This window comes from Enoplosus armatus, chromosome 21 (assembly GCF_043641665.1).
Source record: "Enoplosus armatus isolate fEnoArm2 chromosome 21, fEnoArm2.hap1, whole genome shotgun sequence".
NCBI classification, from domain to species: Eukaryota; Metazoa; Chordata; class Actinopteri; order Centrarchiformes; family Enoplosidae; genus Enoplosus; species Enoplosus armatus.
The window spans coordinates 11,194,493-11,338,671 of record NC_092200.1 but is presented as its reverse complement, the minus strand read 5'-3'; the positions used below and the strand labels follow the sequence as shown (position 1 = coordinate 11,338,671).

Genomic DNA, 144,179 nt, shown 5'->3' with positions numbered 1-144,179 from the left:
AATGATAAAAGTGTAGGTTGTCCTACCATAGAAGGTGCAACACAGCACCATATTTTTATTGCCAGTTTAGTAAGTGATGATATATTTGTGCCATACTTGAATGCAACAACATGCAAGCTGCAATATCCAGCCCATCAGGATGATTGATTTCTCTAGTCAACACTGATTTCTCTGTCAACATGCCCAGAAGCGACCAATTTAAAGAAGCAGTCACGACTCCACGCAAATATATCACTTCTGTTGTGGTTTCACTCTCAGTCCACTTGCTCACGTCGGGTTCCTGTACTGTGTTTTAACTTCAGCAATAAACTATCATGACACTTTATTACAATACTTTCTTCTGTCCAGTGCAGTGGTTTTAAATCCTGGTCCTCCGTTCCCACAGTACTCACAGTACTGCTGATGTTCTCTCCCATCAGCTAGTTAGTGGCCGTTAATTGTGATCATCTGTGTCTCCAGGCTTAAATCAGTCCTTGATTGGATAGCTAGAATAAAAACCAGCAGGCTCTGGGCCCCGAGGACCAGGATCCAAGGTTACTGCTCCAGTCATGCTCCTGCTTCTCTTCACTGTACAGCATATCATCAAAGCTAATAAATTGAGTGGGCTGGTCTTCCTGCCGTCCTTTAGAAAAAGTAATCACAATAATGAAAAGTCATCTGCTGTATGAGTCTGCAATGCATTTCCCCCTCAGAGCTGAAGCACATGCTTATGTTTACATGCCATGCACACACACACACACACACACACACACACCTCGAGACAACTGCTAAAGCCTAAATATTTCTGTTTATCTGCAGACCGGCGGTGGTTCTGTGATAAATCAACGTCTCTGACAGATATCTTAGGGTTTCATGCAAGCTCATGAACCGTGCCCTGAGAAAAGAAGGGACTGAGTGAGATGTTTGAGTGCTGACAATATTTTCAGTAAACCTCAGAGGATGCTGGGTAACCAGGCGGGAGTCAAAAAGTTGATGTTGACTCCAATCTGATGGAGCACTGTTTTGTGAAAGGGTAGTCTGGACTTAGATAACAAATGTATAATATTTGCTTACACACTTGAGCCTAAGTATTTGCTGCTGAGTGCTCTGGTTTAAGACAAGATGAAGTGCTGCTTAAATTGGTGAGACTGTTGCAATCTTCTCATTCTGATCAAATAGCAAAATACCAGAGGTGTCACAGCAGTAATATGCAAATATTTGCATAATAATTCTGGAGATTAATAAAACAAAACATCTTTTAGTAGTCATCATATAAAAATGCAAAGCACTTTAAAGCAGTACAAGATAAAGACTCGGTCTTGACTCTCGCTTTGTTCCCGGTTTAATTAGAGGGTACATACAGGTTCTCGTTCTCCGTGATGCTCACAGGAGAGTGCGTCAGGTTGTTTCTGTTTCAGCGGGACCATATAATGCAATTGTTGTTGTGTCTTGGAAAGCACACTTTGAGGAGAGAGACGAGCATGTGCTTCACTGCAACTGCCACAGTCATCTTCAAGATCTTCTCGAGTACTACACACAACGTCCTGGTTCTTTTAGGGCTGTACATAAACCACACAGTCCATGATCCTTGTGTCACACGCAGCCCATATCTTTACCATATTTCCTTGGCTTATCCACCTTATGTTTCTTGCTGGAGCAGCAGCTTGTGAAAGAGTCCAGGCCCTCATCAATCACATCAGAGCACAGATTTTAGATTTTAGATAAGAGGTGGTTGCTCTGCTCACTCGTTCGTCTGTTTCAAAGTGTGCAGTTTTTTGGATCAAGATTATTTGTCAAAGCAAACACCTCTTGAAAACGCACATAAAAGTCTGGAGTGACACGGCAGCGAGGAAAATTGCTCCACCTGCCTCTGCATGCCATGAGCCAGCAGCACGTCTCATCTCTTGATTTGACTCACAGACACCTGGAGGTTTGATCTCTCACTGCACCCCATCTACCATCCATGTTTGTCACATCAGTCCTCTCCTGAATTTGCACCGGCAGGAAGAGAACTCCGACAGCAGAGCACCAACAGCATAGCTTGCTATCTAAATACAAACATTTCAAAATATAACTTACCATAATTTTTGATAAATATATTGAATTGCAAACACTTCGAAAGCTGACACACTGCCATGCACTGATATCTGATGAAGAATTTAACTTGAGGAGAAGATATGAGGTCTACTACCAGAGAGGGCTATCAGCAGCTTTACTTTATTTACAACTTAACAAGATAAGTGAACCAGTCAAGCATCAGGAAGGAGAGGTTGGGTAGAATACTACAGAGACTTTACTGCTCAGTGTGTATTAGCAGTCACCTTGGGGCTCAGACCTGGCCTGAACAGATTTATCTAATCTAACCCTGTGCGAGTTGGTCCTGTTGTACCATGGAGCATGCAGAGCAGAGGCAGCTAATTATGTATTCCTCCGAATATGGGAGGGCAGATATGCACACAGTGATATTCAAATAATATGCCACTCAAATACTTGAAATTTGGACCACCCCAGCGGCCTATTTAATAGTCTATTTTAAAATTCAGCTTTACTTCGGTCACGGGGGAAAAGAGGGCAACAGACAGCTGAAACTATAAATATTCTTCCGCTTCCAAACGGACAAAAATGGGTGAAAATTGGACTCTGAATTTTAATGAAGAATCAAAGATTCAAGACCCACAGGAGAGGGGATGAAAAAATAATATTAATAAGGATTTCATGTTTGCAATTAGGTCTAATGATCGTTTGTGCCTTACTGCATAATGTGGAATAATATTTTGGCAATATTCCAGTGTATGCTCAGTGTTTTATCTGCACCAGAAGAAGAGCGCCACTTTAACAGATACCTTCAGCAGTCCACTTGAAGTAACTTCCACCAACCCTTGTCAACATGCTTCAGTCGGCTGAATCAGAAGGAAAAGAAACTGGTGCAATCCTGTCTTTTATTCAGAATATTCTGTCATTTACTGAACTTTTAAAGAAACGACATATCTCCAAATCCCAGCCTTATTTATAAAGATATTGATATTGAATATATGTGTTATATGAGTAATACTGTATGTACATGTAGTGCAATGTACTGGAGTGCACAGAGCTAACTATAGCACAAAGCTAGTTTGGCTAATATTTGCGATTTATGTGGGTCACTCTCAGGTTAATGGAGCTAGATAGCCTACAGGACCCAGTCCTCATCTTCAAAGTGTTATCACAATTTGTGAATGGATTTTTCCCCCCTCTGTTTCTCAGACAGTCACAGTGCTATATACCTGTTTCTTGGAGGCAGATATAACCAAAGAGCAAGTCTGTGAATTATGCTTAATGCGAATTAACGTAGACCTGTTGGATCCACAAGGTGCTCCGCAACTACAAACAAAGGGACATGCATAGAAAGAAAATCAAAACTTCTAATAATATATAAAATAGGTCTTAATATGTTAACATACATCCTAATATCTCTATTAACTGTGAGATCCTGGTAGGTTAAATGTCAAACAAGAGAGTCTACAGCTATGCTAGCAGCTCTATGAGGCTGTACTTAGACACAGCGGTGCTTTGAGCTAAATGCTAGCGCAGATTACTTTATCATGTTAAACTGATAGCACACAACACAAACTACATCTGAGGATGATGGGAATATTATTAGTTTTGGAGGTATTTAGTTATAACCAAATTATTAACCAAAGTATTGGACAAATTAAAAATGTGACCTGATGGTGGTGCTAGATGAAAAGTCAGGGAATCAAAGTCAGTAGGATTTATCCTCTGTGGGCCATGCATACCTGTTCCAAATTTCATGGCAATCTGTCCAGTAGTTGATGAGATATTTCAGTCTGGACAGACACACAGACTGACCAGCTGACTATCAATCGATAGTAAAACATGGTAGGCCTATAATGACAATGCTACAAAATCAGATACTAAAAAAATGTTGCTTTAAAGAACATTTGCAAAACATTTTTAAATCAATTTGAAAACAGTGACAAAAAAAAGAGAGAAAAATCTAAAAATATCACAGCCTTGATGTCCTACAACCACACACACATTATTGTCTTCAATGGAGAGAGAAAGAGAGCAAGCGAGGGGGGTATGCAACAGAGAGATGAAGACAGGGAGGCTCAACCTTGGTGTGGTCCTGAGAGGGATAATTGCAGGGGCCAGAGATGGAGACTAGGCGACTAATGAGGCAAGTCACTAATTAGCCACTGGTGTCACTGGCCTTTCTACTTTCACATGCCATGGCATGTGTGTGGGAGTGTGCATGTGTGTGTGTGTGTGTGTGTGATAGAGACAGAGGAGGAGATGAAGAGTCTTGCCAGCATCATTTCAGCAGGTATGCATTTTCATCGTCACTTTAACAAAGAAAAAGTCCAACCTAATTAATACCTGTTGGTTTGCATTAATAAACAGCATCTAATAACACAAAAATGCCTTCTTTACAGTTGATAGCATAGCAACATAAATTCCTCAGGTCACACATTCTTCCACAGGTCTCCAATCATTTATTACCCCTTTTAACCCCTTTCTCTACCATGACACACTCTAATAGGGCTGTAAGAGGCAGGATTGCTTCCGGTGCCAGCACCCACATCATTTATGTACTGTAACTGCAATGCTACAGCCCGTCTTTAACAAATGTGTTGGTATGGTCAGTTCCTCCACAGAGAATTTCAGTGCCAGTGTATAAGATGTTTTACATTCATGTTGCACAGCTAAGAATGGAGTGTGTCGCCAAATAAAAAGGATTTGCCCCAGGCTTAAGCCAACACTTCTTGGGCTTTGGAGAGCAGACAGTCATCAGCCCCCCCCCCGAAACTCTCCCTGCCGGGGTTTGGGTGGTTAGGATCAGTGACACATGCAGCCGCCCTTCAGTGGGAGCTACTTGTGGCCCTCAAGGCACTCTCTGGGGAGCCTTTCAAACCCATCGACCGAATCCCCCTCAAGCTGTTGTCCGTGAAGACAGCGCTATACTGCTTGCCACACCAAGTGGCTGAGTGACCTTTGTGCCCCTTGGTTCATCATCCAACCTGCATGTTTGGAGGGAACCAGAGCAGTGCTATACTGAGGTGGACCCCAAAGGCATTTGGAGCTATGAAGTGCCAAATTGTCATATAGTTGAGTGAGATGGAGAAACTTCAGCTCTGGCGCTTGAGTCATGGGCAGTTACACAGGCCTAACTGTCTCCTGCCTGTCGATGGTAATAGGTCAGCCCCCTGCTCCCTCATCTCCCTGATCCCATCTCAAGCCCAGGTTAAGTATTGCAGTGTTGGTCCTCTCCCTAGGGAGCCTCAGGTGCAGGAGGAGGAGACCAGCTAGTGTGCAAGGACCTTCAGACATCACTATGGCTTTGCTGTTTTTCCCCTTCAGCTCCTTATCTAGAGGGCGGAGGAGATGATGAGACTTTACAGTAATTGCTAGAGAACAGAAAACTGGAGAGCTGCCAATCTAATTGCTTCCCATGTCTGCAAGGCTATCGTTAGCATTGACTGTGATGAACGTGGTTCACCTTTGTTGGGCTACAAGGTTTGTCTATTACATTAGCTGTAAGTGAAAATAACTAAGAGGATATTCAGAATCACAGACTGAGGAATACTTTCTATGCCCATTTCCCACCATATTTTAAAGGAAACTGCAGTAAATCAGTAGGAATATATTCCTACTTTCCGCTGATATTTTATTCCAGTAATTTGGTAGAAAGCCATAAAAGTTTCTGTTTTTTCTTGTATGGATGAACCATTTCCACTTTCCTGGTGCTGCACCCTTTTTAGTAGAAAGGCAGTGAAATTCACACAACTGCAATTGTCTTAGGATGTATGGCATGATGAAGACATGCAAAATAATGAGCTTGGCATTTTCCCTCCGGCCTCTCACACTTAGGCGCTGTGAAATTTATGTTGAGAGTGCACTTGATCAAAATTACCTGGCGCCATCCTCTCCATGTCAGCAGTGCAGAAATTGTCCTTCTACTACTTTCCACAGGTAGCATAGCTCCATATCGAATCACCGTGCCTTGTTGCATAACACAGGAAAACTTATGAGATTGTCCCCCAGACTCCTCAGGCGCTGATTGATTGGAATAGATCTGTGCCACTTTTACCACTGCCTCCTATCCTTACCGCTCAGTGCGGCTGTAAAATTAATCTTGAGTGAGTGATACAGAATACTAAACACACTGAAAAGGTCAGTCAATATCTAATTGCTTTGTCAACTCAGTCTTTATTCATATCTTAAATATTTAATATTGTCATTAAAGATTCAAAGGCGGGATAGTCTAGTCTCAAATCACGAGGTGGTATCGGTGGAAGATCTCATTAAGCATATTTCATAATGAATGACATCTTTCCTGTTAGTAACACGCTGCTTAACATGGGAGCTCACACCTCCAGGAGAGATCACCTTGTCTCCAACGTGTGAAATGTAAAACAAAGAAAATGAGAAAATGTTTTATCTTATCATGAGGATAAAAGATAAGAAACCCTGCAGCTGCTGTAGGCATAGTAATTCCACCATTGTCTGCCTCCAACAGGGAAATGTGATAATGTATTTATTTGATGAGATTTGGGTTTTAAAAAGGATTCACTATACTCCTTATCTCACACACTAGAACTAGGAATTTGTCTCAATAGCAGCAGTTTTGGGACTTCTTTTTTCTCCATTCCCAAAGATGATAAATTCACTTCATTTTTTTAAGAGTGAGTTGCCGTCCGTCGTCCTATCAGCTGTTAGACAAATGCTGCACACGCCATTGATGTAGTCCTGGCTGAAGCCGAACCAAGAGTGTAGATAAAACACTGCGCTCTGAGTCACGCACTGAGGAGCAAACTTTGTCAAGCTGGATTAACACTCACAAGCTCCCAAGCAGGAAGGCAATTACTTGTGTTAACACTGATATCCACTGTAACGCCCCTTGACGACTGATTTCTCTTTGTGTGTGGCTGTGTGTGTTTATGTGTGTGTGTAGAGGAGAGAAGGAGATAAAGTGCTTTCTTCCCTTCTCGCCTAACATGGTGTATATATCCCATAGAGCCTGGGATGCAATAAAGACAAACAAACAGTAATAAGAGGACACTGTGGATGAGTGTATTTGTGTGAGAGAGAGAGAGAGAGGCTAATTTGCACGTCTTGAGCACTCGTGACTTCATTTTAAACTCCATTGCATCGGAAGTATATTCCATGAAAAACTATGAACCTCCTTTCAATTAAGAGAGTGTTGGCAAAACAATGAACCGTGCTGCACACCAACCGGTAATTGAGGTTTGGAGGTCCTATTTTATTTTATGCTCTGTCCTATGCACAGAAAAGGTAGCCTTCAATCTTCAAAAGCTCAACTTTTTATGGAAGCTTTTAACCTGAGCTTAATATATTGAGTTTACTGAGCTGCTTTTGAAGCATTTTTAAGGCGGTATAACTGCAATGAAAGTTCTCACATGATGACAGCAATATGTTCATTTGTGTTTGTGTTGGGGGAGTGTATTTATAGTGTTATCGTCTACCCTTTACACATGGGAGCTGTGCCTGAAAACGTTACCAGACATAAAACTTTTCCCCCAAACTTTCCCCCAAACACACTTTCAGCTGCAGAAGTTTTCTTTTCTTGTTCCACCCATCCCAAACTTCTGTGCTCACTTTTTGTCTCACGATGCTTTTTTACTTCAGAGCCACTCAGATGTTGCTGCTGTGTAGCAAGGTCACCCCTACCAGCACCACCACCTTTATTTGTCTTTTTAAGGCCTCACACTGGCAGACCTCACCCTTACAAAGCCCCTCCCTGCACCACACACGCATTCATGCACACACCTTCTCATCCACTCAATTCACTGCATGCGTCTCGCCCTGCCCATGCCCATGTTGATTGACAGCTGATCACTGTGACTGACTTTGGCAGGTTTATACTGCTGACGAAGTCTGACAGACGGAGAGAGATGGAGAAGGCAGCGCATACGTGCATATTAGAGACAGATACAACCACCGAGAAACAGGCAGAAATACAGAAAAGCAGAAAGAGAGGCAGACAGGAGAAACAAAGAGCACGGAGCAAAAAGTGTGAGAGACAGAAAGAGAAGCAGACACAACAAGAGTCAGACAGAAAAAAAAGGAGGAGACAGAAGTACAGAGGCTGAGATAAAAAGCGAGGCAGAGTGCATTGTAAAGACTGCATTGGCTGGTGTGTGTAGTGAATTTCAAGTTGTATAAGTTGGCTGGTGCAGTTGAGGTAAGAGTGTGTACAGGGGCTGCTGGTTGTTGAGTGGGTCTCTTCAGAGGAGAATGGGGGCGTCTGTGGTCACTGGTTGAATAGCCGGTGTGGAACCGCTGGCCCGCAGAGCCATTAAACGCTACAAAGCCTCTTAATCAGCCTGTGTCTCAAGGGGATAAAACATGCAACCTCGACCCTGATCGCCATCAAAGCCCAGTCACAGCATACACAAACACATGGACACACATGCTCCCACGCACTAACTGAAAAGCTAATTTTCAAAGTGAACCTAAAGAAAAGCCAGTGAGTTGACTCAAGGTGAGAGCTGAGAGGACAGAAAGTTGGGAAGGACAATCTTTTTTCTCCTTCTGTTCAGGGCTGTGGGGGCCAGGTGGTTGACATTTACTTTAAGCTTTTACATGAATGAATTATTAAAAGTTTTTCAATAAATATGGTGAGCAGTTTCAATCACTTTGGGATGGGAACCCATCAGTAAGGTTACAAGATGATTTTCAGGGCATTGTAAGATCATTTGTGAAATCATTTCCCTCTTGTTTTCTTTTAATTTGGGATGTCTGATTTCCCAAGCACTGCTGACGCCAATTTTTAGCCCAGGTCAGGCCATCCCACTGCACCAGTGCAGTTACAAGGGCATAATCCCTCATTGGCTTCCCACCTTCATCACCAGGGTCATGGAATGCCACTGCAGAGACTTGAATCCTGATTGGTGAGTGTTTTTCCTCTCTACCACCCGAGTACCATGATGCAATTTGAGAATATATATCCACAAATATGCATATTTATTATTTGCAGAAAACATTTTAGTCCCTTTTTCAAATTTCTAGTTCCCTTTTTTATGTTTATAGCTCCCTTTTTCTGTTTCTAGGTTTCTTGTTTTTTTAAAAAAAATGTTTCTAGTTACCTGTTTTATGTTTGTAGTTCCAGTTTTAGTGTTTTCAGTTCCCCCTTTTTTTATTTCTAGTTCGATTTAGTCATGTTTCTAGTTCCTTTTTTATGTTTCTAATTTATTATTTATGTTTTTAGTTTGCATTTGTGTTTCCTTCTTTACTTACTGTTATTTTTGCTTTGTCTTGTTGTGTGGTATGATGTTAATGATTATACTTGTTTTATTTGTTTTGTAATGAGGAGGACTTTATATAAGCCCCTTGGCTTCCTTCCTCCCCTGCACATATTATTATACGACTTTTACTAATGTTTTCATTGTGCAAACAAATAAAGACTAAAAACATAAAGATTTAAGACAGCCTCATCTGAAAATACATTCAATACATACAGTAACCTCTTGGATTATACACACAAAATCCCCCACCTCTGCCTGAGGGCTCATTATCATCTACATCGAACAAAATAATCGTACAAAAAACACATTGTACGGTCTCCCAAAACACTCCCTGAATCCCTGTCTGTTCCTGCTCCGGTGTTCCTTAACACTAGAGCCCATCTTTGTTCTCTTCAGATATTCTCCATGCTGTATTGATCGCTCGCTGCAGGATATCTCCCTGCTTCTCCTCCCGCCTGTATTCATGTCTGAGCTTGGAGATCTTCCTTCACTACTGACATGTTTAGATGAAGACAAGGAGCAATGGTGGATACGCCTCAGCTCCAGCTACGCATTGAGATCAAGCAGCTCCTCTGGCTGATTTCTGAACAATGTTCTTGTAATTGAGATGTTTTTGGAGGCAACGCCTGCACATACAGCTACAAAACTGAATTAAAAAAAAAAAACTGAAGCAAAAAAATCATCACAAGGATTTAGGATTTTATCAGAGGATCATGACATAGACACACCATCCTCACACCTATTCTCCAGCTGGAATTAGACTTCATATCTGACAGTATTTGAAGCTGAGGATGTGTTTCCTGTTCTGGACCCATTATTTCCTAATGATGAATCTCTGCTAATGGTTAGTCTCTCCTGTGCTGCTCTGTGGTGCTCACAATGGGCTTCTTGTTAATTGGCCTTTTGACAGTGATGCCCACCCACTGGTGGCCAACTGGGGTTTGATAAATGAGGTGCTCACTTTACTTGCACTCCCTCCATGCTTCATGTTTTGAGAGTTGAGTGAAGTGGGTGTTTGTTTTCCACAGCACTTTATGAAAGGCAAAGTACGCTTTGATGCACACGACCACTCATAAGAACCACAAGACGAACAATGCTTGTTTGTTTGTGAGCCTGTGTGTGTCCGAGCTCTCTGTACTTAAAGAAAAATACACCTAAAAATGACTTAACACTTGCATTTCTTGGACTATTTTGTTTTTTGGTGTTGTATATGGATCTTGAGTGGTCAGATGTATACAATGTAAGGTAATCAAACTTTGTTATTATTATTTTTCCATTGAGTTCAGTTGCAGAATATTTCCCAGTTATATAAACCATCAGTGGTAAATGTCAGGTGCTTTTTCAAGGCCCAGCTTTTTGCACTTGCATTCAGCAATCAAACAAGGACATGTCCATCACCAAGGAGACAAGGAAAACAACTCCACCAGCTAAGTTTAAAAGGTTTTTCAGCTTCTTACTGTGAGCAATGGGACCTACATGAAAACAATTTTCTGCCAAAGTTTGACCAGTTTTGGTTATTTAACATGAGTTGCAGTAGATGAGACAGCGTCATTGTGTTTCATTCTGGCCTGACAGAGTTGAGTCAGTTATAAATGTCAAAATGTATCTTCCCATAAATGGAACAAGTAATTAATATTGTAGAAATTGTGCACGCACAGCCTGGGTTATTAAAAACCTGAAATATGGTAGTAACCTCCAGGGGGCACTGAACTACCAAATTAACCTCAGGTCAACGCAATTTACGAGACAGGGTGCACGAATTTCAGCAGACACTCTCTTGTCATTTCAATGCACATCTCACCAGGGTTGTCATTATTTCATATTTCATGGTAAATACCTCCTCCGTCCTCTCTCTGAGCCCTTGCATACTGAGGAAATATTAGTTAAAAATACGTCTGCTTTTAAAACTTAGAAAATGTGAGCAGGAGTAGGTCAATTAGCATGCTGGGCATTTTTGGCCAAATTTTCTTCTAGCTCTCTTGTTCCCTGTTTTGCCTCATAGGCTTGTATTCTTCATTGCTTCCTCCCCTCCCTCCTCCCGCATGTCTCTTTCAGTTTACTTTTAATTCCTTCTTGTACTCCACTTTTCTTTGTACACTGTGTTTATTTCCTCACCCGTGCTGCGTCTCAGCCTCTTAATGGATTGATCTAAGTGCTCTCCTGGTGCTTTGCAGCTGCTTGTTGTTCTTTATTGCAGCAGAAGCTTGGCCTTAAGGCGGTGTAGCGTCTTCCCTTGTCCCACAGTGGGGCAACGACTGATGCCCTTGATGAGATGGCCCCGTTGCAGTCAGACTCATTAGCTAGCAGATGTGAGATGTCACCGTACATCACAGCATCAGGCACGGGTGGACACCTTTTTTGCCAAGGTGTGAATAATATATCAGATTTTGTTTACAGGCTGCTTTCTCTTCAGACATTATGCAGTCGGCACCAGTCCTCCACTACCTGGCGCTGTACAAACTCAAGAGCCACCAACTCGCCAGAGGACAGACAACACTGCCAGAATACTTCCAGTGTTCTCTATCACCTTGCATTCAAGTTTACAGTTGCCTAACTATGCGTGGTGACACCGCCCTCTGCGAGACACACTGGGAGTCGCTGGGTAGGACATGTCACAGTGTGTGATCATATCTCGGAGGACAATCTCAACAACAGAGGAGGTGTGTGTCCTCTGGCCTCCCTCCAAATCCTATTTGGGTGGGGAAACTGATTAGAACATCCCTATGTGAAGGGGCCAAATCAGATCATGTTTGCTGCTCCCAGTTTGATTAGGGATTAATTGAAATGGGAACCAAGCCTCCTGGGAGTAGAGTGGAAATAACAAGGGTTACAAAACGTCACACACACACACACACACACACACACACACTTCACCTACCTCTCTGTCTTGCTTTATTGCTATCTTTGGTTTGGCTATCCCGCCCTACTACACTCTCATCAAAGGTGGAGGAACAAAACAACTGCATGCATAGTTATCCATACTAATTGCTCATACTAATAAAGCATGCTGCTGGCTTGCTTAAAATATCCTATATTTGGCTGACTTCAATGCCTGCATGTTTATTTACCTCTGTTTCATATAGCACGCCTGACCTCAACAGGGATAATAGAGTTGCAGGTTATCTTAGCCTCAAAACAAAGCTGATTTGTGAGCTGGTGATAACGGGGGCATGTTTGCCACTGATAATGTGGCAAACATGCCAAAAATGCATATTTTTGAAACAAGGCCTCCTTGATGTCACACAGAGGCAGGTTTCTCAATTCTAGCCCATGAAGGTTGATTTTGCCAGCTGAAAAGACAACAGCTACTGCTAGCTAATTAAGCAAACGTTAGCTCCATGAGTCGGTTGAAAACACTGTCTCAAGCTAACTTGACTTTGCACTTGAAGACCACCCAATGTGTTTGGCATAATGAGTAGATGTGCTAACCTGTAACCCCACAAAATAATAATGTATGTAATTACTACTGTAGCTAATAAGCTAGTTAGCAGGACATGCTAACTTTGCAGGTTACGTTGGAACAGACAAACACACAGTTGAATCTCTTCCTTACCAGTTTGCTCTTGTATTTTTGGTTTTGGAAAGGCTAAAAAAACACACTCCCTTCCAAACTCTTAGGTATGGGGTATCGCTCTTACTACAGCCCCATCACCTCAAGTCATTGAAAGCTTGACCTGCCGGGCCTCGTTATATTTGCTTAGTAGGGGGGCTTTGTCAGTTAGCATGGCCTTAATCTTCATGAGAGATGGATTAATGAAATTATATGGTAATATGCAGCAGTTCAGGTTTAGTTAGTAAATTATTTTTCTACTCAATATAGTAATTTGCATCTCAACAGCCAAATCCTATAATCATTATCACTTAGAATAATGTGTATGTAGTAACAAAGAAACAGTACATAACCATTTAGTAAAGACCTGCACCTTACTGACTTGAGTTGAGGCTTTCTGTGCTTCCATTAAAACTTGATATAAACAGCAATTGGTGTAAGTGTTCTTGAATAGTCACTGAACAAGTTGAAACCCCTCCGACCTCCTTTCTCCTCAGCAGGGGTGATATTAGTATTGTATTACACAGTGAGAACTGCCGGATGCTCAGCCATTGTAAAAGGCTTGATTGCTGTCGTGCCGTTTGATATGGGTCTACTAAAGAACACTGGGTGGAAATCATTTGTCGTGTTCTTGATGTGAACTGTTTCAAAGACAACACAGCGTCTAATGAAAGCCAAGACAAGCAAACAATTTGGGTTCCTAAGTGATCCGAGATGCAAAACGGATATTTGAAATTTGGTTTTTACAAATTTGTCACTTTCATCATTCATCATGATTGGGTATTGTACTGGTTGCTGGCTGCATGGTTGATGATCTGCCATCTGCAAATTAGCATAGCCAGCTTCTGTTAGTAGTGAGACATTTGTTGTGTTAAGTATGTGTGTCTTAGTTAGTGAGTCAGTGTCTGAGCTTTTATTTGCTCCCTGATATCTTTGGATTTGCATCCTCAATGGAGAGTTTTATTCTGAAAATGCAAACGCTTAGTATGAATGGAGCTTACATGTACAGTACGTATCCTCTCCAAGGATTCTGGTACTTTATCTACTTGCCCCCATCTGTTTCTTCCCATCTTTGTGCCTTTGTATGCAGTATATATGTGTGTGTTTGTGTGTATGACTGTGTCCTTCAGGCCTGTGCATGTGGGTGTAAATGTGAGGGTGTGCATTAATGCGTGTGTGTTTCTCTTCCCTCTCTCAGGACGAGCAGTCCCATCCGTCTTCTGTGCCCAGTAATGGGGGCTCAGGGTGGCTTATGCTCGGCCCCCTGATCCGTCCTCATTTGGTTGGCATTTCGTTACGGGCCAGACAGTCTTCCTGTGACACGGAAAGAAACCCAGACTGCCCCCCCCCCCTCATACCTGCCATCCTCTCTGCTATTTCTCTTTTCCTTTTCTTTCTCCTTCCTTTCTCTCTCACTTTGTCTGACAAAAACAAACACACACACAGGTACACACACACATTTTCTTCCCTTGTCTGCATCTCAGCTTTCACACCACTACCACAGGATGAGGCAAAATGAGGACAAATTGATATGAATTCCAAGGAAAGAAGCCAGGGGGGTAAAAAAGGAAAATAAGGTAGCGGCATCCGTCTGCAAGGCAACTGTAAGCATAAATCCACTGATATACTGCTGTGGTGTTCGCTCTGTAAGTGCGTCCATTCCTCATTATGATGCCCATAACGGTCACACAGGAAGAACTTCTAGGACAACCCAATGTCACACCAGCATCAGATGCAGTGAATTAGGCTCTTTGATTTTGAATTTGCCATCAATATAGATTCCCAAAAAAATGATCGTAGCAATTTAATTTCAGCTCAGTGGCTGACGCAGGTTGCTTCTCAAAGCAATGTAGCTCTGACTGATGTTTCCATAGTGGAGATAAAAAGGGGATACGCAATAGAAATAAAGGCGAATAGACTCAACCTGAGAGAAGTGATCTGCCTCGCCTGGCCAGGCGGTGTGCTGCAATGCACGCTGAATACCCTGCGGCTTAAAACAGGAGCCGACAGCAAGCTGAGACAAACCTCATCTCGGTTAAAGGCAATTCCCCTTCATAGTGATTCTCTGGCCCTGAGCTGCTGGTCCCAAAACAAAGCCAGTCAATCTAATCATGAGAAAAGGTGAGTGGGGAGGGCAGGAGAGAGAAGGCTGAGAAAGAGCCTTTCTGTTTATGTGTGCATCTGCGCATGAGAGAGAGCGAGTGGGAGATAGGGCTTTGCAACATCAATCCTATAAACTCGGAGGCCCCTGGCTGGCTCTCAGAGGTGTTTATGTGTCCAAAACCCAGAATCATCCTGTCCGCTGCTCTCAGACTGAGCGAAAAACTGTGAGAGATGCTAGTACCTGCTTTTTCTCAACCCACTCTTAAACCTTTCCTCTGTTATTGCATTGCAAGGTGGGCATCCTCATTTTTGCATATAGCATCATATTCAGTATAGTGCATCTACAAAGGTGTACTTACACAGACCCACACTTTCATCCAGTGACATTTTATGTACCCTTTTAACTCAAAAGCTGCACATGCACACAACACACTCGCAGAGACACACACACATGCAAACTCTTCGGTTTTCCCTGCAGCTCATGGTAATAAAGGTCCGTTGTGGAGGTGTGTGCAGTCTAGTCAGCACAACATGGCTTCTACGAGCTGCTGGATAGCCCTACTGCTGAGCGCTGCAAGTACAGTACATCTCAATTTGTTCAGGGAAGGATCAAATTCTACTGCCTTGCAAATCTTACCGAGCAGCAGGTGAAGCACACAATGAATAAATGGAGAATTGCAGGAAATATAACAGAGCCACGTTTGAGCCACTAGAATCCAATCGGAACCCGGACATCTGTATCTATAAACTATCTGTGGGGAGTCTGGCCAAGCTGGATGTGAAGGAAATCAATGCGATTCAGGATAATTACACGCTGCACATCATACAAAATTGCTTATCATATAGGCATCTCTTTGTAGATGAAAGGCTTTGTAAACATCACTGTATAGGTAAATAATAAAAAACACCACTGTCTTCTCCTCCAGAAAGACAGTTCATACAAAGTCTGAAGTCTTATCACAACCTTCTGATGGATGTTATTAATCTTTCATTCAATACCGGCCTGAGACAAAAAAGAATAAAGTCCTTAAAGGTCTGGAGAAAGTTGAAGGGCAGAGGTTGAGAAAGGACAACTCCATCCTAATTACCGTCATCACTCACTCTTGCCCCTAATGTATCTGATATTCTTTTCCTGAAATAAAAAACCTCATCACTAATAAGCGATATCACATAGCTGAGGAGGAGTTTTACCAAAGAAAGGCAATTTCTTGCTGATATTTTATATATATCTTTTCTCGTCTTCAAGGTGGTCAGAAGTTAAATTAATCACCATTTGTTTGTAGAAAGGAAAGGGCATGTTGACAAACTAGCATTTAATGATTGATTAACATTCATTAAAGAAGGTAAGCTATTCACATTGTGACCTTTGCTTTCACACGGCCAGTTTGGTGTTGAATGGTTCTTCCAGAATGAGAACGCTGCCGGGGACATTCAAGGTTACAAGAAATTCAGAGGCAACATAAGCTTTGAATGTTAGCATGTCCTGCTAACTATTGTCTATGTCTTGCATTGTTTCTAAAGGCAAGGGGAATATATTATTTTGTGGGCTTAGAGGTTTTGTTAGAAAATTACCTATTTAGGAGTGGAACATAACATTCTAGCAATGCCAGCCAAACTTGCGTTAGATAGGGCTAACGTATGTTTGCTAAACTCATCAGTTAATCCTTGAATTCTCGTAAATGTGAAGCATAGTGGTTTGAAAATACAAACATTAGAGCATAAATCTAACCACTATTGCCTCCAAGTATTCTGTAGTAAGCATCAAAACTATCCAAGGTCATAATTGCATTTTTGTTTATGGGTCTATGCTGCTATACAAGAACAATGTCTGAGGCATGTAGCTTTAACCTCAGGTTCTTAGCATTTCATCACGTATGTAGCTATCTTGTACATATTAAGACCCCTTTTACGTGCTACTTGTTTTGAAACAAATCAGCTGTTTGGTGTGTTTTTTTGTCCTCTCTCTTACTTCCTGGTATACCTTGCTGTAGATCAATAGCTCATCACAAGGCCCATTAGCAGAGAGGATGAATCTAATGGGGTGGTGAAATGAAGAGTTGGTCTAATCCGGAGCAGTAAAGCCTGATTCTAATTGTTAGTTGTAAAGAAGTAGAGGTTACCGGTTGTTTTTTAGGGTATAAATTAACACTGATTAATCCCCTAAACAAATTTTGTGATTGACTTAACTTTCGATTCACATACTGTGTGTTCTTGTCAATGTGATCGCAAAGTCATCCAAGTTTGAAAGAAAAGGACAGCAGTTACCAAGAAGGCTTCATTTTAAAAAAACAGAACTATCTTTGTGCTATCTTTGTGACATTAATGTTTCACTCCTCCAAGGAGCAAATGAGTGTTTTTAGTGATGTTTTACTCTCACTTAAAAGAGCCATTAATACCAGAGTTTTACAAAACATGGTGATTGCTTTTCCGGACCCTGTAATGGTCGTGAAGTAAAACAGGTGCCCAGTCATTACACTTCCTCATTCTCCATTGTTTTCTAGTTAAAGGTAATCAATTTTCTTATGAGCATGAATCCCTTAAGTGTTTCACGGCCGATGTTGAGTGCTTTCATTAATCAAACAGACAAACCATACCTTGGAGGGAAACTCGGTCCTCTGTTGTAAATTCTGAAAACGGCAGTAAAAACAAACAAAAAAACTTTATAATGTAAAAATGAAATATGTTACAGCACCAGAAGAGGCAATAATAAGAGTAACTCCCTCTGTCTTGTTTTGTCTCTGGCCTGTATCCATCTCCACCACCGCCTCTCCTCTATCTGTCGACTTCTCTCTTTCTCTAACTTTCTTTTTCTCTCTCACCTCCTCGCTTCCTGTGGCTCATGAAGGGCTTCATTTGTCATCCAGCAGGTGATGAGAGCAATGTTTTTCACTCTGACCTCTACTCCGTCACTAATGAGATATCAGCTATGCTGCTTCATGCTCCCTCGACCAAGACTCTGACCTGGGTCAAATAATATTTGAAAACACTTTTGCAGTTTGTTTAAGCCTTCTTACTGTAGAAGGTGTGAGGGATTTTCTACATGGGAGACTGTAATGAATGATAAACATTTATTTTCACCCAGACACTAAAGCTTACGACAGAAAATGTGTTTGCATGTCGGTGATTGACAATTTACCTGACATAACACGAGTGATCTATACTGCAGTAAACTCCGGCCATGTGGTGAGCCAACAGCTAAAAACGAACTTATTGTTCAAATACTGCTTGATTCAGGTTTGATGCAGTCAGACCAACAGTATTATACACATATAAGATTTATGAAATAGCAGCTGTCAATCCGAGAACATGCATCATCATTCCACCACCTACACTTGACACATATTACCTCCTGTCCCCTGCTGTCAGTGTCTGGAAATGTGAGTCTGTAGGTCAAGAAACCTTCATAGAGCCTTCACAGTCACACATCCTAACACCATGACACGTGTCATGTCTTTTGTTAAAATTCTTACCTAACCTGTCACCTTCAGCCTTCATGGTTTTAGTCATTCGCACTGTACTTGACTGGTCACAGTAAAAAGCGAACCAGCAGGATGGCGAATGCTGTAATGGAATGAAAAATGAATAGCAGTGCCTTGGGGAAATTAAAAAGAACTTAATTTTTTAGTGTTGGGACATAAAACTTTAACTTTTAAACAACCAAAGATTTTCCAATAATGAAGAAATCTTTCCAATAAGACTACATGCATAGTCATACCAACCAGGCCTTCAGTGTCCTTTTACAAAATGTGTTAAAAGGCTTTTTTTTTAAACTTGTACAAATTAACTGTGTTGAAAAAAATCTTATCTGAACCGGTCAGTGATAGGGGATTCTGGGAAAATGTCAGATGAAATCCAACCACCAAACAAAGCTGAGCAGAGAGACCACATGTGCAGAGATTGCCTATTACTTATGAACGAAATTGTTTACACCTCTAGGGTTGAAATCAAGTCTTCTCTGAAACAGGAAAGATGTGTTTGTGCCAGGAATTATGTCATGAAAACATATCTGTCTAACGTATCGCACATGTCTGCAGAGGTGGAAAATAACAAAATACATTAACTTTAGTACTTTCGTACAATTTTGAGATACTTGTACTTGAGTAGTTCCATTTTGCTTCATTATGTTCACCATATTTCAAAGCTCAACTGGTGGTAAAATAAGTGATACTGAGGGAGGAGTTGGTTCAGGTTAGATGACTCCTGGAAATATCAAATGACATCACATCCACAGGCTCAAATAAACAGAGAGCATGAAGTATGTAATCAGCTATTTTTCACCCTCTGCAATGAGCAGGATTTAGTTACAGCCGAGACAAGAGCTGGCAGGACCACAGTACATATTCCCAGACCTCGACACAGGACTTGAATTTACAGGCTTTACTATTAACTTGTGAACGTAATGTTTGTGCTCAGGGCCTGAAACTGTTGGCGCCATCTGGGAACAGCCTTGGAAAGATGAAAGCAAAGAGTCTTCATCTCATGTTGGGTGTTGTTTAAATGAATAGTTTTTATATTTTGGGAAATTTGCTTATTAGATTTCTTGCTGAGAGTTTGATGAGAAGATTGATACCACTCTCATGTACTCTCATGTACACTAAATATGAAGCTATGGCCAGAACCTGGATAGCTTAGAATAAAGACTGGAAACAAGGGGAAACAGCTAGCTACCTAAAGGTAGCATAATCTGCCAAAATTGGTGTCCTTTTTACACTTTTATTTTTGAACGGAAACAAATGAGATATAACATGTTAATAAGTGAGCTTTGGAGGTGCTGGTAGGCAGATATTGTTACCTTCGGACAGAGCCAGCCAGGCAAGCTTTTTTCCCCTGTTTCCAGTCTTAATGCTAAGCTAAGCTAACCGGCTGTTGGTTATAGCTTCATATTTACCATACAGTCATGAGAGTGGTATCAAACTTCTCATCAAACTTTAGGCAAGAAAGCAAACAAGAATGAATAATACCTTTATAGTACATTTTATTTAATATGTTTTGAATTAGATTATTTATAATTACTATTTATCCCAAAATACTCATATCTTGCTTCCCATTGTATGTTCCTTGTTTGATTGCTGAGTTGTGCGGAGTGTTATTGATTTAACTTTCTATTCGACTTTTAGATTTAATTTGAAAATGATAGCTGAAACGGATTATTTTTTAAATTTGCTGTTTTTGTAATATTACGCAATAGTGCCCCCAAACTCCTACCAGCTCACCTTCATGCTTTAAAACTCAAGTTTAAAGGGACTACAGAGAGAACCCCCCCCTGAAATAACCTGGAATTTTAGTTACTGTCTAATTTAAACAATATATTTTAACAGTATAATGGTTCGTTACCTTTGTGTATATTTGAACAGCAAGTGATAGGTTTGACATTGAAACTCTGCCACGTAAAACAGATTCTGCTCTTCCCACAACTGGTCAGATTGAACTTTTTTTAGTGATTCTGTTGGCATGTAATTTATATTTTCTGCTGGACACCTGTTACATTCCCATCCAGTGGCTTACAAAATTATACTGATTGTATATAAGGCAAGCAAGCTGCTGAGATAACATTTAATAATTTCTCAGATGTGTTCAGAATGAGGGTTTCAGTGGCTCAGATCGTGCTGCTATTCCTCCTGTCATCGGGGATGACTCAAACGTCCGATCCATCCATTGCTGCCATCTGGAACGAACTGAAAATACTAAGAGACATGGTTCATGACTTGCGGACCACAGTGGTGGAGCAGGGCGCAGAGCTGAGGAGTCTGTGGACCAGAGGGAGAGACACAGAGGTTCAGGTGGAGGAGGAGAGGAGTAAAGTTTTGCGTCTGACAAATTAAGTGCGGAACCTGTCGGAGAAGGTGGAGGAGCAGAGAGCCGAGCTGGTGGTCACCAAGAACAAGATGACTGAGCTGGAGAAGGAAAACGCAGGTACTGAGCTCAATTTTTTATTTATTTACATAAAGAAATGTCTCTCTCTGCTGACAACTGAAATGTGAAAAGGGTCCCCCAGCCTGCTTTTTTGTAAGAGGTCACAAACCAAAAAGGTTGGAAACGCTGCTTTAATCTTTAACAATGCATTATATTTTATAAGATCATCATATGTTTTTGTTATTGTAAAATCTTAATATGAAAAATAATACTTTGTAATCATGAAATACACATGATATGGTCCTGCATATGCTAAGATATTATCACCAGCCAAAATGCAACATCTCTTTGACTGGTTTTAAATGTATGTAAACAATGACAGAGGTAAACGTACATAAGGAAGGTTGAGGAAACACTCTGCCACAAACATTAGAAACAGATGATTCATAACAGCGTTGAAGAATTGCTTATCCTTCCGAGGATGACAATAAATGGGATCTTGACTTTGTGTACGCAGAAATAATATCCACAGTGACTCACAGGCATATGGGCACATTTCCTGCTTTATAACTGTCAGCTCTGCGGTGAAATACAAGTCATTTGGATGTTAAAGTTTCACCAAAGTCAGTCTCTTGGTTTGTTGGATGTTTGGTTCAAAAGTATTAATTTTTATGACTTATCGCTGTTCAGTTTTTGGAAATATTGTTTCAAATATTCTATTTCAGGATTATTATACATTCACACTAGGTTTGACATTGTTGGATACGTTGAATGGATCCGTTGAATGTGTATTAGCAGCTTTTGCCTTTTCTCTCTTTATAATTCCAGTGCTATCAGCAGGACTGTCACATGTTGGACAGAGAGTGGCAGCCAGTGAGAAAGACCTGGACAAAGAGCAGAGAAGTGGCCACTCTGAGAGGAGCGTTAAGTACCACTGAGACTCAAGTGCAACTCCAGAAGATAACTGTAGAGGACCTGGAGAGAGCAAAAACAGGTAGGATCACAAAAGGTATCCCATATTTTCACTGTACCCAACCCAAAGCTTTATTCCAGTGTGAGTGATGAGTGAGGCATGAAGTTTCTGTTATATAACTGGACTTCATAATACTTCTAAATTTCAATTTATGATCAAATTTAAGCTCATGCAAGCAAAAGCAAAGTCCTTCACACATAAAGAGGAAGCAACACCAGCTACTAGAACCTGCTAACCTTCAAACTGCATTAATGTGGCATTCAATTTAATGTTTCTTTTTCTCTCAGAAAACTTACATTTTACAAGTACTTCTACTATTACTAAGGTTTCATTTATTACTTACATTCATTACAAATAATAAAATGCTAAAACATCTCCTTGCTTTTCTGTCTGCACTCTCAGACCAAGAAATGAGATTAAACGCTATGGATGTCATAGGGACAGCCAATGAAAAAGAAGCCGAGGAGCAGAAGATGGAAATGGTGGCGCTGAGAGCGAACCTGAACAGCACCATGACTGAACTGCAGCTGCAAAACAATGACATAGAGCAGCTGCAGAAAGAGACTGAGGTAACATAGACGAATGACTTGGAGCTAAAAGGTTGCATATCACATAAGATAAAGGTAACTATTAATGTCTGGGCCATATTTTTTAATGAATATCCTTTAGCCTAATTTATAAAACAAAAGGTTTTCCATTTTACTGAAACGATACAGACAGAGATGTATTGATGTAAGGCAGATATAAACTTCCCAAGTTATCAGAGTAGCCTGCAATCTACTGTCCCAGCTCTGTACATATCTGTCATTCCCATAATAATCCATTCTATGAGAGTTGGCTGACTGAAATATGTTTTCAACTGCTTTTAAGGAAAGTCTGGGAATTTGAACAAAAACCTTTAGGCTCTTTTAATCTCAAGGCCTTTTCATCAGGCAGAAAATGTCAGTGTTGGACGAAAAATGAAAAGTGATTATTTGATTATGATAAAATGTCATTCTTTTACAGGCAAGATTGCTTTCTCTGTGGGCTTGACCAGTCAGGTGGGACTGTTCAGCACCGACACCCAGCTGAAGTACAAGAAAATCTTTACCAACACTGGCAATGCTTATAATCCTACATAAGGTACAGTTCAGGTAACAAACAGATCTCAGCATACTGAACTGTTCACATTTCTAACTGTTATAATAAATTAATCTTTTTTTACTTATCTTCGTATTCAGGCAAGTTTGTCACACCAGTCAGAGGAGTCTACTACTTCAGATTCACTGCGTTTGACGCCCGCGATGAGAAAATGTTTGGTCTTCTCCTGTAACACAATAACAAGAGAATAATGACGAACTGGGAACAAAAACAGAAATGAAGGCCATTTGTACCTGTCCAATGCATTAACTCTTCAATTGAATAAGGGAGATTTGGTGTACATGGAGCTGCCCTCTGGGTGTGGCTTCTTACTTTTCAGTATGTAAGTGATGGTCACGTGGTGGTCACTTAGAGCTGCTTGTTTATGGTGAACCAAGACTTAATAAATACTTAACGATCAGCTACTGACCAGTGACTCCTGAAGTATTTCACTGTTTTCTGACATTTCATTGTTGAGTTGAGTTCTGAGCTAAATTACCTACAGTTAGGATTTAATCTGAGCTGTATGAACTACAAGTCATTTTAAAGACAGGTCCTGTAGATTCTGTACAACAGCAGTAAATTATTTTATGATGTGTATTTGCCAAGATACTCATAGTAACTACAAAAAAAAAAATGTATCTTGAGAAAACAACTTTGTTATCTCAAGATAACAAAATAATCAACCCATTATCATTAGAAAACAGCTTGCTTCCTCTTATTAGCCTACTTATTAGTTTATCAGAGATCAGAAGTACCATGCCAGCATGCTTAGATGGCAAGTTCATTATTTCTTATTGTATTAAAAAGTATTTGCAAGCACCGCCGTTTCTGGCTTCCATAGTATTGGCTGCATTTTCATAGAAATAAAACCAATTCTTGAATAGTTGTTGAGATAATTTCAGTCTGGACCACAGCGGTGGACCCACTAACCGGCTAGCATGGCTAAAAATGATTGAGTCTGTCAGTGAAAATGAATGAAAGTGCAGGGTATGCTGGTTAATAATATAAACAATGAAATCAGTGTCACTATGTTACAAATGTTACAGATATATTTTAAAAACAGCAAATTTTCATTTGTTAACAGAAGAACACACTTGATTGCACCAAATATAATTTTGTAATTATTCATTCTCATTGCAGCGGGCAATATTAAATGATCAGCAATTTAGAATAAATGATCATTATATCTCTGTTTTAAACTTCTATAATCATTTTAATCAGCATGTTATTCAAAACCCTCTGATCAGAACAGCTGTGAGTTGGTTCATTGGACACCAGTCTTTGTCACTGACGTTGCACTTTGAGCGACACCTTCCCGCCATTGATGAGACCTGCTGTACCAAACACCACATCAGTCATCAATAGCCCTTGTGAGCGAATCTCGCGCTGACAGAGCCCTTCTGTTCTGAAAGGTCTCCCTCTGCACAGATACGGAGGAAGCGGAGCAGTGCCAGAGCAGCTGGGCACACTGAGGAGAATCAGGGCTTGTGGGGAAGCTGGCAGGGAAAGATGGAGGAGACATAGTGGGTAATTGGAGCGCAGCGATATCCGCCATCTTGGCTCGTTACCTAAATAACAGCTTTGATTGAGGTGAATAGGCCCATAAAGGGTTGTGGTAGAGCCGATAAGCTTCAGTGTGGCTTGGCTGGTGTTGCGAGGCTCTTGGCATCCATGAGGACTCTTGGCTTCCTGCAGCTGAGACCTGGATCGGCGGGACGTGCACCTGGGATTCCAGATGTCTTGGGGTGGGATCTATGGTGGCATCCCTCAACTGGCATTAGTGCCTACGGTGACATTCATCCTTCAGCCTGGCATGACGGAGCCAACAGCGTCGAGCCAGCTTCCTATCTAACCACACATATCTGTCTGAGTGAGCGCTGCTGGAAGTTGTGCGACTAGGATGAAGAAAAAGCTGAGTTTGGAAACTTGGAAAGTTACACAGACAACAACAGATGCTAATATAATGAGTAAAGAATTCCGAATATGAAACACAATTTTCCTAGATGTCAATGAAATGAAAAACATTTTTTCTTTAAGCGTGGCAGCAAGGGCGATATGGAGATTAGAGCTGCTTTGAAAAATCTCTGTCATCTGTTTGCTTTGAATACATAGTAAAGTTAATCTGGACTGAAGCTGCATTAAGGAATGTTTGCTTCAAAACATACAAGCGCAGAGAAAAAAATATATACTTAAGGGGCTGCTCTAATGCATCGGGGGGTAGTTAAAGAATCTTCTGTCTGAGTCGGCCTATTTACAGCGTCAAAGTAACAACAAATGGAGTGGTAAATCCACAGGGCTTCACCTTGGCCTCAGGTGGAAACAGATACAGAGCGAGTGTAAGGTAAGCAACACCTCCGCGGTGCTGTGCTGTGCTGTGAAAACGATCTAATTTAAAGTGTCTGTGTTTGTGTGTGTGTGCACAAAAAAAAGAACGTGTACTAACTGTAACCCCCTTCCTCCTGCATGACAGCCGTCGGTAATCACTGTTATTTTCCTACTGAAAAAAACCCCACATTTTATGACAGCTCATAAATTGTTCAGTAGTCTTCAGTCTTCCCTGGGGTTGTTTAGTCAACATCTACTTTCATCACTTCTCCCAGCTCATACAAACATAACGCAACAGTACATTCATCACTGGGTTTTCTCCCTGAAAGCATTTTTCAGAGAGCACTGCGCTGACTGCATGGGGTCTCGTCCCAGACTTAGCTGTAACTTCTTCTGATTCCCTCCACAACAAATGACTGAATAGTTTTGGCTGGATTTAACCGCTGGCGCTGAATAACAACAGCAGCTGGAGTGGCCGCTTGTAGTCTGGGGACATCATTTTGGGGGCATTTGTATAGTTATCCCTGCTGATGTTACAGTGCGGACAGAGTTCTGGATCTGCTCGGGGAGGTGCTGAGAGGCCGGTCTAAAGCATGGTGATCCATGTGCAGGAGAGAGAGTCTGCTCTCGAGAGGAAAAAGAGGTGTTTAATGGGATGTTCACGCTCTGTTACCTGCCTGACAGGAACAATCTCACTCACTCACCTTGTTTGCCACTCAGAGGCCTCTGTATACAGGCTGCTAATTAACAGAGCTCCTGAATGCTTTATGAGCAAAATGGTTACATGCACAGAGAAGCCTGGCTCATATTTGGAGAAAGCTATTTATGGTAAATGCATTTTGTATTCAAATCACACCATAAGGGTATCAATCAAACAAATATACAGAAAATAAGCATGGAAGCAGAGCTTTCACAGTCTAGATAGGATGTTTATGGGTCAACATGTTTATCAATATTGTCATATACTAGAGACTGCGTTAGGACTAATCGTGAGCTTATCAAGGATAATGAGAAGTTATATTTATACACATCAAGACATTCATATTCCATCTGGAGTATATGGAGTAGTAAATTTAAAGCAAGGCTGAGCGGCAGCGCTGTATCCAGGTCTTATCATACATCCATGAGGATGCATCCTCTGGGAACCATGAACCAAATTTTGCAGACATCCATCCATTAAATGTTGAGATATTTCACTGGGTAAGTGAAAACTTTGACCTGTTGGTGGCGCTAGAGGAAAGGTCAAGGGATCACCATTCATCCTCTAGGGTCCATGAATGTCTGCACAGCACTTTATGGCGATCCATCCAGTAGTTATTGAGTTATTTCAGGCTGGACCAAAGTGGCTGTCTGACCCACATTGCTGTTGCCATTTCAATAAAACCACACACGCCTACATAAACAAGACACAGATTGTAGTCCGTCTCATCCTGAAAGTCACGACTCATGACACTTTGACTTCTTTATTCACATGCGAGCACTCACACACTCAGTTTCTCTGACAGGCACAAGCCCTGCTCTTGTGACCTTTGGCTGTGACCTTTGGCAGTCCCTAAATGCCACATTGGGAAAGTCATTTATAGTCCTCGGCCCTGCTGTCAAAGTGGAATGTCACATGTGTCTGAGTGACTATGAGCTGCACAGCTCACGTTGCTGGCGGAATGATGAAAGCGCTGAAGAAAGCTCCAGCACTCCTCTGCTGGCTTTAGATGTGTGTGTGTGTGTGTGCAGGAAATGTACATTATGTGTGCATCCAGTAATGAATCATCAATCAAGGTTTGGTGAGGTCAAACAAATGGGCTGTTTTATTCAAAATGCACGGAAATTAATGCATTTGCAGCTGCTCACACCACTTTTCCAAACTTTAACACACACTTGCACATACACCCACTGTTCTCTAGCCCTCTTCAGTACATGTGCACATACAGTACAACCATCTGTGTGTCAGTTGCTGCATTGCTTTCTCAGGTAAGAATGAAGTCAAGGTAGAGAGATTGATTCTCTGGAGCCAGACAGCGCTGGGCCGTACGCACATTGGGCTGCATCAGCACTCCCCCCACCCCGCCTCCAACCAACCAAACAGCGGGGTGATTAATAACACCCCCTCCATTACCCTCTGCACACAGATGGGACGTCAGGTTGAAGGTTGATGAAGAACAGCGCTGTGTGTGGTGTTACACCCCAACATACAGATTACAGTTTGGACTTCAGACAGAGCCCCCCTTCCACCTTTACCCTACTGCCTCCTGCGATTTGTATCATTCAAGTATCCTTCCACTGCAGCTGATGCCATTTGTCACTGCAGGGCACGGATGAAAACTCCTTTAAAAAACGAGTGGGGGGGGGGGGGGGGGGGGGTCTTCTACTCTGGTTTTGAGTGATTTATGAAGCCCTAGTGTGTGCTCATGGTGCTGTGGTTTTACAGTGTTTTGCTGGAGGAATATCAGAGTCTCCAAAGTCGTCACTGGACAGAGGTGTCTCACACTTGGCTCCCACTACATCGTTCATTCATAAGAGCCAGAGAGAAAACGTAGTGAGATCGAAGGCATCAAATGAGATTGTAAAGAAAAATGAATCTGTATAACTCATACTCTGACAAGTCTGTTGTGTACGAAGCAGTTTTTAATTTATGCACAGTAACACAAGCAAACATGTAAAAAGAGTTAGTTGCAACTGAACCATTGAATAACCTAATATTTGGTTATACACTCCGAACAGAAATATGTCAACTTGATGACTGGATTTCATCTTATAGTATATGGGTAGCACTCCAGTTGGGGTTCAGGAGAACAGCATTTGCTACGCTCCGTCTGTACAGTAAATGCCATTAACATCCTGCTCTCACAAATACATATTTAACTCCGAAGCAAAAGGAATAGCGAACACTATCAAAATTCAAAAACATTATTTTTTTTTACAAAAAATATAAAAAGTACGGTGACAAAGACTGAACTTGATGCAGGCTGATATGGATACTCCGGATTACGTTTCAGAATGCACATAAACTTTTTTTCTTTTCAAAAAGAAATGTTTTATTCTTTAAACACTTGAGACATTGAATAAATGTATTTAGAAAATACTACAGACATAGGCTTCAAACTTAACTTCCTGTACAAAACATATGTACCTTTAAAAGCAAAAAAATAAAGACGAGAAAACAAACTTTACACTGAAGGTTCAATCACTGCTAGCTGCTAGAGCCTGTAACAGAAAAAAACAAAAAAGTGGACAAACGTGACCACAGACTTCAAATATCTACATCCTGATTCTAGGACTGGTACTGGATTTTGATCCATCTGGAGATTTCTGCAGCAGTAAATGGTAAAAGCCATCAGGCATCACCACAGTCTTTGTTGTTACGACTTCCATAAACCAGTCCCGAACCTACGACCAGCAAAAACGCTGCTTGCAAGTCCCCAAACCATGGAATGCGATCAACCATGCAAAAAGAAACAGAACGGCAGAGAAAACACATCAGATGAAGTCATGCAAAGCAGTTTTTGTGGTAATTTCCCACCATTACAAATACAGGTCTTTTTTTTAGAGGCATCACAGGAAAGTTAAAAGGGATCACATCAGACCCACAGTCTTTGAGTTGAGTTCTTATTTTTCCCTTTTTGTCCACATTGGGGAAATCCAGTTGTCCGTTTCTCAGTGAGAGTTTAGCTTTCCAAGTGTACCCCAAGGCACCTGAGAGAAAGTGGGCGTTTCCCTCTGTTGGCAACACTGTGTGTCTGTGTTTTCATTACATACCAGCTGCCATAGAGTCTCAGAGTGGGACTATCCCACGCATGGTGTCACGAATCTCAATACAAAGCACAAAGAAAAGAATACAGTCAAAATGGATGATAGGGTTGGTGTTCCCTCTATGGTATGGAGTCTGAACTGCAGAATCGAGGGTTAATAGTCATCGTAGGTGTTGAGGTCGGTGAAGTATGCGTTGGTGTAGGTCTTCCCGGCAAGCTGTGGGTTGAAGTACTTATTTCTTTCCTCCAGAATCAGATTGTTTTTGTTGAAGGCCTGTGGATAAAGATGGAGAGGAGAAAGAGAGGGGAGTCAGTACAGACTTGTTTGCGACACATGGATCAAGTGATTATTCAGCACAGATGGCGAGGCAAAAGCAAATCCATCTAGCCCCCCCCCCCCCACCAAAAAAAAGCAGCAACACAAATCAATAGTATACGGAAGCTCTGAGAGGTCATTCTGGTGATCCCTTTTTGAAGTTTCCTGTGTTTATGACTTGAGAACAGGTGAAAAAAGGTTTTGCAGGATAATCTTTCTTTAAGTCCCTTACTTTTATTTCATCTGTGAAAATACAAAGTTTTCGCAGGATCTGTAACTTCTAAGTGCACCACTACCCCCTCTAAGTAGGACTAAAAGCATTGGTGTTTTCTTCCAGGTGAGTTTTAATTCCTCCATTCACTCTCTCACACTGTATATTAGCAGATTAGTGCTGATTAAAATATATTTCAAGCCAAAAGAAAGACACAAATGTTACATTACTTGCTAACACACAATATACAGCATGTACCGTGTTTTCAAAACTATTTTTTCACCTATTTTCACAAATGAAAATAAAAAAGAATTAAGGAACTTACAATTATTATCCTGTTCTTAAGTCATATAGATAGGAGAGAAAATGCTTTTTAAAAAAGGGATCACTAGAAGTTTTTTTTCTCACTTGCCTCTTACGGTTTCCGTAATGGGAGGCCGCTCTGTGAATGAGACATACATTCACAGAGCAAGGTCAAAGCGTTTGCAAACAGGCTGGAAAAATGATAAGCCACCACAGGGCTGAATAATTTTGATGCGCGTCCGTATGTCCACCTCTGTCATCTCTAATACCCAGCATCAGCAGTTTTTATGGCCCTCGGACTGTTGGTCCTCTAGGACAATCTACGCCATAAAAATCGATCAAAAGAGGGTCTCTTTTCTGTTAAACAATAAGGAAGAGCCATGGGGGCATCTTCTCTGTCCCTGTGTGACATAGTAAACATGGAATGAGCTTCTGATGTGGTGCTCAATACAACATCAGCAATTTGGCAAATGGATGTGTTCATATGCAGTCTGTTGTAGAGAGTGTGTGCTGGGAGTCCCTTGGGGCAGTGTAATTGAACACTTGATGATGCTGCATTTGCAGTTGATGGATGTTTCGACTGACACTGATAGGGAACAAGCGCTGTGGACAAAAACTCATATATTTTGTTTCTTTCCCAATATGTGATTTGCACACAAAGGGAATGTAATCAACACTCCCGCAGCACCAGAGACGGTTATGTGTCTCTGCAGGTGGCCCCATGGCTGCTTTTAAACATCTGTGCTGCGATGCTTGTTAGCATCATCTACTTTGTCTTCTTGCCTTAAACCTCTTTAATTGGCTGAAGAATGATTACATTTGAGTTTTTGGCGCAGTAAACAAAATTTGCTTAAATTATGAAGTGGCATTAGTGACAGAGAGGCAACAGAGGAGCATAGTGAAACAGCATCACAATGAATTTTTTTCCACAACCCATCAAATCAAACCATCAAGAGGACAAAACAAGAAAGACAAACATGAAAAAAACATGCAAATGGAGGCACTTGTTGAAAGAGAACAATAAGGGAAGGATACACTGCCTTCTCACAAGCCGGGAGGGAGAAGGGGAGGGGAGGGGGGGTCGTGATGGAGGGATGAAGGGGTCTGAGCAGAGAAAGAGAAACTAGAGGCTGTACTCCAACCTGCCACACACAGGAAGTGCCACAGGAAGTGGAAGGGCGGGGCACGTTGGGAAAGAGGAAGTAGTAGTGGTTGGGGTCAAAGAGTTGTTGGGGGGGTCAAGAGGCGGGATGTTGTAGAGGTCAGAGGTCAGTGGTTAGTAGAAAATCTCCAGGCCACGCATGGACACCCCCATGTTAGCAGAGAGAGGCTGGTGCATGGCGGGGTCGTCCAAGGGCAAGAGTACCGACACATCTGGCTGCAAGGAGGAGAGGAATGGGCAAGAGTCATCCTCAAAGAAACTCTAAGGCCATATTCTGTTGTACAGGAAGCCTGGAAATATGATAAACTGCACATAAAACTACAGCTGAATGGTGACTTAGGCCTGTGATCATAAACTAGCCTGCTGGAAACACTCCAGTTGGCCAAGAAGCCAGTATCTATGATACATTGTGCATACTAATAATGACTAATGTGTCATCAACATCAGGATTTGAGCCAAAAAATATGGCATCAGGTGTTTATCATTCCTTCCTACAAACGCTCAAAGGAGGAATATTATGGTTTTGCACACTTAATGGTTGAAAATTCACTGCAACATCCAAACCGGGTGGGCTCAGTGAGTGAGGGTTGGAGGCAGAATGTGCTTTTGGAAAATTAGACAGTGTTCATTTGTCATGCAGCTCCTTTTGTATTTTCACGTGGACTGTCTATATTCATATCCGCCTCTATCTGTAATAGAACTAACTGAATTATGCTCTCTGCTCCCGACTCTAATTGCATGACAGATGAACGCTCCTCACACCTTTATTCCACAGTGAAATTACATTCGGAGACATTTGCTCCAAGCCAAAGGATCTGTTCTCTCTGTGGCAGTTTTACAAAACATTTTCATATCTGTGAAGTAGTTCTGCAAACAGAGATCCAGGTATCCACTTAGTTTATAATATATTGAAGACTTCCTCTGAGAGAATAGAGGATATCAAACACAAACGAAAAGAAAACCTGCCTAAAAATTTGCTGACTTATCAGCATTACAGTGAAATCAAGTTGACTATACTACTTAGTGTGAGTGTCAGTGTAAAAGATTACCAGTTGGCTAAACCCCTCCTCTGAACAGCAATTGTCCAGTCATAGACTTAGCTTTGAATTTCTCTACATCTTCAAGTGATACTAATAAAAGTGTATTGAGTTTGTCTGCAGCTGCAAAGCTAAACATGGCTATGTTTGAACAAAATAACATGTCTTACATTATTCCTTATCATACTTAAAATACTCGGACTAACTAGCTGTACACTGCAATACAAAAACAAAGCTGTCTTCTACATGGATCATCAACTCGTGGGGATGGTGACTTTTTGTCTAAGACACATGCTTCAAAAATTACTCAAATCTGCCACTGTTATTATTGTAAACTGCACACCTGTCGTGTGAGAATGGAAAGGCATAGCAACAGTAACTACAGTAAGGGGGGCAGGGCTTAGCAAATGGTCAAGCTTAGCATCTCTACAACTAATGATTGCCGTGTAGTCTTGCATATCCACTAGCTGCTTATCAGCAGGAAGACCAATCAGTGCCACAAGTTTTAAGTGGCCAGCCAATGTAATTTGTAAGACTTGAGGCAAATTCCATTTTGGTATAAAATCATGATACCAGATTCATTTCTTCTTAAGCTCCTTTTTAGGCTAAAAAATGCACAAGTGTTAAAGAGTGTTAAAGTGGTTGAAACGCCCTTTAATACAGAGCACTGGGAATCCTTGAAAAAAGCCCAGCTGGAGCAAGGAGTAGCTGTGGACAAGCACTAATCAGCAGCTCAGTCTGGCACTAAAGGCCTGATGTATCAGTGGATAAGAGGCTGTTTGTACCATGAGGATCTGGCTGGATCTCTGTTTCTGGCTCTGGTGCATCCGACTGTCTGCAATTTAGGGTGCGATAATGACACAAAGAACCCGTCTAAGTAGGGAAACGTGCAGATGCAGAGCGCCTTCGCTGAGTGCCTACCCACGCACCGATAAGTAATTGCATTAGTATGTTATGAGAAAGCAGTGTATGACCACTGACACAGAACAAAGTCACACACTGAGACACACAGCAGAGGAGCACACGGAGAGGAGATGTACGCACAACTGCAGATCTGTTACACGACTAGAGAGTGTCAGCGCACGACAGGAGGTGGTGTGACAGTGAGAGTCATGCAGTAAGAAGTGCATTTAATCACAAGTGACGCTGGAGGAAGACGCAAACCGTTGCTCACTGACTCGGAGTGGGAGTGTGACATCAATTGATTAAGACAAACAGTAAGGAAATGTTACAAACTGCTGCTTTGCCTCTACACATCCGGACATCTGTCATCAAGTGTGTCAGTGCAAACCTGCCCACAGACCTTGATGGCTTCCACCGAGTCGTATTTGTCCAGCTTGTTGATGTGGTTGGTGATGCTGGTGTTGAGCGGGGCTGCCGATATGGGGTGGATGACGGTGGCGTCATGCGACTGCTGCTGGTAGCGCTGGCAGTACGAGTAGACGAGCAGGGTGACCAGGCAGCCGAGGATGGAGCTGCTGAGCCCCACGGCGATCATGTGGAAGAGGTTGAAGTCTGAAGGAAGACAGGGAGGGAGGAGAAGGAGGATGGGGGTAATTCTCTGTCAGTTCACACAAGTGGAAGTGGTAATGGAAGCTGCAATTTATATGGTAATGATGGAGTATTCAGCAATAAAGATAACTCCTTTGGACTGTTGAAGAAAATAAAGAATACTGCTTTTTGTTTTCTCTGTCTTCAGTTTTTGTGTTCTTACTGTGTTTTAGAGGAACCTGCTGCATATGAAGAAGATGAAAGAAGTGTCGTATTTATATCTGGCATTAACGTGCAACTGTCACCTAGACATTGTACACCTCGGCTATAATTACAGTAAGAAATTGTCAGCTGTCAAATATAAATCCAACCTTATTTACATTTCGAATTCTTCTGTGTGATAAAAAAAAGAAATAAAAGAATATTGAATGCTGTTTTCTGTATTTTTATATACTTCTATATCAAGCAATTAGCAATTGATACATGATTTAATTAGTCATTAGTACTTTTTAAATAATTGATATGCTGCACTAGTTTCAGTATTATTAATGCATATCCCTACTGAACATGTTTCATGGATAGAGACATAAATCAGCGACAGTTTGATCAGTCACAAACTAAACTATTTTATCAAGAGCATTGTCCTCTACTGGCTTTTATTTATGCTAAAAACATCATATAGGAGAGAACAATAGTTTGTTTGTTTAGGCCCGAGCAGCGTCTGCATGCTGCAGAACTCCCTCTCACACACTCACACAGCCTCCAACAAGCTGAACAATGATAGTAAGAGCAGCCTGTGATGCAAAACTCAGGGCACAAAAGGTTCTTAAAGCCTCGCTTCTCCTCATGCAGCTTATTGCTGTGGGCGCAGCGTGCCTGCTGAAGCCAACTTATATGAGTCTATCTGCATTTTTATCAACTCGGAGCGTTCTCCTGATTTTATTGATTCACTAAAACTCCAACTGTCACCGTGGAAATTATAGTGTTTTGGTCACCATGGTGGGTTTTCCAGAACTAGGATTTTACTGTATAGATGAAGTAGATTACAGTTATATAAGACAGCAACATAAGCAGAGGTGTTGTCTACTATGCTGCCCTTAAGATGGCGTTATTCTTTTTGGGGGGAAATTAAATTTATGGCTTGAGGAGTGTGGTGCATTTAACACAGTGCATCTTTGACTCTCTCCAGATATGATCAGATCACCATGTATCTTAAGCGTGTTTACAGCTGTATTTATATGCCGTTACGCAGCAAAGATGCTGTACATGTGCAATGTCAGGTGTTGTATTCCCCTTTCTCTCTCTTACACACACACACACACACACACACTAAAAGTTACCTCCACAGCGCCTCTCCTCCTGGCTGGAGCGTGCAATCGAGACTTCTGATAAAGGAGAAGAAACAGCGAAAGGCAGCAGAATTAGTGCTAAAAACACCATATACACCCCTGTTAGCATGACAAATTGTACCCTTGAAGGTGAGCGTGGAGATGAAAGCTTTACTCAATATGAAACAGATTATCGTAAAAACTCCAAGAGCTAATCACGGCTGTGGCACCTGGAGTGGTTCATGAAAAGTATCAGGTCTCATTAAAGGAAATGAAGTACAAGACGTTGCTAATGAATCTTAATGGACTACCTTTCCCATTAAAGGGGATGGATGATAAGGTATAAAGGCAAATGGGTGATTCTATAAAGACCTGTGAAGGGTTTTCATGACTATTATACCCCTGCTAATTAATACAGAAAGGTTACAAGTTTATCTTTCAATCAAATGTTTATTCTATCTATTACTTAATGATTCCTTAAGTTTAAGAACTCCAGGCCTCTACCCATGAATATCTAACTTTTTCCCAATATATACACATATTTCATAGCAGTTGCAGTGTTCGCAGTGAATAACATCAGCATCCTCTGTTAAAGGGAGGAGTTTTAATGATCCCTGTGTAGCAGAGATCAATGCTCTGGGGTATCTCGCATTAGTGGCTGCCAAAAGGGAGATGCCTGTCTAAGCAAATATCAATACTAATGGTGTGTGTGAGATATGTGCAAGTCTATATATATTTAGGTTTTAGAAGGACTTTCTGAACTTTCAGTCTTTCAGAAAGAGATTAAAAAGGTGTTCAACTGACCGCTTGCTGAACCTCTGCCCCGAACAGTTATAGTCTTATTGTAGCTTAGCAACCGTAACTAACGCCATATGCTAAAGTGGTGTGAATGGGGCTGTCATAAGAGTGATTCTTGGCATTTAAAGAGGTTGGAGGGTTTTATAATCTTTCCAAAACCAAACACGAGCAAAAGCGTAAGTTAAGGAACAGGGTGTTATTACTTTTGCTGAGGGAAGAGTTAGTGTGACTTTTTTGGGAGAGCAGGGGAGAGTCTTCATTTCTTATTATCTCCTCTTACTCCATACGCCTTTTTTATTTTATTCCTACAACTTTACAAGGTGCTCGTTTTAAAACCAGTATGCCAAGTCAATCCCCAATCTGCCTGTGTGGAATCAATAAAGTGTATCTTATGTTATCTTACCAGTTCTATAAAAAACCTCACATGTAGTTAATTAAGTAGAGTTGACATTTAAGAAATTATTGCATTGTTAACAAACAACAGAAAAGCTCCCACAGAGTATCATCTTGCACTTGCAATTACTCTAGAAAAAGGTGGCATTATCAAAGGGCAAACTATCACTTCAACATGGATGCCAGAAAATAGTCGAGAAACAATGGAAATGCTTGAACGAGCAGGTACAGAAAACAGCTTCCAACATTCGAAAAAAAGTAAAACTGCTGGTGTAAGTGCTTTTTGCATGGCCTGACAAGACTCCTAGGCTCATAATGAAACTAATATAGCAGCAGAGTTGTTGGAGTGAGTAGGGAGACAGCCCTTAAGTGTAGCACCCAGGTTCACGCCCCCATGTAATCACCTGCCGCACTCAGGAGTCCTTGAGCAAGACTCTAATCCCGACCATCCCCAAAAGGGCTGCCCTGTCGCTGAACCTGACCTCCGACCTGAGACGAGTCCCTTAGAGGGATCAATATCGTATTTCATTATCACAGGATTCTTGGAAATGAACTGAATTACCGCTGTGGGCATATGGTGGTGGGTGGTGCAGAATGAGTGTGTGCGCTCTCAAAGTTGTGTGTTAAGTCATGGATGAGTGCCCAAGACTTTCCTAAAGAGAAGAAGCCTGTGTGTGTGTGATCACCTGGTATAAAATTGGAGTCAGGAGAGCATGGCCTGGTCTCGCTGTTGTTTCCTGAGCACTGGTTTCCAGTGGGAAACAGGACATCGCAGTGACGCACGCGCATCTGGGCCCCGTTGGAGTCACAGTGGGACCACTCGGACCAGCTGGACCAGCTCTCTGTAAATGGCAATGACAGTATATCTCACAGCCTGTCCAGTGTGTGTCCATATATGTGTGCGTGCATGAGCTGTGTGTGCCCTCAGCTGGATATTAGTCATGCATGAGTGCCGTCTGAGGGGCCGAGAGACTTAAGAAAATAAGCAATGAACCTGTGATGGATTGGTGGCCGAGTCAGAGCCCTAAGCTGCTAATCACTGAGGTGATGTGTGTGTGTGTGTGTGTGTGTGTGTGTGGGTACCTGGACAGGCTTGTGTGTTGCACAGCGCCTCCTCAGTGTGCAGGCCCAGGCAGATGTCCCCTCCGTAAGCTGGCGGGGGGTTGCTGCAGGTGCGTGTCCTCATGTAGTGTCCCCCTCCACACGTCACAGAGCACTTGGACCATGAAGACCAGCACGACCAGCTGCCGTCCACTAAACCCAGGACATTAGCGTCACATTGTTTATGTTAATGCTAAAGAACTGCAGGATTATATTACTTTAAACATATTGTATGTCTGTAATTGTAAGGACAGAAGGTAGTAGTCACTACATTTCACAGTCTCTTGTTTTCTAGGAGAATATTCCATGACATTTGTGCTTTCGTGTTTACCAGGATTTAGGTTCCAGGTCATTTCAAAAGACAATTTCCTTTCAACAACAAGTGATTGGAAGTCATTCCAAGCCATTTCAAACAGCGATGCGTGACGCGTGCTTGTGCGTGTGAGAGAGAGTGTTTTGAAGAGACGGGAAGCTGTTACAGCAAATGCCTGACCCCCCCTCCCAACTCCCCGGACTCAACAATCTCTCCTCTGATTAATAAAGATAAATGAAGCATTGCAATCCGCCGTTGTTGTTCCTCTCTTCATGTGGTGCCAAGTGGCAAACAACAGGCGTCTAAAAACACGTGTAAATTCACAACAGTATCAGCACACAAAGAAGACATAAAGAGATGAACAGAGAGAGAGAAGGAAGTGTGGGAGGGATGAAAAGAGAGGAGGAAGAAGAGCAATAAAATGGAGGCAATCTTTGGCCATGAATCAGAGGCAAACATCCTTGTGGTCAATCATTTGGATGAAACCTTACTTCATTGTGGCAGAGAGATATTCCCCTTTCGGAACCACTTGTGAATTGCTTTTAAAGACCTGCTGATGGCTGGCAGCACAGTGCAGGTAATTGAAGTTGCCGATGCTTTTTGTCATCTCAGTGTAATTTCTCTATCACAAAGTGACACATCAGTCGATTCCTGGCCCTCGATGACGGATCGTCTCATCTCGGGCGCAGACGTAAGGCAAAACACGGATTCATTTGTTTCCAACCAGATGGATGGAAGGCATAACACCTTTTCTCTCTCCTTCTCCTTCACAGTGCACGAACGCATTTAAAAAGCACTGGATTAGCCATGGGAGGATTACAATTGGTCTGCCGGCACGGTCTGCCTGCCTCAAAATAATATCTCACTTTCAGAGGGGTGCTAATTGAGTATGCATTAGTATTCATTGCTACTCAGGCTGGGTTAAGTCGGTTCCTTTGGGGGATAGGGGTGCTGGGAGTTGTTCATCAACATATTGTAGCTATGGTATTATCACACTCAACAGAATAGGTGTACTACATGTATTAGCATAATGATGCTGCGCAAGAAAATCAAAGTGCGTTCACTCTACGTTTTTCTAGGGGGAACACTTGTGGCAGCCATACAAGCAGAGCCCTCCTGAATGAAGCAAATCTGATGCTCTCAGATCCATCCAAAGTCTTCATCTGAGCTCGCAGCTGATAAAAGCTTACCCTATTAGCGACTGTGCTAAAGCTGTTGGGAGCTGAATGCATGAATTAACAGGCTGTAAAAATAGTATCGATGGCCGTTCACTCAGCAGCTATGAAGACAGATTGCGGCTGCTGAAGATGACACACAGATCTAGGCTTTTAGTGGGCTACCTAAGCCCTACTCCAGGGGCCTTGATTAATAATCATCTGAGACAACGTCCTGCTTGTCTGCATGGCGCCTGTGCTGGATACCAGGTGTGCTTTATGCCAAACTAAGCACTGGATTTCCATTTAGACAGCTTACTTCCCTTGTCAGACAGAGTATTCTTTTAATTAGAAAGCTTCCTCTCACCGTCTTCCGCTAGAGGAGTGTTGAAAATGCATTGTCTCAGGGCTTTTCACAACAGAATAAGGCCTCCCATAGCTGGCAGCATAATTACCCAGCAATGTAATTACATACTGGAGTGCCAGAGGGATTGTCTCTTTGATTCCTGGTGTAAATTGGGGTCTTCGTCACACCTCTTATCTGCAACTGATTTCTTTTGTAGTTCCTGATGATTTGGTAAGTCACTGCAATTCTTTATCCATTAATCAAGGAAAAACATAGCTGGAGTCTGGTGTGGAGTAGTGTGTATTTATCTGAGTGAAAAGGAGAGCTGGCAAAGTAACTGACTTCTGGTCTTGTAAATGTTCTTTTCTCTGTGTGTCCTCTGTTTATTGTGACCATAGTGTTTGTGTATGTATCATGTGTGTATCATATGTGTCTCTGCAAATAAAACTGGCTTGTAGCATGTGTATATGTGTGCGTTCCTTACCTGGACAAGGGGTGATGTTACACTCCTGATACTCCTGTGCTGCCCCCAAGCAGGTCTGACCTCCGTACTTGGGCTCTGGGTTACTGCAGGTCCTCTTCCGGCTGCGGATTCCCCGGCTGCAGTCTCTGCTACACTGGGCCCAGGAACTCCAGGACGACCAGCCACCATTCACTGTGTGGCCTGAGATCCTCCCGAGACGAAGAACCTCTCCTGTTGGGAATAGAGTGGGGACAACATAAAACATGAGGCTATTGTCAAAAAAACTACTGTATGTCATGTCTGTGGTATTGTTAGTTTTTCCTCAGCATTAAGACAACATTTCCTGCTGTTTTCTATAAGAAAGCAGATGATACTTGTCCTCCCTTCCTGGCATCACTCTGTGAATTTGTTTTGAAGAGGAGGAAGAGGGTCAACAGCAGCTCATAACAACAGTGCCTTTACTCTACAGCTTTTACAGTATCTCTTAAAGCTTCGGCTTGATTTGTGCTGAAATAACAGTGTCCACCTCATGCTTTGTCTTGTTACTAAGTTATTTTGTGCTGCAAAGCAATCCAAAAGATTTTATTAAAAATCAACAGGTGGAACACCATGTGAATACAGTGTAGAGGCTCAGAGGCGCTGTCAATATGAAGTTCTGTCTGTTTTCTAAATGATATCTGAAATTATACTGATGTCTTAGGTATATAGAAACACAAAGGCCAATTCATTCATTCAAGATCATTTTCAGTAGCCTTGGGAGTGGCACGGCTCTAGCTGCCTCCATGTTAGCAAGCATGGCTGTAGACTTAGTCTTGTTTGTTTTTAATTCTGTACTTCAGTGTTTTCTATTTCAAATATTGTACTCGTGGTACTGTTGCCACGCAGCAAAAGAAAAGACAGGGTAAAAGATCACACAAGAAAATGGAGCAGCAGCAGATAAATCCAGTACAGACAGATGGATTGATTCCACACTGATGGCGTCAGAAATCAGCTGCACAAACGCAATCCATCATTTAACTCTTCACAGACCTCTTGTCATTCTCTAAAAGATGGATCCAGTGAGAGCCGAGTGCGTCCTGTCAACACGTAAACGCGCCCCCTCATCAAACAACATCAGGTGACTAATCTGTGTATTCTCATCTGGAATGAGTCGAAATAGAGGATTCCTAATGAAATATGAAACTGTGATTTCTATTAAACTATAATTACTGCATGCATTAATCAGCGCCGTGGAAAAGAAGCAGAATGAGCAGAGAGAGAGAAAGCTTCTGGCCTTTTTGAATGAAAAGAGTGAACTTATTGGTTTGAGGGAATGATTATCACCTCCAATGAAATTACAGTCACTGTCCAAGCACTTCTCCGATGATTCACTCATTCGACAAACTGGGTTATTATCTAGTGTTTCAGATAACAATGGAAGACTTCATTTTGTGTCTGTGCTTCTTCTGTTTTGTGTCATTCTGCACTTGGTTTCATTCGGCTCTTTCAGTCTCTCTCTCTCTCTCTCTCTCTCTCTCTTTGCCTTTTAAAGGAAAGAAGGGGGAGTATTCTTTTGTGTTTTTGAAAGAGACGGAAGAATCACATCTGGATCGTGAGTCTAAACCACTCGACCATGCCACAGCAACCTTCCTTTATTTGTCCTTACAATGTCTTTCTTTATCTTTTTTCTTTATGATCACTATCTCATCTATGTTGCTCACTGCCTCTCTCTCTTCTTCTCTGTCTGTCTTTCCCATTAACTATCTCTTGCTTATTGTCTCCCACTCGCTCTCCCTCTCTCTGTCCTCCAACCTGGCCTCGCTGTTTTGTCAGCGTGCTCTCTTCACTAATGCTTAGTGTGGCACGGCTGCTTTGTATTCTCAGGGAGAGGACAGTGTGTTTACCTTGCCGGAATCCTCGACCTCTTCATAACTACGGCCGACCTTGGCAATGCACAGGCCGACTCACCATGGCATCAAGCTGGTGTGAGTGTTGACAGGCCCGTTGAGGCTCCCGCTCGTTATCGATTCTGAGCAGGCAGTGGCACGGACAGTCCCGCCTGCCACTGTGACCCATAGTCTTTATCTAGCCCTCTGTAGCCCAAGAGACTGGACTGCTCGGCTCTAAAGGCAATGGAGTGCTTTATAATCAACCTCTCATACATGCAAACACGTGCATACACATAACAAGAGCCTAATCTGGTCACACACACGTCCATGCACACACTAAAACAGGTATGTACAAATGAAAACTTGGACACTTAATTATGCTAGTGCCCACTATACACACGCTGTGCTCTCTTTGCTTGCTCAAGCTTTCGCCTGAGATTGCTCTGATGCACTGTGAGTATTGTTAATGCTACTTCACAGGGGCGGCCCTCCCGTCGCCAAAACAAACAGCGTGGTGCCCTCCCTCTCAAATAGTAGTGACTGGATCTATCGATCCGCACAAGAACCACACACACCCGGAGAGAATTAATCCTCAGTCTCCTGACGAGCTGCACTGAGCCAAAACTAAGAAGGACACAGCGCAACATCCAACAGTCCCCACTGCAAAGAAACTAGGACATAAAAAAAGTTCCCTCCTCTCTCCCATTGCTCAACCTTACACCCTGCTCAAAGGCAAACTACACTGTAAACAAACGTATGAACTTCTGCTTGTGTGTGGGGAAAGGGAGGATTGGGGACTCTGTGAGGCCAAACAGACACGCAATGCCATGCAATCTAATGTGCTGTATAGGCAACTGTAAAGGCACTCAAACAGCCAAAGAAGTGAGAAGAAAGGAAGTAAGAAAAAGAGAGAGAGAGGCAGAGATGGAGACGGGATGACATCTGCAAGCCGGAGAGACAACTCTGCTTTGAAAGAGACATGATGGAGAGGTGGAAAAATCGCTAACCTTCAGCACTGAAGAGAGATGCACTGGCATGTGTGAACAAAGTTTTATCGACATCAGAGTAACACTGGACCACACTGAGAGGAGAAAAAAAAGCGCTTCTTCCAGACTGTCCTAGATTCAGAACTGCACACTTACTCCCCATTACTCTTCCTCCCTCCTCCTTTACTTTCCCTATCAGATCAGCAATGTCTCCCTGTGGAGGAACCAATTTCTTTGAATGTGTTTGTAGATATACTCCATATTTATATCTAAAAAAATGTATGGCTGTTTTTGGTCATGCCATATAAAAGCATAAAATGAGGGGCTCTGGTTGCTTACAGCATGACAGTACTCCCTGAGCTGTCCTGGGGTCTGCCAAGCGATGGTCGACCCAGAAACCCTCTAGAGGGATATCCTCATGGAAGAGCTTATTAAAAGTTTGTAAGGGGCGCAATTAAATCCCCCAACTCTGAAGAGCACGAGGAATCTGTGCACATGAACAGAAACACAGACGCACAAATAGCCAAGAACCAGGATACACATGCTAGCCTGATATGAGTATAGAGAGATACTGAATGTTACTGGATGTTTCGGGAATTCACTTGAGGCGAGGCTTGTGTGTTTGACACGTTTTTTAAAAGGAGGATGAAAGGCCCAACCTGCACCTTCAGTCTGTGGTGTCCTCTGCTGAAACACTGTCACTCCTCACTCCTAGGCTTTATTGTGGAGATTTATTGTACTGAAGGGGTTTTATTCACTGTCTGTCTGTAATGTTTGGGATTCAAGGACTGAAAGGACAATATCAGACCTACTACTAACATGAGCCATATTCGATTACTTTGTGACGTTTAATGTTAAAGGGGATTTGTAGTAGGTTAAACTCCAGTTCATGGTTGCATTTCTATACCATTTACTTCAAATCATGTACTGTTTCCATCACTGTCAAGATCTGACATCAGGAGTTTCAGCCAGCTGCCAAACAGCAACCTTTCAATGCAACAAAATAGCCAAACTCGTGTCATTGTTTTCACGACGTCTGTGTTTGCTTATTATTTATCTGGGGAGTTTGATTTTCTGACAATGTAACTTGGCATGATATGATTTTCAGCTTCTGGCTGACAATTTGCCCTTCAATGCGCCATCAAGGAGAGTGTTCAAAATGGTCCCCGCTGCTCCAAACTGCAACAATAACACAACTTTGACAAGAAAATTAAGGCAACTAAATGCTTACTGTGATGGATTACCTTCCACATGCAGGTTTCACCACACGTTGATGTTTATGCTGCGGTGAAATTAACTGAAATGAACAACTGGCTGGAAAGTGGAAAAACAGCCTAAAACTTTCTGGTATGTTGTAAAATTGTTGTAATGTAAAACCTGTATCTTTTTCAATGAAAAATTCCTCAGTATGAATTAGCTGTCGTTGAACTCGACCTTGGTACACTTGCACATAAGCGCTCATGACCGGCTTTTTGCTGTCTTTTTGTTTGAGTGTACTCGGCAGAAAAAGCAAATATCGAGATGGGAAATTCAAGACCAATTTCTCTCCATTTATCCCTCTTGCCAATACAATCACCGGTAACACAGAATACCAGCTGGTGCTGCTGGTGGTTTCAAGTGCCGTGTTTGTCATAATTGTAGGTTCTTTCAAAAGAATAAGCCAACTCCAACAACCTGAAATTGCCAACAAACAGTACATACAGTATTGATTTTTTTTTCCACTGAAGAAAACTTGCTTCCATCAAAGAAACAACCATTTCCTTCTTCTTGGTAATTTGAAGTACGACAGCACTGTACTCCACTCTGAGGTAACATACAATCTGATTGGTCAAAAAACAGCATCAAAGCGGGAAGTGAACCAATGTCAGAGAAGACGGGCCAAGACACGCTCATGACTAAGTCAGAATGTGTGAGACCAGAAGCTGATGAGAAGGTACCTTCAAAACCTTCTGTTAGGATGTTTTTAAGAGCTCAGAGCCATAATTTCATGCAGACACGTTGAGCAAGGAGTGGCTTTGTGCAAACAAAGTAGATGTTTTTCTGACAGGCAGTTGTGCTTTTTCATCGCCTATGCTGGTTTGCTAATTTGTTGACTCTATGTCGCCAAAATCTGTGCCACTCTGTCAGTGTCATATTGGGGGCAAAGGTGAAACAGGCAGGGTGTCATTGGCAGTCCAATGGTAACCTGCAAATCTGGTGTCAAGGATAATTGCAATAAGGTTGTGAACTCCATCTGACAGTAATCTGGGGGAGGGCATGGGTTACGGACTTAACTGAAGCATGACAGGCAGAGAAAGACATATAGGGAGATATCTTGACAGCTTAGTAAGAGCTACTGTATTTACTTTATTGCAATATAATCTGATGATAAAATTGTAATTGCGCATACGGTTATTGTGTACATCATTGTTTTTCAAAATAAAGCCACGTCCACACACATACTATTAATGGAGACTTGGCAAAGGTTCAACTAGGAAGACATTTTCTTTTTTATCAATGCAAGTCCGTGATTCTGTCCGTCAGACTTACTATTATTCAGCATGCCACCATCTCCCTTTTTGGAACATTAAACTGAGAGCTTCCATTTTCCGCCTACTGGCTTTACACTCCATCTCCACCATCACCAGCGTCTAGACTCCAGGGGGATCGTGCCCCGTCTTCTAACTTCAGGGGCCTTTATTTCATGAAGATGCTTCACAGTGATGGAGTCCAATATCAAAGACCATACAGGATGTGTGATAATGCAGTTCTCCTAATTAAAAAAATAGGAGAAAAGTGCCCTAATCTTTATTTAGCAAAATAAGGAATACATGTTAATCTCAATGAAAATATATATATCCCCCAAAATTTAGATGGCAAAAATTATTCAGAATTATTTTGGCCATCTATATTTACATATACTTGTATTATAATAGAAACAGGCATCTCAGGGACCAGACATGTGTTGTGTAACTTAACTCAACTGTGTGCTCACATCTTAGCTCAACTAGTTCTGTTTGTGTGCTGAGTGTTTGGAGAGGGAGCTGGACAGAAAAGCAGAAAGACAATAAGGATACTGGAATGGCTGTCATCCGTCAGAGGCGTCCCTCAGCACTGTCCTGTGTCTACTCAGTGTCTGCTCATGACATCCGTGCAGGAGAAACTAATCTGTCGCCCATGAGAAGGCCCTGGCCTTCATATCAGATCAGCTGAAGTGAAACACGTCACTACTGACACGCCACCGTTCCTCCATGGGAAAAAAATGAAGCCATCACTCACCGACAAAAGCCAGCAAAATTACAAACTCACAACCTTCTACAGAAATGTCTTTCATCTTTCCAGTGCTTTCTTTTCCCTCTGTGTGACTGCTTCTGTCTCTGTGAGATACAAATAGAAAAGAAACTGAGATGACTGCCTGATTTCAAAGCCTTTTTAACCTTGATATTATAACTGCTGCATCATAAAACTAGCGTGACTGGACTTTGAACTCATTCCCATTATGTAGAGATATTGATTAAATCAGGCAGGCATATCTGTTTCATAGACATATGGCATCACATAAGTCGTCATTTAAATTGACAGTTTGTGCGGTGGGCTGGCCTATGGCAGCAGAGACAAAGTGACTCATCACTGAGAAGTTTTTTAGTTGGAGGCTGACTTATGAAAGACAGGTAGCTGGTTTCCCTCCTGGTGGGCGGGTGAATTCCAGCTGTATGCAGACTACTGCATGCTGGCTTGTAACTGACTGTTCACAAAACCCAAACCCCTCCCTCGCAAATACACCTTTTCAGCTCTAACGTAAGCTAACGTAGTTAGCATGTCCTGCTACTAGCTTACCACTTCCAGTAGCAACCTGAGTGTTACTTCTAAAGCCAAGGAGCATATTATTAACTAACTACATTAATTTGTCAGGTTTAAAAAAAAACTACGACATCAGAGTTTATGGTAAGCTCTGCCCTGCTCTTCACTGGATTTGGGGAAGTTTATGCTCTGGCAGAAATACGTTATTCGTTTTTCCTTATTATACATATACTTAGACTAATTAACTCTACACTGCAATACAAAAACAGGATGACCCTGGTGATTACCGCAGCAATTTCTTTTAAAGGATTCTTGCTTTAAAATGAGTCAGGCATCATTTTCAACCAATTCATAGAGCTACCATTAATTAGCTGGCTAGTTACAGCTGATAAAATCTGCCCGTGACAGTTGTCATTTCAGTTGACGAACTCGCCGGTGACAAATGAGAAGCCTGCTTTTTGTCTCACTGAAATAAAAGACAAATAGTTTCAAAAATTACTGAGAAATTTCACTGGTACATCTGCTACCCATTATCACTGTAAACTGCATATGTGCCATATGAGAATTGAATGCTTAACAGTATGTAAGGGGGGGGCGGGGTTTAGCATGGTCATTTGCATCCATAATAATTAATTAATTAATTCCGCTACACTGTTCTGCCATCTATAGAGAAACGCATAATGTGATTAGGGCAGTGTGCAGGATATAGAATATGCAAAAACCAACTGCCTTGTGTGAACCACCTTGTAATATTAATTGTATATTAATGCAGTATTATATGATGACATACTGTATTAAAGACGTAATCATAATTTGCGGAAAAAGGAAAGCAATGTATTTTAAATCGCCTGTAGGATTTTCCTTCATGAACGTTTAAAAATACAAGTCTATACAGGGCAATTATGCAAATGATCAAATGTTTGGTTTTTCATTCAGGCATGTGAAATGTGATAAAAAGGAAAAATGGCTTCAAATGTTACAAGACTAATCACTGGGCGTACATGACAAGAGTGGTCTTTAAATCACTACAGATCTAAAGTAATTAACTCATCGCTATCATTAAGCCATGATCACTGATACGAGACAAGTCAGTATGTTATATAAAGGCTCATGGTAAATGCTTAGTTAAATCATATTTTCATAATTCATCTCTCATAATAAAGACAGATAGAGATCTTAATATGAGAGACATTGAGACACAAAGGGAAAAGATACGCTGATGGAGGTCGGGAAAGTCACTACCATATCTCAAACAACAATTTATTCTCTCCATTGACGGGGGGATTAATTCTCCATATCTGTGCATCACAGATGAGACTTCCAGGTGTGTGTCAATAACATGCGCCGCGTCTCTGAATACAATCCAAGTTGTCGAATGTCAGGTATATCTGATAGCTCTGAGGCAAAGCTACAAACACGGTGATATTCTGCCCAAGTAGGAGGAAACGAAGAACACATTACGTTTTAAAATAATGTAATACCTTTTTTTAGTAACGAGCAGCATAAAGGATTACAATATGAAAGACAGACTGCTGTGGGATGCGTTAGCTTAGCGCAAGGGCGGAAAGGTTTGGGGAAGTGGACAGTCTCCTCTAAAATAAGAGAAATGTGCCTCTCCGTAACTAAGTTGTCTTTTTTTATATGTTGTGTCTTGTTAGCTGCCCTCTATTATAAATTCAACAACACAATCAATCAGTAAATCAGTGAATACATAATCACATCAATAAATCATTACATTCACGTATTACTCTTGATACAACAACTAGTGCTTAATCATTTCATATACCTGTTTTATGGTTACATGCTCTGTGTGTTGCTCTATCACTAACTTATGCAATAGGAAATCACCTTACACTCCCAGTCACAGGGAGAGTGTCTCTTAGGCCATTTGATGGGAAGTCCCAAGGGTTTTTGTGTGTGTTTTTGCCATAAACAGGCCTTTTGTGCTGTTAGGGCAGGGGAGAGATCTCAACTCACTTGACATTAGCCACCGTTAGCTTTGCCTGCATTCAGTTAGTAAGCCTATAGTTGAGGACGAGCCGTCTCAGGGGCTAAGCTAATGTTAGCTGTTATCGGTCCATAAATATCAACCAACCGTTAAGCTAGCTGCTCGTTAAACCACAGTGTCTTGTTCTTTATCTACACGTTAAATACGTGTGGGTGCAGAGGATTTGGAGCTGTTTAAAGGCATCTTTCATGAAGCTGGGCTGAGTAATGAAAGTAAAGTAACGAGTAATGTCATTAATTACCTTTACTTTTGGGTATTTGGTAAGCAAATGTAATTATTTTCCAAGTAACCTGCCCAACACTGTTCATGTTTTGTAATGGCTTATAAAGCCCAGATTGTGTGTGGAGCTCTAATCGAAACAAAGCTGCCCGATGCAAATAGTAAATCTTTATCGGGTGACACACCATTCATTTGGGTGCTCTTCATCTCGGAGGGATCTCTGCGTTCTTTGCCCCGGTAGTGGACATCAATATACACCACCACTGTGGCGGTAATTATCCTGCAACAGCCTCTTGCTTTAACCAAAGTTAACTGCTGTCCCAGGCGCTCAGGCACCCCATGCATCAATGAGAGGTGGATGGTGGGAGGAGGACATATTGAAAAAAATGTCACATACACACACACCTACGTGCGCACACACACACACAAACAGATGCACATATCCACCCACCCGCAAAACTGGCAAACGCGCACGTCAAAGCTGCCCCCACATACACACCCACAAACACACACGCCAGTGCTCTCCAGATGGATGGCAAGTGATAATGGTTGAAATGAAGAAGTGGATCACTGGAGTCCATCCTCTTTTTCGACAGTTATGACCTAAAACTCCTCCGAGAAGTGAATCATATTGAAGTCTGGAGATGAACATTCAATGCGGGACAAGAGGAGAGGAGCACACAGAGGCCACGTCCACCTCCATAGGTGTTGTTTTCACTCAAGCTGTACACTGCGACTGGAGTTTTTTAAGAAAGAAGAAATTGTTTCATATTCTACCCTGAAGTTTTTTTCCCCTCAAACGTACATGGTTGCGCTTTCGAAGAACCACATCTTTGAGTGGACCAGTTTTGAAAAGAAAGGTGTTTCACTGAGCATTTACAAAAAGTACAAAATAAATTTTTGATTTCATATAAAACCTCTGTTTTATCCACCTTTATTCAGGCCATGCTTTGAGGCAATGTAGATCCGCAATATTCCCTGCAGTGATGTTAATTACTTATTTAATTAAAATGTCAATATAGGTGGAATATAAAGTGCTAAAGCGTCATGACAAATCAATGCTGTTGATAATCTTTGGAACAGAGTGTATAATGAAGTCTGTCTCTATTAACAGGGAATCTATAACCTTCCCTCCGGAATAAAAAAAAGTGTAACCTGTAGCACTGCTGGTACATAATTTGCCCCCTAATAAGCAGTGTTTCCCACTTTTGATGACAGATTTGTGAAAACAACACCCATGTTTTTCGAGGGATTTGAAGCTTGCTCATACATCCCCATCTGCCTGCTGTAGCCTATAGGCTGCTTACATCCTACAACAGACTGACACATTGACACACAATTGACTGCTGAACCCTCAGCCTTTTCAACTGGTATAATTAACACTGAAGCTAATCTGATGCCAGGCTTCTGGTGACAACCTCTAATGAAACACATAGTGTCTGTTACTTCCTCTCACTAATCAGAAACAAGACAGACCTATTAAAGCTAAACTCTTTGTTCGCTAATGCCTTGGATGTGTGGCTGTCACTCCTCTTAAGGCTTTTGAGTCTGCAGTCAGGTTTTCTCTTTGCCTGCCGGCGCTCATTTAAAACCCTTCAGGAACATTTAAGCGTCGGCTTCAAAGTGTGAAGAGAACAACTTGTACCAGTGACAGCGCTTGAGGACAGACGGAGATTAATAATCAGAAATGAGGAGGAAGAGTGAGATCAAAAGAGAGACAAGCCCACTGATAGTGTACATGAGGGCTAACCCTGGTGATTACCGCAGCGTGTGGCATGTGAGTGGTGTAGCGACAGACCACCCAGAGTCATAGATGAACTCAAAGTGATGGGAGGCCACCGCAGCTTAGCTAACTCTAAAGCCCTAAAAACTTTTAGGGAAACTACTTTTCCCTCTGAGGCAAAGAGCAATGCCATAAAAAACTGCTGCATCTGTATCTGAAGCCTCTTTGCTGTGGCGTGGTGCCACCTCGCCTGTCTCCCCTCTAATATGGATCCTTCCACTTGACAACATAAACAACTTGTCAATTAGCAGCCTGTTTGTACGAACGTTTACAGTGTTTAATTCATAGGGGTGTGGCTGACTGAGACTGTGTGGTGCAGCGGCTCAGGCTAACTGGGGACGATGGATAAAGAGTGTGTGTTTGTGATTTTCTGCAAGACTATAATTTGAGTTTGTGCATGCATCTGTGTGTGTTTGTGTCTTTTGTGTGTACAAGTGTGAAAGATAGAGCTAAAATTAGTTGATCGGCTTTGTGGATTGGAACTTCATTAACATGTCTGATGCTTTGATCCTCTGATAAAGTTAAGGAGGATGGGACCACAAACACGAGAGCTGATTAAGACAGAGCTCCTTTAACTTTTACAGGACGGAGAGGGGGGAAGGTTTGAAGAGGCAAGAAAGAAAGACCTAATGAACAACAGAGGCACAGAAAGAAGGAATGGCTTGAGGCGAGGAGGCCAATAACTAGCCTGCAGAGACGCAGAAAGCCAGTTGGAGTGAAATAACACAGAAACATCCAGAGGCTGAGAAAGCTGGAAAGAGACCATCTGTCTCTTCCACTCTGCACTCACCGTCAGTGGAGCAGCCGGTGGATCCGTCACTGGAGCAGTAGCGCATCTCGATCCTCTGCCTGCCTACTTCTAGCAGGCTGGGATCTGGGATGCGAGCTTTGCAAGTGTAGCGGAAACGCTGCTCATAATGCCCTCCGTTGTCGGAGATGTTGACAGGTGTCCACGGGGTCCAGGGCGTGGTCTTCTTCAGGTCAGGACACTGCTGGGTGTTGCATGACTGGTACTCCTGCAATCACAGAGACGGGAAACATTTCACTGCATTTAACAGAGTGTTAATTCATGGCAAACACGTTTTGCAGGCAGGTGAATTTTCCCCTGTCTAGTGTAGGAAGAGATAATCACAAATCATTAAAGCAATAATTAAACACGACAAGCTCAGACAGGAATTTCTGATGTATTTCCAAAGCATAATAATGGACAGGACAATGGCTTTTGAAATTCTCAGCAGTGACTAATATGAAATTAAACAGCTTATTTTATGAGGAAATAAACAGCCTTTTCAAGGCTTTCATCATGATTCATCCTTGAAAGCCTCTTGATTCCGGTTCTGGCTGGTTTACTGTACTCTATGTTGCCAGATCCACTAGCACTCATCCCCCAAAATACCCCTTACAATCCCAACCGAGCCCTGCTTGCCTGGCCCCAACGCGGCCTGCCATTCTGTCTGCACGCACTGACTAAGGATACAATCCCATTAGACCTCTTGCCGAACATGGCAAGAGGCAAACAAGCCAGGCAGAAAAGGTCATTGATCAAGTTTAATTTATAACCAAGGGGAAAGGATGGAGGAGAGGAGGGAGAAAGAGGAGGAGGGGGTGATGGAGAAGCTGATAGAGAGAGAAAAAGAGAGAGAGAGAGGGAGAGAGGCGAAGAAGTGGAGAAAGAAAGAAAGAAAGAAAAAAGAAGGCAATAATGGCAACTCTTTCTCCCATCTGCATAGTTTGGCTTTGAGAGCCGGGCAGTAAAAATGAAAAACGCAGCACTGAGGCTCTAACAGTATGATATGTGAGTCTCATTCAGATGTGTCATAAGTATATATTTTGCCTCCACTTCTCTCAGCCAACTTCTATTTGGTTGAAGAAAAAAAATAGTCTGCTTCCTCTGCGGTGCTTATACTTGATGATGTGATTCAAAAAGATAATAGGTGGGTAATAGGCAGTCCAGACTCCCTTTTGTGCCAGGCTAAATAAATAAGGAGGTGGAGGGAGTGATACGTATGGAGAAAATGACACCGCAGAAGAGAAGGTGAGGCGGCTGCCATTTTCCTCACACTTGTTTATTTATGCTGAATAGCCCTTGAGTGACTGCCAGACCTTGACAAAATAAGATAAGAGTTCCTTTCTGCACATCCGTCAGCCTGTCACATGGGATAGGCTGACAGGTCAGCTGAGGAGAGAAGCACTATACATTATACAGTATGCAGGTCAATTTTTCACCGTCTTACCTCCTCTTTTATGCTCTCACTCAGGTCTTACTTTCCATCCATCTATCTATCTCTGTATTTCTTTCACCGTCTTTTTCACACACTGTTCATAATTCGCTTTGTGTTCAGCTCTCTGTCTTTTTTGCCTCTGTATCTCTGCTTCATCTCTCTCTGTCTCTCCCTATCTGCCCTCGTTTCTGTCTCTTCCTCCTCCTCTCTTCCCCCCAGGGTACCAAGGTTAAAAACACAGGGAGGATTTAGATTCTGTTAGGGGCCCCCGTGATGAATGAGGGTGTCACCTCCACCGCACTTCCTGCCTCTCTCCATCTAGCGCAGTAATCATCTCCAGACATTAATATTTAACATCATCACGCATCACAGACCAGCCCACTTTCTGTGATTATCAGCCAATAACCAAAAGGATGAAAAAAAAGTCCACCTCAGCATCTCACCACCGCCTGCAGCGACAAAAAAGCAACACGTGGTAGGAATAGGAGGGAAGAAAGGCAAGCGATCTGTGGGTGTTTGTTGTGTGAGTTGTTGATGGTGGCCAAACACAGTAAATATTTAATGGGGCTTGTCTCGTAAGCGTTTTTTCCTGTACTCTCTTAGGATTAGTGTCGATGCAGAGGGCTAAGGAGATAATTACTGGGTTTAAAGCTAAACCTCCTTCAAGGTCTCCAAAGGCATCCGCATCAACTCCAGCTGAAGTATATGCAGCTTACAGCAAGGTGGTCAGTGTATATGTAACAAAGATGCCCCATTGACTGAGCAAAGATCAAAAGCTCTGTGGTGTGTTGAGAGGACTGGTGTCCTTGTATGAATTTCCATGCACTGGGACTTTACATAAATATTTTCAAAGTAGACTCAGAGTTTTATAATGAGGGGTCCCATTTTATCTATAGTTTGTTGTGAAGTGGTGGATACTTTTACCTCTCCTAACTAAGAAGGAAAAATTACTATTTAGTTGAGCTGCTCATTAAGGCCATAACCTGTGACATGGGGTGACAATTACACAAGCCAAAAAGGTTGATAACCTTTAGTTAAGTTTAATACACACTGCAGGTTATTTGATGAATACAAGATATTTACTGAGGCACAATAATGAAGATCTGAGGACAACCTGAAAGACAGATTTATTTTGAAAGAGCGCAATGAAGGATGTCAACTATATCCTGTCTATCCTCCTCTCTCTGCTGTTTCACTTTACAGGTCCATGAGATATAATAATTCCGGTAGATAACTGTTTGCCATTCGAAATGTTAATAAAATAAAATCAATAAATAGATGTTCAGTGAGAATTCTCCAATGATTTTGATATTTGCATGTATCTGGACAGTGGGAGGAGAAAAAGTTCAATAAAAACATCTGAATAATAATCATGCTGGTAGAAATGCTAATACACTGATTGTATAAACTGGGATGGTGAGAATATGACGTAGTGCCATGAAGATATGGTGGTCCCCAGTGTCATCCCTGTACCACCTGAACCCCTGCTGTCGACTCTTACATCCAATAACAAACGCTGAAGGACAGTTTATTGTCTTTTCCTGCTGCGCATGTGAATAAAAAATCTGGCATAATAACAAAAACAGTTCTCCTGCTTTGAGAGTGGCAATTTTTATAACGTTTTGAATAATGCATTAAAAATGGACCCGAGGATGTGAAATAAATATCAGTGTAGCTCTGCCCATAAAAAACCTTAACCCCAACACACACATACACCCACAAGCTAATGAAATAACTCCATTCAAATGACATTTACTGAGCCAGAGCAGTGAATAGGTCATCTTAGGCATACACTGAATGTTGGTCATGTAAATGCGCCTCTGAACAAAAAGAAGGAGCCATGCTGTATTTGAATCAAACTTTGATTCACTGTTGAAACATTTAGGCAAAAGAAGCTTATCCAAATGACCTATTTAAATGTTTCATCTCGTTCTTTCCAGTTGATATTGTGAGGTAATAAAACAAAGTAATAAAACTACAAGAAAACATCAAAAACCTGGGAAACATTTCCTGCAGTCTTCACTCAGCCACACTCAAGTCTCAATTTCAGAGAAATTAACCGAAAGTGAAAACACGGCGGAAAGCAGTCGAATGTGACAAGCGGCATGTGGAACACAAAATTGGATTCAATTAGTCAGCTGATTTTGACTCATATCTGCCCCCCCCCTCCCGGCTGAGAGCAGTGATATGCATTATGGGCAAATGGAGAGCAGCGATTTTATGCTGCGCAACACCTTTAACAGGCAGCTGCTCAGAGACGGGCTGCGCTGTAATGTGTTTCTGGCTGGAGCTCAGGAGAGCTGGGTGGGAGGACGCCTGATAGCATCTTTACTGCCTCACACAAACAAGCTGCCCGGTCAGTATGGAAGTGGTGTTTGGGCTGTTTGTGTGTGTGTGTGTGTGTGTGTGTGTGTGTGTGTGTGTGTGTGTGTGTATGTGTCAAGTTGACAACAGAGTGAAAGTTTGACTTTAGGCTGGCACTTTGGCACTGATTTTTGTGTGTGTGTGTGTGTGTGTGTGTGTGTGTGTGTGTGTGTGAAGCGCATGCATGTTTATAAGTTTATGCATGGCTGAGTTATGGATTCAGGCAGCTCCTATCTCATTCAGTCTCCATCCACAGACCTTTCTGCCTATTTTTTTTTAGGTGTTATGGGCTGAGGGGATACAAGTTGGGAAGGAAGAAGGGCAAAGTAAGAGAGAGAGAGAGAGAGAGAGAGAGAGAGAGTGTTAGCATAGTGTCAGAGTGCTGGGGAAGTAGAAGCCCTCAGCCTCTCCTTACTTTTATTGTAGAATATATGAATGTAGAGTGGAGGGTGTAATACATTGTATGTCTTTACTTCGGTGTGTGTGTTAGTAGGGAAGAGAGTGTGTAGGTACAAAAGTCTCTCTGTGGTGTCTGGCCAGCTGTGGGAGGTGAATAATAAGGAGTTGTGCCTCTCCAGCCTCCCACCATCATTACACTCATTATGCTTCTTATTGGACTGGGAGAGCTGCGAGTGTGTGTGAGAGAGAGAAAGTCAGAGGGAGAGGAAAGCATGCATGTTATACGTATGCGTATATAAGGATGCCTACTGTATGTATACACAGTAGTACCCCTATGCTAAGTGAATGGTCCAGATGTGAGATGTGAGAGTGACTAATCCTCTCCAGTGTCAACATCTTTATCTATTGTGGTCGAGTCCATGGAGAAGGAGCCCTAATGTTCCTCAAGTCTCCATGACACATCAGTTCAATTAGCAGCGCTGGCCAAAACACAATTTGTCAAACACTGACTTCTCCTTCCCTCTCTCTCTCTCTCTCTCTCTCTGTCTCCCCACCAGTCTGGGTCTATAATGAAGCCTGCTGTTGGCCAGGAGCAGGTCTCCTGGCTGCACACCAGTGCACACGTGCGCACACACACACACACACACACACACACACACACACACACACACACACACACACAATGATTAAAACGGAACAACACAAGTGTGTTCACATGTCAGCTTGCCTACACAAACACCAGGTACTTAACTTTCATTTCACAGCCCGGCTGCACAACCGAACTCCTCGCAGGTAAATAGAACAGCTCTCAGTGTCATTAAGCAGCACTGTGCGGCGTCAGTTCTGCATGGCCCATATTTGACTTACTTAAGTCTGAGAGGGGGAGTCAAGATGGCAGCTCAGCTGAGAAGAATGGCCCTGTTTGATCCTCGGATGTGAGAGATATTTGATGCACTGTACTGTATAAAGTAGGAAATGACACAGTGAATGATATCTTCTTGAAGAACGCACGTCTCTGAAGCAAGTCTTCTTTCATCTAATACTGGGAATTACAAGAGAGCACCAGCACACCATTTACAGTGCAGTTGTAGCTCTTTAAACTTTAAATTTCTCTCTTATATATTATTACAATATGAATTGTAATTGTGCCTAAACTGCTATTAAATATGCAAAACATTAGGGAAGACATGTATGTGATGTTAAATTTCACATTGCAGCATATCGACAATACTGGCGGCTGATTTATGTGTTGCACTCTAAAGCACTGCCGCCATTGCTGTGGTGGCAGAGTTCACATTAACACATTTACACAAACAGTTGAAGCAGAGGTGTTTGGGTTGACCCCCCACCCGACAGAGGAAGAGGTTAACAAGGAAAAGTTTTGTATCTTATATCCTGTATTTTAACGGTATTTGATGACTATTTTCAACATGTAACCAGTTCTACAGGATCTGCTGGACAGATTTCTTGGCAAAAGCGCTTAAAAAGTGAAATCCTTTACTTACATTACTTTTACATGCAGGTTTACAAGTGAGGTACCATGATGATGATGATATATGATATTTCCGCCTAATTAATCTATTGTTTAGGGAATTATTTCCTTGAGGTGTTCATTTGTTCCTCTAGTGTCAGGTGAGTGGCAGTAAGACGAATATGTAATGAGCACAATAAAACGTAAAATCAAAAGTAACTATGAAGCAGAGAAATTAAGACGTGTTTACTGTGATGCATTATATAAGTTGGACATGAAGTTTTCTCTGCTCAATTCTGCTTCTAAAGATAAAAAATGAGTCCTCATAGCTGATAACTTAACTGACTGTAGCAGCATTAATAATAAGGGTAAAGGGCGTCTCTTTTCTCTTTTATGCTCATGAACAACGATTCCTTCCTAATCAACTCTGCATTAACTCCTTGGTCAGTCTTGATAATCAGCATATTTGTTTCAACGTGGTATGTGAACTACATCAAAGGGGTTGATATAGAGATTTTTTTTCTATAATTTAGCTTTGAAAATGTTGTATTAATAACCCTCTTTTACGGAATACCTAACCTTTAATGAATTATGCTTGTTGCTTCACTGGAAAATATACGTTTTTCTTCCAATTTATCCAAGGTTGCCAGACTGCGCACACATCCTCTACTTTAGCAGAGTCTTTGAGTCCCCACACAGGAGAAGATGGGGTCAAGTACAGTACTCGTGGTACAGTACATCACTACCGAGTCACCAGAGCCCAGATTGTTTATTTCCTGGCCACATTTTTCCAGCTCCTCTGGGGATTCAAACCTGTAATGCAGATAAAGTGAAACGAGAGAGACAGAGCAGCACTGCATGGACCAGGGCTCAGACTGATGAAGTTGCAGTCGTGGCCTTTTGCATCAGCAAAATGAGGCTCAGAGCACCTCAGGACTAAATACTTCCACGATGATAAGACTGCTGAGGCTTAAGGCAATGACACAGGGCAACATTAGGCAGGTCTGATGGAAATTAAGCACCTAGAGAGTTTGCTCTTTTAATCATGCATGTGGTAACATTTAGTTTTTAAGGTAGCAGGGTTGCATAGAGAGTAGAGACACTTTTGTTGAAACTGAAGTGTCCTTGACCTGAATCCCTACTAGCTTCACTTGAGCTGTTCTGTATCTGACTCTGTGCTGTGAGCTCCCTGTGGAGGGGGTATAAGCGTAGAAAATGCTGCTTCAGGGATCAATAGAGACTCACAAAAAGTAACAATTGACTCGAATTTCTGCTCAGCGATTCACTTTACAGCATGTTGAGAGTGTTGACCTGAGACTGTTACCACCAACTTCAGTCCACCTTTTTATACTTTTCAAAATAAGTTGCAAAAGTTAGTATTTCCTGCAAAGTCCCCGTCTGACATCTCTGTAAAACACCAAGCAGATGTTAGCTCATCGCTGTCGATTAATGTCTGGCAAATGCCTGGAGCTGATCGCAGGTGGCTGCGGCGATATCAATCCTGACAGGTAAACATGAACACACACACACACACGTACGTACGCACAGCAGCGTCTAAGACATACACAGAGTTCGTCTTTTCAGGTCTCAGCAGGGTGTCGGGTCTCAAAAAGTAGCCGTGATGACAGAAGCTGCAACGTGTGTGTGTGTGATTTTGTGTGTGTGGTCTCCTTCTGTTTAATTAAACATGGATCTGTCCGGGGGTAGAGAACACAGACAGATGGCACATAAAAAACGAACTCCATCACACTTTTCACTTTTTTGGGGGGGCTTGATGAAATTAAAAGACCGTATTCCCATCATCCTTGATCTTCAAGAGCTGAATACAAATTTATATAATTCATTTTATTGGGAAAGAAAACAGTGTTTGAAACGCCATGCACCTTGCATGGCGTTTCAAACACTGTTTCCTTTCTTAAACACTTGAGCTTGACTTATTAGGGGCTTTACGTGCATTGAAGCAATTGTTATATATTAACAGCTGTGTCATTAAGCACCCTATCACCAGTTTGGAAATGAAAGGCAGCAAATGTGTCTTTGATCTGAGTAAATATGCAGCTATAATACGAGTTAGCCAAGCTGTCCAAATAAAGTCCTCCCCGGGAAAGAGAAGGTGTCTGTGAAATCTGCATGTAATTACAACTCTGGTGGCAGAGATGGCTCCAATTAAGTCCATGTGGCAATGTTCGAAGACAAGGACTCCATGAGGAAGCAAAACAAAACAAAAAGGGACAACAAGCTGAAGTCCAAAAATAGCAGTGAAAAGAAGTGACAAAAGGAAGAAGGAGAGGGAGTGGGTGAAATGGAGAGTATTGGGTTTATACAAGGTGCTCTTTTGACCTTTCCCCACTGACCCGGCTCAGCTCTGTCTAGTATGTCACTTCCTTGTCTGTAATCGCAATGAAACTGCCTCCTCCCCTGACACCAATAAAAACTATCTTGAACGTCTCCTGCTCAGTGAGCCTGAGCTCGTCTCCAAACATCAAAAATACCCTCAACTACAGACAGCCACAGACAGGCTTTCCCGTTTGGAGGCAGCAGTGACGAGGTGCTCGAGTTCCCTCTTGCTCGTCATTAGTTTACTTCAGTTTCTGGACTGAGTTCCTCAAGGAATGCCACTGCATTCCCAGGATGCTTCAGTGAGGATAATGGTCGCAGTGCAGTGACAGAAATAAGACAGCTGCCATCAGATGGGAATGTGTGTGAGAGAGAAAGTAGCTAGGTACACATAGCAGATGATACGGTGTGACTCCTAAATTGCTGCTTAATGGGAGGTCATTCTTTTCATTTGGGTATTCTGCAGCTACTAATGTGTCATGGGCAATTATCAGATACTATATATGCTCTTGAGGTTACAAGGTCTTGTGTGGGATGTTTCATAATGCTGGCAGTGTATTATGTAGCTTCACAACAGGCCATTACACAACCTATGGGATGTGCTTTTTTAGATAAATGTGATTTGGGTCGCTGAATGCTTTTTCAGCGTTTGGCAGAATTATTTTTTTAAAACAAATTTCATCTAAAAACACTTTAATTTTTACACAGTGAATGCCCGTGTCCTATCATTGTCATTTATTCCATATACATACAGATACAGTGAAAATGCACATATTTACATAAATGCACATGCAGTATAAAAGATGTGGTATATGTGTGTAATCCTGATTATAATTTCAATTCTAAACCCTAAATCCAAAACAAGCCATTTAAAGGATCACCCTTTTCCTTAAAACTAAATGTTTCTACCAAAATGGTAAAGAAAACCCGAAAACAAACAAAAACACACTTCAAAGATCCACAAGACCCTGACCCATATTCTTTAATCCATTTCCAAGAGGGACACGAGAAGCTACAGCTATCATGTTCATTCTCTGTGTGTGTATGTATGAGTGTGTGTGTGTGAGTGTGAAAACAGCACCAGAAATAACATGAGCATCACATAATTCTGTCAACAAGGAGAACGCTCGTATTTCAACACTTCCTTGCATCATCCGTGCTTTGGAGAAAGCTTTGTGGCAGAAAATAAGCCTATTCATATGTGGAGTGATTACTGTGTGTGTGTGTGGTATTAAATAGGTCTTGGTAATAAATCTGATGGCTGCTGCCACTGTATAAATATAGCCAGGGGATTTGGTCGTGTTAGATGTTCCGGTTTCATCACTGCTGACTGTTCATCGCATCAAATGGCTTAGGCTAAGTTCCTAAACAATGAATAGACGGAGAGAAAGACGGATATAAGGATGGTGCATGTGAGAGCTATTGTTGTGTGTGACATACCTGACCACACCCGGGACAGTCGTTGCCGTTCTCACAGGTTCTGCGTCGTGACTGGATGCCTCCGCCGCAGGGCACATTGCAGCGTTCCCATGCCGACCAGGCCGACCAGTAGACATGCGGCGGGCAGGGCAGGTGTTCATTACAGTATCTTGGAAGGAAGAGACCGCATGGGATCAGAAGGTAACTTTATTCAATGAGATAAGTCGGTTACTCTTTTCTTCAAACCCCCCTTTAGCATTTATAAGTAGCATGTAAACATTAAACAAATGGTTTACAACACACTACTGTGTAATGTAGTTGTAAGCATATATATATAAATGTTTATTTATGTATTTGTCAATGACTATAACTCATCCTGTGGACACCCCAAAGTGGAGGTTGGTGTATAAATGGTTGATGACAATATTGTAAAACACAGCTTCAATATTTTCATAGTTGTAATTGCTGACAAATATCGTACATTCATTAACTCTTAAAAGTGTGTTAAAAGATGAAGCTTTTAAACCACACAACCAGCAAACAAGAAACAACAAATAAAAGTCAGACAACCAACTATCAAGTAACAATTAATAAAATACAATCACAGCAGTCATTAAAAACATAAATAAAGCTTTCAAAGCTCCAAGGAGAATTTAACAAATCTAGCTTGAGCACAATAAGCTGTAAGCAGTTACGGAGCCAAATTAACATTCATTTGGAGTCGTGTTTCTGGCCACCTGATGACTGAAAGTCTAATATTCACAACTGCTTTTGTCTCTGCCAATTCCTGAGGGAAATATGTTGCTCAGCTAGTCGCTAACTTTGTGTTGTACAGATAGTGTACAGTGGGCTTATAAGTGCTTTTTGGTTTTGAAAACAGCTGCTGCTAGAAATGAGGTTGATGAGAGTGGTGAGACTGAACCAAAACATTAAAGTAGCAGTCTGTAAATCAAAACAATGAGCTGAAAGACCATTGTTATTATAAAAAAATGATGAAAGCTGCTTTAAGTGCTGTGTTTACTGGATTGTAAACTGTATTTAAAAGATTTAGATTTAGAAAAGAAATTAGGTAGTTTGCAAGCTTTGATAATAGAGCTTAACTTGGGTACATACAACTGGATTATGCAAAGACAGTGTCTTTTGGCTTAAAATCAAAAATGGAATAGCTACTTCATCTGACAGAGCACTACAATTATATGTGAAGGCCACTGACGACGTCACCACACTTTTGAAACCTTGCCACTGAACTGGAAGAGCTACAAAGAGTTCATACCACAAGGCAGGGGATGTCTGAAAAAGCGTGTAAACTTCACTTAAAACAAACTTCAACAAGCCCGACACGTCACTTTGATGTGGCCATGGAGTGCAGGGAGAACATGGTGCACTGCGAACCAGAACATGTGATTGAATCATGCCACCAGAGAAAAGGTCAGGGGCATATTTCTGTGCATGGCGTAATGGCCAGTGTTGCATAAATCTGCATCTAAGAAAACTCCCATCTCAAGTCTTGCAAATGCATTTTGCATAATTCATTGACACAGCCTATTAAAAAAAGCCACAAAGATGCATGCATCATCTCTAATTACATCGTTTTACAAGACAGGATTACTGCGATGTCTAAAATACTTAATTACGCAGTCCTCATTATACAATACAACGACAGACGATTGCCAGGCTTATTAGAGCCATATAATTTATTTTATAACTTTTACGCATACTATAAAATTGCTTTTATTGCCACTTTGTTGTGTTTTGGCACATGACTGCCTTTTGAGGAAAACTGAGTCTTCTTGTGCTGAAACAGCTTTAACTTTATACCCTTACTCTAGAGGCTCAGGCTATATTTCCATTGTACTATCCCCCAAAACTCTGCTATTGTTCATGGCAAATCAAAAGCTACATTCTGTACACCCTGGTTGTAAAAGTCCTTAGAGCAGTGTGTTCTTCTCCACTTTAACTAATCTGCATGCTTGTAGTGGGATGATACAGTGGGGAAGAGGAGTGTGGAGAAGTGAGGAAGAGTATGGAGTACAATCTCGCACAAGCCTGAGAGAGGGAGAAAGACGTACACACACATACACACAAACATTGATGCACACGGGCTTGTATGCAGACACAAAACACCCCTGCTGCACCACAGCACAATGAAAAACTGCTGTGATCAATATGAAGCGGATTTACAGCTTCAAAATCATCATCATACAATCATACACACTTTAATCATTTCAGACAAATCGGCGGCTTTCGTCCATCTCATCCTTTTCTCTTCTCTAAAAACACACACAGGGCTGATCGGACTAAAACGCAGCTAATTACTTGCTATAGGCTGAGTAAGCAGTGTGGACGATGTCAGTATGCTAAGGGAAATACCGACAGAAGGTTCATAAATGCAGACATTAACCAGCCAGATTTAAGCCCACAGCGCTGCTGTGCACGTCGGTTTCAGAACATTTGCTTTATCTTTAAAAGCTCTGCCGGCTGCAAACAATCAGGGCCAGACTTATGGGAAGCCTGTTGGCTATAAGACACAGAAAGGAGGTGAGAGAAGAGGTTCAGTTTTGGCCTTTGAATCTTTTCAGTTTTTTTGTAAATATGTACATATGAACTCACACTATATGCATGCATGTTTGAACATAAGTCTTGTGCGTTAATCCGGACAGGGCACTCGAGGCAACATGGGAAGAACAAAGTGAGTAGTGAGGCTTATTGCAGACGCCTAACACCTCTGAAAGGAGGCCTGTGCCCCATAAAATAAAAGCCTTTTCACAGCATTAAAAGAATCGTTCAGTGAGCAAAAGCTGATAAAGTGCCAGTCCTTTTCATGCTATGCGGATTTAGGCTTGTACTGAAGACTTTACCTATTTCACACATGGGTAACTATAAACAACAGATGTGGTGGAGGTTTTTGGACACCGTTACATGTGTTGAACATCCAATGAGAAGTTTTCCCCATTTTTTCCCCAGAACTGGCGATATACATGCCAAACTCACCTGGATATGCTCATATTAAACACACAAACATTTTCTAGCTTCCCTATCCTATCTATTTCTCCCTCAGGCAGCCTCAGACTGACACAGCATAATTCATATGTTAACACATTTTCTCTCTCTCTATCTCTCACACACACTCACACACATACACACACACACACACACACACACACAAAGAGTTCTCTCCTCTCACACCTCCCTTACAAAGATCCTTTTCCAGCCCTCACAGCTGGCCCCTAACTGGCCTAAGGTGTTTTAAATAGCTGAGCAGAGCAAGTACTGAGAGCAGGAAGGGGAGATGAAACAAAGGAGATTAAAGCTGAGAGAAAGAAAGAGAGGGGGTGGCAAAACCTGCTTCTGGCCTCATGTGGTCCTCAGTGCCAGCCAGCGGTGTTTTGGTGTGGTTCGTGAGAAAATGGGCTGTGCCGATCACTCCACATATTTTCCTCAGAGATCCAGGTGGAGCAGTACTTGAGAAAAGGACTGCTCCACCTGGACTGGAGCATCAATGAGTGAGAAAAGGGAAGGTGGGAGGTTAGAGGAGGAAGAGAGGAAATGAAAAAGTGCAGAAAAAGGAGGAAAAAAAGGATGTAATATAAGGTTTATCCTTGAAGGCCATATCCAATTACTATCCATCGCAATGCTGTTTCTGTTGCCATAGTAACGATTGGTAACAATTTATTTCCCCATTTTCCTTCCCTGTAGCCTCTGAACTGTATTTATTTGCGCTTTTTCTGCCTCCACGTCTGGTTAACAACAGGAGTTGGATGAAAAACAACAGCATGATGCCTCACTGGGTAACACTATGCACACACAGGAAGTAGGCCTCAGTTCATTAAGAAACACCAGTCTCTATTAAGATGGAATTGAAATAATGTAATATAGCCACTGTCGTCTAATTTTCAAACACCATGGAAGCTGTCATAGCTTTCCTCAGTTGTTTTCAGATTCGGCAACTTAACTAAAGTTTGACATAACCTGAACAAATTGAGAGGCAAATAATACGTTGACTTTAAGGAATACTCATCTATACCTGGGTTGCTTTGTGTATCTCTTTGTGCTTCACATACTTTCTCCTTGAAAAACAGATTTATTTTCAGGCCTTGAAGGTTGCTTAGAAACCACACAAACATCTTTAAAAAGGCGATTATTCTATGCCAAAGCGTCCAGAGCTTCAAAACGCAGACTTGGTCTGTGTGTGAAAGCCAGATAATTACCCGAACACAGGCCTATCCCACTCATTCCTTAATTGGCTGTCACAAAGTTGGACAGAAGTGAGGAAAAAAAGAAAAGAAAAAGTCACCGTCAAAGTCTAACTGCAGGTTGCAAATTATGGAACAAAATGGCTTCTTTTCAGCACAGAAATCCAAACATCAGGTACAACATGTATTTGCTTTAATCAGTACATGTGAATGAATGTATAAGCCTTTAAGTGTGTATGTTTATGTCATACCTCTCCTCGCGGTTCTGGCCCACACACACTCGTCCACCGTGGCGAGGGGTCGGGTTGCTGCAGGAGCGCTGACGGACCTGGAAGCCGATGCCGCAGCTGGTGCTGCAGGGAGACCAGGAAGTCCAGGGAGTCCATGCTCCGTTTCTATGGAGACACACAGAGTAACATCAATCAAAGATACTTTGGCCACTGATGGAGAGGTGATGGTAGCTGGAAGAACACAACAACAAAATTATAGCAAGAAGATATTAATGATTAAATCACATGAATCTCCAGTTGATCCCACCATAAGATATGTATTTCTGTGTAGAAGAACAATATGGAATATATTTGGAAACTGAGCTGTGATATATGTTTTACGGAATTTGATGGTGTAGAATATTATGAATAAGAACATATAGCTATTTTTGAACAATTAATAGTTCAAGTGATGAATAAAGACAATAGTCAAAGCATTTCTGTCGTAGAGCACAGACGCATTTTTCTGTTTCTGTTTCGTCTTTGGGTTTTTACTGTTAAAGACTATCAACAACAATCAACACTTTTTAATAACTGACACTGAATATGCAACACGCACCAATTATCTGTGCGTGGATTTCTGACGAGTAGGTGTGAAGATGCAGGAAATTCATTAACAAATTTCGTAATTATATCCACCCCCTTACCTCTCCATCATCCTTTCCATATGGAGATACGTACATGCACATTCATAGGCCGTTGTAAAAGACAGAAGAAAGATTGACAGATGAGTGGTGGTGTATCTATATCACCATATAAGAATGTACCTGGAGCAGTTGGCGACCTCCACACTGATGCCATGGCACTGCTGGCCACCACACTGAGGGGCGGGGTTATCACAGGCTCGTGTCCGACACAGACAGGACCCCGCACTGCCTCCATCATTATGGCTACATGTGGACCAGCCTGACCAAGCACCGAAGCCTCCATCGACTGTCACATTACGAATCTGTTAGCAATGAAAAGGGCCAAAAATAAAACATTTAAGAGTAATGGGTTTTCTCAGAAACTGGTCACTGCATTAGACTAATGCCCTCAGGGATGTGTTGCTACGGGAAACGCATCCCATGGCTACGGTGGATGCAAACAGAAATAAATTTTCCTCAAATAGATGCAAAAATAACTGCATTACATCATCTATAGCACATCCAAAATTGTGCAGTTACACAGACAAAAATGTGCTGTAAACATGAGGAAGATATATGAAAATTGTCTCAGGATATGATGAGATTCCAGAATAGCGAGACAGCTTCAGAGCGGCAAATCAATGCTGTGAATGGACACATTCGAAGGACAGAAATATGAGGAAATAAAAGTGGCAGCACAAATAGATATCTGAAGCAAAACAGAATGAAACAGGAAGGCTGTGATATTACAGGAGCCATGAGTTACGAGTGATGTCCTCTATATACGAGCTAAATACAAAAAAATGCATCAGTGTGAGATTCAGAGCTGCAGATGATATGAGCCATGTCGCTGCTACATTTCAGGGTGATTTAAAAATGCAAAGAGCACTCTCAAACGGGGAGAGAAGAGAGCGTGATCATCAGCTGCTTTGGCAGATGCAAAAATAACGTCTGCCCTCCGCTCTTATTGGTAATTGAACTCTGCCGTGAGCCTAAACGGGCGATGCTTGGCCAAGACGGACAACATTTGCATCAATGGGCTGCCTAGAAAGTAAACAACTAGAAAGAGACAGGCAATGTCGCATCTCTTCCACCAATCATTTACAGCTGAGCGTGGAAATAATATGGTACACGAATATATGACATTATCTATTTCATGCTGTGTATTTCTCCCTAAAAGATAAACATAAATAAAGAAATGTGTAGTTTCTTTCATTAAAATAGGAAAACAGAAGGGACACCAGAAACAGGATGACAGATCAATTCTGAAGGATGATGAAAAGAACTCATGTTTAATGTGGATTATAAAAGAAGTTATTTCTTTTTCACAGGCTGAAATGACCACAGTTGTCTCTTTTTTTATTCTATAGAATACACTAAGATCATGTTTTTAGAGTGGTGTAGAGTTAGCGTTGATTAAAATTATTTTTAGACAAAGTGGGCTCCTTACAAGAAACATTTATTAAGTAGAAATTTCCATTTTACCTGAGTAAATAAGACTAAGACTTGAACCTTCCCTAAAACCGCAGAGAAACTAATTTTTGCTTGTCTCCATATAGATGTAGGATTGTGGTGCCAGATGGCGTTTGTGAATAGGTTGGTAAAGCGTATCTCCTGTCTGCCTACACAAGGCAACTCAGTATGCAAACCCTTGACTGGCCTCCAGCTACAGACTTCCAGAAATCCTGCCAGTTTAGCCTTTTTTCCAAAACTGTTAATTGACTCACAGGGAGTGAAACACTAACTGTGATAAAAGACAACTTCTTGTTTTTCAGTTTGGGGTTCGTCTTGGCATCGAATTGTCGCAAAAGCAGACAATTTTTCCATTCTGGTCTGGCTTCACAAGCCCCATTGTATAGCCATTTCTCTCTGCCAGCATACAAGGTGATTAATGCCAAAGTTCACTCTAAATGGATTGGACCTGGTTAGACCAAGGTTAAGTGAGTAAATACATATTCCAATCCTGGTGTGGGCAGTGATATGTGGCCAAATGAAAATACATTTGGTGGCTACACTGCTGCTGGAAACGTAGATATTATCTTTGCTCAAATCCTGCGTTTAAAGTAATAGTTTAGAGACGGTTAGCTTAGCTTAGCATTAAGACTGGAAAACAGGGTGAAACACCTACCAGCACCTCTAAGACTCACTAATTAACATATTGTATGCTTAACATTGTTTGTTTCATCTGTAAAAAAACTGTGTAAAAACGTTTGATGTGTATTATTTGATACTAATCATAAAAGTAGTCTTTTCAGAAAATGATATGCAGTACAAAGTTGCCATGTATGCAATGTTCCAGGTAAACAACTAGCAGACGTTGGGGTCCCATAAAGATAAGATGTGTTCCAGGAACACAACTAGCAGATGTTGGGGTCCCATAAAGATAAGATGTATTGTTGTTTAGTGGTCTTCTTTGGTATGTGAAAGGTCATTCTGAGAGGTCTCTTTTCCTGACCCCTCGACAGGAAACAGAACTTTACAGACTCATGTTTTGTAGTAGAACCCCATGTATGCTTAAAGGTATAAAAGACGAGCTTGAACAGTGTTCAGGGCAGCAGTACTGATTCGGCTACGGGTGCTGTACAGGTCAAGATGCGCATGCCTGTTGATCCTGATCTTTGATGCAAATAAAGAATATTATGTGAAAAGTCAGTATCAGCGGAGTTTCCTTCCATCATCGAATCATCGTCTACATCTGGGGAATGAAGAAGAAATTGACGACACGTTTTATATGAGCAGTGACTTCCTGGCCTCTGCTAAACATGTAACATGCCAATAAATGAGCTTTAGAGGTCCTGGTTGGTGGATTTTTTTTTATCAGAGCCAGGCTAGCTGTTCCCCCGGTCTCCAGTCTTTATGCTAAGCTAAGCTAATGTTTCCTGGCTCCACCTTCACATTCACTGTACAGACATGAGAGTGGTATCGATCTTCTCATGGCAGTACAGCTAAGCTAGTTTCAGGCTGAGATAGCTGAAATTAAAGTATGACAATATTTGATGGTAATGACTATAGAAATACTCTGATTCTCACTCTCCAGCATAAGAAAAAAATGTTGAGTTGCAGCCAATAGTGACTTGGCGAAATTATAATGTGTGTGCCCATATGCATGCATGACTGTGTGTGTCCATGTATATATCTGAATGCATATGTGGATGCAGTGTTGGCCAATTTTCTGCCAGAGCTCTAGCTGACAGATGCCACTGGGCGCTCAGGGGCTCGAGTGCCAAATAGTCCTCTGAACACGGAGCCACATAAAAGGGTACGGATGCACACAGCACTCTCCGCTGTGACTGGCTTGAAAATGATGTCTGCGAACCGCTGAAAAATAAGGCAGAGCCGTGCTGAAATTGATAGGCTTACCGCCTCCTAATACTGCTCCCAAATTTGGTGCACGTTAAAATAAATGGAAGAGCTGTTTTGCTAATGAACAAGCAGTCAGAGGTGAATGATTGAGGCAGCGCTGTAGTTCATTCCCAGGGCACACGTCGCTCCCTTAAAGTCAAGTTTCTCGGTCCCAAGATGCCCCTCTTTGGCGAGGATATGTTTCTAAGGCTGGGTTTAGGGGCTGCTGCTTGTGAGTTGTATGTATAGAATACAGAGCAGGCTGTAGCTTTCAGAGGAGAGGAGCGCAGATGAATTTGAGTATTAAATTCACGTGGAGAGGAGAGCGAGCATGGAGACGTAAGGAGAATTGCCACCAGAATTTTCCACCAACTTTAAAGTTTCAAAGTAGAGACAGCAAAGGAAGCAATACCAAGCAAGTGAACTACAATGAGGTATGTGTAGCTCAGTGATACTCACCGGGCATTTTGTGATGCTCTGCTCCCATTGGCTCATTCTGACACTTTCCTCCAGGGTGGTGCATTTCTTCAACAACAGGTCCCAACCACAGTACGGGTCCCTGGCCCCCACGCACGCCCTGGGAGGACAAAGAGAATAAAGTTAACTTTTAATGGGTTTTTATTAACTTGTCCGCATTGTGACAGGATATGAAATCAAACATCAGGTTGAGATGTAAAGAAAAGAAAGGAGATTATGGAGGACGTTGGAAGATAAGGTGATGGGGTAGAAAATGATGGATGGAAAAATTGGAAATGTGGAGAGATAAGATGGGAGAGGAAGGTAGGGGAGAAAGTGGCAGAGGAGAGGAGGGGTAAACAGGAAAGAAGAGATTGGGAGAAAGCAAGAGAGGAGTGTAGAGGCTGAAAATTAACATAGAAGAGAGGGAGGAGAGACGCTGCTCAAGTGAGAAGAGGAGAGAGATAAGAAAGGCAGGACAAAAATGTTAATTTTGTTTATTTATGAAAGTAAGAGTATTGCGATGCTTCACAATACTTACATCGTATCAGCATACTAAAATTATGCCTTAACACAATGTGCTGACTGATTTCTCTGGTAATCTTCAGCCAAACACTGGGATTATAGTTTTGCGTCCGCATACACAGACGCACACACATGCGTTTTTGACTCAAATAGCTTATCAGCCCAACAAATATTCACTGTGAGGATACTGTAGCAAAGATAGCCGAATCTGTCTCTGCCGTATCTCCTTCAGGTGGTTTATTGAGGGCAATAAAAAAGCCTGATGTTACTCTTTTCATGCAAATACGAGTCTGCGGTGACAGCACAATGACATATCTCGGAGACAAAAGCATCAATGCAGCGTGACATGCCCCGAGTGAAATGTAACCAAAGTTGTCCGTGGGTTTCATAACAATGAACTGAGCGCAGACAAAAACACAAGTGCGCTTACGCAAGGACACAAGATCATATGCATCCATCCGTACGAAAATGCAGAAAGGCAAACACTCTTAACGAACACACAAGGTCGCTGACGTAGCGTCTGGGTGGCTAACAAAAAGCAGCGAGTTACGGACTGTTCGGACAAGGATATCATGGGTGACGACAGCAGTACAAAATGAAAGGGAGACAGAACAAGCTAATACCTGTCTTTCAGAGGGCCTTAAGGGCTTTGCACCCATCAGTGAGCCAAACAGAGAGACTACCTTCTAATATTTCAAACAGGTGAACCTCAAAGAAATGTCAGTGATGAACCCAGTAACTCTCATGTAATGTAGCTGCCAGTCTGCGTGCATGATTTTATTTCTTTTATCTGTTTAGTTTTTTCTCTCACACTCTCTCAAAAAAAGGGGAAAAAAGCTGTGAAAGAGGTGATGAAGTGCCATAATGGCTGCAGCATATATCACATAGCCACAGCTGTAACATGAGGCCTCAGCTCTTCACTGTATTCCAGTAACAGCTCATTGTGTGAGAGATAAGGAATGCAGGTGTGATTCCTTTCTGCGCATGATGATGGATGGGACCCAAATCTTATGATGAGTCTTAACACCCCGGCCTCTGTCTCTGGGTTTTCTTTGCTATATTTATGCCTTGATGGAGCGTCTTCCAGATAGACAGAAGCTCAATACAGTATATCTGCTAAACACACACACACACACACACACAGCTCCATGACAACAAGAGGAAGACAGCGAGACAGACAGAGGGCAGCTGTGGGCACCTCCAGTGGCTCAGACAAAAGCTGATTTACAGGGTTTTAAATCTCAGCAAAGGCCCCTGACCAGCACACAGGCCTGGCCCTCTCAGATAAAGAGCATCTAATGAAAGAGGGAGCTTTAAAACTTCATTGTGTGCATATTTGCTTTTGACAGTTTCTGTTGAGATTAATGGTTTGTGCATGTACTCACTCTCGGCTCTTGTGATAGCTGCATCTCTTGAGCGGGATCTTGATGACCTGGTCTCTTACACCCACATAAAGCTCGCTGCGGCTATGCAGGATCAGCAGGCTTCGGATCGGCTGCCTCTTCCTCAGAGGGAACAACTCGATCTCCTCCAACAGGCAGCTTCCCGTGGACTGATTGAGAGGGGAGAGCACTTTCCTGATAGTACCATAATCTGGAAGAGAAAGAGGGAAGGGGGGGAGAGGATTTGGTCACAAAGAGGAAGGAGGGTGTTTATCTGCTCGAGAAAAGGTAAAGTTGTGGAGAGCAAAGGAGAGAAGCGGTATGAATAGAGGGAAAGACAACATAACATATATCCAGGATGAGCAAAACTGCACACAAGTCGATGTGAACTCGGTGTGAACCACACAACAATCAGAGAGCCTCTGAAATAAGACTGTCAAAAAGACTGGTGGTGGCTGGTGTGCCAAGCTTGGTTATGCCATCAACATGCAGTGCTGTGGGTGCAACCGGGGAATCGGTATGGCACCTGAATACATGATATCTGGCCTACTTTTCTTTGGGGGGATATTCCAGTGGAGGAAAACACTTTGTAGTTTTGAGAGAGAAGAGTGTGGAAATCCATGTCATTGTGAATACGTCCTGACCTTTATGTTATGTAAGGTAGGCACCGTGAGATGAAGTTAGGGGCACATTTTCTTTTGGGAGAGCTAAAACAAACATCATCTATTATACATGAAATCCCCTGGGTGATGAAAAAGTAATTAGGTGCACAGTGATGCCAAGGGAAGAGGGGTGAATTGCTAATAGATAGTTTCAAAGTAAGGAGTGTAAAAGTGAAGTATTGCCCCAAGCAGTGTGGGGCAGTAACGCATTACTTGGTAACGTGTTGCAGTGATCTGAACACTATTTTAAATACGAGTAGTGTAATCCCAGTAACGCTTCATTACTTCAACAATTTGGGGGAGGGTCGATATCAGTTTGGTCTCTGTGTGTTCAGTGAATAAACTCGTCCGGTACGTGTTAGCTTGGCGGGGAGGAAGCTAGCCACTGCCGAAAGAGGCTCCTGGTAACTCCACAGTTGTTGTTGTGTGCTGTTAGCAACCTTGCTACATTCAGAAGGCGCTTGGTTTTGTTCACCGTTGGAGGGTGTGTGAGCCTCGAAGCTTAACTATGAGGACAGGACTTCTGGAGAGCTGAGTGCTAACCATGGCTAACATTAAGCTAACTGTTGATGCTCAGTTACAACCTCCAAAATGTAGTCTGGATGCTTGTTAAACCATATATCAGTTATCGTATTACTCTTGTGCTTACATATACATATAATATAACATTACATTATATATACAATATAATATAATAATAATATAATAGATGTTATATAAGTCTCATTCTCTATCATACTATGCCACATATGGTGTGTGACGTTATATACTATACTTTGCTGACTTGCTGCTATAAATCACACCACTATGTCACTTGCTTAGACAGTACTGCACCACTGGTTGTGGGTATGTAATTGCTTGCCTTGTAACTTTGCTGTTGTGTAGTTTTAATTTTATTTTCTATTCTTTTTTTTTAAGTTGTATTTTACTTTTTATTACTTTATATAAGTTTCTCTATGCATTTATACTTCTCTGTCTTTGTGCTGCTGCAACACCCAAATTTCCCCCCTGGGAATCAATAAAGGCTTATCTTTTCTTATAATGTCTGCTTTTCTAATTCTGCATGTGTTGAAATAATTACTTTTGCTGTTGATTAATTACAAAAGTAATGCAACTCAATTAGTGATATGTAATGAGAATTGCCCAACACTGGCCCCAAGTTTGTTTTCTTTTTTTTCTAAAGGCCTGTATCTTCACTAACTCTCAGCTCCACAACTGATTAAAAAATGGTTACTTCAGTGAACCAGGAACTTAAAAAAAATCTTTTGCTTTTAACTCAATTCTGTTCACGTTAATTGCAAGAGAAAAAATACTGCTGCAGGGCTAAAATCACTAACGAGGGCTGAATAACAAAAGGTGTGAAATCTGCTGCAAGCCACATGTTTGAATAAAACACCTTGACATACTCTATTTGGACCCCCAGTTGGAGCTTTCAGGTTTTCCACAATGGCCCCAATCAGCAGAGTGCGATTAAGTATTAATAATAGCATGTGATTAGGTAAAATATGTGCGCTACCCAATGGCCTTGGCAGTGTTTCAGATGTTTTCATTAGCGTCTGGTTAGTGTCTGGGGAACTTGCAGTGTGGGCAGCTCTGGTTCGACGCTACATTGATCACAGTACCATGCAAACAATGAGAGGGGAGTTTTTGAGGGAGATGCCAAGCACAGAGCCGGTGAACTGGAACAGGTTGTGCGTGTGTGTGTGTGCTTGCATGTGTGATATCCTAAAATAACACTGACGCTACAACAGGAAGATCATGTTGACATTTCCCAATGGGCTTATGGTACATTAGCACAGTGAGGTGGGTCACTACGTCCAAATTCTGTTCAGTACACCCGGTCATAATCCATATTGTCTGTTATATCATAATACGGAACAGACACCAAACGCTGGTGTGTGTCTGGGGTCTTGCTGATACTGTTTGCCAAGTCTACATCATGCATTGTCACACCAGTATGATCAAACAGTCTACTGATAAGCAGGCAGCGCCATGCAGTTCAGAAAGGGAAATCGTGGAAGGGTTAAATCAGAGCTGTATGTGTTTGTTATTAATCACCCGTCTGTCGGGGTTGACACATGGCTGTTGGCTCTTTCATGGTGTCTCCGATCTCGTAGTGAGAGATTGCATGGGAGTGATGTGTGGTGTGTATGTGTGTGTGTTCTGTCAGTGCATATGGAGGACATATGGAGGTAAAGAATGATCAAACCTGTGTCAGAAGACTAAGCTTTGATGTCTCCTCAGAACTACACATCTATTGCTTTCATTATTCTTCTTGCAGGCCTTTTTTTCCTCACGCTTGAAGTGCATTTCAAGGGCTAAAAGCTCCGGAACTTGGTGTAATATTTGAAATATTCTATAACAATCAATACTCGTGACGATATAAGCATCAATTAAAGCTTGAGTTTGGTAAGCTAGGTTAGGTATTATTTAAGAGTTTAACACTGCTAAAACTATGCTAATCTGCTTCTCCAACTCTGTGTCGGTGTGATTTGACAAGGTAGGCAAACAACCCCACGACTGTCATTACATTTTGAATCCAATATGGCTAAATCCTGATTGGCATCAGTGACATCAGCTTTTTCGCCGACATTAAACCCGACAAAAATACAGAAATCTCTCCTGTGAAATGTCCAAAAACAATGTGTTTATGTCAGACCCCATCGCTCATATTAAGAAGGTGATTGAGAATATATGTTTTCAGGGTCATTAAGAAGGCACAAAGACACACGCAAGCACCCCCCAAAAACATGGCATTGAATAGAAAAAGATACAGTAAAATGTACAGTATGTAGACAGAAATACTGTACATGTATGAAAACAGAACAAAACATGAACTCATGCAGAGAAACAGTCAAACACACAGTGCCAAGAACCCACCAGTAGCCAAGTATATGATGTGAAACAGCATGTCTTTCCCCTGCACCACGTCCACTGCCACGTGAGTGAAGCGCACGTTGTCCTCCATGAAGTAGGGCACTGGAACCACGGGTTGGACCACCTCATGCATCAGCAAAAACTTCTGAGCGTCCTGCAGGTTTCTTTCAGTCAGTTTCACGTAGGAGCCGGAGTCAATGGTGCCGCACTATGGAGGTGGGGAAGGCAGAAAGGAAAAGTTTGACTGACTACATTAATAAAAGCCAAGCTCTTTGGGATGGCAAGCTACATTAATAAAAGTTTTTTTTGTCCAGAAGTACCGCCAGAGATGGGAAAAGAGAGGGATTGAATGATTAAATGAACAGGGCTTTAAAGTCGATTGCCACCTGATTGTGATGGTTTTCTATCCTCACAACCTTAAGGCTTTGTAGTCAATATACCGCGGCTGATGGAAGAAGACCCAATGAATGTTTGACTGAGCAAGTAGTTATCTCTTTTATTAGATTCTTCCTCATATGCATATATATTGCTGGTGAGTTTCTGATTACCTCAAAAATAAGCTAATATCTTAAAAATGTTTTCATCTTCAAAACGTCATTATTGCTATTAATAATATAACAGAAAAAAAATGCCTCCTCTAAATGCTTCAACAAAAGCCTCCCCAAAAAATAAAGCATCAACATGACTTGCACACAAAATGTGAGGACCTGCCACAGCACTTGGTTATAATATGAAATATGTAATATGAAAGACATTTCCCCAAGTTCATTCATTAAAAGCAGTTCAATAAAGTGAACTGTCTCCACATGGGACATAAAGAGGGAAATATTAAAGAGTAAAAAGTACTTTTGTGATACTGGAGGTTGCAAAACATACATTTAATAAAATGTGTTAATTTCTTTAGTTTTGAAGACATTACTTTTAACTATGGTTCTTTTTTTCTGGGAAACAAAATAATAAATGATCTTTGGCGTTTGTAAATATTGCTTTCCAAGCTGAAAGAGGTTCGAACCAGCATTATATAGAATATTATACACTGCTATCAGAGGCATGCTGTATTATCATGGCCCATTATAGCAATAATAGCCAAAAAACAACTGCATGGAATATACAGTATATTTTTTTGCAGCATGTTGTCGCTGTCCAGTGAAAACCATGTATTTCCAAATTTGGTGATTTTTTAGTTTTTTTTTTAATGAACTGTGAAGGATTAAGTGTGTGTTTAATGTGTCTCCTACTTCTGAGACTTCCGTCACAAAGCTGAAAACAGGGACGTTTCTCTTGATGTTTCAGTTGATGTTTTGGAGATACATGGTTTTCACAGGACCGTGACAATACTTGTGGTTTTTAATGTAATGTCTTTTTTCCATCAAGCAGAACTGGAAAAGGCGAGGCATAAAGCTAGTCCAGCTGAGGCAGAGCTGGATCAGTAAAGCTAACCATGCATGTCCTTCTCTGTAAAAGAGGTCCCAGGCTGGGGTCAGGATTGTGGATTGAGGCCCCATCCACAAAGAATAGGCCTACTCCAGAGAAAACAAAAATAAGCCGTGCTCGACAATTACACTAACCCAAATGACTGGTACTGTTTTTGTTTTGAACATAGTATCGCAGATGCACTGCACTGCATTTGCTCCAGGCTAATGGTACACAGCCTCATCGTACTTAGCTGAGACTGGACTTTGGGTGGCGATTAGTTCCTGCTCACTGGCTACAGTAGCAACAGCATGGACACCTTATACAGATCAATTCCTGGCCTTCCCTGGGCTGACAGATGAGAATCATGGTGGGCTTCCCCGGGATGGGCAACGGATCAGTGCCCTCGCCACATCAGGAAATGGGAAATGAAAGCCCTGAAGGACAGGGAAATGCAACACTGCGTGTGTTCGTGCTTGTGTGCCTCGAATGTGTAGCGTGTGTGTGTGTGTGGTGTGAGCTATATAATAACATATGTCTACCATTTCCTTTCATGGTTTGTCCTTGCATTGCGTGCATGCGTGTGGATCCCAAAGTGTCTCAGTGTTTGCGTGATTGCTTTACTGCCACAGCGAGACAAAGTTAGGCGCTGACCAGCGAGGGTCTATGACATCAGTGAATGTACAGAGAGATGGATGTGGTGATTTCCTCAGTGAAGTCAAGGTGAGGGACAGAACCGTCATTTGGCTGAGGGCCCATCCAACACTCAGCTGTCCCGCTCATCATCAGCGCTCTGTGCTCTGCCAGGATGATAAGTGCCACTGAGAAATACGGTTGTATTACAGCATGTTTTTGCCAAATGGGCTTTTGTTTAAATGCGTCCCACCTTATTTAAAATGTCAGCATCCCAGTAAGATCTGATTTTTATATTTTGTCAGTTTTTGGCTCCAAATGATCATGCGTAATGTTGAAAGGAAAGCACAGAAAACTGACACCTCTTTTTTGTGACACAGGATAACAGAACTTTCCATCAGCATTTGGCTCAGAGTCTAATTTAACATGTGGAGTTTAACAATGATGCGTTTTTATAGTAAGCAATTACAGTGTGACAGAAAACCTATACAACACAGAGACGGTATTAGCTCCTAACGCCCTACAAACATGACTCATAGCCTGAATAAACCCAGCAGGATCAATCCGCGTGGTTCAAATAAATGGAGGGATTTTCTCTGCAGACAGACAGGGAATTAAGCTCTCAATCAATGACCAGTGTGCGTGTGGAGTGATGAGTTCACGGTCATAATTATCCCTATTTGGCAGCAATCTACAACCCTCTATTTTTGTGGGCGTATTTGTGTACAGTAGATACTACGTGGCCAGTGGCTTTCATAGGTGCTAGTCTCCCGTAGGTGTATGTTTGTGCATGTACATGTGTGTAGGTGTGTGCGCACAAAGGGCTGGTGGGAAAAAAATCCTGCGCTCGTAAATCTAATCCTCCAACATTGACAAATGCTTGATGAAGATGTCACTGAAACCTAGATAAAGTGTGCATCGGTCCAGCGGTGAGGACCAGCTATTGTGCCGAAGCTTAAGTGGAGGGATGCGGATGGAGAGGAAGAAGTGATCCTGGTTTATCCTTCAGGAACATAAAACCTCATAAAAGTCTATGGTATATAGAAACCCCTCTGTGATGTACCTACAGTATGCTGAACAGGATACATCTGTGGTCACCACTGACCAGATAGAGGAAATTGGTTTTCTTGAAGGTAAGTGAATTTCAGACATGTGAAGGCATGAAGCTTTCTAGGTTACAGATTCATGTGTATGTGTTTTCCTTAGCAAACTGTGATAGCTAGCACTTTTTCTGCATGAGCATTTCATCCACTTTTTGTCTGCATGAGCATGCCATTATAGATAATGTGTGTGCAACCTCTCGATAGCAGGCATTGCGAATGCTCATGCATCTGCCGGCCTGATGGAAACATGATCGAGGGCCCGTGATGGGAAGCATGTGTGGAAGTGAGGCGTGCGTCACTCATTGGCAGCCAGACCTCAGAGGGAATTCAATCCCTCACGGAGAGACGCGTGGATTAGCTCCCTCACTATCTGCTAAGCCTCCGCTAGAACTGAGAGCCACTTCTGCTAATAAAACATTCCCTCTGGGTCATCAGTATGGAGCAGCACCTAAACACGGGGATAAGGTGCCCTGGCACTGCTTGGTTTCCCCCTCCGAGTTTTAGGACGGAGTATAAACAAAGTGCCACTTGTGCAAAACAAGGACAGTTCATTAAAAAGGGACTACAGTTCACAGAACGAGGCTATGAAACATTTTAAAGGAATGATTGCGCCATTGTAAAAATCACTGGATTTTATAACGAGCAGTCGTAATGTGCATGAGCAGGGGGAGGGATGATTGAAAGAGAGAGGAAATTAATGAGAGTGAAGAGCTTGCTGGGACTCTAAGGCAGGCTCATCAGAGTGAACACACATTTATTTATCAGGACACACACATATACACACCACATGCATACATTTCCTCAGGCACGCACCCAGCCACACATATTGTTTGGCTGATTGGGCAGTGTGTTGGGTCTAAACCACCTCAAGCATGAACAAATGATCATTAAGGATTAGCTCTGAACTTTAACTCACATGCACACATCATGAACAGCCTTAGTGAACATGCTAGTGGCGATAGCGATGCCGTTGTTGGTGTGCTGGTCGATCCAAGATTTCCAGAATGAAATATCTCTGCCATGACGTTTTGTAAAGACATTTATGGAGGATGAATCTGACTGACTTTAGCGATCCCCTGACTTTTCCTTTGGTGCCAACAGTAGGTTGACATTTTAGTTTTTTACTGAAATGCAAAACGTGAAACAACAACTAGGGATGGATTGCCACGGTCCCCCTCAGAATGAATTGGAGTAACTTTATTGATCCCCTCACTTTTCCTCCATCTGCATCATCATGTCAAAATTTCAGTTTGTCCTGTGCTTTGGTTGGACATTCCCATCAGCCTCAGCTGTAATTTGTGTTTAGTGATGATTAGCAAACGGTAGCATGCTAAAACACTAAACTAAGATAGCAAACATGGTAAACATTACACATGCTAAACGTCAGCATGTTGCCATTTTGAGCATGTTAGCATGTTGACGTTAGCATTTAGCTCAAAGCACACTGCCTCACAATGCTGCTAGCATGGCTGTAGACTCTTGTTTAAAAGTTTTTGGTGTCTCACAAAAACAGACCAGGGCTCTTCTGTAGAATTTTGTTACCTGAAAGTCTGGGTTGGGGTTGGGGTAGGGCAGCCACGCTGACCGTGAGTTTTCCTGGTACTTGAATGGCCCGTTGAAAACCTGTGATATGGCACTGAGATTGAAGGCACACACCGCAGATGCAGCAATGCTGTTTCTGAATGTCAGGAACAGAAAAAAAGGAGAAGAGAGACCCAACAAAGGGATGGAGGGGATGATGGATGAGAGAGGGAGAAACAGGGGGAAAGGAATTTAGAAAAGGACACCGTAGCACTAGCAGAAAACTCTGTTCAGATCTTGTTGGTATTTGTAAAGCTCACCTCTGTATGTTTGTTGCTCTCAGCCAACAAAACAAATCAAACACCGGGCAGACAGACGCAGACGTAAGTGATCGTCATTATTGGATTATAAATCTAGCAATAGGACACAATTAAGCTGTTCGGCTTGTCTGATTAACTGTATAGATCTCGGGTCTGAAATACAGCTTTGACTTTTTAAGCTGTCAGTTTCAACAAGTACCGTTCTCCTCCCTCCGAAGAGAAAGTAAAGAATGAGAGTATTAACTCTCAACTCAAACTGCGAGACTTGGGCGATGTGAATTATAATCCAATGCGGCTGTTCATTAAACTCTGTGCCTGCAGGGGGAAATGTTTCCAATACCCTTCAAAAGACTTCTTTTTCAGCAATGTGAAGGCATTGACCATAAAGAATAGATTACTCAGCTTTTAATAATGGTCTGTGCGTGCGTGTGTGCAGGCATGTGTGTGTGCTTGTGAGTAGGAGAAAATAAAAAAAAAGAAGAAAGATGGAGAGACAACAAGAGGAAAGGGTGTTTGTGAAAATAGAAAATAATAGTTTTCATCCATGGATGCATCCTATCTCTTACATCCCCCATGTGCATGATACTGTGTGCACTCTTAATACGTGATGATAAGCTTCTTTCATGGGATTTAAATGTGCGATGTTGCTGAAATAAGTGATCCTGTTTGTAGCTGGTTTGAGTTTATTAATTAAACATCGTAAATTAAGTTAATTTACGATGCACTTGGCCACATAAACATCATTGTCATATATCACTCAATTTTATATAGTCAGCGTGCATGGTACAAAAAGGTCACATGCCAAGTTAATGCAGATGCAGTCGAAGTGTGTTTGTTTACACAAATGACAATGTGATGCCAAATACACTGAATTATGCATGAAGCTATTCTGTGGGTGTGTTAAAAACAACAAAGAATAAAAGAAAAATCTGATGATATGTGTTGGTATTTTTCATCTGACATCAAGATGCTGTGAGCCTGATGTTACTTTGATTCATCCTTCACAATGCAAATTAAGAAGACTATCAAATATTCCAATGGAAATGGGGTGGTTGTGGAAAATAACTGAGACTTTTTGAATCAAACGATAATTTGATAATTGACTTAATCTGATTATTTACAAAGGCTGGATTTCTTTCAAAGAAGTTGTATGAAAATTGCAATAGAAAATGTGTGAAAAATGTGCAAACAAATCACTCATGGCAGAAAGGAAAAGCAATTTGTCAACAAATGAATTTTGCAAATGCAAAATTGAAATGCGTTTGTTGAATAACTAATAACATATGAAAGTTAAAATGGAAACATACTGTTTAATATAAACAATAAAGCATAAATCAAACCTCTGTCTTGCTCGTTGAAGTTTGTAGCTAAGCAGCTAAACAGGGTTATATTAGAATGAAGTAAGGACAAATCTTAGCCTAGACCTTTATCATCAATACAAGAACGCTGTTTTTATTAGATATCCATATCATGTATGTAGCCATCAAGCGCACATTTAAGACACCTTTTAAAGGGTTCTTGTTTTAAAACGTACTTGTTTTAAAACGTACACAAAGAAAAGCCAGCAGAACTCACGGAACTCGCATTAGCTTAATATGTTAGCTAGCAACAGCTGATAAAATGGGACTACGAAATTTTTTACCACCATAATCATCGTAAACTTCATATGTGTCGTACGAGAACAGAAAGCTTGTAGCAACAGTAACTAAGGGGGTCTGAGTTTAGCTAACGGTCAGTTGTGGATGTAAATTCAGATGGAACGATGTCATTCATTTGTAAGTCCAGTATGAAGGAAGAAATGTATTTGTTGTCATTGTAATTCTCATGTTACTCACACGTTGGTAGTGAAAATGCCGTAGAGCAGCTCCAGCTCGGGCAGGTAAAAGGTTCCCTGCAGCTCGTTGTAGTTGAAGGGGATTTCGCCTGGTCGGGAGCAGTTGAGCCTGGCCTTCATGAAGGTGGTCCACGTGTCCTCCAGGAGAAAGCGGCCGCCGATGTCATTCTTACAGACACGTCCTGCGCGGGAAAATACAGTCCGGCCACAGTCGTGCTCCACTGCGTTTTCCCGGAAAAAGAAGTAGGTGAAGTTGCCGATATCGTAGGAGGAGACGAAGTTCGGTTCTGTCAAAGGAGAGGCAACAAGGGACATGAGGAAAATGAGTGGGAAAAAGAAAAGACAGAGAAAGAAAAATTGAAAAGAGCTACGAGAAAGATGAAGTGCAGAGAGAGGAAGAAGAAATACAGAAAGAACAATATTTAAGGCTGTGGGAGTAAGAGCGAGTGGGCGAGTGAATGGGTATGTGTTATGACTGATTGACTCGCACTGTGCGTGAGCATGAGGCCCACACAGCAGCAGGTGATCAGGATTAATAACTATGGGCCATGTTATTAATGGCGTTGTGTTGTAATAAGAAAACTCATTTTTCACTCCCCAAAATGAAAGGTTAGGATGAGAAATGACCAAAACAGGTGTAGCGTAATAGCTCTCACCCTATCTGTAACACGCGACCTCCACGACACTGTCACAGCTAAGGCGTTCATCTTTATGTATGACATTATTGGATCTAAACCGCACACTTTATTCTCACTGACAGTGATTTAATTCACCTTTAAATGAAAGTGCCCCCCCCCCCTCATTTCATTTCAACCCTCTTCTCCTCGGCAACTTTGGAGGGCAGTGCAGGGGGGAGACAGAGGAAAAAAAAATCAATTCGCCATAAAATTAGTTATTAAACCTTTTCCCAGAAGGTTGCTGCAAAGCGATGTATGTGGTGGCTTTTAATTTATTTTTTCAATTTAGCTTAAATGTGAATCAGATAAAAGTCACTTGCTGACAAGATACTGATTGACCTGCTCTTCTGTAGGCTGGACACCTTAAGCTGTCTGAACTTCTTCAATCTGCACTGAAGAGGTTTGTGCTTGAAGTGCGTCTGAGCTTTCAGGGAAAAAAAGACATTGATTCACAATTCTGTGCCTCCTCAAAGAGCAGGTGAGATAAATATAGAGATTTTCCAGTTGCTGACTAACGTTAGAAAAAAAATGTTTTTGCTGATAAAAGACAACAGAACAATTACAAAGAGGATCTTCTTTTTCAGCATTTGCTACACTACTTTGCGCAGCACAATAGCGATTTGAGTGGGAATACAATCCTTCAACCAAGAGAGACAGATGCCAAGTCCCATGCTAGATAAGCATCTGTCAGGCTTAAGTTTCCGTAAGCAAAACGCTGAATCCCCACCAGCTGCAGTGCTGATGTTCAATAGCTGTGATGGTGGAGAGCAGAAAGACCATTTTTCCTCTCTATTTGGACCCTTAACTTTGGCAGCCCCCTACCGTTCAGCCACTTGGAGTTGTACTGGGCAGTGCGCAGCGGTGGCAGGCCACCCAGGCTGCGGTAGATGGCGGGGTCTCGCCCAGAGAAGTCCATGGCCGTGGCAGCGTATAGCTCCCCGCTGGAGGTGATCAGGGCAGTGGAGTTGTGGAGGGGGTTGTAGGGACACCGAGCCATACCGCTGATCTGATCGTGGATCTCTGTCAAATTTGTCAGCTGCAATATATAGAAAAAGGACAGGATGAGGTAGGGGACAAAAGTGGACGGTTTATGATGGAAAGAGGAAAAATAGGCATTGACAGGACGCAGATGTCGCCTAGAAACTACAAAGAGAAAATGATTCTGATTGTTTGTAACAGGAGTATCCCTGGAGTTAAGAAACTAAAACAATAAGATGCTGTATACTTGGGAATAAGATGCATTTCTAAATAATGGATCATTGTAAAAAAATAAAGCACCAGAATCAAAGGGCAACATTAAAATGCAAACCGGAGAAGTCTGGTAATGTTCTGTTTGTTCCTGCCAATATGCAAATGGTGCAGACAAAAAAAACAAAACTTCATCTCATTATGTTTTGTTTGGTTTACATCTACTGCGAAACACACTCAAAGATATATATGAGCAAAACCTTTAGGAGCAGGAAACATAATCAGAGAACACATTTAGAATCATTAGCAGCATAAAACACACAAACAGAGCAGCTGCCTCAAGTCCAATGTTAAGAAACCACCTGTTAAGAAAGCAATACCATTTATATAACAGGATTCTTAAATGAAATTACTCTTGGCTGCAGTATTTCCTTGGTTTGGTGTGTGATGTCTCTTCAGGACAAAAAGCTGTTGCTGTCTGCTTATAACATTATTACACCACATCTTTGAGAAGCCTCTCTGAGTTCAAAAGAGGCTTGATGTGAGATGCAGTCTTTCCTCGCACTCTGCCTTTGAATATGAGGCCAAATCCGACTCCCCGCTTTATAAAAATACTTTACAGCATGACCTTGGCTAAGCCCTGACACACTGCACTGGTTCCTAGTAAAAAAAAAATACAAGCCATAGCTGAGTGACGCAGCCTTGAATACCAAAAAGGAGTAGTGCATTTTTTTAATCCAATATGTAATTATACTTTATGGTGCAAAAGTAAACACAGTATGTGGGGGATTAGCTCACGGTTTGTGCTTCCATCCAAGTTCATCTAAGTTCTGAGGGCAAACGCATGATGCAAAATAAAAAGCTTGCACTAATCTCAGGTTTTGAAATCCACAAATGATAATTCAAATGATTCTATTTGCAATTACTTTTCCATCAATCAGGGCTCCACATTTTTGACTCCTCGCTGGTTGCAGAGGACCTCCACTGACAGCACCGGTCCTGAAAGATTCACAGCTCTATCTCTTCTCACGCATTTTCAAGGACTGCATAATCTGAGGACGCAGCTCTCTTCCACACAGGAGGCCAGACTCCATTCAGAGCATGTGTTGGGGAAACAGGCAACTCCTTTCGCCAATTTCCGGGAGCCGGTCAATTTGGACCAAGGGTCCTGTTAACTTCCGCCACCTCTGCCCAAACCACAACAAAACAGAGCAGCCCTGTCTAAGCTCTCAGATGAAAGCCTGTATTGATGGGACTCATTCTGTGGGCCGGAATAGCCGCTTTTAGGTCAATTGGGTCATTTAGAAAAACAAGGAGGAGGAGTGATAAATAGACGGACTGCAGTGCATCCGTTGCATTTTGAGGAAGTGGAGTGAAAGTCGTCTCTATAGTGCACCCAGCAGCTGTGCGACACTGAAGTGGCTTTGAATGCCACTGATAGACTTTTTAGAAAGAGACAGCTCACAGCTCAGACAGACCTGCCCACTATGAAGGGAAATCTAGCCACAAGCGTGATTTGAAATCTGGTAGAAGACAGGATTTTCACTGATATTCCACTGTGGATGCCATCAACTTTATTGTCATAAGCTTCACAATCACTGCCTGCGTCCTTTATTATCACCACTCTGACCATCAAAATGATCATTAGCACCACTGACATCATTATCACAGCAATAGCTCTGAGAAATACACTTGGCTTCCTTGCCGAGAGTTAGATGAGAAGATTGATACCACCCTCGTCTAAAACATGGGTCTTATTCTTGGCAAGAAAGCCAATAAGCACATTTCCCCAAATGTTTCCTTTAATAACACCACAGCAATGACTAGATTGTAAAATAACAACAGGCTAATACCATCTCTAATCCTAATTATTCTTTTTTCTTCAATCACAGTAGATTATTATAGAAATCCTCATGTTTGCCATTTAAATATTATTTGACCAATAAATTACCGGAAGTTTCTTTTAAAACCGTACCTACAAAAATTACAACTACAAAAGTATGAGAATCTGTGATGACTGCAGTTCTTTAAAGTCTTTGCTACATTTATTGTAATATTTTCCTTATCCTGGATTATTATTGAAAGTTACGTTACAAGTTTCATTTACAGTATATTATATTATTATTATACAACACTAGAAAAAAGAATATATTTAATGAATTTGGAATTTGAAATGGCAAAATACTAAATCCACAAGTTCAAACACATAATTTCAGTACTCTGTGATAAAACTGAAGAGTACACTGACACAATATCATCTTCAAATGATAAGAAAGATGCTAAATAATTGAAATGTAATTTTTGTTATGTTTTTATGTAAAGACATTGCTGTGGCTTCTATTCTTGTTAATGACTTATCATTAAAAATAAGCTATGACCTCCCAAAAAAACTTCTCTCATCGCTACGATCACCTAATTATCACCATCATCATCAGTAGCACGGCTAAAAGTCAGAGAAATTTACAGCTGTTTAATCTATAACCTCCGAGCACTTATTAAACTAATAGAATATTCTGCTCCTTCTCTGTTCATCCATCACGGCTGATAGTAAATCTGTCCGAGCGTGATTCCTCTGCTGTCGCCGTACCCAACCAGTGTTTCACATTAACGCACGTTCAGCGGGTAAATATGACAGCGCCTGATGAAATACTGCTATAATAATGTCATGACATTTCAACTATATGTATTTTCAAAGCGGTAAACAGTCATTATGAGCCCGTGACCTTTGGATGCAGTGCTTTTGGACAAAAACAAATGTCATCATAATAGTAAACTCCTGCCTCCTTCTCCTCCTCTGAAATCCACCAGAAGGAGACGCCGATGTTTGATATGTTCTAAGGTAAGCACAAGGCTCTGACATTTCCAATGTTGATCTATACTTAACTTCACTTGGCACTTGTAACCAATAATAGCAGTTTAAGAAGTTTCTCAGCTGACACTTCAGTTATGGAGAGACATGCTTATTAGCACAGTGTGCTTTTGTAATAAAAATGAAAGAGTAGCAGCAAGTTACAAACCGGTGGCTAATGCACAAAAAATCTTGTTGCCCTCACTTTTTCAAGAGCCTGCTGACACACAATAGCAACTTAAACTGAAAAGTCTGACTAAACATTCCTTTAAAACATTAAGAGCTAGAAGGAATTTGTAGAAGTATGAGAGAGGAGTGAAAACATTGCACCGCGGCAGAATTAAATATAGAAGAAGAACAAGACTTGACCAACCGGATTTGATTCAAAGCATAGAAGATAAATAACAGGCAATGACTCATGAAGAAGGGCAAAGCGGCACAGATAAGACAGGGACATGTTTACTTGCAGGCCAACGCCTTGATTATCAGGAGTAATGAGCTTTAATCAATTTAAACACTGCAATATTTTGATTGCAACGTTTAACAAGTTTGAGGTAACACGACTTCTCAAATCAGCGAGCTTAATGAGATTCATCTCATAATTAGTCTACATCCCTGACTGCTTAACAAAGAAGGAGAGAACAGCCACAAGAGCTCATAGAGTAAACCCTGATATCAAGATCACGACTCAATCACACCTTGATTAAATGTGTTGATCAACCTTGACTCTTCCTTCTGACAATGTCAATTCAATCAATAACACTTCAATCTTCATATTTGCAAAGTTATCAGGCTTACCAAGCTTGACATATCACTGTTATTCAAGGATAATTTCTTTTTAATGTGTTCCTGGGGTAATAGGAGTTCTTTTATAGATTTTCAGTAAGTACTGACAATCAAATGTGACTTATATTACAGAAAAAAGAAAGACCAACTGAGCAATGGCTGCTGTCAACTTCTATCCTGCGCTGCAGCAGGGATGGGAGATGGCTACGATCTGCAAGGCGAGGGTCACGTCACTGACAGAGACAGTCAAATGCATCAGAGAGGCTAGTTTTCTGTAGCCTTTTTGTAAAAGCTGATCAGTGAAGAAGCACATAACACCACTGCAGCAAAGGGAAAGATGCTTGTCAATTAACGTTTCTTTATTCTGTCTTAAACTTCTCGTATCTCAGAATTTCCCCTCAAATTCTTTAAAGCAACCATTGTGGCCACAAGTGACAATTATGGGAATGAATTGTGAATTTTGTGTGAACAGTAGCACAAGCAGGGAAGAGTATTCAAGTCAGTGAAATGAGTCAGTGACGACGGAAATATCTGTATTGGCAAAACCTGTGAGTGTATTGAACAGAGGAAGGCTGCATTTTTGCTCATGAATTCGCCTTTTCATTTGAAGGAGGAAGAATGTGTTATGACTTCTTTAAAAAATGACATAGTCTGACTTTAATACATGCGTCTATCACCCAGCGAAACAGACTCACGCCAACCCTGTTCAGTATGTCAGGCTGGAAACGTCAGATAATGAAGACGAAAGAACACAATGTAGTAGAAAGAGAAAACATTTCATTTTCAAATATCAAATATATCATTTGTGACATAAAAATGAACAAAACAACACAGTTAAACCCACAGCCAGTGTGTTTTATATAAGATAACGTTGTAATAATAGCTTTCTAGACTGGGAGCAAACATGCTAGCAGATTAGCTTGCTAGCGGTAGTGCTAGCTCGACCATCGCCTTTGGTTTGTAGCTGTCCCTCAAGTGTCTTCCCTACATTAATATGCAAATGACTTGCTGACTTTACTTGGATCAGACAAGGGAGTTTACATGGTAATTTGAATAGAAAAAGAAGCCTTAATTGGGTTTATAATTAGCATAATAATTAGCATCCATGTGAAGCTAGTCAAACAAAAGTAGCCTGGCAGAAAGAAGCAAAGAGACACTCTGCTGTTGTTCGTACCGTTCGGTTGGTGCAGATGGGGGTGAAGGCGTTGGTTCCACAGGTAAACAGCCTGTTCCCATTCACCAGCAGCACCCTGATGTAGTTCTGGCACTCTTCCTGTGGAAACACACCAGCAAACACACATATCGCAGTTAGCAGTTCGCAATTTGCAGCAGCGCCATTATCTCTCCATTGACAAGCAGCAGCATTAGGCAGGGGGACAAAATTACACTTTATGCCAATAAATGAGACAAACACCTGCAACCGCGAGAAGACTTCTTTAAAACGTGGCCAGGCTTGACAGAGTCAAATCAAGGCTAATGCCCACACGGCTTAGCCATGTCACATCTTAATTCAACAGACACCAGATTTGGAGAGGGATCTGAATGAGGAGGAGAACAGATAAATGCAGCAGGCGTGGGAGAGGACCACTCAGGATTAGTTTAGAAAATTGCCTTGGCTTTGTTGACTAGTCAAAAAGTGAAATGAAAGTGTAGCCTCTCACACGATTCATTCAAGAATGTTTCTTTTTAGCCTGCCCTCTACATTAATCAATTCCAACCACTTTTCTCTAAATTATGGTGAAGTATGCTCACCACTCTTTTCTTGGCTCAATCCACCCCTGAGGTTTCGGCCTGGGGTTTCTACAAACCACTCAGCACTTGGTTAAAAGCACACGGTAAATAAAGCGAGACATGCGGAGTGAATGATTGATTGAATGATTGCCGGTGAACGTCTTGAACTCTCAATGTCGCCGTCAGGCTTTCGTGCAGCTTTGCTGGGGATTTCCATCAACAAAACACATAGCAGACGTAACAACAACAGTCAGTATTCATGTCAGAGAGTGGCATTTGTTTTTGTCCTCGGACAAGGTAATAAAACCATACAGTCCCCTCATCTGAGAGGGACCACGGCTGGGTTAGTGAGGGACCACGGCTGGGTTAGAAATTTAAAACCTTGTAAATCTGCTATTGTCTGAGCCACTCGAGGTGCCCAGGGCGCCCCCCTTCCTCACCCCCCTCTCAAGGGTCTGATTTAGGAGTGGAGGGCACCGTAGGAGAGATGAAGGGTGGAAGGAGGGGAGGGGCTTTTATTTCCCCCTATCAAGATGGAGGTTGACTCGTAAAACAACTCGTTTCCTGGTGCTAAGCACAGCCTAAGTATGTGTGTGTGTGTGCAGTAACACTTGTTATGTATGCCTATATATTTGTGCTGTTTGTACAGCTCGTTGTGTACTCTATGCTTGTGTATGTGTGTGTGCATAGGTGCAGGAGGGGGGGTGGGTTGTGAGGGGTCTGCATAATTCAATTCTTCTCTGCAGTTTGTTTCTACAGTAAATAACGCCATATTTAATATCGGCCCAGCCTCACAGTCTTGACTTGTTTATGAAAACTTCCTGACAAATGTTCCACGTCTGTACTGTAATACAGAAGCTGTTATGCTTGGCTCTTGCATTATAAAACAAAACAGAGGCAGCAATCAAGTCCTGTCAAGTCAATTTAACTCTCCTTTCTTCTCCCGGTTGAAATAAATCAAATACACAAGAGAAGAGCGGACGCGGGCATTAAGAAAAAAAAAATCACTTGTAAATTCACTCAAAGCACAGTGCCGGTATCTGTTTAATAGCTTAAGCGATGGTATATTGCTGCGCGCTGAGCTAGGTAATAAACCATCGAAAGCCCTGTCAACTGCGAGAGAATGAAGTCTTTTAATGCTATTCTTAGTGTACATCACAGGAGCTGATCCTCAGAAGGGAACAGTGAGCAAAACAATTCAACTCTCTCAGACAGCAGCGACTCTCAAGGACTGAGGTAGCTTTGGCCTGTAATTCACAACAGCTATCTTGTGGTGGCCAGCCCGTGCATGCCTATTATGGGCCCCTAACCACCTTTCACAGGAGGATAAATACACAGCAGTGCACACACACACAGGGATCAGGGCAGGGCAGTTCACCTACAAGTCAAGTTCAGCTTTAAATCAGCTGTTTGGTAGACAAGAGCATGGCAGCCAACCACATTTGAAAACATATACTTCTGCACAAAAAGAAACTACAAAAACAATAGGAACTCCATTTATGAAAAAAAAAGAGCTGTGGTTGGGAAAAGGTTTACTTCACACAAGTTGATTTAGATCCTTTTTGAGGACAATCCCACAGACAAAGCAGGGATTCCCAGGGAGTTTATATGTTAAAGCTGAATAAAGAGCTCCTTGTTGCTTTCAGGCTTCAATATGTTTCATCATTTACATTTTATTTTATTTTTGTGAGCTATTTGATTGTGATGTGTTCCTTGGAGCTGATTTAACTTTAAATGAGGGGAGATCTGTGATTTCTGTCTTTAGAAAATGATACCTTCTGTAGCCATAAAGCAGCACTGATGCTCCTGCGGGAAAGTATAACATCTGGGGCCTTCAGTTCGACGGGTAAACAGCATTCATTCATGTGTTATTTGGGTAGATAACCAAATCCACAGGATAATATTGAACAACCATTAACTGTTTTTAAGGCTGCAGCTTTGCAATATATAAAAGTGTTAAGCAGAGGTGGAGGTTTGCTTTCTGAGTGAGTATAGTTGTTTATATTATTGTTGTACTATTAAAGGGGAACTTGAACACATCAATATCAGTTTATTAGTCATCTTCTGGGAGGGAGCTTTGTCAAGTCTGAGAAAATAACCCTTGTGATGTCATCATGGTTATGGGACATTAAACGTATAGCCATGCTAGTGGCTTCGCTCAAGGAGTGGCAATGCCGGTCAGTGGGTCAACGGGTTCAGTTAGCTGCAAAGTAATAACTATGAAACTAATTCATGAAGTACATATTTTATAGAAGACAAGATGTTTTTTTTTTTTTACTGAAAGTTGTGTTTCTCAACTAGTGACAAGTGTCTGACAAAGCAATACAACTGTGACATTTCAAATACTCAGGCATCACTTAAACTCACCTCAGATTTTCCACGGCTGAAGCAGGCTCCCTTGGTGAACTCATCGCAGTGCCACTCAGCCTCCTGCAGAGAGAGAGAAAAGCAACATAAGGCTCCCAACACACCATCAAGAAGAAGCAAACATCAGAAACATTTGGCGCCATGTCACCATGAACCACTTTGAAGACCACTCAGGGAGCCCAAACAAAACAATGCTTGGCTCTCAACTGTGGCAAAATTCCCACCTTTTTGAAGTCAATTTCATGTCTGGTGACTTGATGTCTGAGATAGCCCGGCAATAAAAATGCCACAAAAGACATGAAAACACAGTCGCAAATGTAATAGAAACCCATACTGCAATGAGTTAGACACACTGGCTGAAGCACTGATGCCTGGGTGCTGACTATTCTTTGATGTGAGTGGGAGGAATGGATTAAAACAGAAGCGAACAGTAAATTAATTTGACATCACATCTTCACTGTACTCCCAGTCCCGCCTATGCACGCTCACACATAAACACTTACAGTACACGGAAGTTCATAAGCCATGTTAAATACAGATGCAGAATCCAATTAAGGTGCATACCAAGCAGACACCTCAAGAAACGATAGGCAAGTGCGCACAGGGCTGAATGCCAATTTGATTTATGTGTGAGGGAAAAGGAGGGATCTCAAGACATAACACGCAAGTCCCTAGAGTGGGATGTCAATGTGATTTACATGCGAGGAAGAAACAGAGGGACGCCTTTTACATTTTACTACAGGAGGGAGAGGAATAAGAAGATATAACCTCGACTCGAGGGTGAAGACAGCGCCGTGCTCCAATTTCTCCCGTTTAATTTCAGTGTGACCTCTGGGGGGGGGGGGCCTTTCTCATTGATAAAAGTTCCCTATTCATGAAATGAGTGTCAGCCTCGGGACAGCAGCGGGCCACTAAGACACTCACACTTGTGACAGGCAGAATTAGCCGTCACTGCCACCAGCTCCGTATGACTGGCAGAGAAGAGAGAGGAAGAACTGGCTGGCACAATAATACGCTTAATGCCAAGTGACGAAAAGTCTCCAAAAGTTAAACTATTCAACTTCCTTTTTTTGGGCCACAGAGATACGACTTTCCTGCAATAATTACCTGGCCGGTGACCAGAGGCGCAGGACTTCACTCTCTATGGGAATATAGTAAATATCAGCCGACTGAAAGAGAATATTAGATTTCGCCTTGGTATCAGGGCAGTTTTGTGCCAGGACAAGAGGGGAAGCGAAAGCTGAACACCTCTCAGCACTTAGGAGAACTTCTTTGATTTCCTCTTTGAGGAGGCTCTGGGAGTTTCCTCTGTGTGTTTTATGACAAGGCCTTTGCTTTCCGCCTCACTGGCCTTTGGGAGATGTAGAAACACCCATATGTACACACACACACACACACACACACACACACACACACACACATAACTGCACACATAGGCAGTAACAGGAGGGAGCTTAGAGAGAGGAGGGAGCTCAGGGTGTGTGGGACTATTCAGGGAGGATAAGATATGGAGTATTAATGGGAGCTGGCTTCTCTCTTTCTGTGTGTATGTGTGTATGTGTGTGTGTCACTTCACATTCCAGGCCAAAGCAGGCTATTCTGGGGCCGTGCAGCCGCCACAGACCCAAACCACACACATCAGCACAAGCAGCACAGCCTGCACACACAGCACCACAGCGTGTCCCAGCTGGATTGAATGTGGGCACTGAAAAGTGCTTTCACTAATCACAAGGGGTGGGGGGTGGGGGGGGACCTGTTACTGGCCCGAAACCTTACTCACTCGTGTTCAGTGTAAAAATCAATCATAATACGATGCAAAATTACAACTTGAGATCACATTAAAGGGAGCAAAGTGGTTGCTTTTATCATTACGGGGCGATTATGTGATTTATCATCATCTGACGTAGTTCAAAGCTGATTTTCAGAATACTATATATCCCCATCTTTAACACATCAACTTTATGACTACTGAAGGCGGTGATGTCCTGTAAGTGGGGGATGTGCTGGCATCATTGACCACTAAAGCCATCCTATCTGACTGCCCTGCCACAAATGGTCCAGAGTAAAGAACAAAATCGCAGCCCTGCAAAGGCAAGTGCCAGTGTCATTAAGAAACATTAAAAGCTCATTAACACGCTATTGTTCAGCCACTGCGCTCCCATGATGAATCTCTCTTGAACTGAAATATGTCTGGAATTTGCTGTTGTTAAATAATAATTCTTGGCTTTATCAGAGGAAGCTGTGTACAAAGACCGTTTTTTCTGTGCCTTTGTCACCTAGAAGAGAGAGACTTAGAGAGGAAACAAAAAATGATTAATACTTTTTTATGAACATCACAATCATCCCTAAATGACTCTTTGTATTGTCAGGATTGTATCTATTCAGTAAAAATAAAATTAGGACCTTGAATCAGTAAATCTAAGGGCAAAAAAGACTTTTTTCTGGCCTTTTAGCAATATTGCTGCCCTCCCTGATCTCAGCAATTACTTGGCGAGTACAGTGTCTTTATTACCAAAAGTTATACTAGCCAAAACTACAAAAACAAGACCCAAATTTTAACAAGCCAGAATAATCCTTTAAGCGCGATAAAGTATGATTAAATGCAGAGGGAATCTGGCACGGTCGGTAGCAGTCATTTGTTGCTTCGGGGAAGCTGAAGAAAGAAATCCTAAGATATGTTGTGCTCCGTGTGTTCCACCCTCTCTGCTGTCCCCTGTAATGGGTGCAATCCTCAAAGATGAACCATTGTGCTCAGGCCACTCCTCAGCCCTCACACTGAGGGGCTATTGTCACCACGAGGTGGGCGCAGGAGAGATACCAAAGGAGGCAGGGACGGAGATAGACGGAGGCAGACGAAAGGACAGAGAAAGGAAAAGAAGGGACAAACAGACAGAAAAAAACAACAAAGAGAAAACTAAGGAGTCAGCCAGAACAAGGGAGACAGTGTGGGCAGAGCGAAGTAGTCAGTGAGACGGAGGAGGGAGTGAGGAGCTGAATTCCAAAACAGCACTGTTTCCAGACACGATATTGAATATATTTTGCATAAAGAGGGTCCAGAGAACACACTTGATGCTGACAGCTGTCTGGCTTTATGAAACGACTGGCTGTGCGTCTTATTACAAGGGGACGGCAGGTTGAGAGTGAGAGCTGGACAAATCTTGCCGGGGAAATGTAATCTGTCTTATGAATAGCTGATATTACCTTTTGATGTGCTGGCACAATATTTAGTATTCAGACTGATGTCTGCTGATGTAAGCTGCTGAAAGATTTACACATGGAATTGGTCTTGATGTCATGTCTGAGCGAGTGTGTAGGTCTGAGTCACTACACATATCATCATAATACCATGAAGTCAGTGTTGGAGTGACCCCCTGCTACGCCTCTTACTGCTTAAACATGGCATCAAACTCCACGATATCACTGAACGTGCCTGTATCTCCAATCCCATTGATGCTTTTTATTCTATGCATTTAAATGGCCATGTTAGTGGTTTCTAGTAATTTAATTGGTAATGCTTCCAGAGCTATGGAGGGCAGTTTCTGTTAGCTACTGATTAGCAGGGCTAATTGTCTATCTGACAAAGTGTAATTGCAAGAGACAGGCCTGCAAAATACAACATGTGTGACTGGAGAGAGCCTTTTGTTTTCTTTGGAGTCCCTGTCCTTCTTAACGACACAACAATACGAGGGGAAGGGAAGAAAAATGGAGGCACAATATACATCTCAACACCATACAGTGTCTGTTGCCAAGGGGAGCTGTTATGGATAGTGTTTTCAGGTGGTAGTGCAGCAGGAGAGAGAGAGAGAGGCTGGAGTGAATATCTACTATTTTTCTCCTCCTATGGTGCTGTATTGAATGGTGAACAATGCCACTGATCCTCCTCATCCCAGTGCTTATTGACTAATGCTGTGCCACAGTGTTTCTGTTGAAGATCAGCTCAGTGCATCCTGTTTCGATTTAGCATGGAAAAAGCAAGCTATTATTGGATTCTTAAAGGGGTCGTTCTTTTCCTTTTAATTTCCTCTTACATTAGCAACTTTGCTTGGGATATTGTGAATTCAACAAGCCTGCATTGTGCCTGCAAATTAAGACACTTTCAGGACCAGCATGAAAGTGTGTAGCCTGTCATTACACCAGGTGTGTAAGGGTAAAGATGGAGCTAAAAATGGACAAGGCGGGGATCACTGTATTAGGGTATTCAGCAACGTCAAAGGACATCATTTGTGGAGCTCACGGGCAGACAGAAACACAAGGCTGAGTGGTACATTGAGCCGATTTGGCCATTCATCAGGCCTGGCAACACAATAGGAAATTGAACACAATGCAGATGCAGAAGGGCCAATTCATCAGTGTTTGTACCCTCTCTGCAGCGGAACATGGAAGGTGGATAATGATGATGCCAGCGTTGATTCGTCTGCCCAAGGTTGGCAGCAGCCGAGGGCAGAGAGCTGAATGAGGGACAGAGGGGGCAGAAGGACAATACTGAACAGATGTGAGATATGAAGTGGGATTCACCTGTAGATGGAGGAGGGATATTGTGCTTCATGGCTGCTGCTTTTACAGCTAATTCTCTGGCTGTGGGAGCTCTAAATGTCTCATTAGTTGTGCACGCTGTTGAGTTCTTGTCTTCGTTTTTTTCTTCACGTCAGCTGCACAAGTTTGAAAGTAGAGCAAGGAGAGACGTATCAACCTTCTGTTCTTGACAGTGTTTTCCAGATCAGTGAGGATGAGGGTAGAGGTTGACAGGGAGAGGGAGGCCTCTTCAGGCTGTTGAGACACTGCAGAAAAAACTCTAAGTACCAGATATTAACTCCAATCAAGGCCATAGGGAGGGCTGACTCATGTTTCAAGGCCTGACTTTTCCCACTTCAACCCCTGACTGTCTTTCAGTTTGAGTACAAGCTTGCAAGCATTTTCTACTTGTACTGTTTATGATTCTGAATGTGTCCTCCTGTCGTGTAAACAGTTCCTAAGACAAATCCTTATACTTCTCATAAGAGACTGAACCCTATCTACGCCCAAGACCTACTGAAGACCAGATCCGAGGGGGTAGACACGTGGGCAGTGAAAGCGTAGAAGTAATAAGACGGCTTAACATCAACTCTTTTAACAAAGGCCCTTTCCCTCCATCTCCAACTTCTGATGTTCTTGGCTTTTTTCTATTTTTTATTACCTCCAAGCAAGGAGGGCATTTACTGAGGAGATTATGGTTGCTGGGCTCAGGCTTTATCGATCTGCGAGTCTCAACTCGATATGTGCAATAGAGCGGGTCAGACCAGCAGTGTTTAGCTACCATCCTAAGTGTCACTACTCTCTAAACCCTCCGTAATACAACAGTAAGACTACCGAGTACTCAGGGTTCATTTTCTGCCTTGCAGGGTGCTTGAAAACAACTCATCATGCTGCAACCAAGGGCAGGAAAAGAGGGTAGGATTCATTTTGCCTTCATGCAGCAGAAGACCTTGGTGACTGTTTTCATAAATGTTTCATGCATGTACATACAAGATGAGATCAGCCCGTCATCGATCATATGGTAATTATATCCACCTCTTTGGAGTATTATAGGCTGTTTGTATTACAATAGCTCTAAGCCTTGTGCTCTGTCAAACCACGAGCCTCCCTCTTAGCACTGCCAGCCATGCAAGAACAAATCACTGCCATTGGGCATTATCTGACAGGGCTGATGCATGGGGATGGGGTGAAATCACAAAGACAAGCGTAGGTGTAGCTTTTAGCTTGTTTTGCTTTTGCAGGAAAGAAAGAAAAAAAAGAACCTCATGCAACTCTTTTGAACGTCGCTGCAACCGAAATAAAAATGAACGCACTAGCGACTGCTTATCCTCAAACTTTCTTTGTTTGCTCTGGCACTCTCCACACTATGCTCCCTTGTAAATCTATTTGATCAATCAGCAATGCATGTAATGTGAGTGGGGCAACAGTGCCAAAGGGGAAATTCATTCAAGTTTTTCATATCAACAACAATAAGAATGAGAAATATATGTAAACCCGGCCACCGAGGCAACCAAATCTCTGAGCAATTAATCTCCTGTTTTATGCCAATAAAAAGAAAAAGAAGGAAGGAAAGAAAAAGATTTCCGAGGGAGGTGAATGGAAGAATAGCATTTCAGCTCCTCAAACTTCAGCAGTTGACTCTCCTCTTGACTCTATAGCCCTGGTCCAGTCAAATGCAAAGAAGGGACTAGTGCGCAGGTCAGTTGGAATTGGCTCCAGGTCTTTGCAGGGATTACCAGGTCTTGTTCTCTTAAGAGAAGATGTCTTGGAGATGAGGGGTTGACTGGGTCAGTGGAATCTCCTTGCTGATTCTGCAGCGCCAGCCGAGCGCAGGGTGAAATAAAGAAGGAGGGATGATTGGGGGCCCGGATGGCACAGAGCATCTTTAAAAAGCATCCGTGTCCCAGTGAGCGGCCACAAAAGATCGGCTCTGCATGAATCCTCGTCTGTCTTCGTGGGGGGTTTCTCTGCTTTCTTCCCTCTGTCTGCATGCTGTCTCGCTGCTCCCTGATTCCTTTGTATGTGCCGCCCTTCCTATCCAGCAAATTCAGCCCTACTTCTTATTTTGTCTGGACTGTTTTTCTCATTTTCCCTCTCCGGGCGGATTTATATCAACACCGCTCCCTCCCAGTCTCCCTTTTGTTCCATCCCTCCATTCTCACTCCACTGTTTCTCTTTCATTCCCTCCTCGTCCTCTCCGCTGGTTTTCCAGGGTGTAAATGGCAAACATCAAGAGTTGTCAAACCATCAAAGAAGCCTTGCTGCTACCACCTAGAAATAAACCTGTCGATGTGTCAGTGTTTGTATGGCAACTCAGTGGGTCACAAAATGTTTAGCTCCACAGGGGGGGATGTGGGCCCATACAAGTGTAAAAAAAAGACAGAAATCAGAATGACAACATGTGGAAGAAGTGGGATGAAAGAAAGATTGAAAAAAATGTAGAATTGCCACGTTGAGCATACTTCTATTTATGCATGTTTTGTGCAGTTTTTAAAACATGTCACCATAGGCAGAGGCAAAATCTAGCCCTGAAGTTAGCATTCTTTAATTTCTGAGTAGTATTTCACATGATTTGATTCTTTCTGTGGATTTTCTGACCTTGAGAAGAGCTGGAGAGTTTCACCAAAACGGTAGAATCATATTAAAGAAATTGCACAAGGTGTTAATACCCTAGAAAATGTGGAAAAGCACAGCTGCAGAGTATGTGTCCTATACAGTTTCAAATTGGATTTAAACACGAAGGGTATTTTCACTGACTAGACTTTATATCAACACTTTTTACCTCCCTCTGTGTATCAACCCAGAGCACTGTCAACCAAACCCACTGTCACTTCAGTGGATGGGAAGTTGTTGTGACACGTGAACTGCTAAACCATTTTACTGTAACAGCTTTAAGTTGTGGGAGCTGGCAGTACGCTACAACTATAGCACCCGACATTTGTTGGAGGCAGGCAGCGCTCTGGATGCCTGTGCCAGTGTGACTGTAGGAGTCATATGAGCAGACAGAGTGAGCACATATTCACAAGAAAGTGGGTGAGTCAGACTGAGGGAGAATCAGGGAGACAGAGTGGGAGAGAATTAGCACTCACCTGGATCAGTGTCAGGTCTTCCAGATTGAGCCTGAAGAGGTGATTTCTGTAAAAAAATAAAAAAAGAAGTACTGTATGTGAGTTGATTTCCTGTAAATAAACCAAGAAGAAAAAATGTGTGGCTGTTGCAACATCCCTGTTCAAAGGCCAAAGCTCTGTACGGTTTTTATCTGGGTCCTCTTTCTAGTTCTTTCATCCCTACCAGTGCCACCAGTACAAAGGGATTCCACCTCCAAAAAGGGAGTATACAGACTTAAACTGCTTAAATAGGAAGTTGGGGGGTGAAAATGGTTCAGAGGATGTCGACAAACGTAAAAGCTTACATTTAGCACTTTAACACTGTCAAACTCACGATGGGCAATTTATTCCACACATTCTTCTTCCTTGTGAAAACCTGGCATCTACATTACCCACAATACAACTCCACTGCCGTCCAGCGGCTAATGTAGCCTCAAACAGAGAAGTGACATCAATTGAGGCAATTTATCAAATTTCACACAGCTACAACTTTATTTTCACATCTTCACATTTTCCTGTAAACAGACTTGAAGTGTAAAATCGGTGCAGTTCCCCCTCGAAAACTGCTGCATCTGAAGTTTCTATGGTTTCCCCCACTTACAATTAAAATTAACCCTTTCATTGCTGGCATAAGGTGTAAGAGTTTAGACAGGGTACTTATGGGGACCAAATTCGGTGGATGATTGGATTCAACCACAGCAGCAAATGATGGACCTCTAGGTTTTGTCCAGCCCATAATTAGGAGGCAAAAAAGACTGGATAAAGCAGTGCTGAAAGGTTTCACCATATGTTCCCATCTCCTGGGGTTTTGTGTGTATGAGAAACAGTGAGCGAGCCAGAGTGACAGAGAAAAAAGATTGAAAGAAAATCAAAGCCTAGCGTTGAAACCTCTCTCTAATAAGTGCCTATCCTGCCTTGCCTGAAGCCTTTCAAATTTGCACAGCACAAACCAAACTGTTTCATTTGCATTTCTAACTTTTCGAGAAAGATTAGGTTCTAACGAACGCCCTCTCAAGAGGAATATTCTGTATGTTGAGTAACAATGTCTCGGGCTGTCTACTGAAACTGTAATACACCATTACCAAAATGAGATCACATGACAGTTAGGACTAAAAGCATTATTCATTTGGATTTCATTCCCTTTGAGACTCCTGTATCATCCATATTTTGTAGTTTTTGTTCCATGGGCTAATCATGGTCAAAGAATACAGTTGGTCTGCCACCAAAAGAAAATACATTTCTTAGACATCTGGTAAATTTAGTGCAAAAACCCTTTGTAGAAATAATCTGAAATAATTCTATTGCATTGCTTAACAACTGTTGTGCAGGCTGATATCGTGCAATAGCTTTAACAATAACCCATAATGTGTTTTTCTTTCATACCAGCAATCATTTTTAAAGAGCAAGCATTCTTTTTTTCAGAAAAAAAGAGTTTCGGAGTTAAAACCTTCGAGCATGTTGCACACACACACACACACACCCACACACACACATATAAACACTTTCCCAGAGATCTATCACTCTCCCGAAGAGTGGCTATCAGCCAGGTCTTAGTGTGGCCGCAGCCCCCTGTTTTACTGTATTGATATTTGCATCGATCCCTCTTTCCTTCCATTATCACTCATACTTCTGACTCAGCCTGCAGCCATCCATCCAGCCACATCGCCTTTCACAGTTAGACACTCAACGGCTGTCGAGGTGGCACCGAGAATTCAACTAAATCTCTTATTTGATTTTTGTGCTTCAAACACGTTGATAGAATTGGATGAGTTGTAGCAAAAAATAAAAAATAGCCAGCAAAAACACAACAAATTGTGTTTGTGTTATATATTATATTATATTATTTTATCGCAATTTTGCCAGCAATTTCAGTGGGAATTCACTCACCTCTTTGACCTTTGCTCTACACACACACACACACACACACTTTCCCTGATTAGCCTTTTCCATCTGAGTTCCTGGGGTGCATTAGTAAACTCCCTGGGCTCACTGTGCTTCTGTTTGTTTTGCTGCTCTCCTTCCTGCTGGCTCCTCTGTTATCTCTTGTTCACGTTGAAGTGAGTGTTTCTTTCTATTGACAACTAAGCCATTAAGTGAAGTGCAGAGCACACTTCATCAGGAATCAGCCAGAGACTTGCACAGCGTGAATGTACAAACCCATTCCTTACACACACACACACACACGCTTCAATTTTCTCATGTGTACATTAACATTGCAAAAACACACTGTTAAAAGCAGAATTTTTTATCACCGAATGTGTGCAATCCCTTTTCAAATTCAGTATCTCAAATACTGAGCAACTGCAAACACACACACAAACACACACTTGGCAGGGCTTGAAAAAGACAATAGAATTGGAAACAATCTCCAAAGCCATTTCTCTCTGGCTTTTGAAGACATCTATAGAGAAACTGATCATTACTCATGCAATGCACCAACAAACACTGAAAAAATGGGGGATGAAAGACAAGACAATAAACAAACAAACAACAAAAGAAAGAGGCAGGATGGAAGACAGCGAGACAAAATGAGTCAGAGAGAAAGAGAAAAAAAACAAACACAGATATGGGTTACCTGGCACCGACGATCAGTTCGTTCTGGCCAGGGTCAAAGGTCAGCTGTGAGTAATCCACCGTGCCCTCTGCCTTGAACCTGAAGATCCATGGCTCCATCTCTGCCAACGACACCACAGGACACAAGAACAGTGAGCCAATCGGAGCGGAGAGTTTATGGCTGCAGACGACAGCTGAGCTGATGAATTAGCTGCATTCAAAGGGCTGCTGTAACTTTTCTCAAGACACTCGAAAGAATGCAATCCTTAAAGGCCAGATTTATAATAGCAGCAAGCCTTTCCACTACTGCCTTTGCTATTACTTTAACCTTTCCTCCAACCTTTCCTTCACATTTAGTGATGGTGCATAGCATTTGTGATGAAAATATTAGAGCAATCACACCTGTATTTTGCATTAAAACGAGTTGAGAAAGTTCCACAGTGTCAAAAATTACATGGGCAAAGAAATGCATGGATATTTTGGCCTCTAGCTACAGGGTAGTAATGCTGCATAATTGGCAGGTGCAAACGCTTGTTGCCACACATCAGTAAAGCCTGCAATAATGGAACGAAGAGGTGGAGCTAATTAAAAATAATGAGCTATGTGGGGTGTCCCAGTGCCTGCCGTATACAGTAAGCCAATAATGAAAGTTTCAGTTTGCCATTGAGAACCAGCAGCCTCCCGACAGTGGTGAAAAGTAACATTTATTAAAGTACTGAAGTATAATTAAGATGTACTTGTACTTTCCTAGAGTATTTCCATTTTATGCTACTTACTATAATACTTCGACTCCACTACCTTTCAGAGGGCCATTTTCAGCATAATGAGTACTTTCACTTTTAATACTTTATAAGTACATTTAGCTTTTTGTTTTTAGATTGAAGTAAGATTTTGAGTGCAGGTTTGGTACTTTTACTTAAGTAAAGACTAACTAAGTACGTTTTCCACCAGTGGGGACCATAGCGTCTTTAAAGTAAAAGAACATTTCATTTCCTTCTGCACAAGACACAGTTATAGATCATTATATTTCTGTGTTTTAAGGGCGGCAGGAGGAGCATTTGCCATTGTTGTATTGTATAATGACATCGTTTAGCATATTTTGTAATTATAAATCCTTAACAAAATTGTCAAGCAAGTTCTTCCCTGCTACAACACAAATACGGGCCCTCCTACTGAGAGAAATGAAGAGGAGATTGAATAAAGAGCAAAAATGCTCGGAGCTGTCCTTGGCTGATAAGGTCATTCATTCAAAAAATCATTTTGTACGGATCAAAGTACTTTACATTAGTGCTTATCAACCTTTCTGTCTTAAAATCCCCAAAACATAAGTGAGACCTGAGACCTCCGTTCATATGTGAATGTGTTTAACAGTGAAATGTAGCTTCTTGTGACTCAGTGGGAAAGTCCTTTGATTTGACTGTTGATGGACTGCTTTCACGGAAACCTATACTGTGTGGATGAATGACGAAGATGACCGATGAGATTCTGACTTTTTATGGAAATTGACCTCGTCTCCACCAGCATGTTATGGTGAATACATACACACATGAAGAGAGGGAGAGATATCCCAGACAGACACTGACATCTTATCCACAACATGCCTGTTCTCATGGCGCCCAACCCATTAACCCCTGACCAATCGAATCACAGGCCCCCGGGTGGTTGCCAAGCGATGAGAACGGCCTGTCTACCGTCTGGTTACCCGATAGGTTTAGTCGAGGGTGGTCAATCAGTCATTATGGTGACGTGTTTTCTCCATCGCTCGTCGCATGTCTGATCTATAGTCATAATAACTTATCCCAGTATTACTGTATACACAGGTCGGATTACACCCATTACCCAATATGGGACATTTTCTACAATGAAATTAGTATTTTGGAATGAGGTGCCAGAACTCCAGGGCTTTAACTCCAAGGCTGAATTTTCCGCAGTGGTTGCTACAGTGATTTAAAGTCATTCATCACTACATTTGTGAGCTATTTCCAGACACAAAATTTCAAAGGGACTTTTTTAATTTACCAGGGAGCTTTCCATCAGGGCCGGAACAGAGGGAGAGAACGGCTTGAATATCCTCCTCAAAACACATTATCTGCTTCTTCAGGCACACCTGTCAACGCAGCGCTTCAAATGAAAGCACGCTCTCCCTTCACTGCATCAAAAGCAAGTACTGCTGCGACAAACGTGGGACTTCTGGCCGTTTCAAAACAACGACAAACAGAGCAAGAAAACAGGAGCTTCCAAAAAACATCTGTCTCCTCCAGCTCACGTAGTGGGACCTAACTCTGGCTCTCCTAACAAAACAATATCATCTGCTGCGAGACGCTTTCCCTTGTTCTCTTTCAAGTCTCCAGTGACGAGTACAAGAGAACTGCAAGAGGGAAAAGCATCCCGCGTCTGGTTGCACAGCACTAATACATTTTCATTAGACGCTGTGAAATAAATATCTGGGAGATCACGACCAACTTCACCCCAAAGAATTCATTTTGCTTAATGGCTGCTGCTCTGCTTATTCTGGAGGGAGACACAAAGTTTTGGATGTGCCAATCCTTTGGCTCCACTGGGCTTGTTTTTCACGCCATCGAGAGGAGCCCTGGCATACAAATGTAGCTGTGACACCCCCCGAGGGAAGACGGCACTTGACGAACCCAGCTTCTCCCCATAAATCTCCCTGACTCACCAGGGGAGGCTTGCTAACGGCGTGATGGAGTTTGTGTGAGTGTGTGCGAGCCTGGAACTGTGGGTGTGTGTGTGTGTGTGTGTGTGAGACAGAAAGAGAGAAAAGAGGATATTTGTTGGAGTGTGCAAAAGGGGCAAAAGGTTTTAATTGAACACAACAGTACTCAAAGGATTTATGGCCCTTTGTGACGAGGCCAAGGACCATTCATAAACATTCATAACCGGCGTGGATGAGGCCTCCCAAGGCTGTGGGGCTAAATATACGGAGCTTCACAAAGTCAAACAGATCATAGTTTGGCTTTACTACAGGGATAGAGATTTTTTAAAACAACACTGCAGGATACTGTGTTAGCTCCACCACAGAGATCACACTGAACTGATCTAACTAGTGATATTTGTTTGTTTTTGGATGGGCTGTAACAGTTTTAGGCACACCCAGGGAGATTTTTATGATCCCATAAAATCAACCTTATCATTAACCCAGCAGAAAAGGAAACAGTAGGACAACCCCCGGCTAATAAATAAATCCCCCCTCTCACTTTCTAGATTTCAGGCCTGCTTTGCATGTTACATGGGTTCATATCAGCTGCAATTTAAAACGCATGTGATAATGTAATCACATCACAGCCATGCTTGTACAGCAGCTGCCTGAATCAGGGGATTGGCTGCCGATGAGAGGAAGGTGTAATCACACACACAGACACGCGTGCAGACTCACACATGGATTGGGATGAAAATTCACAGAGGAGCCGGGGCTCTGAGCCAACAGGAACCAGCGAACACACACTTACACACCCCATCCCCCCTTTTCCCGGTCCCATCTTATCCCCTTAACCCCTGTCTCCCTCCTCCTCAAAGTAGAGCAGCCCATCACTCACATGCCGCTTGTTATTCCCCGCTCTGACACGGAGCAGTTGACACAAAGACAAAATGACAGGATGTATAAATATTTACACCCAGCATCAGAGGCCACGCCAGTCTTCGGTCTGCCAGCGCTCAAAGTTAGTGCTCTACAGTATCTGTCAGGCCGGCAACAATAGCAACATGTGGAACCAATTCTGAAACATGAATGGTCTTTCTGTGAGTGGTGTAAATAGAGTGTGGCAGCAGGCGCTCACATAAATGAAGAGCCAATTCACTCTAAATGCAGCCCTGTGGTACCGGGCCGCAGAAGAATGGCAACTATTTGGTCAAGCTGATGTGAGGAAACGATTTGGCCAGAGCGGTCGAAAAACAAACACCTGCTCGGTTTGAAAAAAGTCCAAAGCAAAAGGCAAGGTCAGTGCTCGAAGGTTTTCTTCCTATTACGTTATTTCGAGCAAGAAAAACAAGCACATTTTGCAGCTAAAAGTCCAACAACTCAAATTGTGTGTGTGGCCCCGGGGCAGCGAGTGAATCATGCAAAACAAACCACCGTGAAGCCTCAAATAAGTGTGCAGTAAAATATTGAAATCTAATGTGTATTTAGGAGCGGAGTCGTTTGGTTCTGGGGGGGAGAAGAGACAACCTTTTAACAAGATGACCAAATCTCTTCAGGCCACTTGACAAAAAACGAAGACGGATATATGACATGTGGGACTTTTTATTGCAGCGGGTAAATGAAAGACATGCAAATCCAAAAATATATGGACAGGCCCTTCTTCATGCCATTGGCAGCCGGTCGTCCATTAAAATAAAACATGGCTAGAACATAGCTGACCTTGGACATGAATAGAGCAGAGTTAATGTTTTGGAAATGAAGCTCCAACGACGTTGGAGGACTTTAAATTTAAAATAATTGTCCCCAAATGACCAATTAAAAGATCTCTGATGCTAGTTGTAGCCTGTTGCATTTATGAATGCTATGAGGCCATTTGTTTTTTTTCCTGCTTTCACTCCCCTCTCTCTAACGACGTGTTAGCCGTTCAGGGATGATAAAAGCCGAGCTCAGTCTGTGGCTGTAAAACAAGTCTGCCGGTTCCACTCCTCAGAGACATGGCTCTCAGCTTGGCCTGTGAAGCCATTGTTTACACCACAGTTTATAACCTTTAAAAGCCTTCAAGTCTACACCCAGGAACACTAGTTAAATACAACACTTTATTAATAAAATCTTTTTCAGGGGCTTTGAGCTACAATAACACTACAAATACTCGGTCAGAAGACCTTTGCCAAAACATATCCCCTACCAAGAACAGGGATATAATCTTTCTACACCCCTCCTAAAATTATTCTATAAATGACACATTTACATTGGACTTGGCTGAAGCTATATTCAGACCTGTTTTTGTGAAAGCATAGCGAGTGTACCTTTTGGGTAAACATTTCGAACGTAGCTGCTGAACTGTACAGTGTACTTTCTTTCTGAAACCCTACATTTCTAAAACCACCGTACAAAGCAGAAAGCGGTCTTTAGACTATAGCATCCTTGCACCACAGTAGCAGTTCTGTCAGCCAAGTGTTGTGCCAAGTCAGAAAACCACCGTCCCCAGTGGGGTCAAACCCATGTGAGGCACGCCCTTCCACAGTCAGGCCACAACCACACAGAGAGAAAGAAACGCTGTCACTGGAACACACTCAGACAAACCTTGACCTTGGCTTCTCACGATGGGTCACAACCTCTCTTTGGACTCTCTATTGTTTAACTCCTCTTTTACCAGACCAGCTGAGACTGAGCTCTTTCAGCGAGCTGAACACCCACAATAGAGTGTCTGCGGATCCAGCGGCATTAGCTACTAAAGGAAAGCAGTCAGCACTCATTTGTTTCCAAATACCTTTCACCTACTGTCACTCCCAACCCTGAACAGAAAGAAACTTTCTACCTCATGCCAGAATAGATTCAGCTGTTTTGTATTTCTTTCCACTAATTGTTTAACCTCTAAAATATCAGAAAATTGTGAAAAATGATCAATTCAGTGTCCAAGGTGATGTAGTCAAATTGCTTGTTTTGTCCCAGCAACAGTCCAAAATCCTAAAATACTCAATTTAAAATGGAAAACAAAGAAAGGCCAAAGAAATCCTCACATTTCAGTATATTTCAGGAATAGTTAGACCGACACCACTCTCATGTAGCTTCAGCCAGCAGCCCATTGCTTAGCCTAGCATATAACTAGCTCACTAATTTACACATTACATCTTGTTTGCATAAAGTTAACTATTTGTGGTTTTAATGGGGCTTAATTTAGAGGTGTTAGTAAGCAGATATTGTTACCTTTGGACAGAGCCAGGCTAACTGTTTCCCCCTTCTTTCAGTCTTTATGCTAAGCTAAGCTAACCGGCTGTAGCTTTATATTTAGCATACAGACATGAGAGTGGTATCGACCTATTCATCTAACTCTCTGCAAGAAAGTGAACAAGTGTATTTACCAAAATGTCAAACAATTTCTTTAATAAATTGTACATTTTTTATCTAAGACTCAAGACAAATCTCTGAATGTCCAAAAAGGATAAGGTTTGTCTGAGTAAAGTGCGAGTGTTGTGCTGTTGTGATCCACAGGGGTATATTTAATGTGTTTGTAGTCATCCCAGTTTGGCTGAAGAGAAGCCATGGCAGCCTCACTCTGCACATTCTCAACAACCAGGGATTACACTACATTACATGGAGCACAATGACTCACAAAAGAGAATGATAATAGGTTTAACGAGAGGTTTGTCTTCCCTCACACACTGTTTGTGTGTACGTATGCGTGCGTGTGTGTATATGTGTCGGCATATTCTGTAATGACTCAGCTTTTTTTTGCTTTTATTTAAAAAAAAAAAAAAAAAGCAAGGGTTGTAATTTGGCAGTCTGAAAAAGCTTTGTATACTCTACTACCCGGAACAATGAGATGTGTTTGAACCGCACAAAGACTATCATCGGGCCATGAAAGCTAAGTTATTAAAAAACAGAGCAAAATATAACTGTGAAGAGAAAGATAAATGCACATCTTCATGAGACCATGGAAATTAGCAGCTGCTCTGCAAAGGTGCTGATTCTCACACAAGGTAAGAATAAATGAGATTGGGATGTAAATAAACAAAGCATAGTGATACAACTTGTTTTAAAGGCACACATTTTGTGCTTTCTGTCCTCACATGCCAGCAAAAACAAACCTCTAGACATGCAAAGTATGCAGAGCTTTACAGCTTTATGACCAGGGCAACAAATCTGAGGTGTAGACAGTCAACCTTATCCAAATCAAGGTTGTGGTATACTGTACAGATTGTAAAGCCCCCTGAGGCACATTTGTGATTAGGGCTATATAAATAAAATTGACTTGACTTGAATTGACAAGCTTGTTAGAAACTTTGGATGAACTTTTAGGGGTCAACTGCCTTAACAAGCCAATGACATTTATACGCATACTGTACATGCATCGGTGCAATTTTATGAACAATAATTCCACCTTTTCACAGTTTGAATGCAGATGTGTGGCACTGAGTTGAATGCCACTGGTTAAACCAAAAAGAGAATCAACCAGAAGATAACCAATTGTGCTCATTTTGATTCCTTCAGGTAAAATGGCGGAAATGCCGATCATTGTGTTCAATGAAATCTTGATTCTTCATGATTTAACTTTAACAAACTATGGTAATGGTGTGTTGAAACACCGTCTTCGGAAAATGAACGTATTTGTTGTGCGCTGGTATACTAGCAAGGGGAGAAAAAAGAACTGCCCAATCAGTACGTAAATTACCAGCTCAGCGCCGAACACACCCTCAAGCTTCAGGTCACAAGAGAAAATGATACCCATCTGTCATGCCTTTAAAGAGCCGGTTAACCAAAATGACAAAAAACAGATTTTTCTCACAGAACACGCTATTTAAAGTTTTCACAGGGACGTTTTCTTTGACAGAAAGTAGTTTCAGTGAAAATGTTCACAATATTATCCAGTGTAACTGGGAAATGGGAGAAAGTGGGAGATATTGATGAAGATTTAATGCTGTGAGCACCACAAGTTGAATTTATTGTACTGGCATGGCAGCAGAGATTTCAGAGACACACATTTTAAAAACCTGGGCAAACAAAACCAAAACTGTGTGTGTGGCTAGAGGTAACTCACAAGAGCTAAGTGAGTACATTTATGTTTAAAGTGTAAAATTACTTTTTAGCTTTAACCAGACAATATCTACTATTATATAATGTTTCTCAATGAAGCTACCTCCCTGCAGTAAGAAACTACTGTATAATCACAGCTGATCAATCAGACTAAACACTGAAGCAGAGACAGTGAAGCTTCTGAGTTCCTCTTTCATCCTTTCTTTCCTCTTTCTGTACAGCAGGCTTTGTGTTAGTGAACCATGCCTGATTGCTAACTGTAACGTTGACGCTTTTTATTAATGCTCCTATATTTCAACCAAAGCATTAAGCCACTGGAGCTTAATGGGCCATTCTGGTACATTAGAGAACACAAACGCATTGACCACAGCTGACCCACTGCCTGGTGTGTGATCCCCCTCATGCAGAAAGCACAAGGCAGGAACGTATCACGTTAGCTGGGCAGTTAGTTATCATCATTGCACTCAATTGGTTCAGAGTGCCACCTCAGCTAACAATGAAGTGACATAGACGGGGAAGACAGACGGAGTGAGAGAGAGAGAAAGGGTTGTCGTGCAAGAGTCCTTGTGTCTGTGCTGGCCGGTTATACTGAACATGAGTCTTTGAATGCATCTTTCGACACACAGTGACCTTGGTCTTCAAGACAATTTTGCCGTAGACAGAATCCTGTGTTATTACCTGACTGAAAGTCTGCTGGACTGAAAACAGCTCAATGATATTTTTCTGCTTCGCCGTGGGTAGACAGAGCTGCATTGATCGCCATTGATACTTTCTTTTGACTGAGTTTCACAGCATTTCATTACAGTTTAGTTGTTCAATAGAAATGTAAGATAAAGGATAAGGACAAAGAAATCTGATGCAGAATATACTGTGTCTAAAAACTGCACAGCCATGTAGTAATTAAAGGCCTGCGAGGAAGGTTGTGTCTGCTTTGTGTCTCGTGGGAAGGAACAAACAGGAAAAAGAGGAAGGGAAAGTTTTTCAAGACAACCTAAAATCTTTATATAAACTATTTTGACAATAAATAATAAGCAGAAAAGTCCACAATTAACTGTTCGTTAAACGTTGAAACGCTTGTCAACCTTTCTGTTCTCACACAGCACATTTGCAGTTCACAGTGATTATTTACCTCTCAAAATTCTTAGTAATGCTTCCTTGATTTCAGTCAGAGGTAGACAAAAGCAGGCTTCACTTCTCTAGTTGCCAATGTCGATTTTGACAACTGTCACTGGCATAATTCATCAGCTGTAGTTAGCTGGCTAAACAAGGTAACGTTAAGTTGTTACGTCTCCGGCTGACTTTTTAATGTTTCCAGCAGACTCGTTTAAAATAAAAATGTTGTAAAAGGGGTCCTAAATATGCACTACTGATACATGCATAAGAAAAGTTAGCCAGACATGCTAATGATTGTATCTTAGATTACAGCAGACAACACTATAGTGCTTTCGTGTTTTTGGTTTTGGAAAGGCTAAACAGGAGATACCAGACTCTCTTTCTCAGCATCACTCCGCATCTAAACAACATTTCAACATCTGAAGAAATCCATAATTTGAGAGGCCTGCAGTGTCTAGTTACGGTTGTTAAGCTATGATTGGACAATCACTGTTGATGTTCAGCAACATCAGCCAGATGTGCAAATTGTTTATAATGGTTTTCATGTGTCCTTTCTAGAGAGTGATACTCTACCTACCTTTGACTACCTTTGTTACTTTCTACAAAATAAACTAATGGCATTTCATTATCATTTTGTAGACAACAACATGCAATCCCAACATTTCAGTCAATGTCTCGTTTGCAGCCGTTGTCAGGGGAAAGGACATAAACTATCAGAGGAACAGCTAATTGCTAACTAGACACTCAATAGGCTGTGACTGTGAGCTGTTTCAGTGAGGTACTTAAACAGGTAGTTTACTTCTTTTTGCTTCTTTTTTTTCTTACAACTAAGAGCAGACAGCATGTGTCCAATAGTGTTTATGTCTCCTAGCAACAGTAAAATGTCCTGAGGAAATGGTCTGGAAACTGTCCATAAATGGTCTATAAATTGTCTAAAAATTGTGAAGAGTGAAGCGAGGGATGGAGATGTCGACGGAGGAAAAATATGTGATCAAGGTTAGAGTGAAGGAATGGAGAATGTAGGTGGATGTAGACAGGATATAAATAACTACATGCAGCACACAGAAAAGTTCACATAATTATGGAGAGGAAAACTTAATGAGTCAAATCGATGATCTCACCCTGGTGTGTGTGTGTGCGTGTTTATGTGTGTTTGTTTGAACACTTACCTGAGTGTGGGATGAGTGGGTGCTCTGTCTTGTGACAGGGCGACTCAGGCAGCAGCACCGGCCCTCTCCTACTGGCCACGCCTCCAGGCCGCAGGACCAGCATGCACTGCAGCAGCAGCAGTGCATGCTGGGTAACAGGGTGTCCCATGGGGGCCTGGGCTTGGCTCACTTCTCCTCAGGCCTCAGGGGCCAAGAGCATTGGAGAGACACACCTGAAAGGACAAGACAGATTTCACATTAGCTTGAATCCAAGCGCTGAAAAGCTTGATACAGTATGGCACTTCGCGGCAGTCACCAAGGATTCACTCAGCAAATATAAATCCTTACAAAAAGGGAACGAGGGAGAGAGGTGCAAAGAAGAGAGAGTGTGACAGATTGGTGGAAAAAGTGTGAGTTTTGTTGAGCAACACCAGCCTGTGAGCTCCTCACTGACACCCAGAGACCTCACACCTCTCACCTCTGACACCCAGTGCATGAATTAGACACGGCTCTGCGTTACCTCAAACACCTAATGTGTGTGTGTGTGTGTGTGTTCTCTAATTATCTGAAATGATGTGCCCTCTGTGCATGTGTTTGCTTTCACTACAGAGAAGCTTTGCTGTATGTATGAGTGTGCATGCATGTGTTATTCATTATTAAGAGTCTATTTGTGCATATATGTGACTGATATATGTATGGAGCTGCACAGCACTCCTCATGGGTCAATTAAATCCTATAGCCGCTGTAAATCTGATATGTTTTTATTCACAGTCAAACCCCTCAAATTGCTGGATGTGATTATTATATAATGCTTACGGCAGATTCATGATTCCCAGAAAAGTCGTTCACTGCAAGAAAAACAAAGCAGTTTTCACGACTCAATTGGTTATGATTTCTTTTCTTTGCGGGGGTGAATTGAGGAGCAGAATAGACCATCTACATCATTACTTTTTAATCATTTATGTGATGCTATTACCAAGAGTGGTTCATGCTGTGTGCAACAGAAGAATAAGCCTCCCTGACTGTGTACCATATTTTGAGCAGCGTGTGTGGTGGAGTGAGTAAAGATACTGACGGTCTTAGCTGTAAAGTGCTAGTACAGAGAAGCATTTGCTTTGCTAGTTTTCATGACAGATAATGCATTCTGTATCCAAATCCAAAGAGCAGTCTTATCATTTTATTGCATGTGAAATAGGCTTTTCATCTGTTGTCCAGTCAGTGGGAAAAAAACAAGGTGCTTTGCAGAGCAAGAACAGAACAACCCTCCCTCCATGACAGAGTTGATTTAGTGTGACTGGTAAGCTGCAAATGAGCAAAAACTATTAATACCGTGTTTGTTGTGGATAAACAGCAGAATATGGAAAAATCTGCTCACTGCAAAAAAAAAAAAAAAAAGACAAATTGAAGTGAGCTAAGAAAGAAAGAAAGAAGTGTTGAACATTTGCTCTCCTCCAAGACAAACCTTGTCTCCACGTCTCCCTGAAGTATGAATCCCCCTTCGTGCTGGAAAGCTTGGAGTGGCTCTGGGGTAGAACATAAGGCACCTCTATACTCCTGCTTTCAAATGAAAACCCTAATGCCGTGAGTGTGGTGGTTTTATTTCATTTTCTCCTTCAACGGAAAGTTTACTCTGCCTTTAGTGTGCATGAATAAGCTCCATGACCTTGGGGCCTATATGGAATTCATTCAAGTCCAGTGTATAAATGCACAGGCAGCGGGGATATGTGGTTTGCCTTCACCCACAGAGTAATGTAAAACACCTGTCAGCCACAGCAGGGAACGCAAGTGACAGCGAGTGCCAGTTGCCTCTCTCTGTTCCTTTTCCCTTTAGTCTTGACGTTTCATACGTCAGCTTCTGTACTCTTTTGCTTTTCGCTTTAGTCAACCTGTCGTTTTATATGTCACTTTTCTTTGTCTGCTAGTTTCCCTGACAGCCTTTAATGTTTTTTTTCCCTCACAAAAAAGTCATTTTACCTGTTGCAGCTCAGAGCGAGCGAGTCATTTTCCCCAGGTAGTCTCTAGCGAGGACATTCTTCTTGTCATTTTTCATACAGTCTTATAAACTTTTATGTCTGCATTCACTTAGGAAAAATATTTTACAATCTGCTGAGCGCAGAGGTGAACTTGATGTAGGAAATGAGTATTATTGATGTTCTCACAGTTGTGTGTGTGTATGGTCAGAAAGGGCTGTGGTATTGACATGGATTTCTGTGTGCATATGTGTCATTCCCCGTAACACACACACACACACACACACACACACACACACACACACACATGAAGAGGGCTGGCTGAAAGGAGCAGGAGCCGAGGCCAGTGAGTTGTGTGCCTCTTTGTTGACCTCGCTCCCTCTGTAACAGCCCTGCACACGACCTCCTGTCAGCTCGTACATGTCTGTACACATAAGTTCATGCACACACAACACGTGCATGATCAGAAAACAAAGTCCACCGTCTCATTTATGTACAATTTGTAATGCTATTTCAAGAACAAGCTATCATGAAACCATTTCTTATTATTAGCTGTTATCACTCACGCTTTCTCCTTGATTTACATGTAAATGAATTTAATACTAAAGGTGCCCTGTGGAGTTTTCTTTACATTCAGTGTTTCTCACCAAAGCACATTGTGTGTATCTGTGAAGTCAAACAAATGTGTTTAATATATTTCCTTCCTCATAAAAACACGTGCAAAGCCAATTTTCTAAATATTTTAAATCATTTACATGTTTACGTTAAAGTTGGCTAGCTTGTCGTCTTCTTCTTCTTCCTTGCCTTTGTTGGCACATTGCTATATTTCTTCGCGCATTAACGCCACCAACTGTCGATCAGTGGAAATGCCTGAAAATGACGACAGAAATGTGCATTGCATTCTCGTGTATGATACACACCCAATCATAAAATAATTGCTCCATAGCGCTACTAGTTGTCCTAAACACTGTAACTTTAATTTAAAGACAGAATAAATACACAAAAATTTGTAAAACAAACTTGCATAATTGATGATGAAGACTATTGAAGGATCTTTTGTTGTCAGAGTCAGACTCAAAGTGCACCCTCATTGTTTTTGCCTGTGTTTCTCCATCTAACCCTAACTATAATGAAAACCTGTCATTACATGATGAAACAATTAAGAACTCTAAAAAACTCAAAGATACTGTAAATATTTATAAGCCATAATTTAACTAAATGCATATGTCACTGTAAAGACCCACAGATAACCTGATTTATGCACACACATGCATTTGCATCATGCCTTTTAAGTAACAGAGCACAGACAGACAGCCATGACTTGATTTAAGACCGAACGGTTTGAACAGTTGTTTCGTGCCCCTGAAGGGATCTCTGGTGGATCCTATTTTCTCTTTAACTCACCACAAGCCACCACCTGGTCCTGTGGGAGAAAAGTGGAAGAGCTGTCTGTGCTGTTCGGTGGTCTAAACTCCTAAATCATCTCCAGGGCATTAGTACAAGCCTCCACTACCTCCTCCTCCTCCTCCTCCTGCTCCCACTCCTATTTTCTCTGTCTCTCTTTCACACCTCTACAAATACACACAAAAACACACGGACAGTACCAGTGCATTCACACCACACACACACACACACTGGGAACAGGTGATGGATAACACACCGGTGCATTCAGGGCACGTAGCGGAGGGAGGGAGCCCGAGCCACACATAAAATGAAACATGGATTTCAAACGACGTTGACATTTGAAATGCATGTACAGAGCAGATAATACTCATTGTGTAAACCCTCACATGCACAATATTTGAGACAACTGAAGAAATTAATTCCAGCACTCAATAAAGAATTGATAATCTTACCTAAAATTACCATGTTGAGCCTCACATTTTAGCGCACACATGTTGTCAGCTTCGGTTCACAGGTGCACTCATACAGGGGTGAGTTTTACATAGATACCACAGTTTGTGAGAATGGAAAGACATCAGAGAGGGACAACATGCAGTGTGGGAAAAAGAAATGTAGGGGACAGTCTACCGTGCTAAAAGATTTTGGTGCGTTCCAAGAGCAAATATCAAATGTGAGGCAGATTAATTAATGTGGTCAGACATTATCATTTCTACGATAGTTGCTAAATGAGCAGCTGTGGCTCAGGAGGTAGAGCTGGTCGTTCACTAATAACTGGGTTGGCAGTTTGATCCCTGATGGTAAGGTCAGTGCCTTGCATGGCAGCTCCGCCTCCATCGATGTGTGAGTGGGTAAATAATAGACAAAATTGTAAAGCACTATGTAAGTGAAGTCCATTTAGCAAGAATTTATTGTATGGAGACATTATAATGTCATGTGATTATAAGCACAAGGTGCACACCGACACTGCAGAAACCTGTAAATGTAGATTTTTTTTGTTGAGATTGGTGTTTGTGTGGCTGTACAGGATATTTGACTTTACAGTGTTTATATTATTCTTGTTTTTCCAACAAATCTAATCCACTTAAGTATTGTGCATCTCTCAAAGTCTACAATTAAAGACAGCATGTTATAAGAACAACACACACACACACACACACACTCTCTCTCCTCAGCATCTTTGCATTTTGGGAGTTGAGGTGTCGGCTAACTAATCAATTGAAGCCTTCCTGCAGTGGCAAGTAGAGAGAGGATCATATTAACACCGCTATTGATTTTGTCTGGGGGGGGGGCTTACACCATACATAATGAACAGACTCCCGAATAAAACACCGGCTTTGTATTCGTCACACTACCACATATATGCACACACACACACACACACACACACACACACACACACACACACACACACACACAGGCTCACATACAAACTCGTTTGTCAAATGTGAGTGGTGCAGTGATGATCCATCTGTCCAAACACAGTCGGGGGAGTGTGAGTTTGGGGTCACAATACAGTGCTGATAGATGCTTCTCTCTCTCTCTCTCTGGCCACACAGGACACACACCATTAAAATCAACCCAGACTTTGCTTTAGAGCAGAGCACACAAAGGCAATACAGCGCTGCTTTATATATATATATATATATAGCTGTATGTCTGTCTTATATGTGTGTGTGGGTGTGTTTGGCTGTGATTGAATGGGTGTTTGCCTGTTTATCACTCTGTCTATCAGACGGGTTATTGCCAGTTTTTGTTTGTTGTTCTGTGTCTCTGTCTGCCAATTGGTATCTGTGATTTTGGCATCTTGTGTCTAGACCAAAGCACACACAGAAGTGACGGAGATGTTTGCTCTTTACTTTGCTGTCTGTCTGTCTGTCTGTCATAAAAAGGACAGCTGACTTTGTGAATGTCAGACTGGTTAGTTTTTGACTGAACTAAATTATTGATCGATAAAAGAATGTCTCAACAAATGACAATTTAAAGCCTAACCACGACTTACCAACTGGCTGACCGAGTGGCCAAATGAGTGAGTGATTCACTGAGTGAACGACTGTCAGGCTGGCAGACTGAATGACAAACGGTCTGACACAATAACGAACTGATGAGGTGCCTGAGTGAGTGACTGCTGCGTAAAACACAACATGATTGAAAGACAGAGTGGCCAACTGACTTTTCTTCTTTTCTGGGCTGCCATGAGGATTTTTTTCCACTGCCATCTGTCAGATTTCTCAAACTTCTATCGTGCCCCTTTCTGCTTCTACCTTTCATTGACCTTTTTCCCTCACTGTTTAATGCTTTCAGTCCACCTCAGTCTGCTGGTCGTCTCATGGGGGCTCAGCAGAGGGTGACAGACAGAAACGCGGAGTGATGATATCGCCATCAAAGGCTCATCGCCGCACAGCAGGGTCCTTTCCACTCGACGACCCCCCAGATAGGAGGGCTGATTAATTCCGTGCAAAGAAATGTTTGTATCTCCCAAAGAGTGGGATTGAAAAGTGCATTCGGCTCAGGTGGCTTGTTTGTTTCAAAACCTTATCTGTGGTGCACAGTGTGGCTTTTGAAGCGCAAATCAAATGTGCACATGTGCAGTTTGTCTTTTTCGCTCTTTCACATTCTCCCTCTCTGTCACACACACACACACACACAGTACTGAATGCATTTCACACTCCACTCCACTTCACCCTTTCTTACTCTGTACCGATATTTCTCTGCATTTGGATCGAATGAGTCATTCTGCTTATGTGTGTGAGAAAGAATGAGACACACATTGGGGCCTATGTGAGCATGTTATTTTGTGTTATATGCACTATATATATATATATATATATATATATATATATATATATATATACAGTACTGTGCAAAAGTTTTAGGCAGGTGTGAAAAAATGCTGTAAACTAAGAATGCTTTCAAAAATATAAATAATAATTGTTTATTTTTATCAATTTACAAAATGCAAAGTGAGCGAACAAAAGAAAAATCTAAATCAAATCAATATTTGGTGTTACTACCCTTTGCCTTCAAACCAGCATCAATTCTTATAGGTATACTTGCACAAAGTCAGGGATTTTGTAGGATTATAGTCAGGTGTATGATCAACCAATTATACCAAACAGGTACTAATGATCATCAATTTCACATGTAGGTTGAAACACAGGCATTAACTGAAACAGAAACAGCTGTGTAGGAGGCTTAAAACTGGGTGAGGAACAGCCAAACTGCTACCAAGGTGAGGTTGTGGAAGACAGTTTCATGTCACAGGTCATACACCATGGCAAGACTGAGCACAGCAACAAGACACAAGGTAGTTATACTGCATCAGCAAGGTCTCTCCCAGACAAAGATGTCAAAGCAGACTGGGGTTTCAAGATGTGCTGTTCAAGCTCTTTTGAAGAAGCACAAAGAAACGGGCAACGTTGAGGATCGTAGACACAGTGGTCGGCCAAGGAAACTTAGTGCAGCAGATGACAAACACATCAAGCTTATTTCCCTTCGAAATCGGAAGATGTCCAGCAGTGCCATCAGCTCAGAACTGGCAGAAACCAGTGGGACCCAGGTACACCCATCTACTGTCCAGAGAAGTCTGGCCAGAAGTGGTCTTCATGGAAGAGTTGCAGATTGGAGTTGGAGATGATTTGGTCAGGATTAATGGTGTCCTCAATGCTGAGAAATACAGGCAGATACTTATCCATCATGCAATACCATCAGGGAGGCATATGATTGGCGTATGAATTTATTCTGCAGCAGGACAACGACCCCAAATATACAGCCAATGTCATTAAGAACTATCTTCAGCGTAAAGAAGAACAAGAAGTCCTGGAAGTGATGGTATGGCCCCCACAGAGCCCTGATCTCAACATCATCGAGTCTGTCTGGGATTACATGAAGAGACAGAAGGATTTGAGGAAGCCTACATCCACAGAAGATCTGTGGTTAGTTCTCCAAGATGTTGGGAACAACCTACCAGCCGAGTTCCTTCAAAAACTGTGCAAGTGTACCTAGAAGAATTGATGCTGTTTTGAAGGCAAAGGGTGGTCACACCAAATATTGATTTGATTTAGATTTCTCTTCTGTTCATTCACTGCATTTTGTTAATTGATATAAACTATTAACACTTCCATTTTTGAAAGCATTCTTAGTTTACAGCATTTTTTCACACCTGCCTAAAACTTTTGCACAGTACTGTGTATATATATATATATATATATATAACATTAATACTGTTACAGATTTTACTTGGTGCCCGTTAATGCTAGCAAGCTAAGCCACTGGCTTTCACCACCTGAGTGGAAGCTAATTAGCCTACCTTGATAGCTTCCACTATCCAAGTGGAATACAAACTTAGTAGCATGATGGGTCCTCTCAAATGCTAAATTTTACTAAGCTACTTCCACTTTACTGTTCTTATTGTGTAAATTGTTCAGTAGCATTGAATAAATGCAATTTTGTTCCCCTATATACTGAACATTGTACATGGAGAGAATGACAATAACTTCTACCTTGTACCAACTTGTATCAACATTCATGAGCTATATAGGTCTATGATGTGGTTCCAGTCAGTAGAGCACCAGGGAACAGAAGTTGACAGCACATCTCCTAGCAACCGCTGCCATGGTAGATGTCCACCAAGAGGCTTAGATGCTGTTTTCAAAGACATGTCCAAAAACAGTTTCATCCTCTTTTGAAAGATGAAAAGATATACACAATAGCTGCAGAATCATTATAGTTTATATTTCCTCGCACAAAAAGTGAAGAAGTTTCAGTTCAGTTCAACTTTAAAGCCCTGTGGAAAATATTTTGTCACCAAGAAAGGTTCTTAATGTTTGAAAAATCACTCCTTGGACACCAATGTTTGCCGACGCATATTTCTTTAGCGTAATGCTATACTTTTGCCTGCACATAATCTGACTCTGAGCCTGAATCCCTGTACGTTCCACAAACAGATCTATATTGGAATAAACATTAACTCGAACAAACACTGGATCAGTTTCCCCCTGTCGGAGTGATGCTCCGAGATTCCAATTTGTTGTTTGCCGCATAAGATTCGGAAAACAGAACTGTGATTTGCTGTGTATTTTCTGATCTCGGCATATGGAGGGAAGTGACACAGCTGATGAAACACAGGCGCTGGGGACGCGGAGCAGCTTCTTTGGTGGTGGACTGAAACTCACATCGCAGGTACTCAACTTAGTTTCAAGTTCGTTTGACAAAATTTCTGCTGAAACTTTTACAGTAAATAGTCTTGGGGTCAATTTAAGAAAATGTCACCCTCCTCTGCTCCTGAGTAATGGTTGTACACACCTCAGCCTCTCTTGTATTCTTTTATTTTTTGTACATGCTGAAAAACACAATGAATCTTAAACACACCAAAGTGTGTGTACTGTACTGAACTGAAAGGCTTTTTTTTTTTTTTTTACCAGCCCCAATGACTTTTCTGACCACAACCATAGCTTTGGTCCAGTTGAATCTGGGACGTACATCACACACATCTGCCACAGTAACACACACATACTGACTCTTTCCACTGTCTTGCTCAAAAACACACCCAGCAATTTCATCCGAGTCCCACCCTAACTCTCCAGAGGTTCCCAAATCCTGCTGTTATTTTTACTCAACTCGCTTACCCTCCAGCACTCATGCTGATGCATTACCACGTGACTGAATGTGGTCTGCGTGTGTCTACACAACACATCTCCAGGCGAGGAAAGGCTTCAACAACAAGCAATATGTGGCAGATAAAAGTGACATCATGCCTGCAAAGAGAGAAACATCCGTGTGAAAGCTCTCACGCAGCGTGAGACCACCAGCATCACCTGGCTCTGTCTTGCCTCCATGATAGCTGGAGGTAGTTCAGTTTAACCTGTGACTTAAAACCATTACAGAAATCCTGGCAGGATGGCCCTTTGAATACAGAACAGGGCTTTTAAAAGTGTTCACTTACACATTTAGGTCAAGGTAAAGCAGAGTCAGGACTTGTAACCTACACAGCCGACTTCATAATTACAGAGAATTAATCATTTCTGAGGTTGGTTGGTTTCTTCTCGGCTTTTGACAAGGCTACTATGAAAAAAGATACACTTGGTAATCTTTCCTTTTTATTCATTTCTGTTAGGAACTGTGCCTAGTTCCTCTTAAAGCGAAATGGAAATATGCTCATTTGCTTTCTTACCGAGAGTTAGATGAGAGGATTTATACGACTTTCGTTCGTTCTAAATATGAGGTTATTGCCAGCAGCCGGCTAACTTAGCTTAGCACAAAGACTGGAAACGGGGAAAAAGCTAGCCTGGCTCCATCCAAAAAAAAATCTGTCTACCAGCACCTCTAAAGCTCACCTATTAATACGTGATATGCTGTTTGTTTCATTAGTACAAAAACGACAAATCGCTGTTTGACATGGTGTTATATGCCAAACTATTTCTTAGTCAGAACCAGCAACTTCCTGGAGTCGCAATTTGTCATTTTTACACTACGTTTTTTGTAGATTATAAGTTTTGCAAGATGCAAAGTGTTAATTAGTGAGCATCAGAGGACTGGAAGACAGGAGCCAGGCTAGCTGTTACCTCCTGTTTCTAGTCTTTATGCTAAGCTAAGTTAGCCAGCTGTGGGCTGTTACTTTATATTTAGCGTACAGACAATCTTCTCGTCTAACTCTCAGCAAGAAAGCAAATGAGCATATTTCCAAAAATGTCAAACTTCCCTTTTGAGTTAAAAAAAATAAACAAAGCCACCTGCAGCACAGAGGAATGAAACTATCATCTTCATCAGGATCTCTGGACATCACACACTCTGCCTCTCAGTGCCAATTAACATTATTCAACCAGCCCTATCTCTACCTCTGCGGCCAGGGCTGCTGTCTATATAACACAGTGTCAACTTGTGAAGAAATCCTGTGGCCGACCCAGACACTGATCGGCTGGTGAGACAGCGGCTCTGACACACAGCCCAGACCCTCAGGCTACTGTCTGAGCTGCTCTCAGTGTCAAGACAGCGCTGTTCACAGGGAGAAAACTGTCACAACAACCTTGCAGCTCTGGAGTGGCTTAAATCTCAGAGTTTGTCACCACTGTCCCAAAACTACATCTCACTTAGAGTTGATATTTCCATAACAACCTCAGCAAGGTACTACAAAGTTACCTCTCTGACAGAGAAGCAGGTGTTAGGTTGCTACCAGCTCCCTTATACAAACTTTCAGGGTACTTCTTCAGTGCCGATATCATCGATGACTTTGACTTAACAGCCAGCACTAAGGATTAACACAGTCCCCAAAACCCTAAACTGATTTGCAAGCACAAGATCAGGTTCGCTTTCACCCCGGAGATGATCAAAACAATCCTCTCATGGATGTTTGAATTATTTTCTGTCATTTTCTCAACATTTAACTGCTTGGGTAATGCATTGGCATCAAAGATTTCTCGCACTTCAAAGCCTTTGTTCTCCGTGCGGTGTATTAGCAGGGCCAATCCACACGACAAGAGTTGGTGTCATCTAATGCCTGATCAAGGCAGCGGTGCGAAGATGGGTACAATACTTCAAGACTTACAATCAAATACCTCACCACACATGCAGGAAATACAAACATTAAATTCATGCGCTCGTACCGACACATGCACACTCACCTGAGACTGCAGCGATAAGGACCATAAAGCCCGCCACTGAGGGATGGTGACATTTTTAAAGCTTTAATTACATGCTTGGCCAACGGATAGCCGACTGTCTCACTGGGCGCAAAATTACACTATCACAGTCTACAGCTGTACCCAGACAAGTCTAAAACTGACTTGCCATTCACAGAAACACACCTGCCGTCCGCACCTCTGAGGTGAAGAAGCAAAATGAGGGCACTCGCTGCTCTGCCAATATCAAGGGTAACTACTAACTAACGGACCAACTCATTGATCTATACTTTCAAAAGGGCACAGACGCGCCTCACAGAAGAATGAAAGGCTACCTTAATGCTAACCAGACTCGAAATGGAAAGAAAATTACAGTCATCCAAGGGTAAATTCCTCTCATTCAGCTGAGAATGTGAAATCAGTGAGTGGAGACATCTTTTTTTTTTTGTTCTGCACAGAATACTGCAGTTTTGAATCATCCAATTACTAATATCGTAATCAATCATATCAGCTTTAGCGGTGACAGGCTATGACTGGGGGAATGATGGATGAAATCTCTTACAGATAGATTCCACTGCAGGGGAGGTCGAGTCTCTTTGGTTATACTTGCCGTAAAAGTACAGGGCTTTGAGTTGTGTTTACTGTTGGATCTTCTACAGCAGAGGTGGAGAGTTAAAAAGTACATTTACTCAGGTACTGCACTTCAGCACAATCTTAATTATTAACACTTATTTCCATTTTGTGAGGTTATATTGTACTTCATTCATTGGACTACATTCAGAGATAATTGTACTTTTTATTATTGTTTGGTTACTTTAAAGCTGCACTTATTAATATTGATAATCACTATGGATCAAATAGTTATGTGTAATGTGAAAGGGGTCGCTTGGAGTGAGAATTATCACTGGACTCGGCTTGTCTGTTTTTGTTTTCATTATAAAGCTGTTAGAAAAGCTACCTGCCCAGCACAAAATAGGAGTGAGACACCAAAATCAGAGATAAGATGAGAGTGAATACTGGACTTCCATTCGCCATGTGGCCACAAACACAAATGGTTGCTCCGTATCTGCTGGATGTGTAAATAAGCAACTGTCTGCTAACAACTTTGGCATATCTACTTAAAAGGTGTTGTGTTTACAGCTTGAGCCCAAAAAATCAGTTATTGCAGGATTAAGGGTTTACATGTGGACCATAAGATATGCTAAAGGATGATTAGTTCAAAATTAAAGTTAAAACTTGGCTTTTAAGATATTCAATCCTTCAATAATCAACTAATTTGTAATGCCTTGGACTTCCATAGAAGGAAAACATGCTAACCCTTCTCCATGTAGTGTATTTTGTCTGTTTCTTGTCACTATGTTTTCCGCTTGTATTTAAAGTGGCAACACCATTTATGGAGAAATTAAAGTATTTCTTACGCATGAGCTTAATGCAGACTACTTTTTAAGGAGTGCTATTCAATGTCTGCTATTCTTTTATTTTATTAAAGGAATAAAGTTTGTGAAGTATAGGGCATAATCTTAATGACAAAGTGAATAGCTAAAGAAATCATCAGCATTTCATCACAAGTTATTCTTTCTTTTAAATCTGGCCCTTCACTGACAAAAGTCCCAATCGGTCAAACCCAAAGGGAGGCAGGCGGCAGGGAGAAGTGTACTGTAATCAATCTTACCACATGTTTCTTGCAATCAACATGTCCAAGATAACAAGCCTAACAGGCTGCCAACTCCTACAGCTCAGTAATTATATGCCTGAAAAACAACAACTACCTCTTTGGCAGAAAAGAAAAAAAATAATCATACACACATACACTTCAACACACATAGAGGACCTACAGATGGGGAGGGAGCCATAAGGACGCTGCCTTGAGATGAGTTGTCTTACTGTATCTGAAGAAATGTGGCAGGAGGGATAGTAAATTAGCTCTTGGCTCCACTGGAACCAATTAATTACCCGGGCGTGTGCATGTGTGCGTGTCTGTGTGTGTCTGTTGAGTGCCTGGCCTTTGTAATTTGTCCTGTGAACACCAGAGACAGGCACTATAGCAGAAAGTTATAGCATTAATGAGAGGGAGAGATGGTTTGGTTAATGGCGGCAACAGTGTGTGTGCAGCAGAAGTGGTCTTTGTGTGTGTTTGTGTATGTGTGTGTGTGTGTGCCTGTCTTAGACTCCGTCTCCCCGAACATGTCTCCCAAGGGTAAACTGGAACAACAGAGGAGCAGAGTCGGAGACGGAGCCTGCGGGCATCCGATGTGATCATGTCTCTGCTAGACCAAGCAAACAGATGTAGGCCTCTCTCCCGCCGTCTCGCCTCTATCTTCCTCCCCCTCCTTCTTTTCCTGCGTGCACGTCTGAAGGAGTCGGAAGGATTGTGTTTCACCGAGAGCTGAACGGACTAGTCCACGCTGACAGTTAGCCTCCTCAAAAATAGAGACACCTGAGACTTGCAGCCACTTTCAGAACCGACCTACACACCTTAGCCCTCGGCAACTTGTGTCTCTGGATCTATTAAAGCCACGTAAAGGCAAAAACCTCAGACTAACTACGGAATGTACCACTTCAGTAATTCTTCTTCTACCTCCTCTTTTCTGCTCACTTCTACTGGAGCAGGGCCTGAGGGTAAAGGCTCTAATTGGGCATTTGATTCCCAGTTGGAGTCCAGAAGAAGACATTATTAGTCAGTGGTACAATTAGGAGGCAACGGACTTGAAACGTATTGATTCTACATTCAAATATATTACATGCACTGTGCATACTTTGCGTATTAACAGATAATGACATTTAGCAAGCACATGCGCATTAAGAGATATGTTGTGGCAACATTAAAACGAAAGTTAACTCGTTCTAAGCGCCATGTTGGAGGAAGTTTGATATGTTTGTTCAGGTGCAAGTCAAACACACACATATGCGCACACACACACACACACGACCAAACTGCTATCTAGATTTGTAACACCAACACAATTTTTCAGGTTTACTAAAAACAGTGTTAAATAAACATATTCACTGTAAATATATTAATTTCACCGGTGAATCTTTAGAGAATCCATTTGAATAAAGTCAGCAGCTCCTCTTGAGGTCATGGGATGCACATATTAAAAATGGCCGGTTAATAAGCTTATTTACATCCTGTGAAGATGGGAGTGAGCGAATCAAATGGTTTGTGCTGTGTCTTTGAAATTCAACACATTAAAGAGGCAAACTTTTAACATCAGGGCTCAGTGATTAGGGATCTGCTGGGAGGCGGTAATTGCACTTCCTTCTGTGTGATCCCGCGTACTTCCCCCACGAGACAGGCCAGGCTGTTTTTGAAGAAGCACAACAACATACACATCTCGCAACGCACTCTTGGAGGGGTAAAAACTACGAAAGCAAGGAAGAGCAGGGGCAACAATCACAAATATTAATAGATGGGGAGACGTCCATCATTACATAGCTGCATCACGATGTCTGTGTGAGTTTTTCACTTGAGGACTTAGACCTTAGTAAAAAGGTCAAAATGTCAATTAAACAACAGATTTTATTTATCATAACCTCCGTACAAACTCCTTATGGCTTCAGGTCACTTTTCTTTGACTTTATTTATTATTTTGTTCATAATAACTTATTAACCTTAATGCCATCCTCCACAGTTCAGCATGAATATTCACAACTCTATTTATAAAGTACTGAAGCTGATAGCTGACGGCTTTAACAACCCACATATTACCCCATTTAAGTCAACACAACTGTGCTACTGTAAGGCAGAAAGACCACACCACATATGGCCCAATCATTATTTCACCCACATCAATAGATGCCATTATCTACATGCTTAGGTCCAAAGGCTTAATGATCAGGTTGTCCTTCACCATGTGCTCATTAACCACTGTGACAAAGCCTTTAGTGCAGGTAGATTTTCTCTGTAAATGTCATTCGGAAGGTCAGGAGAAGCAGTGAATTAGAGCAGAAGAAGTGCCAAGGAAGAAGCAGTGGTTAAATGAGGGCTTTGCCCTCATACAGGGAGGCGTGGTGATGTAGAAAATGGCCACACAAGTTAACCAAACAATTATATGAAACTATTATATGACACATTTTCATGGCAGCGTGGAGGTGGGGGGCGATGCATTTGAGAAGCTGCCACACTTTGTAGACAAGGACAGGAGGGGAGACATCAAACTTCTAAGGGAAATGGAAAACTGAGGCTCAAGCAGATTTTCTCCGGGTGTCATTATTGATGCTGATCCCTCGGCGCGTCACGCTACACTCTTACTAATCAGGTCTCACTATAATGTTTCCACACTGTCTCTCTCTCTGATCAATGACACTCTGCCCTCCTTTAAAAGCATGAAACTTCAGACAGAAAGCGTGAACTGCACAGTTAATCCACTCCGCCGGTGTACTGCTAAATCATCAACATGACACATTAGATGGACGGAGGGGCGAGAGAGAAATGTAAAGTAGGCAAAGATTACAATTGAAGGTGTGGAGGGCAAGTAAAGACACACACACACACACACACATACACAAAACAACAATTGTCTTTAAAAACAGGGATGCAACAGTGTGATCTGGTGTATCAGTATCTGGGATCCTGACCACATGAAGCAGCCACACATGGCAGGTCTGCATTAAATACAATTTTCTGTTTTGCTCCATTTAGTGACCTTGTTTGACTCGATATAGTTTTGCTAAAAGTACAATTTCATTTTGTCAGAAGTAGAGCGGCTCAGCAAAAGAAGACTGACGTTACATCATACCAACAACAGACTTTTAACAACTAAAGTAAAAAAAATTAATAAAGTTAGGGGATCACCAAAATGATTACATCTTAACGGGATCATGTCTGTACAAAATTTCATCACAATCCATTCAAAAGTTGTCGAGATATTTCAATCTGGACCAAAGTGACGGACTGAATGACCGACAGACTGACAGCAATCCCTAGAGACGCTAATGAGGCTAAAAACACTACGGAGGAGCCATGTGGAGTTACTTTAGCAGGTCTGTTTTGGTTTGTGACGAACAGAAGAATAATTACACTGTACTCTCTCTCTCTCTCTATATATATATATATATATATATACATTATGTTCCCATCAAATCAATTCAAAGTAGGTAACATACTTTTTTATTACTCCAAGTTATTTCCCTGTATTTCTTTGCCATATTTCACCAACAGAAGAAGGTGCTGCATACAACATTTTAACAAATAAGTCTCTATTGTATGATTTTTGAGACTTTGATTACTGTAAATCCAATTATGCTGTCAGCAACAAAAAATCCCATAACTTGACACAGACTATTTTTTTTGCCTAAATTTGTGAAAACAGCACGCTGTCATTTATAATGGTGATTACTTTTGTAGAACTCAAACAAAATGTCACCATGTACAGCCCACCTGTGGTGACTGATATTACAAAAATGCTTGTGTACAACAGCTTGCTTGCACACACACACACGCATGCACGCGTCTTCAAACGTTCAGCTCATGTCATAACTGCCTTGTAGCGACAACACAGCCTTTTAAGACTCCATATGACAAACATTTGTGAATATTTGAGGACGTCACAGTCAGACAACTAATTGCACGTCTTTGGGGCGTGGTGCCACTGTGTCCCCGAAACACTGACAGCACAAAACAAGTTTCCTCTAATTGACCTAAATGAGCCCATGTAACAAATAGAAATCACTTTGATGATGTGTCATCACCTCCCTCAGAAAAACTGAGAGAGCAACAGGGATTCGAGGCAACAAAGAGTGAGAAAACAGATCCTTTATGTCTGTGATCCCAAAAAAATGTGCACCAATACTACATGTCGGGACAAATCATGCATCAAACAGACTTACAAAATTTTTTCGTCTGGGTAAAACCTACAAAGACAGAATTATCAAAAACTCACCCCTCTATCTTGCTAGGATGTGGGTGGATGGTCTATAATTGTTATAAGAATGCATGTGTCAGCAGGTATACATTGGGAGAGCAGGTGTGTGTGTGTGTGTGTGTGTGTGTATGCACTGAGCGGCTTCAGGCTTCATGTTGGTGTTTAATGAGTTTTGTGGGGGAAACTCCAAGGTTTCCTGGATAAAAGTGAGACGCTGTAGTCTCTATTTGGGCCAGTATTAACTCTCTGAGCCGTCGTAGCTGCAGGCTCCTCCACTAACTTGATTAGGCAGGAATGGGCCAGGTGCAATGTGCCCTCTCTTCACCAAAATGAAGGCTCGCGCAAGGACAAGCTGACAAACACACACACATTACCACACAAAAGGACAAACACACACCGGCAATCTTTGTCTTTGTTTATACCTCTACTCCTTTTTTTCTTTCTTTTCATGCATACATGCTGCCACAACCCCTCCCAAAATGCCACCCGGGAGCGAAAACAATACCATCTAATCTGCAGCAACCTCCCCGACAGATGAAGAGAGACACAAGCTGGTATGGCATGTGTCTATAGCAGTGACGCGTCTAATTTAAGCTCACAGCTAAATATACATTACAGTGCAATGCTGCCCCTCTGAACCATGCAGTTTCATGACGCCTTTGATGGCTCAACATCAAAGCTGAATATCATCACTTTTAACTCCAATATATTAATTCACTTTCTATGTTTAGGTTCTTCCTCATATTGCTGCGGAGATGGAAAAAGTTAACTTCAAGCCCTCATACTGCATATTCATGCAGCGTATACACATTACGACACAACAAGAGGCTCACGCCACACAAGACTCCAAGCTCGTCGGATTTTGGTCGACTGACCTAAATTTCCCTGAAATTATGGCAGGTATTAATTTGGAAATGCCTTCCTGTGTCATTATGATAACAATTACAGGTTACGGTTAATATTCCTTCACTGCTCTAAATCCCCAGGAGTCAGGCGCAAGAATACTGGGCGTATTTAATGTGTGGTCTCCACTGGTGTTGACGCACCAGCCCTGGGGTCCATCTGGGCTTGATTGTAGGCCAAAACCAGATGTTCCTGGCCGTATAGGTGTGTTTATGTGTGTGTGCATGGTTTCTTCAGCACGTTTAAGAATGTGTGTGTAGAATATGTGTGTGCTCAGCTGTCTACATGACCCAAATGTATCTATTACTGCTGAAATGCCTCTTTGTCAGTGTGAGCGTACCTGACCCACTTGTATCAGTTTATGTTTACTTGCATGTTCCTCTGTGAGTGTGAGTTTGCATCACATATATAGTACTTGAAGAATCTATGAAGAATTAGGCTTCTCTGGGCTGCACGCAGGCAAACGCACACGTCCACTCGGAAGCAGCGTCACATTTAGCAAACTACAATGTACACAAAATGTAGAAGAAATCAGAGATGAGTTTCACTCCAGTGACAGTGAACAATGACAAGGTGGGGAATTTATTTTCCTGTGCTCTGCTAAAAGATCACTCGGAGCAGTTCTGTGCTGAAATGTTTGCCCAAACTCTGAAAGAAAAAAATTGAGAAAACTTCCCGACAGGATGTTGGATCATGTAATCAGCTCACTGTGTGTTTTCTGTAGGGTCTTGATTTGGATTTGACTACATTATTTCTCTGTATTGTGTTCATTTTCACATTTATTTCAACTTCCCAACTAGAGTCATAACAATCATGCTTTTTAGTATCTTGTGAGCCATTTATTTCCTTTTTAGTTCGTCTGAATCTAACAAAAATCCCTCTTACAATGTCAACGTGAGTTGCAGATTAGCAGCAATTTAGAAGTATTTAACACAGATCTTACTTCTGTGATTACCCTCATATAATGCTGTAATCTCTTCCCAATTCCTAATTGTAAAAAGTCTAAATAATGACGACAAGCTGATGGAAATTTTGAGCTCTTCTTATTTTCAGTCCTGTATTAGGTGGTTTGTAGTAGTATAACGTTATAAAACTGTCAGAAATCCAAAGGTGCATTAGCACATGGTTACACTGACTGTCAAATTTAAGTGTGTAAGTGCTGCGATTTATGCTCCAGCTGAACATCCCAGCGAGTTCGCCTGGATGCCTTCATACATCATTATATTTGCTGCGTTACATTATATTTGCTATCACTTTCATTCAAGTATGTGAAAGTGTGCATATATACACGTATGTCCATGAACATGAACAAGCATGAGAGTGAATGTGTTTCTGCGTCTGCCAGTGAATTCTTGGAGGCACCGGGCTGCTCGGCTGAAACACGACGGAGTAATGGCTTTCAGACTCGCGCTGACCTGCTCTTCAAAACGTGAAGAGAGGAGCAGAAGACTGGAGAGGGTGAAGAGGCGAGAAAGTCGTTTAGGGTCACTTGAGGTGGATTACTGGAGAGAGGCCGGTAAGAATGAGTGGAATAGAGGAACAAAGGAAGAAGGAGATGCAGGACAGGATGAAGTGTAGAGGTTGGATGAGATGAAATTAAGGGACGGGCCTGGATGGAGGAGGTTGTAGGTAGGAGGAGAGGAGTGTTAAAGAGGTTAAGCAGGAACAAAAGGAGCGGTGAGTGAGGAGGAGAATGGAGAGGATTAGTACAAGATGAGTTTAGATGGAGAGAAAGAGAAGGACTGAGGAGTTTAGAGGCACTTCAGAGAGAGGAAAGAAAGGGTTGGAAAGAGCGCCTGGGATCTCCATGAATAACACACACCACATGCCATAAAACAGCAGGTCCTCACATCTCTCCTGTCCAGTGTGTGTGTGTGTGTGAGTGTGTGTGTATGTGTCATGTGTCAGGAGAGCAGTCCCACAGAGGTAATTGAATCAGGACATGAAAACAACAGGGGAACAGACTCAGGGTGAGGTGGTCAGGCACAGCTGGAACAGCAACAGTTCCCCCTTTTAAACTAAAGGGAAAGGAAACACCGGGGGGAAACAGCGGCATTCAGAGTATCTGGGACTGCAGCGTCTAGAGAGCTGACTCTGCATGGCCTTTCACAGGAGCCACGGCTCCAGGTGCAACACAGTGCAGGTCTGTTTAACATCCAATTCTACGCCAATTCCACACGTTTTTTTATTTCTTCAGACCGCCTCTACCATGTAAGTCTCTGTTTTCACCCACTAGGCTTTTTGTTTTTGTTTTGTTTTATGTAAACTGCAATCATATCACCCATCACGGTGTGAAATGATGACAGAACGGGTGAAAATTGAGTCAAACTTGCCCTGACGAGGAAAGGCAGACTGAAATGAAGCAGTTCACACACACAAAGACAAAAAACTGTTATAACGACCAGGCCGCTTTTACAGGCTAGAAAATGTTGTGGGGAGGAAGAAGTCAAAACTGGGTGAGAGGGACCTTAAAGTGCTCTGTTTTTATCCGGGCTCATCAAGCAAACTAGTGCTATCGTAAAGGGGAAATTGCCTGTAAAAACTTCCCCTCTGCTACCTCATCCCTCAGACCGGAGAAAATCTGGAAATAAAGGTTCATTGTGGGAGCAGCGTGTAAATAAACATAAACAACGCAAGGTGTAAACGAGCTTAACAGGGAGAAAAAAAAGAGGTGGGTTAGACGTCGTCACAGCTGGCCCAGACTGTTAATGTCTGCACTTTTTCTATTAGACGGGACCCCCTGGCTGCCTCATACAATTATGTTATTCTTCTGGGGCTGTGAGTGTGGGTGTCTGCATTGTGAGACTGTGTCTGGAGGTGATAAAACAGCAGAAAGCACATAAATAATGACTTAATGATCCCCTCCACCCTTTTGCTATAATGATGACAACGGAGTTTTCCAAGCTGAGGCGCTGGTGGGGGCAGGCGGGGAAATCCACATGTGGCCTCCAGGTGTGCTCAACTCCATCTCTGTTACTTCTTAACCTCCCAACTCTCAGAAGCCTATGTCCACTTTTACTTTATCCATCTATTATTATCCCTGTACATTCATCTGTAGATGTATTCTCTCCTGTGTCAGCATTCGTCTTGTTGCTATTGAAGAAATACGTCTCTAATACTTCCGAAAGCTTTCTGTTCTTAAGAGGATGATACAGCCGGATTATCTGCATTAATCAACCCGTCAAGTTGCTTTCTTCTGTGTATACGGAGAGTTTTTGAAAGTGGTAAATTTGTGTGTTAGAAACAGAGGAGAGAGAGGAACAGGTAATTTTGAGTGACAGAATGTGTGGGACCAGACGCAGAGTCAGACATGTGGTTAAATTATAGTCCAGCCGCCGAGGCAGAAATAACAGTGTGATTTGCGTAATTGTTTCTTTAGGTATGTTCAGCTACCACTGCTTTACAACAATAGCAGTAAATCATGTGTCTCTACACTACAATTAACATCCTTTACCTCCTTCACAATAATCATGCTCTGCGGCTAAATATGGAAGCCGATGATTTGTGTTAGAAATTTTTTTTTTTTATCATTTTTTTTGCCAACACCTCTGTTTCATAGCTTCTTAAAAGCAGCAAATTCAACTCAGGAGTCTGGATGTCTTGATGGGAAAGGACGGCTAAGAAGCACTAAAGAGTGAGAATCAAAGATGAAATAAAGTAACTGAAACCTGCCAATTACTATAATTGCTTCAGCTATGAGTGATGAACCCTGAATATCTGAGTGGGTGAGAAATCACACAATTACTAGAAAAAAAAAGCGCCAATCTTCTTAAGACCAGGACAAAAAGAAACATATATTTGGAATGAGACAGTGTTAATTATGAAACATGGGGCCCAGAGGGGAGGGGGCGCGAGGGAGGCAGCGTGGGTGTGGAGCTCCGCTGATGACAATGACAGGTTACAGTGGGCCTCATCGTGTGCAGAGAGACCTGCCACCGCCTGTGGGTGTTTGGACTGGAAATGTTCCAGGATGCAGAAACCGCTGTTGTTTCACGCTCATTAACACACAACACTGGCTATAAAATCCCTCCCAGATCCAGTGCACCCTGCACTCTGACCGTCCTGTATCAGAGGGAGGGTGAGAGAAAAGATTATTTCCCTCTGGGGATGAATTAAGTGTTGTATCAATATGTTGGCTTTCAGTTCAGAGTGAGAAGGTGTGCGGGAGCTGTAATGGGGTTGAGGGATAGGAGGAAACAACATCCCCTTTTCCCTCTAAAAACAATTCAGAATGGTTTGTCGATCTCCAGCTACAAATTTCAGGCCTTTGTAACACAAGCAGAGGCATTAAAAAGAAGAAGAAAAACTCAACTTGCACAATTACCTCCTGAGTATCAGCTGCTTGATGGTCTCTAGCAACAGTTTTTGCTTCGCATTGTGCGATCCAACTCCTTTCTGTCTGCTTTTCTAAAGTCAATAAAAAGACGTCGACATTGCAGGAAAGAATCCCCCTTTGCCCTGAACTGCTGTGGAGAAGGGAGTACTTTTCCACCCAGAAAGCCTTTGGGGAACAGCATGGAGCGCAAAATAGATCAGGATGCTACGGGGCCCTTGCTTCAGAAGGGCAGAGGTCTATTTTTAATGACAACAAGAGCACTGAAACAAAGTGTTGTGGTTGGGCAAGTCCAGAGGAAATGTATCCTCTGCGTAGGAGTTCCTCCCTCGCTGCGCCCGTCTTAAGAGTTCTGCAACAGCTTAAGTCAAAAATAACTGCGAAGATTTCCTGCAACAAAATCCATTTTATCCTTCATTTATAATGATTTGACTGAGCTGATCTCCTCATCAAAGAAAATCAGGCGATTCTCTCCCGCTGACAAGATACGCAGTGAAAGTGTTTTCATGCACCTTTCTTGCACACCTTTATGTACATCTCTCTAAAAGGGCAGCTGTGAAGTCAGGGTTGGGGTCAGGTCTGGTCAAGCTGAGGTCAACCAGTGGGGGCAGTCACATCTCTGAGAAAGTGAAACTGGAGCCTTTCCTTTCGTTACCCTGTTAACCTCCGGAGGCCAGACACATGCACCTGAGAGCAGAGCTGCATGTGAAACTAACACTAAAACTATTAATATTCTTCATATTTGTACACAGGGATATTTTTGCCTTGACTCGCTCTGGTTTGCTTATTCTTGGGGATTTATTTGCTGATATCATCTTTCTGTCTATCTGACCGCCTCTTTCTCTGTCGAAATCTACATTACATGATGCTGCAGGGTTTAATCTCTTCTGCTAAGACAACACAATAGCACGCTACTTTAATGTGTGTGTTTTTAGGCACTTTTAGTCTTTTGAGTCTTCTCTTTTTCTATGCCAGACAGAGGAGGGAAAAACACATCTCATCCTGGAGAATCTTTAAACAATCCACTTCAGTCCCAACAGCGCAGGAGAAGCACAGGCAGAGAGTCAGCACAACTCTTGAACGTAACTCACTTCTCGGGGGGATTCAGTAACACAATAAAGCCAGAGCAGGAGAATAGAAACAATCTCTTGTTTCATGAACAGCATAATCAAACCACTGTATTAGCCAACCAACACTGTGTATGGAAAAAAGGACACTCCTAACAATACCTCTAGAATTACTCCATTGTCTTTTACAGCAACTGATATCCTTATCGCTGAAGCACAGTACCTGGCTAGACTTTTAATAGACTTAATGTTCCATATCAAAACATCCCTTGAAAGCAAACTCCCACTCGTGTACAATAGTATTCAACTCCAAATGACCACTTCCTCTTGTGCAAAGAGCTTAAAAAAATCAAAGTCAACTCAGCTTAACGCACTGTAAGTGTGCAATCAACAAAATAAGGTGGTCACCGCTGGCAGACGGCCTGGCAGCCAGGGTTTCTAACTGAGGGCTCGTTCTTCCTGATGGTTTATTCAAGGAAGAATGAAATGTTATTCAGAAGGAATAATAAGTGGTTTGTTATTCACTGCTGGTGGTTTAGATCAGACCACACATCCTCCGCGTGGTTTCACCTTCAGAACTGAGGCAGCATTGTGTCGACACCGGGGCAGACTACACATTCACATTCATGCCCTACACGGACCAGTAAAGGGCATGACTCATGAGAGGCTCATGTCTGGAGTGTGTGTAGAGTGTGTAGCGTTTGCAGGCAAGGGTTTGGAAAACAATACAGTGGGTTTGTGTGAAAGAATACTCTCCCATTAAGACTGTGTTTTCTAACTTGTTTCTCACTTTTTTACTTTACCTCCCTTTCAAGGGCGTTCGGTTTCAGGCACAATGAAGTCAGAGGTCCTTCAATGAAATACTATGTAAATTGCTGCACTATTAATGCGGTAACCCTACTCAAAACCCCATTTAGTTTCCAATCTTTTTGATTGATGTTCAATTCTTGCATGTTTTAGGTAGAGTATTAACTGTGAATACATTTTTTCACAAAAACAAAACCATGCAGAAGAAGTGGAAGTGCTTTTTTCCCGCCCTGTGTGGTGCCTGCAGTCTCCCTTCCTGGCTGCACACGACCCCAACAACCTCCTGCAATAAGGGAGGGCAATGCAGTGGTGGAAGAAGCTCTCAGGTCCTTCACTTCATTAAAAGTACCGATATAACAATGTAAAAATACCTGCATTCAAAATCCCACTTAAGTAACAGTATTATCAGCTAAATGTGCTATAAGTAAAAGTATTTGTCTTGCAGAAAAATGGCTCCTGTGACTGATACGTTGGAGTTACTTTTAACTATTTTATAAAACAGTCCAGTGGTATCCAACCTAGTAAATCTTAAATTATGGACTATTCTCTAATCTTAGCTTTTTTGTAAAATATTGGATAATTCTACCTCTATCAATTATTTAAATGAAACCATCTGAGAAGTTTAGAGAGGAAATGCGTCTTCCAACTATCTTTTTTTGTAAGAGGTCACAAGGCAAAAAGATCGAGAACCAGTGCTTTAATTCTTAATATTGCATATTTTTAAAGCTCATCACTTGTTTAACTATTAACTAGCTGTCGAGTAAATGTAGTGGAATGAGTATATTTCCTCTGAAGTGCAGTGCAGTGGCAGTATAAAGTAGCATTAAAAGGAAAAACTAGAGTATGGTACAACTGTTTCAACTGAAATGTACTTTTCACCACTGTATGTAGCCTGAGAGGTGACACCCAGGGCAAAAAAGTCCCCAATTATAAATATTGCTGCGAGTGCAAAGGTAGCAACTCAGGTGAGCATATCAACACTTTTAGACTTTGCTGGCAACGACATTTGAATTTCAGAGTGTTGACAAAGTTGACGCAGTTTGGAAAGAGATTTTAGTGAGAAAGTTCAACTGAAACTGTAAAAATGAGGGGATTTTGAGGATTTTGAAAAGTGAGAGAGACATATCCCCTTCATCCCCAGTGGAAAATACGCCTTTCCTTCATTTTCTCTTCCTTCATCCTGTTTCTCAGTTCGCCCCCCTCCTCTCCTGCTGCTTGTGCATGTCCTCTTCTTCTTTCTTGTCTTGTCCCTTCTCTCTGTCCGTCCCTCTCTAAGGACCTCTGGCACTGACAGATGAGTCCCGCAGACAGATGCATCCGGAGACCGACTAGACTGCTGCCTCTTGAGGGAAACTCCTCCTTGTATATTTAACAATTCCCCTCCAACCCGCTCGGCCCGCCTGTCTGCTCGTCAATCCTTATATCGCCTCTTCCATCGCTACATAATTCCTCTTCCCTTTTCTTTTGCCTTTTCTTTCTCCACTCAAAAAGCAGGCGCCTCCCCTCTTTGTCAGGGAAACTTAAGTTCTTATCTTTTCACCTCTATCTGCACTGTCCAATCTCCCTTTTCTCTCTTTATATCTCTCCTCTAATCTCTGTGTCTCTCTTACGTTCCCTTCTTTTCCCTGCGTGGCCGAACTACAAGTAGTGGGCCGCTTTATCTTTTAGATGTTATCGCAAACTTTCATATAAGGTCGGATAAAAAAAATATAGCACGCCTTTTCGTTTTCTCATTCATCTGCTGAGAGAGGCATCCTCTTGCAACTTGAATTTTTTTTTTTTTTCGAGGATATTGCTCTGATTAGCCCTTCGTAATGATTTCAAAGTGGAGATAAATGTTTTCATTTGCTGAAGATTAAAGGATTTTCTGTATTTATATCCTCTCACTGATCAAATTAGAGCTTCTCTGGCTGTTTGCAGCGATGCGATAGATGAAGCTCAGATAGTTCTAAACACATCACATCAAAACAGCTTCTTATCGTATAATGATATGCTCTATAAAGATAAGACGCTGCTATGAACATCCCATGAGGGGTGAAAAAAAACTCAAACCCACGAAAGACTTAAGCTGCGTTACCTCCTGCGGGTCTGAAAAACATATGGCAACACAACACTGCATGACACACAAACAAATACCCAGAAAGCACATAACCATGCACCTGCTTTAGTAATAGGTGCAGGCTGCTAATTTAGCCGTGACTATACATAGCGACGAGTGTCAAAGTCTCACAGGAGGCAGTCCAGTTTTGCTCTCACCTCAGAGGTATAAGCTGCAGCCTGAAAGAAGAAACTCCTATAAAAGAGAAATATACGAGCTGAGCGCCGCTATCAAATGATCCTCTCATTCATGCTTCAAAGTCATTCATCTTCCAGAGAAATACAGCTGGGTGACGGCCCAGAGAGAGAGAGAGGGGGGGGGCTTCTCTCTGTGTGTGTTTGGTGACAACTCATGACTCATTTCACCCTACAAATGGCCCTGTGGTGCTCAATCAGTCAATAAACAAAGACCAGCAAAGCCTCTTCACTCTTTCTTATTCCATCTCTCATTTTCTTTTCACCTCTTTTCCCCTGACTCATTACAAGTCATCACGCACTCTCCTCCCCTCAGCTGCCGTCTCGCGCACTGATACAAGTGCAAAAGTAAAAAGTACAACAAACTCCAAACTTAAATGAGTTTACAATAATCGCTTCTCCTGTTGTCACAGAAGTTCGGATCCATCTCTGTTTAACCTTTCAAACATGCTCTTGGCTTGATCCCCCAGTGAAAAAGAGGCTTTGGGGATTATTTAATCGTGACCCAAATAGAGTCTCCCCCTCCTTCCCGTACTGGCATCGTGGTTAAAAGACAGATTCCTCTGCTATTTGAGTGAGGTTTGAGGTTGTAGTGGAGAGAGGGACGGAGCTAATGTAGTGTAACAGTGCTGGCGAGTGCAGGCTGCTTTAGCGGTGCTAATTCCTTTAGACGTGTGGACATGAAACTGAATGTTTTACTCAAACCACAGACATTCACTCTTGGATCCAGGCAGCAGAAATAATAGCGCATCCAAGATCGCATATCGCTTGCTTGTGCTTTGCTGCTGCACTGTGAACTCCTATTATTTGCTGCACCTGCCTCTCTGCTGTTTCTGCTGTTTAGCATGCAGTGTGAAATGATCACAGCCTCCCTGTTTCACGAGGATCTGTCCCATCAGATATCTGGAGTGTTTGTGTTTCTACACAAGCAAACATCCACTTTTTATCACTTAATTTTCACAAATCACTCATCATTACCAGCTGTGACAACGTGTGACTGGTATTGTTTCCTCCGTGTGAGTCTGTGTGTTTATATGTCAACGCGATAGAGTCACAACCGTGCAGGATGCAGACACGACACTTTACAGGTGTGTAGTTGAGATCAAAAAGAAAGTTCGAAGATGGGTGTGGTCCGAGCAGAAGGCATGTGGTCCGAGCAGAAGGCAGAGGGCCAAGACTACTGAGTACTCCTGGATCGGAACATCAACATGTTGAGGGGCGTCGCGGCTGGTGTGATCGCAAGATGGTCTTTTGTATGTCAGTGTTTTCACTTCAGCTCACTTTACTCCAGCTGTGCAGCATTATAGTGAGATACTCCTGGCAGAAAACAAAGCCACAGTGTCATTTTTGAAATAATGTCTCCCTGCCAGTTTTTTAAGCAAAACACCTTTCAGGTCTGACCTTGACGGAAAGAGATGTAACTCTGCTCTCCGATCTGTATGGCAGCCACCACGCAGAAATCTGTGAAGGTAAACAACAGATGCTATGGGTGTTGCACTGTGCATCCCGCTTGATAGCTTCCTCACGACCTCTATAGCAACCGTTGTGACACTTTGGCCTTTTAAGAACAGAGGTGGCGTGGATGATAAACTTTCATTTGCCAACGTTTTCATTTCCTTTGTGACTGACGGGGCACTCAAATCCCCTGCAGGAAACCTCAGGGTAGCCATAGCAACATCGCAACACCTCACTAAATAACTGAGAGTGGTGGAAAAGAAAGAAATGTTTACTTACACCCTGGCAACTTTCTCTGCTATGTAGAGGCAGGTCAGAAATGTATCTGAATATGCTGCTACTGGCACAAATAAGCACAAAATGAATTAACTGAAAACGGAAAATAAATATTTTGAATCAGTGCCTTCCCACATGTGGGATGATTCTCTGGAGCTACTACAGTCCTGAAATCAGAAGTGGTAGAAAGAACAAGGGAGGGATGAGATAATGACAAAGTGGCTGTGATGTATAAATAGCCTGTGGTATTGAGAGGACAAAGCACAGCGGGGAAGTACAGCAAACCACTTCAACTATTGTTTGAGTCTCCAAGTTTACTCGCATAAGAGCAATAAATCATCCACTGAGGAGAATTTGTACAATCGGGGCTTCCATGCAATTCACAGCCAATAAACCCAGATCCTTTGTGAGGCTGTGTGTACAGAGACAAACTATCCCAAAGCCCCATCTTGCTGGTGTCAGATAAATAAGTAACCAAAGGGCCTTAAAGAGCACCGGGGGAGGGGGGGGGGGGGGGGGGGCAGAGGGTAATAGCTGTTTAGTTTACACGTGCATGATAATGCCTTTCACTTTCACTCCCGACAGGTCTCGACCCCCGAGGTGACGCCGAATCACAAAGGTCGATGACAATGGGCTTGTCATTCAGAGGGTTTCCATGGCGACCACACAGCCCGCTGAGGCTACCAGGGTCATTTTCATCATGGAATTCTCCTGGCTGGGACTAATTGCTGTGTTTGTGCTGGTGTTCTGTGTCAGTGCTCGGGCAAATTCCCAACACAGCGCAAATATCAATCATGCTAATCATATGTTACTCCTCACCAGCCGCTGGAATGTGTGGCTGGTTTCCATACCACTTACAGACTCATCTGTATCTGCTGCCCATCTCTGTTTCCGTGTAGGTGGTAATGTTGTTTAGGACTGCAACTAATGATTACTTCCATTATCAAATAATCTGCCAATTATTTTCTCAATTAACCACTTCATGTTTTTGGTCTGTAAAGTGTCAGAAAATGCACATCACGTTGGCATACTCACTTTTCTTGTTTTATATAACCAACAGTCCAAACCCCAAAGACGTTAGATTTACTAGTATAAAAGATCAAGAAAACCAGTTAATATTCACATCCGAGAGGCTAGAACCAGTACATCGATTAGTAGTTTAGTCAACAAAATGTCAGAAAATAGTGACAAATGTCCGTCTCAGTTGGCAAGGTGATGCTTTCATCTGTCTTGTTTTGTCTGGCCAACCGTCCAAATACTAAAGATATTCAGTTATAGACATTCATGATTTAAAACAGAGAAAAGCAGCAAATCCTCACAATGGAGAAGCTGCAATCAGACAATGTTTTTAGCTTAAAGAATGACTTCATCAAAAGAATTGCAGATTCAATTAGTAATCAGTTGTTTTTTCTCCATACAGCGTCTCTCTGGCACTTCAGCTGTAATATAAACTGCCAACTTGTGCCAAAAGGCATCATGTCACATGATTTCTTGATTCAGCATTTTCACATCATCTCTCTCTCCCTCTCATTTCTTTTTCCTCTCTTTTCCCGCGGGGATTTTAGCATCCTGACGTCTAATAAAGGCCTGGACACTGTGAGTCCAAAGTGATTCTACCATCTGGATGAGGGTCCCCTTTTTCTTTTTCTTTTTTTTCCATTGGTAAGCGCAGTGTGACAGGACAGATGAGCCACAGCACCCTCATGGGTCTGAGGCCATAAGATCAGAGGCGGCTGACTGTGTTTATCAGAACTGCAGCTTTCAAGTCCCGAAAGCTCGCACAACCAAAACAACCACAGACCCGTATGAATACCAATGGAGTGGAAAAGAGTGTCCGCTCAGTGTTTTACACTCTGGACACAACATCTGAGGCAAAATTTGCATGTTCCCTAAAAAGGTTGCTTGCCTCAGGCTTGAAAAAACAATGGTGAATAAGTGACTTAGTAAATAATTATGTCCAGTTAATCGTACACTAATCAGCGTGATCAGGGTTGGAGATTAGCATTCTTCTAAACCTGCTGCAGGGCCAGAAAGAGCCAAGGACAGAGCCGTGGGGGATCTGAGGAGTACCTGAAGCATTTAAACTGCATTATCTCATCACCAATCACAATTTTCTCCTGCAGCACAAACACAGCTTTTTCCATTATATATTCAACTTCAACAAATGTTCTTGAACCCGCTCTCACGGACAAATAGTACTTTGGATATGCTTGGTTTCATTTGGAATTTGAGTGTAAGAAAAGTTCAAATGAAGCTCTTATTCTGCTTGGAAAATAACTTTTTTCTTTGACAAAGCCTGAGGTAGAAACCTTCAAGGACTCAGCAGCGGCTCCATCGTTGTGTGAGATGAGCAGAATAAAAGAAACCTGGCACATCTAGTCAATTTCATTAAATGATAAATACAAGTATTATACTGTACACAATTAGTGTGTCTCATAAAGGTCACACATTCTGTTCACCTCCTTCAATACAGTGACATTATTTCATCCAACGCAAAAAATAACATTTTCAGACTGAACTAAACGCAGCAAACACACTTTAAAAGTCACATTTAAAAGCAGAGACAGTCGATCGACAGCCACTAATTAAACACTGCTGTTATTATATTCAGACATCTTGACACATTTAACCAGGAAACAACACAGTGTGAAAATTTCCAAATTTGCATTCTGGGCTTTCAAGGCACTGACATTTCCAGGACTGGTGGACGCACGGCCTTTTTCTGGACTGTTTTCCTTTTTTTAATTTAAATCATGAGCAGTAATATTTTCCACGCTTCTCTCAAAATGCACTTGCAGCAGTAAAACTACTGAAACTATTGGCCATGAAAGCAGGCCCTAATCAACTGTCATAAGATATTGAGAGGGGAAAGGAATGTGTACAATATAAAGATTTGATGACAGCTCTCAGGGAGCTGCTGGTGGTTGCACTCTGCCAGCGCCACCAAGTGGTCGGACACTGCAAAGCAAAATGCCAAACTTCTAAAACTGATTATTTGCGTAAAGGGATTTTGGATTTGTGGATTAGTGTATGGTTCCTGTAGGATGTTGGCATATTCCCATTCTGCAACATATTTTGACCTATCTTAACTTGTGATGTGACTGCAAAGCACAGGGCACATGACAAGCAGTTAAAGTAATGGGTTTATTTTTAAGGAGAAAACAAATACATCGCGTTTATAAGCGGAATGGCTTCAGAAAGCTGTGACATATCTGAACAATAAATGCTGCTGCACAATCCATGATAAGAATATGCTTTGGCTTACCAAGTGAGGTGCCCAACTCCCGGTCATCTAGCAGGGAGCGAAGCGGCGTGTCTTGTCCCGGTGAGAAGAGGGAGAAACAAACAATAAAGATGAGCTGAAGACGATATATCCTCAGTTCTGCTGTGTCACTTGTCAGAAATGGACCTCGGTAAAACTCCTTCTTTCTCTGCAGAGATTCCTCCGTGCTCTGTCTCGTCCCTCCGGAGCCCTGCGTGCTAATTCTGCTCCACGGAGAGGCGCTCTGTGCCGGTGGCTCCTCGGCGCACGGTTTGTAACCGGACACCGCACTGTCGCGCTGCGCCACAGACAATGTGCCTCCGCTCTTTGAGGGTGGAGGCGGGGGGTGGGGGGGGGCCAAAAAAGCAAACGCCGCCGCAAAGAAACAAACAAACAGAATAAAACTGTCCTTGAACTAAAACAGTCAGACCTTGCACACAAAAAGCCAAGCGGAGTGAAGGTGGGCGATGAGTCCGATGCTGCTCTCAGTCACAGCGGCGCATCTCACGAGGGTTTTGATGGCTGAGGAGTGCGCCCCCACTTTGCGCGTCCGCTCCAGCAGCGAGGAGAGACGTGGCAGCGGCGCACAGCTGTCCTGCAGGTGGACGAGAGGAAGACAGCCCAGTGACCGCTGGAGCTACAAGTGGGAAGAGTGAGATTTGGACAGTTTGAGCTATTTGGACATCTTTACTTCTATCCCAGCAGTTCAACTCATGTGGTTTGTCTGATCCAGGGAGGTCGGAGGTCAACATCAGCCTCAGAAAAGCACTCACCCCTTGAGCATTGCTTATTTACAAGTGATTCAGGGAGTCTCAAGCTACATTTGGACTTATAATCCCTGTTATAGACATCCCAAAACTTTCATTTTAGAGTCTTTTCACCTGCAAATCCTCAGAACTGTGCTCTCTGTGACAGAGCTGGTGAGGATTCAGTTTCAAGGACACTTGAGCAGAAAGGGTGCTCACTGAGAGAGGGGCTTGAACCCTGTCTTGCATGTCTGTAACCACTGGGACCCAGCTGTCCAATATTGTGGATGAAGTGTTCTGTGGCTGCCACGCACAGCCAAAAAGAGCTTTTAACAGAGAAAATGAGCAGTAATGAAAGGTTCATTCTTCCGCTCAGCTCTATTTTCAACAACCACAAAATGATCTTTTTAGAAAGTAAGCAGGCCTATGTCATGTCTGATATGAGTGTGTGAGTGTGAGAGAAGAGAGCAAGATACAGAGTGACATTGCTGTTTTTCTGTGCCTTTGTGTATTTTAATAGTGGCATCCCCAGTTCAATTACCTATTTATCTCCCCGGTGAATGAACGCAGCCTCTATCGAGCTCTAACAGCCCAAAGAGTGTCGTACACAGCTTTAGGGCTGTGACAGCAAGTGTGTGTCTGTCTTTTTGACAGACACGTAGCAGGAGTCAACAACAGCCCCTTAATACGCCTCTTCGTTCAACAGGAACGTGGCTCAGTGAATGCCTCGGCTCCTGTATAACCACATCTAAATTCAAATCAGGTAATTTTCATAAAAATGTAGCTACCCACGATGGGGGGAGAAGGGGGGGGGTGTGCAAAGCTGAGATTTACATTTCAAGTGGCCCCCGTACAACTCTGGGAAATGCGTGGGTAACCTTTTTCTTTGTCTTTGCAGCGCAGGGAGACGCAAAAGGGAGCAGATCTGCTTTCTTAAAGTATCAGAACAGACTGGATGAAGATATGGCATGCCAAAGGCGCTGACAGTGCTTGACAAATATTATGAAGAAACAAAAAAACAAAAATAAACTAAATTCCATTATGAAAAAAACGGAGCCAAATGCTCGTTAGAAAATCAGCTATCAAATATAGTTTCAAGTGCTGTGACCTCCTGAACTT

The 144,179-nt window shown here is 42.0% G+C and overlaps 1 protein-coding gene across 1 annotated transcript; it reads right to left on the bottom strand.

The window, feature by feature from the left end:
- Positions 1-29,068: 29,068 nt before the first annotated feature.
- On the bottom strand, positions 29,069-111,237 carry sema5a (sema domain, seven thrombospondin repeats (type 1 and type 1-like), transmembrane domain (TM) and short cytoplasmic domain, (semaphorin) 5A). Its single transcript, XM_070928102.1, has 21 exons — positions 111,090-111,237; positions 101,140-101,239; positions 98,547-98,592; positions 90,946-91,008; positions 88,022-88,120; positions 82,848-83,061; positions 81,350-81,635; positions 79,216-79,351; positions 74,528-74,732; positions 70,989-71,196; positions 69,082-69,199; positions 65,422-65,603; positions 64,637-64,780; positions 60,214-60,361; positions 50,771-50,996; positions 39,358-39,567; positions 37,043-37,213; positions 36,646-36,801; positions 34,781-34,825; positions 33,253-33,464; positions 29,069-29,194 (listed from the first exon to the last, which is right to left on the bottom strand). Exons 1-21 carry the CDS (start codon positions 111,235-111,237, stop codon positions 29,075-29,077), a joined length of 3,237 nt encoding a protein of 1,078 aa, XP_070784203.1. The 3' UTR covers positions 29,069-29,074.
- Between the last annotated feature and the right edge of the window lie 32,942 nt (positions 111,238-144,179).

Bases quoted from the DNA above. Each gene is read 5' to 3' on its own strand.
- sema5a (XM_070928102.1), bottom strand. From the start codon at position 111,237: ATGGGACACCCTGTTACCCAGCATGCACTGCTGCTGCTGCAGTGCATG. The intron at 88,121-90,945 runs GTGAGTTTAAGT...GTGTTTCCACAG, and splicing joins TCAGCCGTGGAAAATCTGAG to GAAGAGTGCCAGAACTACAT. The intron at 74,733-79,215 runs GTAACAAAATTC...CCACCTCCATAG, and splicing joins ACCCCAACCCAGACTTTCAG to TGCGGCACCATTGACTCCGG.